Source organism: Nycticebus coucang, chromosome 1, assembly GCF_027406575.1.
Source record: "Nycticebus coucang isolate mNycCou1 chromosome 1, mNycCou1.pri, whole genome shotgun sequence".
NCBI classification, from domain to species: Eukaryota; Metazoa; Chordata; class Mammalia; order Primates; family Lorisidae; genus Nycticebus; species Nycticebus coucang.
The window spans coordinates 152,027,492-152,171,670 of record NC_069780.1 but is presented as its reverse complement, the minus strand read 5'-3'; the positions used below and the strand labels follow the sequence as shown (position 1 = coordinate 152,171,670).

Here is a 144,179-nt window from a genome sequence, read left to right as displayed (position 1 = left end):
TCTGAAATTCTGATATCCAAGGACAGGAGAAGGTGTGCCAGCTCCATAAGAGAGAGAGAAAATTTGCCTTTCGTCTGCCTTCTTTTTTTTCCTATCTGGCCTTTGGCCAATTGCATGGTGCCTACCGGGGTGAAGGCAGATCTTTCTTACTCAGTCTACCCATACAGATGCCAGTCTCTGTCAGAAAGACCCTCATAGACATACGTATAAATAATGCTTTAGCAGCTGTCTGGGAATGTTAGTCCAGTAAATTTGACACTTAAAATTACCCATCATAGCTAGCATCTGAATACTTGGATTTGGGAAGGGTTCCTACTCCCCAATCAAGGTACTCATTGTGCCTAAACCATTTGTACAATGTGGTTCATGCTAAATGCTTGCTTTCCTTCTGGAAGGCTGGAATTTTGGTGTGTGCCAGGAAGAGAGTGAGTACATTATTACCCACTAATAGAAACCTTGAATAATGAGTCTATGATGAGCTTAGTAGTTATCTACCTCTAGTAGATAACATTTCACATGTGTTATCACAACTGAGGGCTGGGAGAATTAAGCATGTCCTGTGTGAAAGACTCATGGAAGCTTGTACCTGGTATTCTGTGGACTTTGCCCATGCAACTTTTCTCTTTGTTGATTTTTCTCTTTTGTTCACTGTAATAAATCATAGGTAGCAATGAATATGAGTATATTATTAGTCCGGTTTGTCTTCCTAGAAAATCACTGAACCTGGGAATGGGTCTTGGGGACCCCTTCTACCCTTCTACAGCCTTTTAGTACCTTCTAGAAAATATATTCCTTCACTGATTAGAAAAGAGATGTAACAGCTTAAATAAAAAGTAATAGTATATAATCTCATCTGCATAAAATCAGCATTTTGAATACTAAGGAAATTTAAAATGTACAAGATTCTATTTATCTTAATTGTCTCATGCATTAATAAGGAGGGATTTTAAAGATGCCTATTTATTTTTAGAACTGTCCTCTTTGAAGACAAGCAATGACTGTAAAGATAGGGACAGCTTTTTATCTTCTGATTGTCACTGTGACTTTCTTTAATAGGCGGTTACAAAGGTTTAAATGAAGAAGTGATAACAGGCTCTGGAAAGAGTAAGTCTTACTTTAGACAAGGTATTTGACTTTTATAGTGAAAGTTCTTTTATCCTTCAATTTAAAAACATTTATCTCTTTTTGGTTTGATCCAATTTAAGATTCTTGGAAGTCAGAAGCAGAAGGAGGAGAAACTGGTGATACTCAAGGTATATAAATTATTTTTTGATCCATGTAAAAGTATATTGCATTTTGGTAAAATGCAGAATGTTTAAAAACAAAGTGAACTTTTAAAAATGTGAGCAGTGGTGGCTCAGCACTGTAGCTTAATGGTTAGGGCGCCGATCACATCCACCGGGGCTGGCAGGTTTGAACCCAGCCCGGGCCTGCTAAACAACAATGACAAATACACAACAGAAATAGCCATGCGTTGTGGCCTGTGCCTTAATTCCAGCTCCTTGGGAGGCTGAGGCAAGAGAATTGCTTAAGCCCAAGAGTTTGAGATTGCTGTGAGCTGTGATGCCATGGCACTCTACCAAGGGCAACATAGTGAGACTCTGTCTCAACAACAACAACAACAACAACAAAAGAGCGTGAGAAGCTCTATAGTATTTAAAATTTGATTTTGTCTGTTTTTATCTATCTTCTCTTATTTTTTTCTTCTACTCTATGTAATATAAACTTTTTTATTTAAAAAAATTTAAGGACCAAAAGTCACCTACATACCCCCGCCTCCACCTGAAGATGAGGATTCCATCTTTGCACATTATCAGACCGGCATAAACTTTGACAAATATGACACTATTCTTGTGGAAGTGTCAGGACATGATGCACCACCAGCAATTCTGGTCAGTGTATTACTTGCTTCTACTATGTAGCACATTTTGGCCAAAATATATGGTATATTTAAGTAGATATCAACACAGAAACTTCACCTTTAGTATCTAATGTCAGGTTGATTATTAGATACTAAATGTATATATCTACCACTATAGTAAAATTAATCGCTGTGTCAGAAGGGAGAGTACTAGCTTTCGTCTTTACTTCCTATACCAGGATGAGAACTTTATTTAAATTTTCTAGAAAAAGGTACTTTTCCTAGATTCAAGTTGTTTGCTTCCTAAGTGTGAGAAGTATGTCTTAAGAGAGTGATCTTTTTCTAAGGAGAGTGGGGAGCCCTCTGTCCTGTGTTAGTAATTATACTTATAATGAGCTATTGCTACTGATCAGAGTTATTCATATCTTGTTGATACACAGATTTTTCTTTCTCAAACTTATCAGTTAGCTGGAAATAGCATCTAAAGGCTATAAGGTTAGGAGGAGTAGCTTTCTGTAGGGATAAAAGTGATGCACTATAAATTTATTTTTAAGTTTTAAGGGGGCAGAAAAAATGTTTTTAGAACCATTGTCTATTGAGAATACTCCCTCATTCTATTGAGTTGTAATATACAGGCTCTGGATGTTTACTTTTGAATGGGAGCATGTTGGTAAAGTAACTATAGAAAGTGGAATTAACTTGAAACTGATTCAGGTGGAATATATTTATAAAATGATCTGCATATGATATATGGAATTTAATTACTGCTGTTTTTTTACTTTTAGACTTTTGAAGAAGCTAATCTCTGTCAGACACTGAATAACAACATTGCTAAAGCTGGTTATACTAAGCTTACTCCTGTGCAAAAATACAGTATTCCTATTATATTAGCAGGACGAGATTTAATGGCCTGTGCTCAAACAGGGTCTGGGAAGACTGTAAGTTATTTTCTCACATGTGTTCTTGCCTGATATCCAAACTGTTAGGTTTTTCAAACTTTGGTTTTTCCTAAGTAGCTTGAATCTCTTTAGTTAGAAAGAAGGTTTATAGAAGATTTCAGTGACCTGTCATAAATATTCATGTTTTTCCATCTGATTTCTAGCATTATTGGGGCTTGTATACTTCTGAGGAAATAACTTTGAACTATTTCTAGGGTAGTGTTGTAGTCCATAGATGTTTCATCTGTTTATGAGTGTGTACAGCTCTTTCTGGAACATGGAAGTGTCTAAAACAAAATACTGCAAGTCAAAATACCAAAGACTATAAAGCATTGAGAAAGGAAGAAAATAATTTCTGTAATATAGCTGATTTAGTCTCAGAGCGAGAAGATAAACAGCAATATGCATTGTACATGGTCCTTAGTATGAAGTGATCTCAGGCTATGCTAATTTTAAAAGAACTGTGATGATGAGACCAGGTTGGTTGTAGGACTAATCTAAGGGATTTGTCTGATAAACAAGTGTTCTATGAGCTGAGAGTATTCTCAGGGTCATAGAGTCCTAGTTCATACAATTTTTGTCTTAATCAGCCTCCATAGTAGAACTGAAGGGAAAATACGTGAGCTGTACATTATAGTAGCTGATGAGAGTTAAACATGGTTTCAGATGTGATTTGAGTCAAATTATATCTACATATCCCTCTGTAAATAAGTTAATTTTGTTGCCTGGATGGAGCGGCTCCTGCCTGTAATCCCAGCACTTTGGGAGGAGAAGGCAGGAGGATCGCTTGAGGCTAGGAGTTTGAGACCAGCCTGTCACTAACAAAATACGAGAAAAGTTAGCTGGATTTGGTGGCACATACCTGTAGTATCAGCTACTTGGGAGCCTGAGGCCGGAGGATCACTCAAACCCAGGAGTTTGAAAGGTATATGAGCTACGATCAGGCCACTATACTCCAGCCTGGGCAACAGAGCAAGACTGTGTCTTTTTTTTTTTTTTAAGGTAATATTGTTGATCTATTTATAACCCATGGGAATAGTTTTTTAGGGTATATTAATTTTATCAAACTTTAGTATTGTATAATTTGGGCATAAAACCTAAATGTTAAGAACTTGTTGCAATAAGAATTTTTGTTTCTTATCTTTAATTTACCAGCATATGGGAACAGAATCTAACGGCTGTAAGGGGAGGAGGAATAGCTTTCTGTAGGAACAAAAGCGATGCCTATAGAAGTAAGATGATAGCATACAAACCTACAAATTAAGCAATTTAACTTCTAGGCAGCTTTTCTCTTGCCAATTTTGGCTCATATGATGCGCGATGGAATAACTGCCAGTCGTTTTAAAGAGCTCCAGGAACCGGAGTGTATTATTGTTGCACCAACTCGGGAATTGATCAACCAGATTTATTTGGAAGCCAGAAAATTTTCTTTTGGGTAAGTATATTTTGAAAGCCACTCATAAAATAGTTTTTCTTTGATCAGATCTCTCCATAAGGAAGCTTGTTATCCTTAGGAAATAGCAACTAGCTTTCCTGAGAATGAGTGATCACTAAGAAAGAGCAAGGAGGAGGCTGCAATAACTTTTATGAAATAGTCTTAGAAGTCACATGTTACCACTCTGTGTCTAAGAAACAAGTCACTAACTCTTGGCCACACTTATCAGAACTGCTGAAATTTATCAGAACTGCTGAAAAAATGAAAGTGCAGGGTCCTTTGTTCTGAAATTATTATAAATTTCCAGATAGCAATAGCAGAGCATTAAACCAAGCCCAGAGTTCTCCTAACTTGAGACCCACACTTAAGGGTAAGGAAGTCACAATCCATATTTGAAGGGAGAAATATTGAAGAATTTGTTTATGTATTTTGAAACCACCACAGATATATTTATTTTTTCTATTCTATTACTATGAAGTTGAATCATTTTTTTGAATGCTTAATATATTTTTCTTTGTGTATTATCCATTTGTCTTCCACCATTTTATCTTTTGGAAACTTAGTTTTTTTTATAATTTTTTAGAGATTTCTATGTAGAAACTGTTAGCTTATTTTGTATAATTTAGTTTATTTTAAATAGGAGAAGAAAAAAGTGAAGTGATGGTGTCGAATTTAATGGATCTTCTGGAAAAGGATGTGAATTGCTTATATCAGTGTTTGCTTTTAGGCTTGTAAATCAAGTAAAAGAAGACCACAAGTTTTTCTTTCTTAAAAACAAAAACATAATGCCTAGCAAATTCAGACAATGTGTGTGTAAAGAGATGGATGTTTGTACATGGATATTTGCTATAACATTGTTAAAAGACTGAGAAATAGCTAAATATCTATCATTAGAGGACTGGTTAAATATGGTACATATAGAAGAATATTAGCATATGCTAAGTTATAAATTTTTATATTTAACTCATTTAGTCTTCACAATAGCAGAAAATAAGCCTTCTAAAATATGAAATCTTCCTATGCTGTAATTGATTATCCTCTTCAGTTACTCACTATTAGCAGTTTCATATGAATCATTGCAGAAATAGTCAGTGCACATGTATGCACTTTAATCTTCCTCTTGACAAACGAGGGCATATGTAGCTGTTAGCACTTGAACTTTTTAAATGGGCAATGTTGGAGAAAATGTTTAATTTAGAACTGGTAGCCTTTTCTTTTTATCAATGCATAGTATTCTTTTGTATAGGTGTGATATAATTTAAGGTTCTACTGATAAGACACTTAAGTGCTTTCTGTCTTTTGATATTAAAAATAATGGTGACAGTGAATATGTATTGTACATTCATCTCTATTATACATTCATCATCTGTGGAAATGCATCTGAACAGTAAATTTCTAGATTTACCATTTCTGAATTTAGAGGGACAAAAGGGTAAGTTTTTAAATTTTAAGAGACTAAAAATCTGAGCGGTTGTGTCAGTTTACTCTACCTTGGCTAATGTGATATTACCACACTTGAGGAAATGTCGTCTTAGTCTTCTTTTCTAAAGTAATGTTGAAGGGGTGAAGGTTTGTTTTTTTTTCCCTTTGGTGTTTTGAAGCTATTTGTGTCTTTGGCTTGTTTTTTGTTTGTGAGGGTGTTTTTGGGGAGGAGGGTAGTGGTGTTCCTCATTGTTTTTTTTAGTCATTTTGTATAATTTTTTTTTAAGCTTTCAGAATGTTAGGGTGTTTAAATGTTAAAATTTGTTTTTGTGCAGATTGAGTCAAAAGTTATACATGAAAGTATACCTTTCCTCCACATAGTGTACCCTGTAACCCATAGGTGTGGATTTACCCACCCACCCTCCGCTTGATTTTCACTGAGATTTATTTCCATTTTTACATGTAATTGTTGATCGATGAGTTTAAATTTGGTATTGAGTACATGTGTTTGTTTCTTTATTCTTGTGATGGTTCACTTAGAAGAATTCTTTCCAGTTCCCTTCAGGTTGTCCAGAAAGATACTCTTCATTAGAATAGATCACAACTATGGCCCAACATGGAGGGAGGAGGGCGGGTATGGGATGGGAGGGAGCAGGTCAGATCGAGGGAGGGTGAATGGTAGGATCACACCTACGATGCATAATGTAAGGGTACATGTCAGATCTGTTGGTATAGCGAATAAATGTCTTAACACCATAATTAAGTAAACGAGATGAGGTATATATTAACCAGTGTGATATAAGTGCTCTTAATTTTATATGAAATCAGCACATTGTACCCCATAAATGCATTAATGTATACATGATCTATGTGTTTATGACTTAATAAAAAAATTAAATAAAAAAAGATATTCTTCATTGTTTTTGAAGAGCCCTTTATCATACAGGTTACAAAATATTTTTTCCCAGTTTGACGTTTTTCAAGATTATCTTTTCAGCTTTTCCCTGGGCAGAATTTATTTTTTTAGGATAATTGAATGTATTTTTTTGTTTATGGATTTCTGCTTTATATGTTGTTAGAAACAGATGTCTAATTTTCAAGTAACTAGAACATGCCATTTATTTTTCTTACTATTAGGACTTGTGTAAGAGCTGTTGTTATATATGGGGGAACCCAGTTGGGGCATTCAGTTCGACAAATAGTACAAGGCTGTAATGTATTATGTGCTACTCCTGGAAGACTGATGGACATCATAGGTAAAGAGAAGGTAGGTGGCATAACGAAGTTGTGAGATTGATAAATTTTTTGTATGGGAAAGGGAAAGAAATGGGGTTAAAGATATATACTAGAGTACTATTCATTTGTTAGGCTTGAGCAGATTCTTTGGATATATTTTGTTATAATTCTTAAGATAATCTTAACAGGAAATAAATAGTATTTTCATTTTATTCTTGAAAATGAACTCAGTGAGATGTATAATTAATTTAAAATCCCTCAGTCAGGCCAGGTGTGATGGTTCACGCCTATGATCCTAGCACTCTGGGTGTCCGAGGAGGGTGGATTGCTTGAGGTCAGGAGTTTGAGACCAACCTGAGCTAGAGTAAGACCCTGTCTCTACTAAAAATAGAAAAACTAGCTGGATATTGTGGCAGGTACCTGTAGTCCCAGCTACTCGGGAGGCTGAGGCAAGAGAATCACTTGAATGCAAGAGTTTGAGGTTGCTGTGAGCTATGACTCCACGGCACTCAATCCCAGGCCAACTGAATGAGGCTGTTTCAATAAATAAATGAATAAATAAAATCCCTCAGTCATGTCTAGTGAGGATTATGTGGGCATTATTTCAGAATCCATATCCTGTACCCTCGTATACTAGGAGAAAAATGCAGTGAATGCTTTTATGTAATTTCATATATAGGGTGGCCATAGAGTTCATGTGTGATTTAAATAGTTGTATGGCCACCCTTTGTATTTTAGTGAAAGTTTTTCTCCTGGAAGAAAACCTTTGTGACATTAATAATTTTTTCTTTTGTTTAAGCATGTGAATATTAACCAATATTGTTTATTTTCTAAGTCTTTAAAAAGATTTTAGAGCTACGTATTAATTTAGGAGTTCACATAGCATGTTTTTATAACCCTAAATCAGTACTTTTAAGTTCACTTTAATGAATCTAATTTGCTTTTTAAGGTTCTTGTCTAAAAGGTTACTCAAAATATGCTTTTTCTGCATAAAGGCATCTTTCTTAGGATACTTATTAAAAGTATCTTTTATTAAAATATTAGAAATCTACCTTACTTCCTTGCTAAACACCTTCATAGTGATATCAGAGTCACTTGTCTTTTTGTAAACATATTTCTCTGTTATAACAATAACTATTGTTTATGCAAAGGTAAGAAAAGCTTTCCAGTTATTCCTGATTGGAGAACAGAGAATTATTACAGATTTAAAAGGGTTAGAAAAAATTTACCAATTATGAGACATCTTACATTAAAGCAGGGGTGTCCAACCCATGGCCTGTGGGCCTTGTGTGGCCCAGTTTGGCTATAAATGCAGCCCAATGCAAAGTCATAAACTTAACTTAAAACATTATGAGATTTTTTTTGATGCTTTTTTCATGGAACTTGATTGAGTGGCTCTCAAACGTGAACTTTGTAGATGATAATATCATGTCACAATGTCATATAAAATAGACGTTTGTTGTCATTACTTTTACACATGTGTGGCTTCAGTTTTATGCGGTGTGTGGCTATCAATGTGTTACCTTCCAAGCACAGACAGTTGAATTGACACCATCAGATGTTACATGACTTGGTGAGGCAGCAATTATTAATAATCTTTCAACCTTCCATTGCAAGATTAGGTGTTTAATTTTATTTAGAAGTCAGGAAAGCATTTTTATTTGATTATTAATGGTACTTCACACCTCAGTGGCACCTCACATCATCTTCTGAGCTTTACAGTTGACATTCTGCCTTGCCCTCCATTGACAGTCAAGATGTGGGAGGGCCCAAACCTTGCTTTCTATTTTCCTGTCAATTAATTTTCATAATAAGAGTAAATATAGTCCCCTCATCTATTATTTTTTAATCCCAACATGGCTTCTACAATGTTTCAAAAGAAAACAGAACCCCCCCAAAAGAAAAATTGTAGATGAAGGAAGAGTGTTCAGTCAAAAGTGGACAGATGACTATTTTTTTGATGAGGCAAATAATAAGGCTCTCTGCTTAATTTGGAGGCAATTGATGCAAGTTTACAAAGACTTTAATTTGAAAACGCATTACATCCTCATTAGTATAGTTGTGAGTAAAAAAAAAAAAGGCGTTCTATGCAAAAACATGATGCCAAATTCAGTGCATATGAAGGATGTGTGAAAAGGACAAAATAACAGAACTGAAAGTCTGTCTTCTCAACAAAATGTTTGTTAAAAAGTTACAACTCAGATGAATTCCATGTAAAAGCTAGTTATGTGGTAGCATATTTAATAGCAAAAAAATCAAGACCATTTACTGATAGGGAGTTTATTAAGCAATGTATAGTAGGCATGGAAGATAGAATTTGCCTTAAGAAATGGAGGGATAGGGCGGCACCTGTGGCTCAGTCGGTAAGGCACCGGCCCCATATACCGAGGGTGGCAGGTTCAAACCCGGCCCTGGCCAAACTGCAACAAAAAAATAGCCGGGCGCTGTGGTGGGCGCCTGTAGTCCCAGCTACTTGGGAGGCTGAGGCAAGACAATTGCTTAAGCCCAGGAGTTGGAGATTGCTGTGAGCTGTGTGATGCCATGGCACTCTACCGAGGGCCATAAAGTGAAACTCTGTCTCTACAAAAAAAAAAGAAATGGAGGGATAGATATTTCTGAAATCAGTTTATCTCACCAGACTGTAGCTAGGCAAATTGAAGAAATTGGAAAATCTATTAAAAGAAGTTTCTGTAATAGGCTAGGCACGGTGGCTCGTGTCTGTAATCCTAGCCCTCTGGGAAGCTGAGGCAGGTTGATTGCCTGAGCTCAGAAGTTCCAGACCAGCCTGAGCAAGAGTGAGACCTTGTTTCTACTAAAAATAGAAAACTAGCTTGGTTTATCGAAGATTAGGTGGTTGTAAGATGTTAGTTTCATTTCTTGGTTTTCAATTCGATTCCAAGTGTCTATGTCTCTGTTTTTGTGCCAGTACCATGCTGTCTTGACCACTATGGCTTTGTAGTACAGACTAAAGTCGGTATGCTGATGTCCCCAGCTTTATTTTTATTACTAAGAACTGCCTTAGCTATACGGGGTTTTTTCCGGTTCCATACAAAACGCAGAATCATTTTTTCCAAATCTTGAAAGTACGATGTTGGTATTTTGATAGGAATGGCATTGAATAGGTAGATTGCTTTGGGAAGTACAGACATTTTAACAATGTTGATTCTTCCCGTCCATGAGCATGGTATGTTCTTCCATTTGTTAATATCCTCTGCTATTTCCTTTCTGAGGATTTCATAGTTTTCTTTATAGAGGTCCTTCACCTCCTTCGTTAGGTATATTCCTAGGTATTTCATTTTCTTTGAGACTATGGTGAAGGGAGTTGTGTCCTTAAATAGCTTCTCATCTTGACTGTTATTGGTGTATACAAAGGCTACTGACTTGTGGACATTGATTTTATATCCTGAAACATTACTGTATTTTTTGATGACTTCTGGGAGTCTTGTGGTTGAGTCTTTGGGGTTCTCTAAGTATAAGATCATGTCGTCAGCAAAGAGAGAGAGTTTGACCTCCTCTGCTCCCATTTGGATTCCCTTTATTTCCTTGTCTTGCCTAATTGTATTGGCTAGAACTTCCAGCACTATGTTGAATAGTAAAGGTGACAGAGGACAACCTTGTCTGGTTCCAGTTCTAACAGGGAAAGTTTCAGTTTTACTCCATTCAGTAAAATATTAGCTGTGGGTTTGTCATACCTTGGGGGAAAGACTCCCTATTCAATAAATGGTGTTGGGAGAACTGGATGTCTACATGTAAAAGACTGAAACTGGACCCACACCTTTCCCCACTCACAAAAATTGATTCAAGATGGATAAAGGACTTAAATTTAAGGCATGAAACAATAAAAATCCTCAAAAAAAGCATAGGAAAAACACTGGAAGATATTGGCCTGGGGAAAGACTTCATGAAGAAGACTGCCATGGCAATTGCAACAACAACAAAAATAAACAAATGGGACTTCATTAAACTGAAGAGCTTCCGTACAGCCAAGGAGACAACAACCAAAGCAAAGAGACAACCTACACAATGGGAAAGGATATTTGCATATTTTCAATCAGACAAAAGCTTGATAACTATGATCTATAGAGAACTCAAATTAATCCACATGAAAAAAGCCAACAATCCCATATATCAATGGGCAAGAGACATGAATAGAACTTTCTCTAAAGATGACAGACGAATGGCTAACAAACACATGAAAAAATGTTCATCATCTCTATATATTAGAGAAATGCAAATCAAAACAACCCTGAGATATCATCTAACCCCAGTGAGAATGGCCCACATCACAAACTCTCAAAACTGCAGATGGCGTGGATGTGGAGAGAAGGGAACACTTTGACACTGCTGGTGGGACTGCAAACTAGTACAACCTTTCTGGAAGGAAGTATGGAGAAACCTCAAAGCACTCAAGCTAGACCTCCCATTTGATCCTGCAATCCCATTACTGGGCATCTACCCAGGGAAAAAAATCCTTTTATCATAAGGACACTTGTACTAGACTGTTTATTGCAGCTCAATTTACAATCGCCAAAATGTGGAAACAGCCTCAATGCCCACCACCCCAGGAATGGATTAACAAGCTGTGGTATATGTATACCATGGAATACCATTCAGCTATTAAAAAAAATGGAGACGTGCGGCGCCTGTGGCTCAGTCGGTAAGGTGCCCGCCCCATATACCGAGGGTGGTGGGTTCAAACCCGGCCCCGGCCAAACTGCAACCAAAAAATAGCTGAGCATTGTGGCAGGCGCCTGTAGTCCCAGCTGCTCGGGAGGCTGAGGCAAGAGAATCGCTTAAGCCCAGGAGTTGGAGGTTGCTGTGAGCTGTGTGAGGCCATGGCACTCTACCGAGGGCCATAAAGTGAGACTGTGTCTCTACAAAAAAAAAAAAAAAAATGGAGACTTTACATCCTTCGTATTAACCTGGATGGAAGTGGAAGACGTTATTCTTAGCAAAGCATCACAAGAATGGAGAAGCATGAATCCTATGTACTCAACTTTAATATGAGGACAATTAATGACAATTAAGGTTATGGGGGGGGAGGAAAAGCAGAAAGAGGGATGGAGGGAGGGGGGGTGGGGCCTTGGTGTGTTTCACACCTTATGGGGGCAAGACATGATTGCAAGAGGGACTTTACCTAACAATTGCAATTAGTGTAACCTGGCTTATTGTACCCTCAATGAATCCCCAACAATAAAAAAAAAAAAAAATAGAAAACTAGCCATGTGTTGTGGTGGGTCCCTGTAGTCCCAGCTACTCGGGAGGTTGAGGCAAGAGAGTCACTTGAGCAGCCAAGAGTTAGAGGTTGCTGTGAGCTGAGGCCATGACACTCTACTGAGGGTGACAAAGAAAATAAAAGTTTGTTGAATAAAGCTGCTAATTTAAAATTTTATGCTTTGGTGATAGATGATAGCACTAATGCTACAAATACAGCTCAGCTTGCATTTTTATTAGAGATATTGATGATGAATATAATGTCACTGAAGAAATGGCTTCTTTAGTGCCATTAAAAGATACAACTAATTGAGATTTATCTGAAGCAGTAAAAAAAATGTGTTAAAGCGATTTTCATTGTCAGTTGTCAATGTACCAGTTAATAAGTTACTGATAATGCCCCAGCAATAGTAGGTAAAAGAGAGGGATGTGTAAAATTAATAGAAGGCAATGCAATTTCCACTCACAACTCACATTTGATGAAGTTATCGTTACATAGTACATCAAGAAAACTTCTCTAAAAAAGCCCTAAAAATGGAAAATGTCATACAAATTGTTATGAAGACTGAATTTCCTAAGGGCCAAGAGATTGAATCATGGCCCGTTCCAGGAATTCCTTAAAAGCACTGATGCTGACTATGGCAACATCATTTACTTTTCAGAAGTAAGATAGCTAAGTTGAGGCCAAGTGCTGAAAAGATTTATGGTTTATGACATTTTATCAAGTTTGTGCCAGAACTTGATGATGAAAACTGGCTTATAGATTAAGCATTTTTAATGGATTTAACCACTTGTTTAAATGAGTTAAACATGGGCTTTCAAGGTGAAAACCAGCTTATTAATACAATATTTCAAACCATAACAGTGTTCTAAATGAAACTGAAATTATAGCAAACTCAAACTGAGGCAAACAATGTAATGTATTTTGACATGTTGGCTAAACACAATCCTAAACATGCAGGCTTGATTTTTGATTTAATACAAGAATTTGGGCCAGGTGTGGTAGCTCACATCTGTAATCCTAACTGAGGCTGAGGCAGGTGGATTGCTTGAGCTGATGAGTCCCTTTCTCTAAAAATACCTGGTCATGGGCGGTGCCTGTGGCTCAAGGAGTAGGGCGTCGGTCCCACATGCCAGAGGTGGCAGGTTCAAACCTAGCCCCGGCCAAAAAAAAAAAAAAAACCTGGTCATTGTGTCAGGCTTCTGTAGTCCTGGGTACTCGGGAAGCTGATGTAAGAGAATGTCTTGAACTCAAGAGTTTGAGGTTGCCGTGAGCTATGACCCCATGCCATGCTATGGAGGGTGACAAAGTGGGACCATACTGAAAAAAGAAAAAAAAAAGAACTTGAAAACATTCCAGGATTGCTGACAAAATAACATTTTGGTGCATTTGTGACTCCATTTTCAGTTGATGTAAATATATTACCTGCATAGAGCTGCAATCTGGCATTCAACTTCAAGAAAAATTTGATCTTATCGCCTTACTGGTCCTTTATCCCCAGAAACAAATATCCTTCACTTCACCATCACACCTTATTCATGTCATTGCTTTTTGGCAGCACCTACATTTGCCAGCAACTATTTTCAAGAATGAAGCACATTAGGAGAAAAATTAGAAACAAAATATCTGAGGAGCACCTTGAGAAGTCACTGAGAACTGCAACTGCTTCCATCGAACCAGATTTTAATGTACTAGTTTCTCAAATACAAATATCTCTCTAGTTTTATGTTGCCTACTTTTTTTCACTTTTATAACAAAAAATATCAAAATAACCCAAAGGTAGATGAGTGATTCTCAACCTTCCTGATGCCATGGCCCTTTAATACAGTTCCTGTGAGTCGAGATCCACAGGTTGAGAACCACTGATTTAGATACATACATTTTCTGTATCAGTAGTTGCAAACTTGGGACCTGCTCATGAAAGTTAAGACTCTTCAAATAGGCTCCTTGCATAATTAGGATTATTATGTGGGGACATTTTTGCTTATCTGTGGGGGTGGATATCATGAAAATTACGCATGGACTTTTTTTTTCTTTTCCTACTTAACAGCTTTTGGTAGTGTTTGTATATTTAATGTGCAGCCCACAACTCCTCCTCTTCTTCCAGTATATCCCAGAGGAGCCAAAGGGTTGGACACCCCTGAATTAAAGAGTCTAACATTATCAGATAGTATACTCTAGACTTATGCTTTCCAATAAAGTCACCAGTAGCCACATTTGGCTGTTTACTCTTTTAGAGACAGGGTCTTACTTTGTCACTCAGGATGCATTGCAGTGGCATAATCATAGCTCACTCAGCCTCCAACTCCGGCTCAAATGATTCTCTTGCCTCAGCCTTCTAAGTAGCTGGTACAACAAACAACACACGTATACCACCATGCCCAGATAATTAAAATTTTTTTTTATTTTTTGTGCTGAGGGGATTTGGCCATGTTGCCAGACTAGTCTCAATCTTCTTGACTTTAAGTGATCCTTAGTTTCCCAACTACTGGGATTACAAGTGTGAACCTGGAATATGTAGCTATTTAAATTTAAAAATGACAAAATCAAAAATTCAATTCCACAGTCATGATAGATAAATTTTCAGTGGTTAATGGCTACATATGGCTAGTGGCTAACATGTTATATGCTATAAGTAATTAAAAAATTAAGTAATTGTAGAAAGTTGTATTACACAACATTGGTCTAAATGGTTTCTTTTAGCCTTAATTTTAAAATGGTTTTTAATACTAGAGAAAATTGAGAATTGAAACAAACAGCAATGGTATTGTCTCAGCATAATTATTCTCATCATTTTATGCATTGATTTCTTACCTTTGTTTTTATAACAGCTAGAATATTTTAGTTTAATATAAATTAGTATGCATTTTCTGTTCTTAAAGATTGGTCTGAAACAAATCAAATATTTAGTTTTGGATGAAGCTGATCGCATGTTGGATATGGGTTTTGGACCAGAAATGAAGAAGTTAATTTCTTGCCCAGGAATGCCATCAAAGGAACAGCGTCAAACCCTTATGTTCAGTGCAACTTTCCCAGAAGAAATTCAAAGGTAAATTGTTTTTCTTTTTAGAAATAAGTTGATTAGGCTCAGTGCCCGTAGCAGAATGGTCATGGTGCCAGCCACATCCACCAAGGCTGGGGGGTTCATTCTTTTTTTATTTTTTGAAATTTTCTTTTTTTTTTATTGTTAAATCATAGCTGTGTACATTAGTGCAATCGCCTGTACCCATTGTAAGATGCACCATAGATGTGGCCCCACCCATTACCCTCCCTCCACCAAAACCTCCCCCCTCCCTTCCCCTTCCTTGGCCCTTTCCCCATAGTCTTGTGCTATAGTTGGGTTATAGTCTTCATGTGAAGGCTATAATTTAGCTTCATAGTAGGGCTGAGTACAATGGATACTTTTTTTCCATTCCTGAGATACTTTGCTAAGAAGAATATGTTCCAGCTCCATCCATGTAAACATGAAAGAGGTAAAGTCTCCATCTTTCTTTAAGGCTGCATAGTATTCCATGGTATACATGTACCACAATTTGCTAGTCCATTCGTGGGTCGATGGGCACTTGGGCTTCTTCCATGACTTAGCAATTATGAATTGGGCTGCAATAAACATTCTGGTACATATGTCTTTGTTATATTGTGACTTTTGGTCTTCTGGGTATAAACCTAGTAAAGGAATTATAGGATCGAATGGCAGGTCTATTTTTAGGTCCCTAAGTATTCTCCAAACATCCTTCCAGAAGGAACGTATTAGTGGGCATTCTCACCAGCAGTGTAGAAGTATGCCCTTTCCTCCACATCCACGCCAACATTTGTGGTTTTGGGATTTTGTTATGTGGGCTACTCTTACTGGGGTTAGGTGATATCTCAAAGTAGTTTTGATTTGCATTTCTCTGATGATTAAGGATGATGAGCTTTTTATCATGTATTTGTAGATCTTGCATGGGTCTTCTTTAGAGAAGTTTCTCTTCAAGTCCCTTGCCCACCCTGAGATGGGGTCACGTGTTCTTTTCTTGTTAATACGTTTGAGTTCTCTGTGGATTCTGGTTATTAGATCTTTATTGGAGGTATAACCTGCAAATATTTTCTCCCATTCTGAGGGCTGTCTGCTTGCTTTACTCACTATGTTCTTGGCTGTGCAGAAGCTTTTTAGTTTGATCAGGTCCCAGTAGTGTATTTTTGATACTGCTTCAATTGCCTGGGGAGTCCTCCTCATAAAATATTCACCCAGGCCGATTCCTTCAAGAGTTTTCCCTGCACTTTCTTCAAGTATTTTATAGTTTCATGTCTTAAGTTTAAATCTTTTATCCAGTGAGAGTCTATCTTAGTTAATGGTGAAAGGTGTGGGTCCAGTTTCAATCTTCTACAGGTTGCCAGCCAGTTTACCCAGCACCATTTGTTAAATAGGGAATCTTTTCCCCACTGAATGTTTTTAATTGGCTTGTCAAAGATCAAATAACGGGGGCGGCGCCTGTGGCTCAGCGGGTAGGGCGCCGGCCCCATATGCCGAGGGTGGCGGGTTCAAACCCAGCACCGGCCAAACTGCAACAAAAAAAATAGCCGGGCGTTGTGGCGGGCGCCTGTAGTCTCAGCTACTGGGGAGGCTGAGTCAAGAGAATCGCCTAAGCCCAAGGATTTAGAGGTTGCTGTGAGCTGTGTGACGCCACGGCACTCTACCGAGGGCGATAAGGTGAGACTCTGTCTCTACAAAAAAAAAAAAAAAAAAAGATCAAATAACGGTAAGTAGCTGGATCCATCTCTTGGTTCTCTATTCTGTACCAGACATCTACTTCTCTGCTTTTGTGCCAGTACCATGCTGTTTTGATCACTATGGGATTTATAGTACAGTCTCAGGTCTGGTAGCGTGATTCCTCCTGCTTTGTTTTTATTGCTCAGTAATGTTTTGGCTATTCGAGGTTTTTTCTGATTCCATATAAAATGAAGTATTATTTTTTCAAGATCTTAAAGTATGACAATGGAGCTTTAATAGGAATTGCATTAAAATTATATATTGCTTTGGGCAGTATGGACATTTTAACAATGTTGATTCTTCCCAGCCATGAGCATGGTATGTTTTTCCATCTGTTAACATCTTTGGCTATTTCTTTTCTTAGAGTTTCATAGTTCTCTTTGTAGAGATCTTTCATGTCCTTCGTTAGGTATACTCCCAAATAGTTCATCTTCTTTGGCACTACTGTGAAAGGAATAGAGTCCTTGACTGTTTGGCTTGCTTATTGTTGGTATATATAAATGCTACAGATTTATGGGTGTTGATTTTGTAGCCTGAGACATTGCTATATTCCTTGATCACTTCTAAAAGTTTTGTAGTAGAATCCCTAGTGTTTTCCAGATATGCGATCATATCATCTGCGAAGAGTGAAAGTTTGATCTCTTCTGACCCCATTTGGATACCCTTGATCGCCTTTTCTTCCCTAATTGCAATGGCTAAAACTTCCATTACAATGTTAAAGAGCAATGGAGACAATGGGCAACCTTGCCTGATTCCTGATCTAAGTGAAAATGATTTCAATTTAACTCCATTCAATACGATATTGGCTGTGGGTTTGCTGTAGATGGCCTCTATTAGTTTAAGAAATGTCCCTTCTATACCAATTTTCTTTTTTTTTTTTCTTTTTTTTTGTAGAGACAGAGTCTCACTTTATGGCCCTCGGTAGAGTGCCGTGGCCTCACACAGCTCACAGCAACCTCCAACTCCTGGGCTTAGGCGATTCTCTTGCCTCAGCCTCCCGAGTAGCTGGGACTACAGGCGCCCGCCACAACGCCCAGCTATTTTTTTGGTTGCAGTTTGGCCGGGGCCGGGCCTGAACCCGCCACCCTCGGTATATGGGGCCGGCGCCTTACCGACTGAGCCACAGGCGCCGCCCTATACCAATTTTCTTAAGTGCTCTGATCATGAAGGGATGCAGGATATTATCAAAAGCTTTTTCTGCATCAATTGAAAGAATCATATGGTCTTTATTTTTAAGTTTGTTTATGTGTTGAATTACATTTATAGTCTTACATATATTGAACCAGCCTTGAGACCCTGGGATAAATCTGACTTGGTCATGGTGTATAATTTTTTTGATGTGTTGCTGGATTCTGTTTGTTAGGATCTTATTGAGTATTTTAGCATCTATATTCATTAGTGATATTGGTCTATAATTTTGTTTTGTTGTTGGGTCTTTCCCTGGTTTGGGGATCAAGGTGATGTTTGCTTCGTAGAATGTGCTGGGTAATATTCCTTCTTTTTCTATATTTTGGAAGAGGTTTAGTAGTATAGGTACTAGTTCTTCTTTAAATATTTTGTAGAATTCTGACGTAAAGCCATCTGGTCCTGGGCTTTTCTTTTTAGGGAGGTTTTGTATAGTTGACACTATTTCAGAACTTGATATAGGCCTGTTCAACATTTCCACTTCGTTCTGGCTAAGTCTTGGTAGGTGGCGTGCTTCCAGGTATTGGTTGATTTCTTTCAGATTTTCCTATTTGTGAGAGTAGAGTTTCTTTTAGTATTCGTTAAGGATTTTTTGAATTTCTGAGGGGTCTGTTGTTATTTCATCATTACCATTTCTGATTGATGAAATTAGAGATTTTACTCTTTTTTTCCTGGTTAGGTTGGCCAAAGGTTTATCTATTTTATTGATCTTTTAAAAAAAACAGCTTTTGGATTTATTGACCTTTTGTGTAATTCTTTTGTTTTCAATTTCATTTAATTCTGCTCTGATTTTGGTTATTTGTTTTCTTTTGCTGCGTTTGGGGTTGAAGTGTTCTTCTTTCTCCAGTTGCTTGAGATGTTCCATTAAGTTATTGACTTCCTCTCTTTCTGTTTTCTTGAGGAAGGCTTGCAGTGCCATAAATTTCCCTCTTAGGACTGCCTTTGCAGTATCCCAGAGGATCTGGTAATTCATGTCTTGATTGTTGTTTTGTGCCAAAAATATGGTGATTTCCTTCTTAATTTCGTTTATAACCCATGTATCCTTCAGCATAAGGTTGTTTAGCTTCCATGTTTTTGTATGGGTATGCAGGTTCCTGTTGTTATTGAGTTCAACTTTTATTCCATGATGGTCTGAGAAGATGCACGGAATAATTTCTATTTTTTTAAATTTGCTGAGGTTAGATTTGTGGCCTAGGATGTGGTCGATTTTGGAGTATGTTCCGTGGGCTGATGAGAAGAATGTGTATTCAGTTTTGTTGGAATGAAATGTTCTGTAGATGTCTGTTAAGTCCAGATGTTGAATGGTTAAGTTTAAATCTAAAATTTCTTTGCTTAGCTTCTTTTTGGAGGATCTATCCAGGACTGCTAAAGGGGTGTTAAAATCTTCAACTGCTATGGAAGTGGAGGAAATCGAGTTGCTCATGCCTGTTAGAGTTTCTCTTATAAATTGAGGTGCATTGTGGTTGGGTGCATAAATATTAATAATTGAGATCTCATCATGTTGAGTATTACCTTTAACAAATATGAAGTGTCCATTCTTATCCTTAATTATTTTGGTTGGTTTAAAGCCTATTGAGTCTGCGAACAGGATTGCAATGCCTGCTTTTTTCTGCTTTCCATTTGCCTGGAATATAGATGACCATCCCTTCACCTTGAGTCTATATCTGTCTTTTAAAGTAAGATGTGATTCTTGGATGCAGCAGATATCTGGCTTGAGTTTTTGTATCCAGTCTGCCAACCTATGCGTCTTTAGAGGACAATTTAAGCCATTCACATTAATTGAGAGTATTGATAAGCCTTTCGAGAGACCGGTGGACATTTCTAATCCTTTTGCGACTGTGGAAGTTGGAATTTGATCAAAAATTTTTTGGATGGGTTTACTTTTGTGGTGGAGAATTACGCTGGTCTTTCTGGAGGATAGGTCTAAGAATGTCCTGGAGAGTTGGTTTAGTTGTGGCAAATTTCTTCAACATGTGAATGTCGTTGAAGTATTTAATTTCTCCGTCATAAATGAAGCTCAGTTTAGCTGGGTACAGGATCCTGGGTTGAAAGTTATTTTGTTTTAGGAGATTAAAAGTCAATGACCATCCTCTTCTAGCTTGAAAGGTTTCAGCAGAGAGATCTGCAGTTATTCTGATATTCTTCCCCTTGTAAGTAATGGTTTTCTTTCGTCTGGCAGCTTTCAGAATTTTCTCCTTCATATTATCTTTAGTGAAATTGATTATGATGTGTCTGGGGGATGTCTTATTCGGGTTGAGTCGTGCTGGAGTTCTGAGACTGTCTGCTATCTGAATTTCGGAATCTCTTGTCATGTCTGGAAAGTTCTCCTTCATATTCTCATGGAGAAGAGATTCAGTGCCTTGTGAAGCCACTTCGTCACTTTCCGGGATCCCTATAAGACGAATATTGGTTTTCTTCAAATTATCCAAGAGCTCTCTGAGAGAGTGGTCTGTTTTTGCTCTCCATTTCTCTTCTTCTTTGAGGGTTTGAGAGCATTTGAAAGCTTTGTCTTCAATATCAGAAATCCTTTCTTCTGCTTGCTCCCTCATTCTGTTACTGAGGGATTCTACTGTGTTTCTCAGATCTTTGAGGGATGCAACTTCTTGTCTCAATGTGTCGAATTCTTTGGTCATTTGGTCTTTGGATCCGTTGAATTCTTGAGATAACTTTTGGAATTCTAATTGGATCTTATTTGCTATCCAGATCCTGAATTCAATTTCTGACATCTCAGCTATTTGTTTGTGCATGGGGTCTTGTGCTGTTTCTACCCCATTGATCCTTGGGGGAGTTGATCTACTCTGATTATTCATATTGCCAGAGTTTTTCTGTTGATTTCGCCTCATGATTGTTTTTCACCGTTGCCTCTGGCTGTCCTCAGAGTTGGTGAGGTGTCTCTCCAAGATTATACTCCAGGGTTGCGTGGCTCCCACAGTTCCTGGTCAGGGAATGTGGAGGCCCTGTGGGTGCGGGTCACCAGTCTGGGGTCGCTGCACAGCTCTTATGGAGGTCTGGGTGGCGCCAAGCCCAGGAGTTGTAGGTTGCTATGAGCTGTGACATAATGGCACTCTACCCAGGGCAGTAGCCCAAGGCTCCAGTGTGCCAAAACCATCTCACTCTGCCCCTAAGGATTAAGGCTGTAAGGCAGCTCAGCCCCCACCTTTAGGCTGCTCAGTCAGTAGGTTACTTTGACCTGCCCAATCCTTGCTCTGAGACACTGAGGGTGGAGCTTGCCGGGGCAGTTCTTTCGCAATGGCTTCCTGCGCCCAGCTCAGTGGCTCAGTCTGGGGCCCCAGACAATGCCCAAAGTTCTCCACACTCCTGCTCAAGCTCTCCCCAAGGCAGTTCAACTGAGTGCCAAGTCCAAGAACACCGAAACAGTTCACAGGTAAGACCTTTCCGGTTTGCAGTCTCACTGCTGCTTGTACTTACGGTTGTTGGTGTGATTAGGTCGATCGAACACACACAACCACTTGCCAGTTTTCCACTGTTTTTGTCCTCTTCTTGGGGTCCAGAAGTCCCTTGCTGGCTCCCTGTATCCTCAAAGGGATGATTATAGGTAGATCCCACTGGCCAGAGATGCCTGGAGTCTTGTCTCCCCAGAGTCACTGTTCCCAGTTGCAGGGAAGCTGTTACTCGGCCACCATCTTTAATCTCTCCAAGGCTGGGGGGTTCAAACCCGGCCTAGGCCAGCTAAACAACAACAACTGCAACAAAAAATGCCAGGTATTGTGGCAGGTTCCTGTAGTCCCAGCTACTTGGGAGGCTGAGGCCAGAGAATCGCTTAAGCCCAGGAATTGGAGGTTGCTGTGAGCTGTGATGTCACAGCACTCTATCCAGGGCAATAGCTTGAGGCTCTGTCTCAAAAAAGGAAAAAAGAAGTTGGCTTTATGGAAGTAGAAGCAATGCGAATATTTTAAGTTAGATATTTATCTTTTTTTGTCTTAAGCTTTCACATAAGTAATTTAAAAAGTAGATTTATTTCTGAAAAGTCTACCACAGTTTTAATTGTTTCTTATCTTTATTCCTCGCTTTGCATTAGCACCATATTTTATTGAAAATTGTTGTGTGTTATAATACAGCACCTAGCTAGGAAATTAATAAATGCTTACTTAATGAAGTATTTTTATTTACCTTCTTTTTAAGCCTAAATGTATAGGATTTAGGAGAACTAAGGCTTTGGTAGAAAATTCATGTGACTTAGCAGAGAAGGAACAAAACAAAAAAGAAAATTCACATACCAATTGTTGACAGATATTTGAAGATCATACTGTATAGTATGTTGTTTGATCAATTCAGAGATTAGGATGATGCATCACTGCAAGAATGGTGACCCTTTTTCCTGCTAGCTGGTTCGTTGGTATAGGGAGCCTAAAGTGCCCCTACAACAGAGATAGCTCACACAGATCATCCTGGCCTTAATAATGGTGGTTTGATTTTTACACTGAATTTATGGGATATAACCCTATTTATAAGTCAAGGAGCATCTGGACTTAAGATGGTTCCATTTAGGATTTTATGATTTTTCAGCTTTATAATGGGGTTTACTCAGGGTATTAAATGCATTTTTGGTTTAAGATATCTTTTTTTTTTTTTTTTTTTGTGGTTTTTTTTGGCCGGGGCTGGGTTTGAACCCACCACCTCCGGCATATGGGACCAGCGCCCTACTCCTTGAGCCACAGGCGCCGCCTTAAGATATCTTTTACTTACAATGAGTTTATCATGATATAGCCTCCATTGTAAGTCAAGGAGCATCTGTAATTTAGGACTCTTATGTTTTCTCTAATGGAACTGTTTTCTTTTTGGAAACCAACACTTCTAAACCTGTAGAACCTGGAGTTGGAGGACAAGGGATGGGAATCACAGATTTCCCATGTGGTTAACAGGGAATGATGATGGTGGGCCACTCTTGCTTGCACCTCTTGGTTCTCAGACTAATGCACCATGTAAAGCTTTGATTCAAAGAGTTACTGCATCCTGTTGGATGATGATCTGTCATCAAGAATTGACTCCAACCTGTCCCTTGAACTGTTCTTTCTGTGAATAGTTCCAATAATCTCTGACATTGGTGCAGTATGTGATACAATCTGTGGATTCTATGGTTATGGGCCTATTCCAATACCACCTTTTCTGCGAAGTTGATCCCTTAGTCTGACAGAATGTTAGGTGGAATCCTGTGCTAATTGTATCAAATATTCCATGGCCCTTGGATAGTAGTGGTGTTGGCTATTTATCTGTTTTACTTACTATATAATAAAAATCTTTGTGTAGAGTTAAAAAAAGTTCTTCATTGGGGGGAAAAATCTAAATCCTAAGGCCTTGGGTCAATTAGCAGGATTTTTTTTTTCCTCCATGTGTAAAATAATCATGTCTTAACAGTTGAATGGTGTCTTAAATTGGAAATGGGATATTTGCATTCCCATGGTCAGGTTTGGTAATATTAAGTAGGTAATTACCTACCTAATTAGTAGGTAATATTTCTGATGCCTCTTTTTGATTTATGCTGGAATAGGAAATTATTTGTATGTTGCCACCCACAATGAATAATGTGTATGTGCTACTGTCATTAATATTTGTCGAGCATCTTTAATGGGCCATATTTGATTATAAGCCCTGGGGATATATGGTAAACAAAATAAAAGTCCCTGGCCTTGAGTTGTTTATATTCTGTGATTTCTGACTGCTTCTCAATTCCTTCATTGTCTGCTCTTTTTATTTTTTTTTTAATTTTTTGCTTCATTGTCTTTCCTTAAATGTTACCAGTTGCCCATTCTGTCTATAATCCTTTTCTCTGAACCATTGCAGTGTCTATTCCTTTGACACGCATGTCTACCTTTAACTCTCCCAAACTTACTCCTTGTATTCCAGATCTCTCTTCTGAGCCCCCCAGAGTTGTAGATTTAATTCTTTGGGAGTGTTTTTCTTCTCAGATGAATGATCATGTTCATGTCCAAAATGGAACCTACTTTTTCTTCAGTTCCTTCTCTCCAGTTTTCTTTATTCTGGTCAGGGCATCATGGTCTTTTAAAGTCAAAATTTGTTGAAGCATTATGGTAATTCCCTCACATTCCTTCAATTCTCTGCCCTTTAAAAATATTCAGCTTGACAGTTAATCTTTAAAATACTGCAAATGTGTTAGTTTCTTCTCTGTTTCCCATTGCAATGTAGGTCCTTTTCAGATTTCCTCTGCTCATTGGCAGTAGCTTCTTAACCTGTCTCTCTGCCTAGTCTCACTTTTGTGTTAGTGATAATTTCAAAATAAGGTCTGACCCTTTTAGATGTTTAAAATCTTCCTATGTCTTCTTGTCTCCGTAGACTAATTTTTAGACCCTTTAACACAAGATACAATCTCTGTTTCATGGACTACTTTGCTACCTGGAATCATGTGTTTCTGGTCACCAAAGCTATTTCCTATTGGTGGAGCAAGCTGAATTCTGTCCCTCATCACTATTAGTTCTTGCTTCTTTTTTCCTTCTGTGTAGAAGGAGTGGCCCATATCACAAAATCTCAAAACTGCAGATGCTGGCATGGATGTGGAGAGAAAGGAACACTTTTATACTGCTGGTGTAACAGTTGTCACTGCTGTTACAGTCTTGCTTGCTGCTTCTTATCAGGCTTCAAACTTCAAATCTTTTCTAAATGGACATCATTTCATTCATTTCCTGTCAGTTAATCTTGTGAAAGAAACTATATAAAAAAAATTTTTACACACTTCTTGGAATACAGTAAGTTATCAGTAAATGGTAACTATTCTAATACTAAATTTTAATTATTTTTTATACAACTGCATCCCACTTGATATGAGGGCCTCAGATACAAAACAACATCATATTCATCTTTATACTCATATGCCTGGTACATGACAAATACATGGTAAATATTGTAGTGAATAAAAAGGGTGATGGACCAGTGGTGAATTTCAGGTGATATAGAAGTCAAGGTGCTTGACTGTAGAAGGAGGTATAAAAGAAGCTTTTCTTTTACAGTAAGAGAGGAAGTAAAGAAAAAGAAGCGGTGGTTTATTAAAATTCTAGATATATGCTGATTTTGAGCTAGAAAATTTGGGACTACTACATAGGAAAGAGGAAGACTGAAGATTTGGGCCTCCACATGTATTCCTAAAACTCAGGTCTCTAATACACAACTTCTGGAATGTCTCTGGGGCGTGTAAAGCAGACCTTCCCATTTGTATGTTGGTAGTGAGTTACTGTGTATCAAAATATTGCTAACTTCAACTTTGGGGCAAGCCTGACTCTGTCAAGCCCCTGGGGTAAGCTCAGACTCTTGCCCAATTATGCCATGCAGATATTGTTTTCTGTGTATGTTGTGACATGAAAAGCTGTTACCTAAGACACGATTTGCTTTAAATCATTTGAAGCAGAGTAATTTAACAAGTAATATTTTCTGAAAATAAGTAATAACATACATTAAAAACAATGATGAACAGAATTTGTGCCTTAGACTTAATTTCAACTGTTAATAAAAAATTCCCATTTCTGACCTGCACCTTTCTCCACTCACAAAAATTGATTCAAGATGGATAAAGGACTTAAATTTAAGGCATGAAACAATAAAAAATCCTCAAAGAAAGAATAGGAAAAACACTGGAAGATATCAGCCTGGGGAGAGACTTTATGAAGTAAAGACTGCCATGGCAATAGCAACAACATCAATAATAAACACATGGGATTTAATTAAACTGAAAAGCTTCTGTACAGATAAGGAGACAACCACCAAAGCAAATAGACAACCTACCCCAATGGGAAAGGACACTTGCATATTTTGAATCAGACAAAAGCTTAATAACTAGGATCTAAGAGAACTTAAATTAATGCACGTGAAAAAAGCCAACAATCCCATACATCAATGGGGAAGAGAGATGAACAGAACCTTCTCTAAAGAAGACAGATGAATGGCTAACAAACATATGAAAAAATGCTCATCATCCCTAATTATTAGAGAAATGCAAATTAAAACCGCCCTGAGATATCATCTAACCCCAGCGAGAATGGCCCATATCACAAAATCTCAAAACTGCAGATGCTGGCACAGATGTGGAGAGAAAGGAACACTTTTACACTGCTGGTGGGACTGCAAACTAATACAACCTTTTTGGAGGAGTGTGGAGAAACCTCAAAGAACTAAACCTAGACTTCCTGTTTGATCCTGCAATCCCATTACTGGGCATCTATCCAGAAGGAATAAAAAACCTTTTATTGGAGGAGGCGGAGCAAGATGGCAGCCGAGTAACAGCTTCCTTGCATCTGGGCACCGTGAGTCTGGGGAGATAGGACTCCAGGCATCTCTGGCTGGTGGGATCTGCCTGTCATCACCCCTGAGAGGATACAGGGAGTCAGCGAGAGACTTCTGGACCCCAAGAGGAGGACTAAAACAGTGGAAAACCGGCAAGTGGTCGCGTGTGTTCAATCCGTCTAAACCCGCCCGCAACTGTAAGTTCAGTAGCAGTGAGACTGCAAACCAGAAAGGCCTTACCTGTGAACTGTTTTGGTGTCTTTGGACTTGGCACTCAGCTGAACTGCCTTGGGGAGAGCCTGAGCGGGAGTGCGGAGAACTTTGGCCTTTGTCTAGGGCCCCAGTCTGAGGCGCTGAGCCAGACGGAGCTAATAGTGTTTGGCTCTGGGTCACAGGCAGACATTGTGAGCGATCTGCCCTGGCAAGCTCCGCCCTCAGGGTCGCAGAGCTGGAATTGGGTGGGAGCTGGTAACCCAGCGACCAAGTAGCCTAAGGGCGGGGTCTGAGCCGCCTTGCAGCCCTAACCCTCGGGGGCAGAAGGAGACCAGTTTTGACACACAGGGTAAGTGGATAGCCACTTCAGCAGTGATTCCAGCGACAAGCACTTCCCTGAGAAAGCTTCTGCTCAGTAAGTGAACAAGTTCAAAGTGCCTTTTAAGTGGGCTGAAGAGAGATTTAGGGTGTCTACCTGCTGGGGTTTGAGAAACTAGCAGCCTCCAGTCGTATCAGAACTGTGATTAACATCTCATACCCCAGAAGACCACGTGTTGCCCAGACAATATTCAATAACATATACATACTGCTTTGTTTTTGGTTGTGTTTTTTTTTCGGTATGGTTTTTTTTTTATTTATTTTGATGTTGTGGATTGTTGTTTTGTTTTTTAAGTTCAACCTTTTCCATACAGATCCTTTTTCTTTCTCAATTTTTCTAGTTTAATTATAATTTCCCATTGCTGCCTATTTCAATAATTAGAACTTCATTTTTGTTAGTGTTTCTACCGCTATTATTTGGTTTTTCCAGCCAATTTTATCCCGTAAAGTTTTCTGTTTGCTTGTTTTGGTTTGATTTATAGCATTTTTGTCTTTCCTCTCTACTTGGTGGAGGTGGGGTACTGTGTCTGATCAGGTTAGCAAAGAGCTGCTGACCTCAAGGGAACCACCCCACTGGGCACCCCCAGAAGGTGTTTTTTTTTTTTTAAGGTTGTATCAAAGTACCCTACTGTACACCTATATTGCTCTGTCTCCCTCTTTCTGTGCCTCTCTTCTTTTTGTCAATATTCCTTTTACCCACCCCCTCTCCTTTCTCTATTTTTCTTTTTTTTCCTTATCACTTGGTCCTCCTTTCTTTCATCCCTTTTTTGCTCTTCAACCTTCTCACCCTTCTGGTCCTGTAACCTTAGTCCACAGGCACGAGAACTTAAAGAGCAAGAGGAAGTGAAAGGAAAATTAGGGCAAGGAAACAGATAAAAGAAATCACCCATGAGGAAGAATCAGCAGAAAACTCCAGGCAACATGAAGAACCAGTCCAGAACAACCCCGCCAAGGGACCATGAGGTAGCTACTGGAGAGGATTCCACCTATACAGAAATGTTAGAAATGACAGAAAGGGAATTTAGAATACACATGTTGAAAACAATGAAAGAAATGATGGAAACAATGAAGGAAACTGCTAATAAAGTGGAAAATAACCAAAAGGAAATCCAAAAACAGAATCAAATGAGAGATGAACGATATGAAGAATATAAAAAGGATATAGCAGAGCTGAAGGAAATGAAACAGTCAATCAGGGAACTTAAAGATGCAATGGAAAGTATCAGCAACAGGTTAGACCATGCAGAAGAAAGAATTTCAGAGGTAGAAGACAAAGTTTTTGAGATAACTCAGATAGTAAAAGAGGCTGAAAAGAAGAGAGAGAAAGCAGAACATTCACTGTCAGAATTATGGGACTTTATGAAGCGTTCCAACATACGAGTTATAGGAATTCCAGAAGGGGAAGAAGAATGCCCCAGAGGAATGGAAGCCATACTAGAGAATATTATAAAAGAAAATTTTCCAAATATCACCAAAGATTCTGACACACTGCTTTCAGAGGGCTATCGGACCCCAGGTCGCCTCAACTCTAACCGAGCTTCTCCAAGACACATTGTGATGAACCTGTCCAAAGTCAAGACAAAAGAAAAGATTCTGCAAGCTGCCAGGAGTAAGCGCCAGTTGACCAACACGGGCAAATCCATCAGAGTGACCGCAGACTTCTCTAATGAAACTTTCCAAGCAAGAAGACAATGGTCATCTACCTTTAATCAACTTAAACAGAACAATTTCCAGCCCAGAATTCTGTACCTTGCTAAGCTAAGCTTCAAAATTGATGGAGAAATCAAATCATTTACGAATATACAAATATTGAGGAAATTTGCCACAATAAGACCAGCTCTACAGGAAATACTTCAACCTGTTCTGCACACTGACCACCACAATGGATCAGCAGCAAAGTAAGAACTCAGAAATTAAAGGACAGAACCAAACCTCCATACTGATGCAAAAGATAAAACTAAGCAATGGACTCTCACCAAATAAGACGAATAGAATACTACCACGCTTATCAATTATCTCAATAAATGTTAATGGCTTGAATTCCCCACTGAAGTGACATAGATTGGTTGACTAGATTAAAAAACACAAGCCATCCATTTGCTGTCTGCAAGAAACACAGCTGGCTTCAAAAGACAAATTCAAGCTCCGAGTCAAGGGTTGGAAGACAATTTTTCAGGCAAATGGAATTCAGAAGAAAAGAGGAGTTGCAATCTTATTTTCAGATACATGTGGATTTAAAGCAACTAAAGTCAAAAAAGACAAAGATGGTCACTTTATATTGGTCAAGGGAAAAATACAACAAGAAGACATTTCAATCCTAAATATCTATGCACCCAATTTAAGTGCTCCCAGATTCTTGAAACAGACCTTACTCAGTCTGAGCAATATGATATCTGATAATACCATAATAACAGGGGACCTTAACACTCCTCTTACAGAGCTGGACAGATCCTCTAAACAGAAATTAAACAAGGATATAAGAGACTTAAATGAGACCCTAGAACAACTGTGCTTGATAGACGCATATAGAACACTCCATCCCAAAGATAAAGAATATACATTCTTCTCATCACCCCATGGAACATTCTCCAAAATTGATCATATCCTGGGACACAAAACAATTAACAACAGAATCAAAAGAATTGAAATTTTACCTTGTATCTTCTCAGACCATAAGGCACTAAAGGTGGAACTCAACTCTAACAAAAATGCTCGACCCCACCCAAAGGCATGGAAACTAAACAATCTTCTGTTAAATAATAGATGGGTGAAGGAAGAAATAAAACAGGAAATCATTAACTTCCTTGAGCATAACAACGATGAAGACACAAGCTACCAAAACCTGTGGGATACTGCAAAAGCAGTTTTGAGAGGAAAATTCATCGCTTTAAATGCCTACATTCGAAAAACAGAAAGAGAGCACATCAACAATCTCACAAGAGATCTTATGGAATTGGAAAAAGAAGAACAATCTAAGCCTAAACTCAGTAGAAGAAAAGAAATATCCAAAATCAAATCAGAGATCAATGAAATTGAAAACAAAAGAATCATTCAGAAAATTAATGAAACAAGGAGTTGGTTTTTTGAAAAAATAAATAAAATAGATAAACCATTGGCCAGACTAACGAGGAATAGAAAAGTAAAATCTCTAGTAACCTCAATCAGAAATGATAAAGGGGAAATAACAACTGATCCCACAGAGATACAAGAGATCATCTCTGAATACTACCAGAAACTCTATGCCCAGAAATTTGACAATGTGAAAGAAATGGATCAATATTTGGAATCACACCCTCTCCCTAGACTCAGCCAGGAAGAAATAGAGCTCCTGAACAGACCAATTTCAAGCACTGAGATCAAAGAAACAATAAAAAAGCTTCCAACCAAAAAATGCCCTGGTCCAGATGGCTTCACTCCAGAATTCTATCAAACCTTCAAGGAAGAGCTTATTCCTGTACTGCAGAAATTATTTCAAAAAATTGAGGAAGAAGGAATCTTCCCCAACACATTCTATGAAGCAAACATCACCCTGATACCAAAACCAGGAAAAGACCCAAACAAAAAGGAGAATTTCAGACCAATCTCACTCATGAACATAGACACAAAAATTCTCAACAAAATCCTAGCCAATAGATTACAGCTTATCATCAAAAAAGTCATTCATCATGATCAGGTAGGCTTCATCCTAGGGATGCAAGGCTGGTTTAACGTACGCAAGTCTATAAACGTTATCCACCATATTAACAGAGGCAAAAATAAAGATCACATGATCCTCTCAATAGATGCAGAAAAAGCATTTGATAAAATCCAGCATCCTTTTCTAATTAGAACACTGAAGAGTATAGGCATAGGTGGCACATTTCTAAAACTGATTGAAGCTATCTATGACAAACCCACAGCCAATATTTTACTGAATGGAGTAGAACTGAAAGCTTTTCCTCTTAGAACTGGAACCAGACAAGGTTGTCCTCTGTCGCCTTTACTATTCAACGTAGTGCTGGAAGTTCTAGCCAATACAATTAGGCAAGACAAGGAAATAAAGGGAATCCAAATGGGAGCAGAGGAGGTCAAACTCTCCCTCTTTGCTGACGACATGATCTTATACTTAGAGAACCCCAAAGACTCAACCACAAGACTCCTACAAGTCATCAAAAAATACAGTAATGTTTCAGGATATAAAATCAATGTCCACAAGTCAGTAGCCTTTGTGTACACCAATAACAGTCAAGATGAGAAGCTAATGAAGGACACAACTCCCTTCACCATAGTCTCAAAGAAAATGAAATACCTAGGAATATACCTAACGAAGGAGGTGAAGGACCTCTATAAAGAAAACTATGAACTCCTCAGAAAGGAAATAGCAGAGGATTTTAACAAATGGAAGAAAATACCACGATCATGGATGGGAAGAATCAACATTGTTAAAATGTCTATACTTCCCAAAGCAATCTACCTATTCAATGCCATTCCTATCAAAATACCAACATCGTACTTTCAAGATTTGGAAAAAATGATTCTGCGTTTTGTATGGAACCGGAAAAAACCCCGTATAGCTAAGGCAGTTCTCTGTAACAAAAATAAAGCTGGGGGCATCAGCATACCAGATTTTAGTCTGTACTACAAAGCCATAGTGCTCAAGACAGCATGGTACTGGCACAAAAACAGAGACATAGACACTTGGAATCGAATTGAAAACCAAGAAATGAAACTAACATTTTACAACCACCTAATCTTTGATAAACCAAACAAGAACATACCTTGGGGGAAAGACTCCCTATTCAATAAATGGTGTTGGGAGAACCGGATGTCTACATGTAAAAGACTGAAACTGGACCCACACCTTTCCCCACTCACAAAAATTGATTCGAGATGGATAAAGGACTTAAACTTAAGGCATGAAACAATAAAAATCCTCCAAGAAAGCATAGGAAAAACACTGGAAGATATTGGCCTGGGGAAAGACCTCATGAAGAAGACTGCCATGGCAATTGCAACAATAACAAAAATAAACAAATGGGACTTCATTAAACTGAAAAGCTTCTGTACAGCTAAGGAGACAATAACCAAAGCAAAGAGACAACCTATACAATGGGAAAGGATATTTGCATATTTTTAATCAGACAAAAGCTTGATAACTAGGATCTATAGAGAACTCAAATTAATCCACATGAAAAAAGCCAACAATCCCTTATATCAATGGGCAAGAGATATGAATAGAACTTTCTCTAAAGATGACAGATGAATGGCTAACAAACACATGAAAAAATGTTCATCATCTCTATATATTAGAGAAATGCAAATCAAAACAACCCTGAGATATCATCTAACCCCAGTGAGAATGGCCCACATCACAAAATCTCAAAACTGCAGATGCTGGCGTGGATGTGGAGAGAAAGGAACACTTTTACACTGCTGGTGGGACTGCAAACTAGTACAACCTTTCTGGAAGAAAGTATGGAGAAACCTCAAAGCACTCAAGCTAGACCTCCCATTTGATCCTGCAATCCCATTACTGGGCATCTACCCAGAAGAAAAGAAATCCTTTTATCATAAGGACACTTGTACTAGACTGTTTATTGCAGTTCAATTTACAATCGCAAAATGTGGAAACAGCCTAAATGCCCACCAACCCAGGAATGGATTAACAAGCTGTGGTATATGTATACCATGGAATACTATTCAGCCATTAAAAAAAATGGAGACTTTACATCCTTTGTATTAACCTGAATGGACGTGGAAGACATTATTCTTAGTAAAGCATCACAAGAATGGAGAAGCATGAATCCTACGTACTCAATTTTGATATGAGGACAATTAATGACAATTATGGTTATGGGGGGGGAAACAGAAAGAGGGAAGGAGGGAGATGGTTGGGGCCTTAGTGTGTGTCACACTTTATGGGGGCAAGACATGATTGTAAGAGGGACTTTATCTAACAATTGCAATCAGTGTAACCTGGCTTATTGTACCCTCAATGAATCCCCAACAATAAAAAAAATAGAATTAAATAAAATTAAAAAAAATAACAAAAAAACCTTTTATTATTAAGACTCTTGTACTAGACTATTTATCGCAGCTCAATTTACAAGTGCCAAAATGTGGAAATAGCCTAAATGCTCCTCAAACCAGTAATGGATCAGCAAGCTGTGGTATATGTATAGTATGGAATACTATTCAGCCATTTAAAGAAATGGAGATTTTGCAGCATTCACATTAACCTGGATGGAGGTAGAACACATTATTTTTAGTGAAGCGTCACAGGAATGGAGAAGCATGAATTCTATGTATTCACCTTCGATTGAGGTCAATTAATGACACTGTAGGGCATGGGGGAAGGGGAGAACAGACAGACGGAGGGAGGGGGTGAGGGAAAGGAATAGAAAAAAAAAAAGAAAGGAAAAAACAGTGACTAATTCACACATAAGTTGGATTTAATTTTGACCAAAGTACATTACATGAACAATAATTTTTAATTCAACTTGTTAATATGTTGTTTAGGATATTGCATCCTCATTTATAAGTGAAATAATGCTTGTAATTTCCCTTTATAATAATATATTTTTTCCAATTTTAGTATCAGGTGTATCCCGATGAAGTAGAATGATTTTGAAGTATTTCTTCTTTTTCTATTGTCTATAAGATTTGGCATGATCTGTTTTTTTAAATTAGCTTTTATTTTTATTTATAAATATTAGTTGTCTATTTTTTGGGACTTTGGGGAAAAAAATAATAAGTTAACTGATGACTCCAAACTGAACCTCCGAGTCAAAGCATTCTATGATAGACATACTCTTATTTGACAATGTGAATGTTACTTTTTTTGCTTTATTATTATTATTGCTCAATATTTTGTTGCAGCAATTGTCTGATTTCTTTTCTGAATGTTTTTATCTTCGTTTGTTCTTTACAAGGTTTTGTTTCTAGTTCTCATCTTAAACATTGTTATTATTAATTTTTAAGCTTTTTTAATTTTGTGAAGGCAAAAAGTGGAAACCAAATATGTATAGAGAAAATTAAAAAGAAAAATTCCCACTTCTTGCTATTGATAGTTATTTAGTTCATACTTTTAATTTTTGTTTCATAAACAGTTTTTTTATTTTAGTTTCATAAACAGTTTTAACATGCGTAGTAATTTGACACAAACTTTTCACTAATAGTTATGTGTTTTGCAAAATCTTAACATTTTGTACTGATAATATAAGTACGCTCCTCATTATAACTGTTATCGTCTACTTTCTAATTAATATAGATGTTATCCTTGCAGGAATTCTGTGAACATTATGATGAGTCTTAATGGAGGAGGATAAATCAAGGAATAATTTTTTGTCTTTGAAGGTTGGCTGGGGAATTTTTAAAGACGAATTATTTGTTCGTTGCTGTTGGACAAGTGGGTGGAGCATGTAGAGATGTTCAGCAGAGCATTCTCCAAGTTGGCCAGTACTCTAAAAGAGAAAAACTTGTTGAAATTCTACGAAACATAGGTATTTTACATTGCTATAATTTGTGACATGATATGGATTTTTTTAAATGACATTTAAAAAATTACTACAGTTGTTTGTCATGACTTTTAATGTTTGTCTTAATTGTTTTCTCTTCCTCTAAATCTCTTTTATGAAAGATTTTCTGAGTAAATTATATAAAAACGTAGTCCTTTTTCTTCCATAAAGGTTGAAAATAGAATTTGAGACATAGCTTAACTATTCCAGCACAAGAATATATGGTTTTTGTTTTAGATAACTAGAAAGGCAGTGACATATCTTTGTATCAGGCTATTACTTTATCAAAAGCAGATTCTTGTTTTTGTGTTTCTGGTTCCTAAGTCTTGCTTCTTAAAGTTTCCCTGATTCATAGATTCAAAGAATTTTAGTGTTGGAAGAGACTAAAGGTCTAGTTCTGTTCCTTCGTATTATCTATGAGAAGAAGTTGTTTTCTTTTCCCTCAGAAAAACAATTTTCATTTTTAAAGTCATTTTTTGTATTGGCATGGCCTCATTTTGAGACTATAAATAAAATTATTGAATATAGTCATTTTAATACCTTCCTTTTGCTTCACAGGCTAGGTGTTTTTACTTTCCCCCATCCATAGCCATCCCCAATTGAGTAATTCTGTTCCAGCTGAATGTAATGTTGAGATAGAGGAATGAGAAAGCAGCAAATCAGCTCATTTCCAATAAGGAGCAAAAGGAAAAAAATGAAAGATAGTGATTTAGAAAGCATTTAAAGGCTTCTAATCTTCAGTTTTTCTGAATTTTATTTTTGAAAACCTTTTAAAAACCAAATAATTGAGTTTAACAAATGTTATTGTTTAGCTTCATCAAATGTTTCATAATGTATACTAAAATAACATATATAAATAACATAATATCTGTGAACCACGTATTGTTATACTCATTTTATGTAGGTTAACTTATTTAATTCTCAAAATAACCTTATGAGGTAGGTTTCAGTGTTTTCCCCGTTTTAGGAATGAGAAAACTGAAACACAGGTCAGCAATTTGCCCAGTATGAAGTGAAGCTCCAAATGCAGAAGAGGTTAACACCATGTGGTTTTGCTAAAGTTAGAACATTGTTCTAGTATAGTCAGCTTAAGTTTTATTTTTTTTTTTAATATTTGAACCTGTGGAATAAAGTTTGGAGAATAAGCCAAAAGAAGAGTGTTTTTTAGAAGTTTTGGTTTGCTCTTGAGAAAAAATCAAGGTATATGAGCACAATTAATATACTTCTATATTATTTAAACAGTTCAACTTTTTGTAGTTTAGAATTCATTCTTGTGTGTGGTTTTAACTTTGCATGGAATATTCACCCAGAATATCCTCAAATTTTACATACTTTTTCTTTATATAATTTATCTCCTTTTCTACTTTCACTTAATTATGCTGTTTTTCCCTTTTGCCTTTAAATGCATAGGTTTCTTTATTTTAGATTAGTATAACTAGCTACCTTTTTCATAATTTTAAATCAACAGAGTTCAACAATTTTATTGAGCTCTTTAATAACCAAAGGAACCAGTAAGATGTTACAGCTAGTTCAAAGGAGAATTAAAAGAACACATGTATATGTAGTAGGTTATTGAGAATACTAAAATTAATTTACAAATAGATGTAAGACTGGTCAGTATTCATAAGGCAATAATCGACTATATTTGAGGGGAAAATTTCATTTACATTTTTACTGAGAATAATTTGCTTTGCTATCAGTTGCACTATAGCTATGAAATTTTTAAAAGACTATAGAAGGCACAGATAACCCCAAGGGTGTGCTAGACACTTATGTTTTATCCATTTCAGAGTCTTCATGATTTTTCCTAATACCTATATCCATCTCATGATCATCATAATCTCAGATTAGTCTTCATCACAAAATGTTATCTTACTTGGCTTATTTATATCTGTGCAGCAAGGCTGTTCATTAACAGTATAGGCCTCCTTCAGTTTGTTCTGTAAATCTAAAGCCATACAGTATTGAAGTTACTAAAGTCACAAAATTAACTTTTGTCTGGAGTTTTCTTAAGGAATTTTAGATTGAACTTTTAAAGCCTCTATTATTTGATATCTGAAGGATAGGAAACTAAGTATTAGAAACTACTAGGTTTCACCTGCAGTACTAGAAATTTAAGTGAATTTTACTGAAAAGTGTTTCAAATTACCTATGGTTCCAGACCTATCAGGAAATGTGTGGCCTTCCTTACAAGCTGGGCCAGCTTATCCGGGAGGGCTTTGTAAGCATTGGTTCCATAAGGAAAACCAACCTTTGTTCTATCTACCATGCTATTCTGAAATACGAAGTCCATGTAAGACCTTAGTTGCATTATTAACTTGTCCAATTATATCCTGATAAAAGAGAGAGAACAGATTCTTATTGAAAAGATGCTGATAACTGCCAGAAAAGTAAGAAGTAAGAACTAAAAGTAAGAACTCTTAGTATAGAGTTTCTGAATTTGGGTTGATTGGAGTGTCAGCAGAAAGCGGGAGCAGATAGTATTTTAAAGTGTTTCATTTTAGTTTACAAAAGCAGAGTCCACTAAATTGCTGGGTCACAACTAGCTTAAGAAAAAGGCTTGCTGATATAACCAGTAAATAGAACATTAAAATGATATTAACAGTATTTCAAACGAATGACCACAATTAAATTTTTGCATTAGCTCCTTCAATACTTAGCTAATTCTTGTTTATTGGCTCGGTTAGGAATCTACTTTGGTAATTCTGCCTACTTCTACAAGGACTAGTCCAAGAAATCTCACTTAGTCAAACAATGTTTGTCAAAGCAACATTAATTTAGAACTTTCTGCCCAAGACTCTATTCTTGAAGTATTAGTTGTTTGAAGTGCCTGAGGCAGTCTTTTTTCACAAGGCTGAGAGTCTGTCCTCCTGTAAGGTACACGTTCTGATCTGTAGATGATAGCACTTTGGGCAAGCATGAAAAGAACACAAAAACTTTAGATATCTGACAGACTTCATCTCTGTGGTTAGTTTATGACTGATAATTGTTAAATGTAAGGGCTGAGGGAGGATTCATAATAATATTAGGGATAAAGAAAACTTTTATGACATGAAAAATAAAGCTAATAAAGCCATTTATTTTTCCCCCCAGAGGCAGGGTCTCACTCTGTCACCCAGAGTGACACCATGCCTGGGTAATTAAAAAAAAAAAAAAAAATTAGAGATGGAGTCTTGCTGTGGCGCCCAGACTGATCTTGAACTCCTGGTCTCGAGCAATCCTCCTGCCTTAGCCTCTTGAGTCACTGGGATTATAGGTGTGAGGCACCATGCTTGGCCTTTCCCCCCCAAAATACCTTTTTAAACAAAATATCTCAGATGATTGAATATTTTCAAAGAAGTAATCTGATTTCTGCAAATAGGTAGACATACATTTTTAATACCATAAAGTAATACTTTTATTCCAAAGTAAGTAGAGCCAGTAAGTGTAGAATAGGGTCCAGAGATCTATATTTTTATGAAATGCCACATAGAAGTGTGATGCATGTTGAAAACCATTGGAAGAAGATGCTAGGTTCAGTGAAGGAGAAAAATAAAGTTATAGACATAGAAACATTTTAAATAATAAGTGAAATTATGGCTGACAACGCTATACTGTTGTATCAATCAACATACCTTCAGGAAGGTATAGGAAGATGCTAGAAATAATTCATGAGTGGTTTTTTGCTTGTTTATTTTTTTGAGACAGAGTCTCACTCTGTTGCCCTAAGTGCCATGGCACCATAGCTCACAGCAACCTCAGAAACTCTTAGACTTGAGCAGTCCTCTTGCCTTAGCTTCCCAAGTAGCTGGAACTATAGGTGTATACCTCTACACCCAGCTATTTTTTCTATTTTTAGTAGAGACAGGGTCTCCTTCTTACTCAGGCCAGTCTTGAACTTCTGAGCTCAAGCAGTCCACCTGCATCAGCTTGGTTCAAATTCACATTTCAGATTGGGGTGCTCAATGAGTAAACATACTGCAAATATTCCAAAATCTGAAAAAATCTAAAACCAAAACACTTCTGATCCTAAGCATTTTGGAAAAGGATACCCAAACTGTATATTTCAAAAACATAGACTTTATGTGAGTTCCTGATGATCTGTAAATTCTCTTCCCTGGCCTTAGAATGTTTTTTTTTTTTTTTTTTTTTTTTGAGATAGAGTCTTACTACATTGCCGTCAGTAGAGTGCTTTGGCGTCACAGCTCACAGCAACCTCCAACTCTTGGGCTTAAGCGATTCTCTTGTCTCAGCCTCCCAAGTAGCTGGGACTAGAGGTGCCCGCCACAATGCTTGGCTGTTTTTTTGTTGCAGTTATCATTGTTGTTTAGCAGGCCTGGACTGGGTTCAAACCCGCCAACCTCTGTGTATGTAGCTGGCACCCTATTGACTGAGCTACAGGTGCCATCCCTTAGAATGTTTTTTACCTTCAAGAAAAATACTGTTCAAAATATCGTGAATGACTGGGCATGGTGACTCACACCTGTGAATCCTACCACTCTGGGAGACCAAGGCAGGTGGATTGCCTGAGCGCAGGGGTTTGAGGCCAGTGTGAGCAAGAGCAAGACCCTGTCTCTACTAAAAATAGAAAGACTAGCCAGGTGTTGTGGTAGGCTCCTGTAGTTGGCAAAAGGATCCCTTGAACCCAGGAATTTGAGGTTGCTGTGAGCTATGATGATGCCACAGTACTCTACCCAGGGTCACAAGTGAGACTTGGTCTCAAAAAAAAAAAAACAAAAAACTTACAATCAAGCTAGAATTGTTTTTAGATTCTTAACTGAGTTTAGCTCACAATGGAAAAATAAACTAATAACAACTAACAAAATTGATTTTCTGTCATTTGTTACCTAACAGAGAATAACTATAATTAATCCATTTACAGAGATCAACAAATAGTCTGATAAGAAAACTAAATTTATAGCTATTGCTGCCACCAATGGAAAATAGCATATTATTTTAACTAGAGAAGAAAGAAAGTAGAGAATTTCAGTCAGCAGAAATAAATTTTTATTGCTACTTGAGATTCACACTGGGAACCAAGAAAAGATGAACCAGGGCTTAAGCACTTGGTAGTGTTTGTTTGGTACCTGGTTCTGTCAGATAAGTCAGTTTTGATTGGGCATTTCGTCAGATGATCTCAAACTGTTGAAAATAATTGAAAACACAAGATCATCACTTTTAAATAAATACAAAATGACCATGACTCAGAGATTTAACTCAATAAATACTGAGAACCAGTTGCCTTTTTGATTTTGCTATTTGGTTATCTAATAGATATCTGAGGCTTAAATACCACCTCTAAACCAATATTTCTTGTGGTCTTCCCATATCAGTTAATGTTAATTCCATTCTTCCAGGTGCTCAGGCACAAAATATTAGCACCTTTGATCTCTTTCTTTAACTACACATATGATCTTTTAGCAAAATCCATTTGGTTCTGCTGTCAGAATATATCTAGAATCCATTAACTGCTCAGTGAAAACAAAGATAAGATCATGACCTTTCTCAAAACCCAATGGCTTCCCTTCTCAGAGTAAAACAGTTCTTTAATGGCTTTCAAATCCTCTGACTTCATCTCCTAATGCTCCCCCCACTCCAGCCACACTTTGCTCACATCTATTCCTTACATATACCACTCCTTTGTACTTGCTCTTCCCTGTGCCCAGAATGTAGAAGCCACATGAGGGCCTCTTTTCTGTTTTTTTATGAACACAAGGACACCATGTTTCAGCCTTATACTTTATTCTTCTCTTTGCCTTGGAATGCCCTTTCCCCAGATACCTTCACAGTTTACTGTTTGTATTTCTACTCGAATACCATTTGATTACCCTATCTACAGTACCTTCTCTGGACCCTTTATCCTGCTGATTGTTTGCTTTTTAGGTCTTAATGCATAACGTTTATTATTTACCTCCTGTCAGAGCAGGTGCTTCATTTCTGTATTTCCAAAACATAGACTAGTGTATTTAGTAGGCACTAAGTATTTGTTGAATAAATGAATGAAGTAAGCTGATGGGGAGAGAGGAGAGAGTGCCTATGAACAGTAGTATGTTTTTACTGTTATTAAGGCTATATATTATCTTAGCTAACATTTCATAGGGAAATTCTCTGTGTGGAAAAATCTTTGGCTCATGCTCAGATTTTTACTAATACTTAAATACTTTAAGCTAAGAAGTAAATACTCCTAAATGAGTTAAGACCCTAAATGAGATAAAGTTATCATTTAATTCTTTTCATATGTATATTTGGGGAATGAAGGAATTTGAATTAAGAGATAATGTTTGGAATGTGAACGTATAGAGTTTAGCAGCTCCAGGTGAGATGCCATTATTATGAACATCTCGAGCAGTCAAGACAGAATGAAAGACTGGCTTATCGTGGGAGGTATAGAGCTAGGACGTTTTTGGAGAGGCAGACGAGCAGACAAAGGGACTGAGACAAATTTGAAACTACTAAGTAGTTGGCAGGTAGATAACATTTACCTACCTAAATCTCTACGCCCTGGTGTTGGCCTGAGAGGAGAAAGGAAAAGGTAATTTTTAAAAAAATCACTTCACTGGAAATGTCTTTTTCTCTATCTTTGACATGCATTCAGGAAACATTTGAATTCCCCTCATGTACCAGGCCCCAGGCCTACCTTCCAGTGCTAGTAATACAAGTATAGCAGTGGATGAGGCAAAGTTTCCTATTCAAATACTCTCTCCCCTTCCCCTCCCCACTTTCCTTATTCTCTACTTTAAATGTTAATAATTTCATTGTTTTGTAGGTGAGGAAAGAACTATGGTCTTTGTTGAAACTAAGAAAAAAGCAGATTTTATTGCAACTTTTCTTTGTCAGGAAAAAATATCAACTACAAGTATTCATGGGTGAGTAGATTAATATGATTTCATAGTAGAATGACTTTTATTTGGCATTTTAAGACACATCAGTTTATAAGCATCAGCTGTGGCTCAAGGAGTAGGGCACTAGCCCCATATACCGGAGGTGGCAGGTTCAAACCTGGCCCCAGCCAAAAACTGCAAAAAAAAAAAAAAGACAAATCAGTTTATATAACTAATATGATACAGTCCTAGGATTAGGGTTCAGAATTCTCCCAAGATCTAAACTATTACTTTCCCCTCCCCCAAGAAAGAGGCAATACCTGAGAGGATCAAATGGCTGTTCTCCATCTTTAGTCTTAGTCTTTAGAAGAACAAAGTGGTGGGCAGTGGGCAAGATAAATGTTTGCCTTATCACAAGTAAGAACTTCTCAAGAGATCTCACTTAAAGAGCATCTGATTCTTATGTCTTAAGTTTTTCCTTTGTTAAATCTTATCTTTCTGATGCTGGACTTTTATTATTGGAGTGTTTAAGAACGTCATATTAACACAACTCTTTTTGCACATTAATGGATCTAAAAATTCTAATCATTTAGAGTGCTTGCTCAATACTATTTTTTGAGCAAGCATTCTAATCATGTGGTTGTATATATTTTTTTATCATGACTAGAAAGTGTAGTGATTAAGATCTGACATTTGTCATCTTTGAGTTTGTATTCTGGCTGTATGCATTGGCTGTTACCACATCTGTAAAAGGGGGTAATTGTTACAACTCAGTGTTACTGTGAGAATAAAATAAAATGGGGGTTTGGAGGAATTGTATAGTAAGTACCTGTTATGTGAGAAGTGGACATATTTAATATAATATTAATACTTAATATTAAATGCTGTTTCTACTATTATTAAAAAGAAATTTATATGTTAACTTCGCTGATTTTTCTTTAATGATTTTCTTAAGAGCGGTCCTAATACATGCTTGCTTTTCTTTCAAGTGATCGGGAACAGAGAGAGAGAGAGCAGGCTCTTGGAGATTTTCGCTGTGGAAAGTGCCCAGTTCTTGTTGCTACTTCAGTAGCTGCCAGAGGGCTGGATATTGAAAATGTTCAACATGTTATCAATTTTGATCTTCCTTCTACCATTGATGAATATGTTCATCGAATTGGGCGTACTGGTCGTTGTGGGAATACTGGCAGAGCTATTTCCTTTTTTGATCCTGAATCAGATAATCATTTAGCACAGCCTCTAGTGAAAGTACTGTCAGATGTAAGTTTTATAATTTTAAAACTGAATGGATGGTGTTCTTACTTCATCACTGAATGTAGATGTTTTATGCATATGTATATAAAAAGCAAAGTTTCTAATGTTTGAGATTTTACGCTGCATATGAAGGTTTTTTTTTTGTTTGTTTTTTTGTTTTTAGGCTCAGCAGGATGTTCCTGCATGGTTGGAAGAAATTGCCTTCAGTACTTACGTCCCTGGCTTCAGTGGTAGTACAAGAGGAAATGTGTTTGCATCAGTTGACACTAGGAAGGTTAGTTGAGGGGGAAAGTTCAGAACTTGGCTTCCACTTAACTTTTTGTAAATGTTATGCTTAATATTATGAAGTAACTGTACTACTTAATGATTTAAACCATTGTCTTCATGCCTAGAAGTTAGGTAATTTATTATATCTTTAAATTTTATCTACTTATGATTTTGGTGGTTTTTTTTTTTTTTTTGAGACAAAAGTCTCATTCTGTTTTCTGAGCTAGAGTACAGTGATGTCTTTGAGCTCACTGTAACCTCACACTCTTGGAGGAGGCTTTAGTCTCCTGAGCAGCTGGACCCTGCACCACCACACCCAGATAATTTTTTTTTATTTTTAATAGAGACAGGGTCTAGCACCACCTTTATACAGAAGCAATGAACATACTGGTTAAATATTTATGGTTCTTCATTGAAGTGTTTTTTCCTGGTTGCCTAACTAATGGCTTAAATCTTTTTCTGGAAATATTTTGTACATTTTAGACTTTTGCTTTGATAAGGGTCTTTTTTCAAATGAATCAAATTTAATGAAAATAAAGTTCTTTCTTTCTTTTTTTTTTTTTTGTAGCGACAGAGTCTCGCTGTACCACCCTCGGGTAGAGTGCTGTGGCGTCACACAGCTCACAGCAACCTCTAACTCTTGGGCTTACGTGATTCTCTTGCCTCAGCCTCCAGAGTAGCTGGGACTACAGGCGCCCGCCACAACGCCCGGCTATTTTTTTTTTTGTTGCAGTTTGGCCGGGGCTGGGTTTGAACCCGCCACCCTCTGCATATGGGGCTGGCGCCCTACTCACTGAGCCACAGGCGCCGCCCGAAAATAAAGTTCTTTATATAATCTGGGGAAAACATGGTGGAAAGCTTGAGTCCCTTCTTTCAATATGGGCAATATAACTTTAAAGCTATCATAAAATTAAATATTTCCTTTTTTCTTTTTTTTTTAAAGAATTTCCAGGGGAAGAGTACTTTGAACACAGCAGGGTTTTCTTCTTCACAAGCTCCGAATCCAGTAGATGATGAGTCATGGGATTAAAGCTAGAACATCCGTCAAGTCTGTGGTATAGTTTCGATGCACAGAAGAAAATAGTTTTGATTTTTGAATTTTTAACAGAAGTATGAAACCTGACATTCTCATAGCTCCGAATGTCCTTCTGTTTACACTCCCACCCTTAAAAAGAAATTCTTACTGACTAGTTATGTGAGATGCTAAAAGTTACAGCATTGCAGTTACTGAACTTTAACTGGTGTTAACTTGAAACATTAAAGCATTCTAAATGTCTTATTTCTAGTGTATTCTTCAGGGGTTTAGACATGTTTCATGTCTAAATACTAAGTCTTAGTATAGTGCTTAAAACAAGCAATAAGATATGATACACTTTTGGTTAAAAATTGTGTCTCATTTTTAGTTGAGCCTTGAAAACAGTAGTGAAGTATATCACTATAATGTGATAACATGATTTTCATGAAACAGAAGACTTACGCCTTTAAAAGTGATTTTGATTTTAGATCATCAGATGGGTGATGAAAATGGTTAAATGTTTGCAACGTGAGCTCTGTACTCAATGGCATAACAAATGTTTGTTTTTATAATATATAGACTTGCCTTGAAAATAAAGGATGAAACATGTTTCCCCTAAGTTTTCTAATAGCACTTTAATTTTTCTTTGTTGCATATCATAGTTCTCAACCCTTACACTTTGAAACTTTTTGTTGTCTTATGAAACCAATGCAGTGAACAAAATGTCTTACATAAATATTAATATAATATTAATACACAGATGTAATGAAAATCAATCTTAGAATCAAATTCATTTATCAGCAAAAATTGCTGTTTAGGGCAGTGCCTGTGGCTCAAAGGAGTAGGGCACTGGCCCCATATATCGGAGGTTGCGGGTTCAAACCCGGCCCCAGCCAAAAACTGCAAAAAAAAAATTGCTGTTCACTCTTGGCATATGTTTTGCTTCATGTTTTAAGAATAAGGAAAAGAACGCTTTCTTCATTCACCATTATATATCTTGAACTTACTATACTGGGAATTTAAGAAGTTCTTAATAAACCTTTAAGTGAATGAACCCAAACATAAAGACACAAGTAAAGTGTAAATATTGAAGACAAAAATGATCAGGGAATTTTTTTTTTTTTTTTTTGAGACAGAATCTCCCTCTGTCTCCCAGGCTAGCATGCAGTGGCGTCATCACAGCTCATGGCAACCTCTAACTCCTGGGCGTGTGATTCTCCTACCTCACACTCCCAAAATGTTAGAATTACAGATGTGAGCCACCACACCTGGCCAAAAACGATCAATTTTGGATGTTATTCACCTAAATGATAACGACACATTTCCAATGTATGGCTTATAGGAATTTAGTTAATAAATGAGTCATCACATATGAAAATAGAAGGCATATTTAACAGATAGTGTGAGGATAACTGGTTAGATGCCTATCCCATGCCATATTCAAAATTAATTCCATGTGAATTATAAAAATTAAAAGTATGAATATTAAACTTTTGAATTGGGAATAAGGGATGACCTTAAGCTCTAAGGGTAGAAATCACAAAGAGGGGGAAACAATGAACAAATTTGATCACTAAAGGATTAGTTGCCTCTATAAGGAGTGAAAGGTAGACAAGGAAAAGTATTACTGTGACCACAGTGGTTTATCAGTGGATGTGGATATGTATAGGAATACCAATGAAAGATACAATAGACACAAAGAATACATAAACACAACTCAAAAAAGAAAGTTCAACAAACAAAAATATGGGAAATATTTCACTTCTGAGAAGGGCTAAATGAATGAAGGTGTTTGCACTGTTATTTGTAATATTGTGTGTCTTTTAGTTTGTTTATGAATAGCACTTATAGGTAATTCTTATCTCCTGTTTCTCACTTCCTCAAAGAGCCTCTTGGTCATAACTGTCCCTGATTGGTTTTTTCCTTTTTTTCTTGTTTTCATTGTTCCTCTGTCACCAGGGGCAGGAGTGTAGGGATGTCATCATAGCTCACTGCAACCCTCCTTAGTAGCTGGGACTACAGGTGTGGGCCACCATTGCTGGCTAGTTTTTTCTATTTGTGGTAGAGACAGATTTGGCTCTTTCTCAGGCTGGTCTCAAACTTCTGAATTCAAGTGATCCTCCCACATTGGCCTCCCAGAGTCCTAGGATTATAGGTGTGAGCCACTGTGCCCAGCCCCTGATTGCTTGATTTGTCAAATTACCATGAGGACATATTGAATCAAACACAACAAAAAAGAAATCACGCATAATACTACGACCATTACAGACCAAGTGTAAATGTCCCTATGTTCAATGACTTTGCTCGTCTTTAGGTATAGGTTTGGATAATTTCTTTAAGATTATAAAGCATAAGAACAGTGACATAGACTATAGACTAATGGGTAATAACAGAAAAGCCAGATATAAAACCGTCCTTATATTCCATCTGATCTGAGACAAAGCGGACAATAATATACACAGGTTAAAAAAAATCCCTGCTCAATTGATTATCACTGGATAAAAATTTAAGATTTAAACTTAAGACCAGAAACTATAAAAATACTAGAGAGGGCATTGCCTGTAGCTCAAGGACTAGGGCGCTGGCCCCATATACTGGGCATGATGGGTTCAAGCCTGACCCCAGCCAAAACTGAAAAAAAATAAATAAATAAAATAAAAATACTAGAAGAGAGTGCAGGGAAAATGCTTGAAGAAATTGGCCTGGAAAAATATTTTAAGAGGATTCCTCTGGCAATTGAAGCAACACCAAAAATATATTACTCGGTTTCGATCAAACTAAAAAGCTACACAGCCAAGAGCACCATAAGTAAAGCAAACAGCCTTCGGAATGGGAAAGATTTTTGCAGGATATGTTTCTGACAAGGGTTAGATAACTAGAATACACAGAGAACTCAAACTAAATAAGAACAACAACAACAACAAAAAACCCATTTCTTTGTGGACAAGTGGCTTGAACAGAAACTTCTCTGAAGATGACAGGCGAATGACCAACAAACACATGAAAAAATGCTCAACATCTTTAATCATCAGAGAAATGCAAATCTAAACCACTTTGAGATACCATCTAACTCCAGTAAGATCAGCCCACATCACAAAATCACAAAACTACAGATGGCTGGTGTGGATGTGGAGAGAAGGGAACACTTCTACACTGATGACTGCAAATTAATATGGCCTTTTTGGAAAGAAGTTTGGAGAATTTTCAAGGAACTAAAAGTAGCCCTAACGTTCGATCCTGCAATTCCTCTACTAGGTATCTACCCAGATGATCAAAAATCATTTTACAACAAAGACATTTGCATCAGAATGTTTATTGCAGCCCAATTCATAATTGCCAAGTCATGAAAGCAGCCCAAATGCCCATCAACCCATAAATGGATTAACAAATTGTGATATATATATATACTGGAATACTATGCAGCCATAAAAAGGATGGAGACTTTATTACATCTTTTACGTTTAACTGGATGGAACTGAAACGTATTATTTTTAATAAAGTATCTCAAGAATGGGGAAAAAAGTATCCAATGTACTCAGTACTTTTATGAAACCAATATATAATCACCTATACATATGAATGATAAAATTATAGTCCAGAAAGATAAAGGGAAGAGAAGGGAGGGTACTTGGTGGGACCTTACCTATTGTGCACAATGCAATGGTACATTTCAAATCTATTAAGAGTATAAATGATCACAGCGCAGCTCAGCGCCCCTAGCATAGTGGTCACAGTGCCAGCCACCTACACTGAGGCTGCCGGGTTCGAATCTAGCCCGGGCCAGCTAAACAGCAATGGCAACAATAACAAAAAATAGCTGGGGGTTGTGGCAGGCACCTGTAGTTCCAGCTACTTGGAAGGCTGAGGCAAGAGAATTGCTTGGGACCAGGAGTCTGAGGTTGCTGTGAGCATTGATGCTACAGCACTCTACAGAGGGTGACATAGTGGACTCTGTCTCAAAAAAAAGTATAAATGACCACAACAAATAAGTAAGTGAAGTGATGGTTATGTTAATCAGTTTGATGTAACCATTCCACATTGTATATCAAATTAGCACACTGTACCCTGTAAATTTGCACAGTTACGATAAAAAAAATCCTTACCCAGTAAATGGTGCTAGGAAAAGTGGATAGCCACATATAGAAAATTGAAACAGGATCTGCATCTTTGACCACTCACAAAAATTAATTCATGTTGGATAACAGATTTAAACCTAAGGCATGAAACTGTAAGAATTCTAGAAGAAAATGTTAGAAAAACTCTTACAGATATCAGCCTAGGCAAAGAATTTATGGAGAACACCCTAAAGGCAATCACAGATATGATAAAAATTAACAAATGGGACCTGATTAAATTAAAAAGCTTCTTTTCAGCTAAGGAAACAAAAGAGTGAATAGACAACCTACAGAATGAGAGAAAATATTTGTGTGCTATGTATCTAATAAGGGGCTAATAATAAGAATCTATAAAGAACTCAAGCAAATCAGCAAGAAAAAAAAATCCACCCCATAAAAATGCAGACAAAAGACATAACAGAAGCTTTTCAAAAGAAGATAGACTAATGGCCACTAAACATGAAAAAATGCTCAATTCTCTAATCATCAGGGAAGTGTAAAACCAAACCACAGTGAGGTATTACCTAACTCCAATGAGAATGTCTTTTCATCAAAAAGTCTCAAAACAACAGATACTGGTGTGGATCGAAGAGAAAGGAACACTTTTACATACACTGTTGGTGGGACTGCAAACTAGTATAACCTCCATGGAAAATCATATGGAAATAATGAACTAAAAGTAGACCTGCTATTTGATCCAGCAATCCCACTGCTAAATATTTATCCAAAGGAAAACTCATTTTGTCAAAAATATGTCTACTTGATTATTTATTGTAGCACAATTCACAATCGCAAAGATGGGGAATAAACTCCTGTGCCCATCAATACATGAGTGGATTAATAAAACGTGATACATGTATACCATGGAGTACTATTCAGCCATAAACAAATGATTACTAGTACCTTTTGTAACAACTTGGATGGAACTGAAGACCATTCTTCTCTAAGTGTCACCAGGAATGGAAAAACAAACACCATGTGTATTTACTCTTAAATTGGAACTAATTGAACAACACCCATGTGCACATTTGGTAGTAAAATTCAAAGGCAAGCAAACAGAAGGGGCAGGAGGGAAGGAGTAAATTCATAACATCGTGAACCATACACACTATTCAGGTGAGGGGCATACTTATAACTTGACTCAAATTATGCAAAAGAATTCATGTAACCAAAACATTTGTACCACCGTAATATTCTGAAATTAAAAAACTTAAAAAAATTATCAAAGTAGCAATTTGAAAATGCTATAAGAAGCCTTTATAATTGGAAGCAATATTCACTGCCCCTCTCTTTCCAAATTGTCATCCCATATCCAACAAGCAACCACCTTGAACCATTTCTTCTTGTTGCCATTATATACAGTTCCACTATCCCTTATCCAAAATTCCCAGGACCTGAAATATTTCAGGTGTCTAGTTTTTTTGGATTTTAGAATATTTGTATAGTATATAATTAGATATCTTGGGGATGGGACCCAAGTCTATAAATAAAATTCATTCATGCTTCACATATACCTCATATCCTGAAAGTAACTTTATACAATATAATTTTGTCCTTGAAAGTTTGTGTACATGGAACCATCAGAAAGCAAAAGTGTCCCCATCTCAGCCACTCATGTGGACAAACTGTGGTATCATGTTGGTGTTCAAAAAGTTTTGGGATTTGGAGCATTTAGGATTTCAGGTTTGGGTATTAGGGATGCTCGATCTATATTTCTCACTAAGTTTAGACATCTATATTGAAATCTTCATCATTTTATGGGTTGTATGTACAGATGTTCCTTGACTTACATCCTGATGAACCCATTGTGAATTGAAAATATATTTGTGCCTTTCCCTTGGACCTTAAGAGTCTAGTGCAGTGGTTCTCAACCTTCCTAATGCCGTGGCCCTTTAATACAGTTCCTGACCCACAGGTTGAGAACTGCTTGTCTAGTGGCCTTTCCTCTAATTTTGTTCAAGGTCTGCTCCCTAGAGAAGGCATAGGTTGAGATGTGACTGATAAGGCTTAACTTTTCTTCCTTGAATCCTTTGCATTTTAGTAGGAGCGAAAGATTGTGACTTAAGCTATAGTGGGAAGCTCAAAATGTGGAATAGTAATCATCAACTATAAGTGATGGTGTTGTAGTAGGGAAGGAAGGTTAGGGGTGTATATGGTTTCACAAAGGGTGGATAATCTACCCTTACTCTACCCTTCTCTGGGGTTTTGGGGTGGAGTGGATACAGTTTTTCTGAATTCATTGTTCAGTATTCATTACATTTCTGTATAAGTCAGTAGCCTTGGTCAGAAGTTTACCTCTCCTCTGTTTCCTGTAGCATAATTATCTCTCTGCTGGCCCCCTAATTTGGGAGAAGGCAGCTTTTCATTTTGTTTGGTGTGGACTTGATAGAAATTTAAATATTTTGAAAATGAGATACACATTTAGTCTTCTAAAGCATCTATCTTCCAAAGGCCCTATTAAAACTTCAGTGGCTTGCTAGTGTCAATGGAAAAGAAGCCACACTCTGTAAAATAATTTAAAGAGGTTTATGCTAAGCCAAATTTGAAGACCATGACAGGGAACCATGCTCAAGAAACCTTGAACAAGTGGACTCCTGGTGGTGAAGTTAGTTTGGTTTTATGCATTTTAGGGAGACAGGAATTACAGGTAAAGTCATAAATCAATATGTAGAAGGCATACATTGGTTTGGCCTGAAAAGGTGGGACATCTTATAGCAGAGACTTACAGGCTATAGGTGGGTTTAAAGATTGTTTAGCTGACCATTTAGCTGAAAGAGTTAGGCTTAGTCTATTAGACCAGGAGTCAGCAAAAACGAATGATTGAATTAAGAGTCTGTTAACCAGACACAAACTACAAGACATATGCCCAGATCCAGTAGTTTGTTGTGTATCCTGAGGACCTGCAGGTACATCTCGGATGGCCTTAGGCCTGGTAATGAGTCACAAAGAGCATCTCTGAGGAAAGAGGGGGACATGATAAGGCCTGTCTGATTTCCTTTCCCATGGCTAGCAACTCAGTTTTAGGGGATCCCCTTGGCCAAGAGGGGGTCCAGCGAATCAGCCGTGGGGGATGGGGGCGCTTACGTTTTTTTTTTAGTTCCCACCAGTATCTGCTTTAAGTTTATGGTGAGATTTAGGTTACCCCACCCCATCGGGTAACTGTGAACCTAGTACATTGTAAAAATTAGTGCAGGAAGGACTCACAGGACCTGAGCCTGGGCGCCTGGGGGTTGTGAGCGGCGGGAGCCACGATGAAGCTGCTTCCGCCCGCCTCCCGAGCTCGGAGCCGGGTTCCCAGCGGCAGCCCTGACCCAGAGGTCCTTCCCCTCTCCCCGCCTAGCCTCGAGAACCTTCCCGGGCGGCGCGCCAGGTAAGACAGGCGACCCGGGTTGGGCTGAGCAGCAACGAGGGTGGTTCCGGCCCCCGGGTCTGCATCTGGCTGCGCTCAGGTGAGTGGCGCTGCGGGGCGGGACTCGGGGGGGGGCTTTCCTTGCGCCCTCTCTTTAGAAGAGTAGTAGTTCCTGTTCTTTTCGGATCACATAAGCTACAGATCCAAGTTTTACTATAACTTTTGGGGGGCTTTATTAACCTTTCTGAAATCTATTAACAGATCTACCCAAAGTTTCCAGGAACCAGATTAAGACCCCCTGATCTAGGGCCTGAGGAATCCCATGCCAAGAGAGGATGGGGGACAAGAGGGTCAGCATGTAGGGACACTAACACAGGACACCGAACGTTGATGTGAGCAAATGACATTAGTCCCCGAGTTTGAGGGCTGACAATTCAGGTAAATTCCTTAGATGTTCACCTAATGATTCTATTAATTGTTTTGCTGTAATTTAGGGGGTGATTATCAAATCATTAAAGTGGAGTATCTGGGATTTAGTTTTTTGTGGGGAATTCCTTGAAGGAACTTTCTGCCTCCGTCAGTTTAGTGTCTTCGGATTTGGAAGTCTTGTGCTTTTCTGGTTCTTTTTTAACCACTCAGAAACATTTTTTTCTCTTTCTGAAACATTTTTTCTCTTTATTATCCCACAGTCTTGGGTATATCCATTTTAACGTGAGTTTTGTTTTAGTTTTGGGATGGGATATTGTCAACATTTTGATGGGACAGTTTTGGGATGGGATATTGCCAACAATTTTTATCACCATTAAGCACTTTCACATAATTAAAAAAATTTTTTTGACAGGAAAAATTAACTTTAATAATGCAAACTATTTTACTAAATATATTCAAAAGTATCATTTCATATGTAATCAACAAAAATTATTAATAAGGTATTTCACAGGCTTCTTTTCATTAAGTCTTAACAATCTGGTGTACATTTTATTCTTACAGCACATCTCATAGTTTAAAAATTTGTATGTAGTATTTTAGCAGGAGGAGTTTTTTTTTTTTTTTTAATTGTTGGGGATTCATTGAGGGTACAATAAGCCAGGTTACACTGATTGCATTTGTTAGGTAAAGGCCCTCTTGCAATCATGTCTTGCCCCCAGAAGGTGTGGCACGCACCAAGGCCCCGCCCCCCTCCCTCCTTCCCTCTCTCTGCTTTTCCTCCCCCCCATACCCTTAATTGTCATTAATTGTCCTCATATCAAAATTGAGGACATAGGATTCATGCTTCTCCATTCTTGTGATGCTTTACTAAGAATAATGTCTTCCACTTCCATCCAGGTTAATAGGAAGGACGTAAAGTCTCCATTTTTTTTAATAGCTGAATAGTATGCAGGAGGAGTTCTTGTAGAACAAAGTAAGCATGATACTATTTATAATAAATACTGGTTGGAGTAACCTTGACACTGGCTTTTTTTCTTCTACTTGTGTAGTGTCTAGTATAGCAATGATCTGCTTTAGGTCTTGGGTTGCTTCTGTGGAAGGAAGATAATAACTTAAGCTGTTTTGGGGGTTCTTTTTTTTTGCAGGGGATGGGGAGTGCACATCTCCATTGGTAAAATTATACAGTCCATGCAGTTACATAAAATATTCTCGAGAGCCAACCCTGTGTAAGAATGCAGGGCATCAGAGCTGAATGCTGGTGCTCAGGTCTTATTCTGGTATTGCATTAGCTGTTTTATCAATGTCAAATAGTTGATTCTTGAGAAGTCACCAACAACATTTCCATCTGTAGTGGCTGCATTCTCCCATAAATACAATTTTCCCTTGGGATATCACAGAGTATGAGTGAGTAATGCTTATTAACTCACCATTTTGGCATCTTATTATATATCTCATCTGTCAATTGTTTCCTCAGTCTTAGACTGTTCCACCACTGGAGATTTATTCATGATAATCCATGGATGCTAATGAGCTAAGGATATTCTGTTGCCAGTCAAATGTTACAATGCAAGGCCTGGGAATTTCATCCTAACATGCTTCTTCTTCAGCTGAAGTATTTTATTGGGGTAGTAGTCATTTGAGAAGGTGAAAAGTTTGGTGCCAATAATTTATTTCAGTTCTATAAATTCTAAAACAAAATGTTGTTGCTATGGTGCCACAAAGAAAATATTATCATTTGGAGTAGAATTTAGAAAGGATCAATGCCAAATAAATATGGTTTATCATAGTGTGAATACTATGTACAAACAGTTGCTAATCACTTACTTAAACTAAGTTGTAACAGACTTGTCATTTTCTCTTCTGCGTAGATAGTTCATTAGGAAAATGAACCTTAATCTAGTGAAATGACTCAGATTGACCAATGTTTGAATCCCATTACTAATTATGTAATCTTTGGCAGGTTAACATTTTTAATTTGAAGTAAAGTTTACATATAATAAAATGTGCAAGTCTTTAGGTATACAACTTAAGTTTTTACCTATGTGTACTCCTTACAACCATCACCCAAACCAAGATATGGAACATTTTTATCAGTTCCCTCCTGCTCTTTTCTAGTCTACTCCCTTGCCTGCAAGTAACCATTATTCTGATTTTTATCACCATAAATTAGATTTGCCTGTTCTTGAACTTCATATAAATGGAATCATAGAGTACACCCTTTTTTGTTTCTGGCTGCTATTATTCAACATATTTTTTTCTTCTACTTGTGTGGTACCTAGCATAGCAATGATCTACTTTAGGTCTTGATTTGCTTATGTGAAAAGGAAGACAAAGACTAATTTTTTTTTTTTTTGCAGAGGGTGGGGAGTGCACAGCTCCATTAGTAAAATTACGCAGTCCATGTAGTTATATAAAATATTCTTTTTTTTTTTTTTTTGGTAGAGACAGAGTCTCACTTTATGGCTCTCCGTAGAGTGCCATGGCGTCACACAGCTCAAAGCAACCTCCAACTCCTGGGCTTAGGCGATTCTCTTGCCTCAGCCTCCTGAGTAGCTAGGACTACAGGCGCCCGCCACAACGCCCGGCTATGTTTTTTTGTTGCAGTTTGGCCGGGGCCGGGTTTGAACCCGCCACCTTCGGTATATGGGGCTGGCGCCCTGCTCACTGAGCCACAGGCGCTGCCCCATATAAAATATTCTTGAGAGGCAACAGTGTTTAACAATGCAGGGTATCATAGCTGAATGCTGGTGTACTTGTATTTTAATGTTGAGGTCTTATTCATATTTTGTGTATCAGTAGCTCATTTTTCTTGTGTGGTATTCTGGTTTTGGAATATACTGCAAATTGTTTTGCAGTCTTGTGTTAATGGGAATTTGGATTATTTTCAGTTTTTGACTATTATGACTAAAACTGTGGATATTCTTCTATGAGTCTTTTGGTCAACATAAACACTGAGTTTTCTTGGGCATATACCTAGGAGTGGAATTGCTGGATAACAGGGTTTAACTTTCTTAAGTTAAAGAAAAGAATTTTCTTTAACGGCCAAAGAATTTTCCAGAATGGTTGTACCATTCAATATTATAAAAGTGTTCCATTTATTCTATATTCTCACTATTACTTGGTATTGCTGGTATTTTTAATTCTAGCCATTTACTGTGGTTTCAGTTTATGTCTTCCTGATAATATACTGATGTTGGACACCTTTTCATATGCTTATTGGCCCTTTCTTTCTTCACCTGTTTACATGGCTGCCCAGTCACAGTCTTGCAAACACTATAGCTGAGAGTAGTAAAAAAGGGGTGGAAAAAAGATGGACTTAAAGAATGGGGTGCTAACTTACTACTCAGTGGTGATCCCAAGAATTTTGAAAATAGTGTATCTTTAGGCTAAGTTGCAGTCTTTTGGGTCACTGATTATATCTTTAGGGTGACACTTGCTGCTCTTACAAACCCTAAAGCTTCAGTGGCTCAATACAATAAAGGTATGTTTTTTGCTAACCTGACTATCCTAGGGGTAGTGTTCTTGGTAGATAAATGGCCTCCTTGGCAGTTATGTAAGAATCCAGACTTCTTCCACCCTGTGACTCTGCAGTCTTTGGCTTCCAAGATCTTTTATGCTTCTCTTCAAGCCAGAGAAAGGGAAACAGGAGTAGGAGAGAGAAGAGGAATCTGTGGAAAATTTTTATGGGGCAGAGAAGGAAATAGCATATATATCTTTTCTCACACTCCGTTGTTGAGAACTTGGTCACATCTAATTGTAAGGAAGACTGAGATGTAGACTTCTCTGTGTGCTCATAAAGCCGTCTCTGCCAATACTGATTGAAGGGCACGTTCTCCAGAATGGTCAATGGATTTCTATACTAAACTGAGTCAGGACAAAAACCTGCTTCAAATAACAAAGAATCTATGTAAATTGTAAGAGTTCTTACATATGATATCTTTCCATTCTCTGTTTCTTGCTGCATTTTAAATATGCTGCAGGAACTGGAGAATGACCATAGCAGTATAGATAATGATAACCTAATAAATCCATTCTATGCTGGCTTAAAATGGTTGGGAGAAAATGCTTCTCCATTCATCACTATTTTCAAATCTAATATCTGATATTTTTAAAATAAATGCAATTTAGAATAAAGTAATAAAATTACTTTGTCTTTCATTAATATTTCAGGACTAAGGACTTTAAAATTTTTAAGAAGTTTTTAAGTAGCTTTTAGTGTCTTTTTAGAAAACTTCCACAAAAACTGCTCATGGGGCAAAACAAAGCAGTTTCTTTATATGTTCCCTTTGAGCTACTAAGATACTCCCAGTGTACTGGGGTTGCCAAGTCATAATACTGTTCTCTTGTAATTAAAATCTCTGTTAATAAGAGAGAGACTTCCTTGAATCATTTAAACCCTGGGTCAGCAGTCTTTCTAGCTCTTAAGTGTCCAGTGTGCATCATTGTTGAAGGAGGAGAAGAAGAAGAAAAGGAAGAGAAAGAAAGTGATCATGAGCTGAGAGGTACAATTTTTATGTCTTGTAATTACGTGTCCCTGTGTTGTCTGGGCTTTCTTTTGGTAAATCATTGCTCTAGAGCAGTTCAGTAAAAATTTATATAAGGTAATGTGAGCCATATATTAAATCAATATATCTCAAATACTATAATTAAACATGTAATTGACATAAGAATTATTGAGGTATTCTAAATTTTGTACTAAGTCTTTGAAATGCAGTGCATATTTTATACTTAAATCTCAATTTGGGTGCTGTTATTAGAAATACTTCGTCTGTATTTAAATCTTATATAGTGTATAGTTATAAAGTAGAATCACATACCTAAATTGTCTAAACATACTTGAAAGTTTTCCAATAGCTCAGTAAAGTATTTTTTAATTTATATTAAGTATATAAAATTAAAACTCAGCACTAGCCTCATTTTGAGTGCTTAATAGCCACATATGACTAGTGACTACCATATTGATAGTACAACTCAGGAATCTAGACTGAATTTGGACTATGAGCTCTAGAAAGCCAGGGACTTCTGACTGACATTGAGAAAGTGCTCAAAAAATATTTGCAGGTTGAAAATATTATGAAACACAATTTAAAAATGTCTACAATAGGCAGAGTTGAAAGTGAGTCTGTCTTCTCTTTTTCATTATCCCTCTTTTCTTTTTTCACATATTCCTCCTTTCTAACACTCCCCTTAGCCTTGTGTTATTCTAATGTGTATCCCAGCTCAAGAACCAGTAAGTAGTCTTACTTCAGATAAAGATAGTGTGTATATGTATATTAACACATCTTTGTTTTCTATTTTCTTGCAATCTGTTTAGTTATTATCTGTTGTTTTAGTTATTATCTATTTTCATTATGAAAATGAATTCAGAAAACAACATTTTCATTATCTGACCTTTTCTGTGAGTTAGAAATCTGGGCCTAGTTGGGCGGTGCCTGTGGCTCAGTGAGTAGGGTGCCGGCCCCATATACCAAGGGTGGCAGGTTCAAAACCAGCCCCGGCCAAACTGCAACAAAAAAATAGCCGGGCGTTGTGGCAGGCACCTGTAGTCCCAGCTGCTCGGGAGGCTGAGGCAAGAGAATCACGTAAGCCCAAGAGCTGGAGGTTGCTGTGAGCCGTATGATGCCACGGCACTCTACCAAGGGCAGTAAAGTGAGACTCTGTCTCTACAAAAAAAAAAAAAAAAGAAATCTGGGCCTGGCTTAGCTGGGTCTTCTGATTCTGGAGCTCTCACAGAGGCTATAATCAAAATGTTGGCTAGAATGCAGTGATCTCAGGGCTTGACTGGGAGAGGCTCTGCTTTCTAAGCTCACTCAGGTTGTTGTTGGCAGGGTTAAGTTCCTCGTGGGTTACTGGTCTTAGTTTCTCGTGAGCTATTGACCAAAGACTGCCCTGAGTTCCTTGCCATATGTGCCCCTCCATAGTGCAGTTTATAATGTGGCAGCTGCTTCATCAAAGGGGACAAGTAAGAGGGCTAGAGAGTGTGAGAAAGACCAATCACAGTTTCATAACCTGATCTCAGAAGTAATATCCCATTACTTTTGCTGTTTGTTAGAAGTGAGTCACTCATTTGAAACCACACTCAAGAAAGAACATTATGTAAGAGTATGAATTGGGAGATTTTTTTTTATATTTAGTTTTTTGAAGAGAAGCAAAGAGAGAGAGGTTTATTTTTTTTGAGGTTTATTAATTTATCAGAAAAGGAGAATGTCAGACTCCCACCTTAAAGTACCATTGTCTTCCCCATAGGCAGAAATACAGAGCTTTTAAAGGGGAGATTTTCAGCTTTACACTACTGCTATTTAACTATAGTTGATGGTTCTAATCCAGCCCGTCTCTAGCCAAGGCAGCCTTGTGACCTTTGCCAGACAATTCCATTGAGCCATCTCCTGTGGCACAAAGAACACAAGACACTTCCCTGCCCCTCTGATTTCTGGCCTCAGGCAGGGATACAGTTTTAGTTCTTGAAAAGGATGAGGGGATTTTAAAGAGACAGAAAACATTTTTACCCTTTCCAGAACATTCCCTGTGTTACATATTCCCCACTGTCAATTTTACCCTTCCATAGTTATGGGAGGAGGGGTGATGTGATATTCAGCTACTTGCTGCTGAACTGGGGCAGTGTTTTAGATGGAAGGTTTGTGCTTATTCATGTCATTGTATAGCTTTACAAAAACAAGAAAGCAGTGGATTACTGAGTGAAAATAGGGCATACTCTCCAAATACAACTGTGAGGATTGAAAAGTTGAAGTGGAGGAGGATACCTGATAAGAGAGATTCTACCAACTTGTTATTTAAGACACCAGTAGGACTGTGGGTCCTTCCTGTCGCCTTGCACACAATGTCTGATACAGGTCTGGGTTAGAAAGAAACACAGTACTTATGAGTACAGTTGCATTCTGTAGATGATCCAGCTTCTGTAAATTCAGAAATCATATACAAGAATACTTGTACCAAACAAGATTTAGGATAGCAAACCCAGCAGCAAGACAAATCAGCAGAAGTGGTGATAGCCCAGGAAATCCTTACTAAGGAGTTGTCTTTTCATCCTATAGACAAAAATAAATAAATAACCAATGAAAGGTTAGCGAAAATATCAACATTTTCATTTTTCCTTCTTAAATAAATACTTTAGATCATCTAAAGCCTGGCCCATCCACTGGGGGCATGGGTCCTCTTCTTCATGGGACACTTCTTTTCTCTGGTATGATGGACCCAAGGTTTTTATTCCTGATAGTTTCAATGAGGTGTGGCAACTGCTTCATCAAAGAGGCACTTCAAAAGGTACCTTCCACTTCTCTGCTTCCAGCAGGAGTGGGGACCTAAAAGAGGCAAACTCATGCATAGTGCTTAGTATCCGATCCCCTCATTCAACATACTTATTTACTCCATTTTCTTCACTTTTGGTTATATTACCATACTTAACTCAGGGTGCTACGAAGGGTCTCCCATAAACTACTGCTTAGGAACTTAACTTAAACCTGCTTCTACCCTTATCCAGAAGATAGCAGGCAGCAACACCTTATCCCACTTTAGATGGGTTTCCTGCATCAAATCCAGGATGCATGTAAATTCCATTCTAGATGTAGGGCTTTGCTTACTTGCTGTGTTACCTCTGATACAAAAGGGGGTCCTTATCACTCTGTATGGAGGAAAGGAGCCTACAAACATCTTGATGAATTGTGAGATCATTGAATCCACCTTGTCCATCACCTTGGAGAAGAAGTTCACTGGGGGTCCACTCCCAAGAAGCTCATGGGTGACCGCAGGACATTGTGCAGCAGATCCAGATACAGCCAGTGCTGCAATGATGTGCAGGACTGCTGGGGCCTGAATTTCAAAGTGAACTGCTGCAAGGTCAGTCTCCTGTATGCTACACCAGGCCCTGGTATTCATTCAGCAGAGATTGGTGGTGCCCCAGAGGTGAGCTTCTACCCACTGGGTCTTGCTGTTACCTTGCCCTTCCCTTGCTCCCTGCATAGCTCATGGAGCACCATGTATAGCTGATGCCAGGGGGCTGGGCAGTAGCTAAGGGCCCTTGAACTGCTTGTGCCCGTGTGGCTCAGCACCAATTGCGTTTCCACTGTCAGTTTCATCCAGAGGTCCTATAGGAATATTTGGATTGGAGCTACTAGTGACGCAAGGTGCCCTGGGAGCTGTCTTTCATTGTCTGAGTCCTGGACTTTGGGGAAAAAAAAAAAGCATTTGCTCTCCTAGGAGTTTCTTGTTAACTGGAACCCTGTTTTAAGAAGTGCTCTTTCCAATGTCCTTCCTTTTTATAGAAAGCACACTGATTGAACATAAATTGCCCTGTCCTGGCTTTGGGGGCCCTCTGGCCAAATTGAGTTCCCTGCCAGGTCTTAGAAGGAGAGACTGTTCTATTCCTGAGTCATAACCCAGTTGGAGTGGGACTGAAAAATTAGTTTCCGTTACCTTCCCTGACCCCTCTCATAGTGCCAGGATGGTGGTGGTGGCAATTGCCCTGGGCCAGGGTGTATGTAGCAGGAAGGCACTGCTTCCTGGGCTGAATGTGGGCCTCTAGTAGGGGTCCCGTCCGTGGGAGTTCAAACATGACTGAGTCCGTGGCACCTTCCCTCAGTTGCAGCAGACATTGAGACTGCTCTCCTGGAGAGCCTGGTGGCTGCCTGTGCCTCCCCCACCACATCATGAGCACACCAGGGTGGTCAGGTGGCATATGTTCTTTCCCTGCTCTCCTCCATTCCCCCTCACCTTGTGCCATTCAGCAGTGAGCTCTGTGTGCTGATCTCCCCTTCCACCTGGTTCACTCTTGGGGCCTGGCCTCGGCAGGCTGTGTAGTTCCAGTAGGGAGGGAAGGAAAGGAAAACTCTTCCATTAGTGTGCTCAGTGACTGCCACATTGGGGTTCCCAACAGTGTGAGCTCCAGAGCAGCGGAGCCTACTGTTGCTTCCCCGGCTGGTGGGGAGATGGTAAAGGGCTCTTGCAATCTAACTTGGTTAATTCCTCCTAATTTTATCACATAGCCTTTTGGCCTCTTTATTAATGCATTGCATGAAAGATTGTACATATAGGATCTTGTCCCATTTACCTGACTTTTGACAAAATAATTACTCTTGTAAGATAGTGTAATAATTTAATCTTCCATTCTATAATCACTTTGCTTCACACTCCAGCATATACATTGTACCATATAGCACCATTCTCCTTTAGACAGAGACTTATAGCTATAAGTTGTCCATTCAGCCAAGATTCCCCCCAAAGGGCTTTCAGATGGAACAGAAATGGACTCCCATGTTGAAACAAAGCCCATGAATAATAAATACAGACACTACAGGGAATTCCCAGCACAAATGATCTCAAGTGGCAAGGCCTACCAGATGGGAAACACAAAACAAGAACCAAATTCTCTCAAGTGAGAACCAACATATCCTAATCTAAAGGGGAACGAATTCCCCAGGTCCCCTGGAAACTGCACAAATGAACTCCAAGTCCAACTAGTTCCACTCATTGTCCTGACTTCCACTCCAAATAGTGTCTCCAAACGAATCCAAAGAGAAGGTCTGAAAACCTCCCTCAAATGAGTGGAATCAAGGGTCTCATTGTGCACACTGAAGAACTTACTAAAACAAATAGCCAAAGATGTCCAGACACTTCTCAGATTCATTTCCTTTTCCTCAACAAGTTTCAGGTTGGTCAGAGCTGCCTCCAATTCAGAGAAGAGAGAGATGGGCATTCCTCAAGCTAATCAGGCTCTGTCAGCTGCTGCGGGTGGTCCCTCATTCTCTTATCCAAAAAGACAACATTGCTACCCATAGGTTGACCTGGACTGCTTCCCACCTCTTCCAGCAATTGCTGGGTTCTATTCCATTAATGGCAAATTCTGTTACTGAAAGTTCAGCACTTGTCCCCGAGGCTGCATCAGATCGAGGACAAGTGATTTGAGAAGGAAGAGCAGGTTTATTAATTTGCTGGCAAATGAAGAGAATGGCAGACTCCCATCTTGAAGTACCACTGTTTTCAGAGACATTTTAGAAGCTATCTACCACACAATGTAAATCATTACATGAATTATATACAATTTAGAATAAGAGAATGGGTGTGATCAGCCTAGGCAAGAGCTGGGCTGGAGCTGTGGTATGAGCAGGAGGACCACATGAGTCTAGGAGTCCAAGTGGTCCTCCATGTGCGGGGCACCTGTCAGAGGCTCACAACCAGCCCAGGAAGCAGCGTCTTCCTGCTACATGGATCCTAGCCCAATTGCCACCACCACCATCCTGGCACCATGAGAGGGGTCAGGAAAGGTGATTGGAACTAATTTTTCAGTCTCACTCCAACTGGGTTATGACTTAAGAATGGGAATAGTCTCTCCTAAGATACAGAGGGAACTCAATTTGGCCAACGGGCACCCATGGTCTGGATAAGGCAATTTATGTTTAATCAGTGTGCTTTCTATAAAAAGGAAGGACATTGGAAAGAGCACTGTTTAAAACTGCAAAGGGTTACCAAAGGGTAACAAGAAACCTCCATGAGAGCAAATTTTTTTTCAAACTCCAGGACTCAGACAGGGCCCTGGGTACCCGGCCTCACTAATAGCTCCAGCTTTTTTAGAGATGGGGTCTTGATATGTTGCCCAGGCTGGTCTTGAACTCCTGGATTCAAGTGTTCCTCCTGCCATGACCTTCCAAAGTTCTGGGATTCCAGGCAGTAGCCACAATGACTAGCTCTATTTCACATCTTTTGAATGTAATAATATGGCAGCTTTAAAAATTCATCTTGAATTTGATAGTCCTCATCTTATTGGAGTAGCTGGAAGTTTCATCTCAGTCATTACTGGGGATCAGCTTTATCCTGACACATACACTCATGGCTGTGCTGAGGTTTGGGGGACACAAGCACCACCAAAGCTCTGGGAAACCCTTTAGTTAGTGGTTACCTGTCCACATTGCTTAGGGCTGAGATAGATGTGATGCATTCAGCCTCCATGGGCAATGCCTTCAGGGCTGGTAGCCTTGCTGCTACTGTGCCATACTGGGGAAGGGAGTCTTTGCCAAGGCTGAGAGTTCTTATTCTCAAGGCCTGGTCACCCTATGTGTACCCTATAACCATCCTCTTTGGGGCAGAAGGCTGAGAAGGGCACAGCCACCAGATTACTGGAACCTACAAATCCTTGACCTATCCCCAGTCTGGGGTTATATAGAGTTTTTTCCTTCTTACTCTCTGCTGCCCTTTTTTTCCATTTCCTGAGGTACCTCTTTTAGCCTAGGCTATCTCCAAAGACAGAAAGAATCATTGACTTTCCAGTCTGTGTGCATGTCTGAGTCAAAGAAATAAGCTTCTTGCTTATAATAGAGAAGATTGGAAAAATAAGAGAGTGGAAGGTTAATTAATATCTCAAAAGTATCCTGTTGGGCAAGGTATAAAGGAGAAAATCTCTTTGACATCATTAAATATTGTTATTGCTCTAAGATATTAATAAACTCTTCCTCTGAAATTTTTCTTTCCTTGGTTATAAGATTTCTGAAGGATGATTTACATTCACACCCTCCCATTTCTGCCCAACTTAAAACTTGTCAGTGAAAGTTCTAATTGTTTTTGCAAACACCCCTTTTCTATTTACTCTCAGCTTGTGTTGCTTTAATTACCACTCCCCATAACTGAGATGATGTTTCTTCAAGCAAAGACCATAGGACCTATAGAATTTAGAATCCTTACCCTAACTCTTCACTTCCAGTTACTGACAGATTTCTTTATTTTTTAATTTTTATTTTTTGAGACAGAGTCTCACTATGTCGCCCTCGGTAGAGTGCCGTGGCATCACAGCTCACAGAAATCTCCAATTCTTGGGCTTAAGCGATTCTCTTGCCTCAGCCTCCCAAGTGGCTGGGACCACAGGTGCCTGCCACAATGCCCGGCTATTTTTTGGTTGTTGTTGTCATTGTTGTCTAGCTGTCCTGGGCCGGGTTCGAACCCGCCACCCTTGGTATATATGGCTAGAACTGTAACCACTGTGCCATGGCACCAAGCCTGACAGATTCTTTTTAAAAAAGGGAAAGACTTCATCTTCCTCAAGAACTACCCATCCTCCTTTTAGCTGCCCCTACCCCTGGTACCCTGTGATTTTATTTTTGTTTTAGAAATCCAAATCTTATTGAGTGAGGACTGCAAAGGATATTTTTTTAAAAAACAGGTAAATACAAACCTACTAAATGCAGAATACAAATGTCTACATATAATAACTAAGAAAATGCCATGAAGGCTACGTTGAACAGTTTGATGAGAGTATTTCAGATTGTATATGAAACCAGCACATTGTACCCCTTGATTGCACTAATGTACACAGCTATGATCTAGCAATAAATAATAAAATAAAATAAAATAAAAAGAATTTCAATCAAAATAATTGTAAATTTAAAAAAGATAATTTACAGAATGAAACATTCATTTTCTAAATGGATGCAACCTTTTGTAATCAGTCAAGTGAAATAGATTTTCTTTTTTTTAACCATTGAAACATCCAAACCCTGTACTTTTGTAATACTTCTATTACTTTATATGCTGGAAAGATTTTTTTCCATAAATGTTAACTAGTAAGAAATTTCTTCTCCAAATTTTTTTTTTTTTTTGCATTTTTTGGCTGGGGCTGGGCCTGAACCCACCACCTCCAGCATATGGGGCTGGCACCCTACTCCTTTGAGCCACAGGTGCTGCCCTCCAAAAATATTTTTTGTATTTAAAAATTGTGCACCAAGTGTTTAATAGAGCAACCCATTTAACTAAATGGTCCTAGAACCATTTGGAGGGGGTCATGGGTTCTCTAAATCCCCCAATTCGATTAAGTTCCCAGTACTTTCCAAGGGGCATGCAAGGTCCACTATCAATGTGTCCATTTCTAGGCGGAAATAACTATTTCTGACAAAATGATGTGAGAGTGTAGGGGATTCCATCTGTGAGTATGGAAAAAAATGTGTTTGCATCCTTGTGTGCAGTGACTTTGAAATATTCCCTAATTGAGCACGGGACAAAAAAACACAGGGGGGCCTACCTTGCAAGAGGTGCATACCTAACGGGAGAGGAGGAATAGAGGGAGGGGTCTGATGTGACTAGAGGGGGAAGTCCAGGAATCATGGAAACTATTTGACAGTAGAGCCAAAGGAATACCAATTTCAAGTGTGAATTTCAGGTGTGGGTCACCAGCAGTTTAGTTGTCTTATTTATTTTTATCTTAGGATTTAAAAAATGAACTAAAATATATACAAGCATTAGTTTAGAAAATAGAAAGTTCTATTAGACTTGTTAACCAAAAAAAGCTTTATCCAAGTACTTAGCTCCGTGCCCACCTGCACCACTTCAAGCATGACTCACTTCATAGTTACTGAGACAGGGAATGTCACAAGAAGATGGATTTTTTTTTTTTCTCTCTCTCTCTTTTTTTTTTTATTGTTGGGGATTCATTGAGGGTACAATAAGCCAGGTTACACTGATTGCAATTTTTAGGTAAAGTCCCTCTTGCAATCATGTCTTGCCCCCATAAAGTGTGACACACAGAATAGTGAGTTCCCCTGTTTCTAGAGTACCATTTAGAAAGTTGTTCTTTCCAGTGAATTATCCTTCCAGAGTGGCTTGTGGATGCTTCTGTTTCTTTCTTTGAGACCGGCAGTTGTTCTTAATTTTCATCTGATTTATGAGGTTCAGTCATCCAGCATGTGAGCCTCTTGAATAGCTCATGATGTGTTCACTCCTACGGCTTGGCAGAAGCGTCTTATACACTTGTTAAACTGTCCTCCACTTTTACCCAGACTGTTCTCATTCTATGGAGCCACGTGTTCCTCTTCTTCTGAAAGTGTGTTTAGGAACCATGACTCTATGAAGGCTTGTACTAGCTCACTTAAATTTGTTAGTAAGTTCATATCACAGTCTGTCGAGACTGTGAGCCTTCCCCGAGGACTGTGTGGTACCAGCACAGGAACTTAATCCTGGGTGCTAGTTGATTGTGCCGGGATTCCCTTGGTGATTATGTTCATGCTACGTTTTGCTCACTGCCATGGGCTTACCTCTTATCCTTTGTGTCAGGAGAGAACATGGAGGGAGAGGTCTGATGTGACTAGAGGGGGAGGTCCAGGAATCACAGAAACTATTTGACAGTAGAGACAAAAAAATACAAACCGCAATCGTGAATTTCAGGTATGATTGGCATGTGTATTTGGGAAAGAACTTCTTGGATGATGATTGCTGTTATTACCCTTGTTATAAACCAGACCTGTAGACAGGCCTGGCTATATAATTTGTGAAGCTTATTGCAAAATGTGTGGCCTTTTATTCAAAAACTATTAAGACTTTAAAGACAGAAATAATAAGGCATTAGACCAAATGCAGAGACCTTCTCAGTGTAAGGCCCGGGTGGTACAATTGCACAGGTTGCAAACCCTGTCTGTAGAAGATTAATAAATAAGACATAGATGATTGCAAGTGACCAAAATAAAAGATTTGTTTATTTAAAATCAAAAACTCCAAATCCCAGTGCATTCCCATTATAAATTACAGATTGTAATGTTAGGCCAAATCTTCTTGGGCTCATGGGTTGGATATGCAGAGAACTGACCCTATTTTCAGTATTTCAGAAATTTTCAACTGGAGTGTGTGCTATCTCTGAGAGTGGGAGGGAGTTGGATTTTTATGTTGATAAAAAGTGAGAGTGTATTTTTAAAAGTTGAGAAATACGGTGCAGGTGATATACAAATTTGAATATGAGAGATTGCCATAAGATGTGCAAGACACAGAGAATGGTCTATTTATTTATTCAACAAATATTTATGGAATGCCTAATATAGTCCCAAAGGCCAGGCTGCGCAGAAACATGGCAGACTTTCTCTTGTATCATGAGAATTTCCTGCAGTTTCTTTGCTTTTTTTTTTTTTTGGCATGGCATGTTTATCAATGCTTGTGAAGGGAAGGAGGAGGAAACAGGATTGGGCAGAGGGAGAGCTCTGAATTGAGATTCAGGTCTAATAAAGCCTGCATCTAAGCAAGTTTCCAGCTTAGATGTGACTGACCATGGCCTATACTTTGAATTGCAAAGTTCTGGAGCAAATTGATTTTTGGCTGATAATCAAACATTAAAAGAAGAAATAGCAACTACTGTCTGTGTCCATGAGTTCTCCCTGGTTTCTTTTTACTTGTGTTGATGTGGAAAAACCATTTGGTATTTGCAAGCTACACTTAATCATGTATAGCTTGATCTTGTAAACATGCGAAAATGTTTCTTTAAGTCCATTCACTGTCTTGAAGATTTTTGAAGATTAATTAATGAGGCAGATGCTTGGAAGGCTTGTAGAGTTTCCAGAAAGTATAACACCACATTAATGCATGTTAAGATAATGTAATGGAATTCACTTGTGAGTATTTCCTTGGAAAGTTGTTACGTGAGTCTATTATATTCCAGGAAAGGAAATTTCAGAAACCACATTTTAAAGTGCCTTATTTGTATCATTGTTCTTGCCAAAGTAGAGTTTCTTGCCAAAGTAGAGTTGTGTGCACAGAGATTAGAGCATTTTACTGCAGTTTTTCTTTGTGGAGTTGGACGAACTATAAACACATTCTGTGATTAACTGACTAAGCTCCTAAGCTCTGCAAAAGGAATTATTACTTCTTGAAGGTAAGGGGTTGGAGATGAGAACTCTAAAAGGCATAACTATACAGTTTAGATATGTATTTTTTTTAATAAATCAGAATTTATTAATCTAAAGGAGTATTATCCATCAGGGTCTCAGTTTATAAGATCACAAATGTATTTCAAAGGTATTATAATACTCAATATTCATTAATTCCAGCTACCTTTTTGGAAATCCACCCCAACTGGCCTTTCTCATTTGGAGTTCTGTGCAAGAATACAGCCTAATGCCCTACAAGTATCCATTGTATATGACATTATATTGTATATGGTATGAATGAGCTTCTCTCCTAAGCGTGTAGATTGGTACTAATTATGTTCCATTCTTGGTAAAATAGGAAAGTCACTTTTTTTCTGTGTTTTGTGGTCAGATGCAGAACCTGAATGAGAAAGGCCATCAGTGATTCTCACAGTCTTTTTTTTTTTTTTTTTGAGACAGAGTCTCACTATGTTGCCCTCGGTAGAGTGCTGTGGCATCACAACTCCTCAAACTCTTGGGGTTAAGCGATTCTCTTGCTTCATCCTCCCAAGTGGCTGGGACCACAGGTGCCCACCACAATGCCCAGCTATTTTTTGTTGTAGTTGTCATTGTTGTTTGGCAGGCCAGAGGTGGATTCAAACCCCCTAGCTCCAGTGCATGTGGCTGGCACACTAGCCACTGAGCAGAGGCGCCGAGCAGATTCTCACAGTATTTTTTTTTTTTTTTTTAGAGACAGAGTCTTACTTTGTCGCCTTCAGTAGAGTGCTGTGGTGTCACAGCTCACAGCAACCTCCAGCTCTTGGGCTTAGGTGATTCTCTTGCCTCAGCCTCCCAAGTAGCTGGGACCACAGGCAACCGCAACAACACCCGGCTATTTTTTGTTGCAGTTTGGCTGGGGCCAGGTTTGAACCCTCCACCGTCAGTATATGGGGCCAACGCCCTACTCACTGAGCCACAGGTGCCACCCAATTCTCACCGTCGTAATAGAGCTATAGTTAATAATTAGCAGATCACTATATAATTAGTCCCAGCCATAATTAATAAATTATAACAATCTAAAATAATTATTAAGTAGAAGGAAGAGGGAAGGCATTAGGAGTTTAAAGAAACAGCAGCATCTATGCAACCTCAGTTTAAGCAGTGCCAGGAAAATCATCTTTGATTTAACACAAGAGTTTCTATTCTCATGAAATAGCACCAGAGAGCTGAGGTTTTCAGGTGAATGCTGCAGAAATATGAGCTTTTATTTTTCAGCGGTGAGCCTCTGAAAGTAATAATGTTTCCCTTCACAGCTATGTAGGACCCTAAATGCCACTCAGCCATCCTTGTCCTTGCCAGGGTTGCTAGTACATTCCACTCATTAGCTATTCCAAAACATTTCCACTGTCCTTAGATGTCTTCTCTTAGCAGATAGACATTTTTCCTATGTAGCGGGGGAGATGGAGGCTATCGGGTGAAAAGGGCTCCCATCAGGACACAATTATAAGAGGAAATTTACCTAACAAATGCAATCAATGTAACCTGGTTCTTTGTACCCTCAATGAATCACCAACAATAAAAAAAAAGGGCTCCCATTTACACACATCTCTACATTCAAGCCCATTCTTAATTCTGAGAGGATAAATGAGCAAATACACTCTCTTTCCCATGCACCCTACCAAAGCTGCCTTTCTTCATAGCCTCCACTGCAGAGTTCAGCTGCCCTGTCCTGGCTTCCCATGTATTCCTCCTGCTGTATCCACCTTCCTGCTGCCACAACCTCACTGCAGCTGGCTTGGAGAACAGACTCTTCAAGTAGAAAATGGATTCGCATTAACAAGATTTATGATGAAGAATTTGGAAGAGTTTAGTATTAGACAAAGGTATAGGTTCGCCAAGTCAACAAGAAAACAAAAACTTCAGGGAAAAGAAAAAGCTCCACTGGAAAGTCATTGTCCAAATGGGAAGACTAAAATGTGGCATAATGTTGAGGAATCACTGGAGTTTAGGAAAAGATAATCCGATTGACTTTGATTTTTGGAACACATCTGGTCTAGTATTGTAGTTTGAGAAATATGGTATTACATTTTTTTTCCATAGGTGCAAAACACTACCTGATTCTGCTGTGATTACTGATCATATGGGCATAATGTTATAGATGCTGTTGATTGCTGTTTAAATTTTAGAATCAAGGTATAGATGAAGAATGGAAACAATTAAATAATGTAAAACTTACAAACCTCAGGAGTATAAATGTAGTGGTATAGCTGAAGATTTTCAGAGACAGAATAGGGGAGAAGAAAAGGTGGAGGCAAGGCTGGATTAAAACTCCAGCACAAGGGCCAGGCACGGTGACTCACACCTGTAATCCTAGCACTCTGGGAGGCTGAGGTGGGTGGATTGCCTGAGCTCACAGGTTCGAGACCAGCTTGAACCGGAGTGAGACCCCCATCTCTAAAAATAGCCAGGCATTGTGGTGGGCGCCTGTAGTTCCAGTTACTTGGGAGGCTGAGGCAAGATAAATTGTTTGAGCCCAGGAATGTGAGGTTGCTGTGAGCTATGATCGCAAGCACTCTACCCAGGGCAACAAAGTGAGACTCTGTCTCAAAAAAGCAACAATAACAAACAAACAAAAAAAATCAAGCATAGCACCATCCAATAGAAATGCCATGCAAGCCTCATTTTGGCTCAAAGGATTAGGTCGCCAGCCATCTCTACTGGAGGTGGCAGGTTCAAACCCGGCCCCAGCCATAAACTGCAAAAAAAAAAAGTAGCAAAAGTCAAATTATAATACTATATTTTATTTAACCCAGAATGTTATAATTTCATTATTGAAATCAATAGAATAATATTAATGAGAATTTTATAGTGTTTTGCAAGTAAGTGTTCAAAATATGGTAAGTATGGGATTTCTAGCATCTCAGTTTCAAATTGCCACACTTCAATTGCTCAGTAGGCACCTGCAACTAGTGGCTACTGTCTTGAACAGCATTCTAGATGCCCTAGCGTGAAAAAGGTTATATAATTCATAGTTAAATTAATTCATAATTAAATAGTAAAGTAAAATTATATTTTTCAAAATGTTATAAAATATACAAATATGTTAAAATTAAAAGTAAGTCATGTGTAGATTTTCTCATTTTTTTCTCTTCTTCTCCCTTCCTTTTCACTTTATTCCTTCTAGCTAAGCCATGGTACACTCTAACATGTAGAGGTCATGGAGAAGAGGAGTCCTAAGTAAAGGTGACTAAGAAAACCACAGTAAAACAGGAGGAAAACTAGGAGAGTGTGATGCTCTGGAAGTAGGGGTATCTTGGAGTCAGTGTGTATTAGCTCACGAGAGCTGATTGTTAAATTTTCAGGAATTTAATGAATTGGTTGCCAAGCATGGTCACTATTAAAACTGTATAAATTTGATTAAATAAATTGTATTAAAACAGAAGTAATGAACAGTCAAAGCTCATCACTCCTTAAGTAGTTTACTAATATCTATGCTCTTTTTTTTTATTCTTAAGTTATGGTTTATTTTTCCTAATTATATCCCTCTTTCTTTTTTTTTTTTATTGTTGGGGATTCATTGAAGGTACAATAAGCCAGGTTACACTGATTGCATTTGTTAGGTATAGTCCCTCTTGCAATCATGTCTTGCCCTCAGATGGTGTGGCACACACCGAGGCCCCGAATATCTATGCTCTTAAAGTTGTGTCCATTGCATCTGTATGCTGGAAATACTAAAGGTGTGTGCCATTGTACCGTTCTTTCCAACTCGTCAATGTCACATTGGTAGCTTGAAATTGGCCATGATGGGAGTGTCTATACCATGAAAATCAGCAAATGCAACATGTCACAGCTTCTGAAACCATTATTGGAGAACCTGTTGTTAAATTTTATATTTGCCAGCACACTACTGCCAGGAAGCCAAAAGAAAAGAGTAACAAGAAGAGAGTAATCCATTTTGTTAAGTGCTGCTAAGATGAGGTCAGGAACAAGGGGACTGAGAATTGACCATTGATTAAGCTGCATGGATTTTATAGTACCAAAAAGACAAAATCCCTCGTATAACCTTGGCTTCTTCTTAATCTCAGGATTCCTCTCTACAGTGCATTCCTACTGCTTGTGCAGGCAATACTGGCCCTCACAGCATCCTGTGAGATTCGGGGCTATGATGTTGCTCTAACTGTTGGCTTTTGCTGTGAATAATAAACCATATTTCTTTTCTAACCCTGAAAAAAACAAAAAAAGACAATATCACTGTATATTTGTGGACCTTGCTGATAATTGGCTGTTGAATTTAACAATGGAGATTTGGCAGAAATTAAAATAGAAAAAAATCTTTGTCTGGTCTCTGCCTAACTCAGTGAGTATTTTGAAGAACCTGCTACCCTGGAGTAAGCTTCATTCCCTCCACCTTCCAGACTTGACATTCTCTGTATTTAGACTGCCCTTTGCTGCCTTATTGTGTCCACTCATTCTTTAGGATTCAGCTCAAATGTGTACTCCTTTGGGCAGCACTCTCCAAACTTCACAGGCAAAGGTAAATGTTTGCCCTGAACATTCTTTTATTTGTTAACTCCTGTAATTTTTCTCACTGCTATAATGATGGCCCTTTTCTTTATCTTCGGATGAACCCACTGTTAATAACCAAGATCTTCATCTTTCTATCACAGGGCATACCACTAGCCTTGGCACATAGTAGACGCTAACGCATGTTCAGACTGAAGGAATCAAGTGATTAATCTAGTATATAAAGTTTTGAGACCTGGCCAGGTGTGATGGTTTACGCCTGTAATCCTAGCACTCTTGGAGGTCAAGGTGGGAAGATCGCTTGAGGTCAGGAGTTTGAGAACAGCCAGAGCAACAGCGAGATCCTTGTCTCTAGATAAAAATAGAAAAAATTATCCAGGCATGGTGACACAGGCCTGTAGTCCCAGCTACTTAGGAGGCTTGAGCCCAGGAGTTTGAGGTTCCAGTGAGCTAGGATGATGCCACTGCCCTCTAGCTGGGGTGACAACAAAGGGAGATTATATAAAAAAAAAAATTTTTTTTTTTAAAGAAAGGAAAAGAAAACATACTGAGACCTGATTCAAGGCAGAGGGACCACAAGACCTACTCCATGGAGGGAGTAAATGCTTTTCAGAGCTATGCTTGTTTCAGTCTCTGTACATTTGGTATTCTCTCCGCTTGTCATCTTCTCTCCTGATTTGAATATCTAATCTGGGGCCTGAAATAATCAACCGACTGTATTTTTTTTGAGACAGAGCCTCAAGCTGTTGCCCTGGGTAGAGAGCTATGGCATCACAGCTCACAGGAACTTCCAACTCCTGGGCTTACGCGATTCTCTTGCCTCTGCCTCCCAAGTAGCTGAGACTACAGGTACCCACCACAACACCCGGCTATTTTTTGTTTGTAATTGTCATGTTGTTTGGTAGGCCCAGGCTGGATTCGAACCCACCAGCTCTGGTGTATGTGGCTGGCACCTTAGCCACTTGAGCTACAGGCGCCGAGCCAGCCTACTGTATTGTAAAAGAAAACTTGCTTCCCCTCATTCAGAGAGTTCTTTAATTGCCAGAGTTTCCCACCTGTTACCTTTCTTTCTAGAGAGGTACAATTTGCACTTTGAATTTATTCATATGTTTAGTAATTTTCATTTTGTTACTACCTCCTCATGTTTTCTTAAAACCAACTTACTTCTAAGCATCACTGTTAAACCAGGGACCTTTCATTTACAAGAAACAAAAACTTGTTCAATTTAACTGTCGTAAGCAGCAGTTATTGCAGTGATGTAAGTGAAATGTCATGGACATCCACAGGCCGGGAATAAATATGACAGGGTCTCATGTGTTCCTCATGATCAGCTGGGAAGTCGCGTGTCATGTAGAGTCATGGGTAGACTCTTACCTCTGCTTCTCTTTGCTCCCCTTCACTCTCCTCTTCACTTTCTTTCTTTTCTTGCATGTCTCAACATGGGTGCCAGCCCCCATGCCCTGCTCGCCTCATTGTCCACCACCACTCAGCTGACTGCGCTCCACATTCCCAGGCGAGAGAATCCGATGGGTCAGCCTGGTCTATGACTCACAAGTAATCTGGGATCCAATCTGGAAGGGGGCACGTATTAGTTTCCTAAGACTGTGGTAACAAATCACCACAGACCTCATAGCTAAAAACAATAGAAATCTTTCTCTCACAGTTCTGGAGGCCAAAAATCAAAGTGTTGGTACGGATCCTTCTGGAGGCCCTTGCCTTTCTTTCAGCTTCTGGTGGCTCCGACAGTCCTTGTTCCTCCTTGTGACTTAGACACATCGTGCCAATTTCTGCTTTCACAGTCACATTGTGGCTTTCCTCTTCTGTCCCTCTGTCTCTTCTTTTCTGCCTCTTATAAGGACACTGGTTAAGGATGAGACCCTTACCTAAATTACATCTGCAAATGCTCTTATTCCAAATAAGGTCATATTTGGGGGTACCAGGTGGACATATCTGCTGGGGCTACTATGGAACCCACTGTGGGAGACATAGTCAAGGGCTGCCAGCATGGCTCTGAGGCCCCATTCCAAACATAGGTAAATGTGATATTCCATACCTTAGGAATATTTGTTATTTTATCATTTTGTATATTTACTTTCAAATAACATGTTCTGCTAAAATGTCCCTTTCTCTAAGTAACTTTCTGGGATCTAGTTCCCTCAGGGCAGAACTAATGGTTCCCATTTCCTGTAGCACTTTACATATACCTCTTTGACAGCGTTTGCCATTTTCATTTATAGCATTTTATTTTCAAGTCTGTTTTCCCACCTGAATTGTGGACTTTGGGTGGGGCCTCCTCTTTATTCAATCAATGTCAAGCACAGAACCTGATGCCTGGCTAATTTTTCTATTTTCAGTAGAGAAGGGGCTCGCTCTTGCTCAGGCTGGTCTCAAACTCCTGACCCCAGGCAATTGTGTACTGTGCCTCCCTGAGTGCTAGGATTAGAGGCATGAGCCACCATGCCCAACCAATTTTTCAACTGTTATATTTTGATTCCTGTTGTTTTGTTCTCTGCTTCTCCAAAGTAGGAGTTGACCCCATTGTATTTCTGTACATTTTAACTGGGAATCATGAGACCTGCACAGTTTCTAATCTTGGCTCTGTTAACTAGTGTTGTTACCTTGAGCAAACCAGAGATCAAGTTTTCTCATTTCTAAAAGTGAAGGCCTTGGCCTCTACCCAGGGCAACAAAAGTGAGACTCTGTCTCAAAAAAAAAAAAAAAAGAGCTTTAACTAGGTTTTCCACTACCTAAGTCTGAGATGCCCATTGCCCTGTTCACAGGAGGAGAGGCCTCAGGCTGCAACTCAAAGACCATTTCAGGGAAACCTTATCCACCATTCAATCAATCAATGAATCGATCTTATTATTGCCTATGACTTCCTTACCTTTAAAACAAACAAGGAGTAAAAGAGAAAAGCATTGAAACAAGGAAACAAAGACCTTATCTAAATCTCTAATCACCCAAGGAACCACAACATCCTTCCTCAAGTGAGAAAATGATTGAGGTGCCAGATTAAGAATGACATTTCCTGTTTCCTTTAATGGGAAGAGCACTTGTTAATTCACCTATTAATTTACTTTTTTTTTTAATGTTTGTTATTTTTCTTTTTTTGCCGGGGCTGGGTTTGAACCCACCACCTCTGGTATATGGGGCCAGCGCCCTACTTCTTTGAGCCACAGGTGCCACCCTTTTTTAATGTTTTTTTTTTTTTTTTTTTTGTAGAGACAGGGTCTCACTTTATGGCCCTCAGTAGAGTGCCGTGGCATCACACAGCTCACAGCAACCTCCAACTCCTGGGCTTAAGCGATTCCGTTGCCTCAGCCTCCCGAGCAGCTGGGACTACAGGCGCGTGCCACAACGCCCGGCTATTTTTTCGTTGCAATTTGGCCGGGGCCGGGTTTGAACCCGTCACCCTCGGTATATGGGGCCGGCGCCTTACCGACAGAGCCACAGGCGCCTCCCTTTAATGTTTTTTTTATTGTTGGGGATTCATTGAGGGTACGAGAAACCAGGTTAGTAATTTACTTTTAAAATGTAATTTTTATCAAAGCAATATATGCACATAGTTTAAAAATGCAAACAGCACTCCCAAGCTTATAATAAATAACAGCAACCCAGCCCTGCATCCCTTCCCATCACTAGACTCCTCCCAGAAGCCATCACTTTCAATTCTTTTAGCAATTTGGGGGGGGGATTTATTTCTATATCCATAAAAGGCATGTTTATACAGCAATTTCTTGATTTTTCAATTTTACACATTGATGGCTTCTTACTGTAGAGGATAAGGACTTTAACTCTCTTCTTAGCAATCCTCCTCTCCTCTGTATCTCCCCCGCGCCCAAGGCATTTTCCTACTCTATCCTCCTAATATATTTATGTCACAACTCTGGTTAAATCCATTAATGTTTACCTTGTGACTGTGTAGTTATCCATAGCTGAGCCACATATTGAACTATATGAACTGTATTTTCATTTTCATACAACTTTTCTTTTCCCTGGAATTAATAATTGTGCCTGTTTTTGTTCCCCTAATTTACCATGTGTCTGTCACTAATCCTTCTCCAAACTTTCCAGGACAGCTGCACATTTTTCAGGTTTCAACACCTGTAATCCATTAGGTTCTTTCCATTTTTTCCCCCCATTTGAGACATCCCACCTTAAGCCCTGTGTCTGCCACTCAGCCTGGGCTAGTTGCTCTCTAAGCCTACTGCACTGTTGTCATTTTGGGTATCATTCTTGCAATTCTTTCTCTCTCCTATTTGAAATCCCCTATTTTCAGGAACTGATTTTCACCTTTTTGTTTTGGTTTGTCCTCTCATTTTGGTAGTACACTTTTTTCAGTAACATCTTAAAAGAAAGTTGCGTGGGGTATAAAGTTTTTAAAACTTTGCATGTTTGAAAATGCCTTTATTGCACCCTCCATTCTTGATTGATTATCTGGTGGGTACAGAATCCTAGGTTAGAAATAATTTTCCATTGAGTTATATAGGCACTGATCCATTGCTTTGTGGCTTTTAGTTTTGCTGTTAAGAAGTCTGAAACTATTCTCATTCTTGATCCTTTGTGTGTGACTTGTTTTTTCCTATCTGGAAACTTTTTTCCTCTTTATTCTTTTTTTTTTTTTTTTTGTTCTGTTTTAGCCAGGGCTGGGCTTGAACCCACCACCCCCAGTATAAGGGGCTGGTGCCCTACTCCTTGAGCCATAGGCGCCGCCCTCTTTATTCTTATTTTATTTTATTTTTTTGTAGAGACAGCGTCTCACTTTACCACCCTTGGTAGAATTCCATGATGTCACAGGACTCACAGCAACCTCCAGCTCTTGGGCTTACGCCATTCTCCTGCCTCGGCCTCCCGAGCAGCTGGGACTACAGGCGCCCACCACAACGCCCGCAGCTATTTTTTTTTTTTTTTTTTTGGTTGTTGTTGCAGTTTGGCTGGGGCTGGGTTTGAACCCGCCACCCTCAATATATGAGGCTGGAGCCCTACTCACTGAGCCACAGGCGCCGCCCCTCTTTATTCTTGATATTCTGAAACTTCATTGTTTTTCACTTTAGTGTACATTCATTGTAATTTATTATGCTGGTTGTAGCAGGCCCTTTCAATCTAGAAACAAATGTTCTTCAACTCTGGGGAGTTGATTGTATTACTTCTCTAGTGATTTCTTCCCCTCTATTTCTTTGTTTCTGGAACTGCTATTGGCTGTTCTTCATCCTCTTTGTCTTTTTTCAATCTTCTGGGGATTGCCTCAATTTATTTTATTACCTTTAGATTTCAGCTCTCATATTTTTACTTTCCAAGAATTCTTGTTCTTTGATTATGCTTTTATCATGATATCTTATTCATATTTTATGGGTACAATGTTTTCCTTATTTTCTATGAAGGTTTAAATAATAGTATTTTTTTTTTTTTAAGTCTGTTCCTCTGTCATTCAGGCTAGAGCACAGTGGCCTCATCATAACTCACTGCAACCTCAAACTAGCTGGGACTATAGGCAGATGTCACCATGCCCAGCTAATTTTTTATTTCTGTGTAGAGATCGGATCTCTCTGTTGCACAGACTGGTCTAGAACTCCTGGCCTCAAGCAACTTCCTGTCTTGGCTTCCCAAAGTGCTAGGATTACAGGCATGAGTCATCACACCTGGCCAGTATCTTCATTTTTTACTTTTAATTCTGCTTTCTTCCAATTGTTTTCCCCAAATGCTGTTGAGGTGGGAGAAATTTAATCTGGTTTTGTGGGGTTAGGGATTGGGTGGTCTATTATTTTTTCAGATTTTCAACTGATCTTATTTTCATTTTTCAGAGGCACAGTTCTTGTTATTTCTGGCAATTATGTTCTATAAAGTTTGTAAAGATGCTGAATTAGCAAATAATGAGCTATTCTCTCTGGAGGAAATACAGGGTTGGATTCCTGTGAGCCTCTAGTCACAACATTTCTGTTAATTGAGCAATACATAACCTTGTTTTATGTGTGCTTCTATTTAAAGATACCTTATTTAATATATGTTGTTGAACTCATGGCCAGCAGTTCTGTAACTCATGCCTGAATGTGGCTTATCTAACACACGTCTTTTCTCCCTGTGGCTCATCATAGTCTTCTCGTGCATGTGAACACTTCAGCGCTATGTGAGGGGGCCTTTTGAAACAGTGAAATCACTAATAAAAGGCACGAAAATGCAAACAAACGGGGCACTAAATAGATTACAAAAAGGATCTATGACACACTTGTTCATACTCGTGGTTTTCACCACTGCACGAGTCTGTGAATGGCCACAGAAGTGCCCTGAGTATTGATTTGGGGGTTACAAACAAATTTCAGCAAGTAGGCAAACTCGCACATAAGGAATAAGGGTCGATTGTACCTACCTGGTTTCTAAAATTCCTGAGCTATATGAGATTACATGGCATAATCACCCTTGTTTCCTGGGTGATTATGCCATGATGCCACCCTGTTGGCACTCCTTTTAGGTAGCTTTCTCATCTTTAGCAATTCATTTTCCAAAAATTTGTCTATATGCCTTGTGTGCTGTTGTCTCTTACCATTTGTTTTGTTTTGTGGTTCACCTTTACTATAATTTTTATGGTGTTTCCTAAGAGTGTGGGGATAAATGCATATCCTTGATAGGACATGTCTTAACCAGAATTCTGTTTAATATACAGACTTTTAGTCATGTATTTTTTATATAGTAGGTGTTTATTAAGTATTGGTTGAATAAATTAAGGAAATGCTTGCTATTTCTAGGCTATTGTTTAGCCTTCTTGTATAGTACATTATAATGGAATTTTAAATATCTCATATTCTACTAGGTGAAAGACTACCTCTCTTTCTCCCCCTACTTCTCTTACTTAGTGGAACATAACCTAAGGAAAGTAGGGAATGGGTTTAAAATAAAAAACATGAGGCTGGAAAGCGTATATGATTTTAAAGCTTAGGTAGGATGTCTTTCCTTCTGCCTCATAATCTCTTACCTAGTCTATTTATTTCTTTATGATTTTGTCAGTCAGTGACAAAAGGCTGCAACATTGTACTGCTGAATCCACAAAGAATCTAATTTAACCCTTCGATTGATAGGAAACTAAGAGTCAGGCTGCCTTGGTTCAACTCCTGGCTCCACCATTTACTTTGGGTAAGTTTCATGTTGTTTTGGCCTCAGTTTCCTTGCCTGTAAAATAAGAATAAAAATACTACCAATGTTATATTGGTAACATTAGAAGATTAGAAGATTAACATCTTCTTAATTGTGAAGATTAAATGAGATCATTAATTTAAAGTTCTTAATACTGTACCTGACATAATATGAAGCATTCTTCGTATTTATTATTATTATTATTGTTATTATTAGTGGATGAGCTAGAGTTCCTGCTTTTTTATTCAGTGTGTTCTCCTATACACATAAATTAGAATTATAAGTCTCTTTTCAGAGTTAGCTAACCTTATTTTCTTTCCTTTTTCTCTTTTCTTTATGTAAAGATAATTACATGATTATGTATTTTTCATTTCAAGCTAAACATAACTCATGTTTCATCACATTTGTAAGAACTTCCTGAATAGAAAAATTAAAATTTAGTAAGTTCTTTTTGTTTTTTTTATGGCCTCTTTAGATGATACTTTTCCTGTAAAATTGAGTGGTCTAGCAGAAGTACATGATTTTTAAAAAATTTTAGTTACAATAATGCAATCCATTTCCCAGCATAAGTGGTCATAAGTGCAATTCTGACTTTGGCTGGGCTTAGAAGCAAAGGAAAAGCCCCCAGACAACCAAAATGGAAATACTCACACATCTTTGTGTGGATAAATTAAATCCAGATTGTCCTTCTGGTCTTGACTTGTGCTGTAGTGGATGGACTTGCCCTTGATGCAAACCCTCTGAACCAGCAGGACATCTGTGGGACACCTCCTGATACATCAGGGTGAGTGCCAACTGATTAAAAGAGTCTATTAGCTTAAATTATCTTTTCCGACTATGCAAGGATGTTTTTCTGTTTTCTTCAGTGAAATTATGGGTCAGGTCCCATCACATGAATTTCTTCTTAGTTAAACTTGTTGTCAACAGTAAGGAGAATTTAATCTTTTGGCAGGCAATATTTTAAGATGCTGGGTGAGAAGGAGAATCACAGCAACCAGGGAAAATATCTGAACAGAATGGGTCTGTCAGAAAGCACTACTAGAAAAACAGTAAGGGGAATTTAATCTTTTGGCAGGCAATATTTTAAGATGCTGGGTGAGAAGGGGAATCACAGCAACCAGGGAAAATATCTTAACAGAATGGGTCTGTCAGAAAGCACTAGGAGATACAGAGGAAAATCCTTGTACATCGGCATTTCATGGTGGGAGAGATGAGGAAGGGTAAATCACTCTCAGCTAGCACAGAATTTTAGTGGAAGGAGTCTGGGCTTTGGAATAAGACAGTCAAGGTTTGAATCCCAGTTATGCTACTTACAAACAATTGATTTGGACTGTTTACATGATATCTCTAAGCCTTGATTTCCAAATCTGTAAAGTAGAAATAGAAATATCAATTCTACAGGGATTTTTAGAAGTGTAGGATACAATTCGTGTAGTGTAATCAGTACTTTGTGGGCCCTCACGGTTCTATCATGATTATTTTTTGCCAATCTTGCTGCTGATTGTCTCAGAATGTTCTTTGTATGAAGGCAAACCACATCCCAAATAAATTTATAGAGTTTGAAATTGAAGGTCCAAAGCTGATAGCTCTTAATCTCATCCTAGGCAAGGTGTGTGTAATCAATATCCTCATCCAAAAAATAGGGATACTATTTGTTTATTAGGCTGAAATTGCCAGTATTTTGGCTGTTTGTATGCTTCAACCTAAAATATATAGAAAAATACACAAATATAAAATATATAAACAAATATAAAATATAAAAGTGTCTCATTTACTTCAATGGTAACAAGCATCTAAGGAAATAATAAATACAAAAGTTCTTATAAATCTAAGGCTATTATTATTACTGCAACTAAAATGAACATTTAAAAGAAAATGGGAACAAAAGACTCTGCTACTTGATCAGCGAACACGTAAAAGGATAAACCAGATCCTACTCATCGGGGAGGAATTCTGAGGGACTGAGTGAGGCGGGCCAGTTTCTACTTGCTTCTTCCCTCTCAGGGCTGAGTGTACAGGTACTTGAATTTGTGTCCAGAGTGCTGTCTGGAGAATTTCCTCCCTCTTCTTTGCATTCTTTATTTTGTTTGTTTGTTTGTTTGTTTTTCATGGATTGGAAGATTTAATATTGTCAAGATGGGTTGTTTAATTTTAGATTAATATGAGGATATAAACAATTAGGTTACAATGTTTGCATTTGTTAGGTAAGGTCCCTGTTGTAGTTGTGTCTCCCACCCAGGAGATGTGCCATATACCCACATGTTGTGCCCATTAGGCAGAAACACACTGATCTGTCCCTCCAACTTGAATTGGGTTTTTCTCTTGCGTGGGTGTGTATTAGTTCATTTACTGGCTTTGTTAGTATTGCAGGCATTGGATACTTTTCCATTCTTGTGATACTTTACTAAGAAGAATGTGTTTCAACTCCATCCAGGTTAATAGAAAAGATGTAAACTCTCCATCTTTTTATGGATACATAGTATTCCATGGTATACATATAGCACAGTTTATTAATCCATTCCTGGGTTGATGGCCACTTGAGTTGTTTCCACATCTTGGCGATTATAAACTGATCTGCGATAAACAGTCTAGTGCAGATGTTCTTATGATAAAATGATTTTTTTTATTCTGAGTAGATGCCCAGTAATGGGATTGCAGGATCAAATGGAAGGTATATTTCGAGTTCTTTGAAGACTCTCCTTACTTCTTTCTAAAGAGGCTGTATTAATTTGCAATCCCACCAACAGTGTAAAAATGTTCCCTTCTCGCCACATCTGCACGAGCATCAGCAGCTTTGGGACTAAATGATGACTATTCTCATCTGGATGATATCTCGGTGTGGTTTTGGTTTGCAGTTCTCTGACGATTAGGGATGTGAGCATTTTTTCATGTGTTTTTTGGCCATTCATCTGTCTTCTTCAGAGAAGGTTCTGTTCATTTCTCTTGGCCAGTGACAGATGGTCTTTAAAATCCCAACTCCATACTATGTGAGATAGTGTCTGGCAATGGAAATCAACATGAATTAAAGTAGAAAAATCTTGGGAAAATTATGTGGTGGTACATTTTTGTACAAGAGAAATGAGATAAAGCTTAGCATCCAGGGCACAACCTAGAGTGAGAACTGAATTGCCAAAGGGCAGCCTGTGGGGTATGTATGTAATGGAGAATTGCTAGGGAATAGAACAGCCACACTCTACGTCCTTTGCTGTAGTCCTATTGGTAGACAGCAATAACTGCCTGGATTGGTTTCTAGCCACTCTACTCCAAACAATAGCTACGCCTAGGTTTACATCTTTAAAGATAGAACCCATTGGTTACCTAAGAGGCGTCACTGTGTCTGCCCAGAGTCCAGCACGGCATGCTCAGAGTGTTGTTTGAGGATTCTAGGGCTCCACTAAGTGCTGTATTTGGATGAGGTCTCAGCAGTGTGACCTCAGTGTGACCTTCTAGGAAGTGACCTCTCTTTGGAGAACAAGTATTCAAAGCTGCTGCACAGAAGTTAAGGCTGGTGACCCAAGGATGCGGAAAGGTTGATGGTTCTCCTTGAGAGCACAGCAGAATCTTTGGGAATTTCCTATTGCCCAGATTTGGGAAGGCAGATTTGCCTAATTTAAACCTTCAAGAGACAGATACATTGTAACAAATCAGAGAGAATCTTTCTAATGACTAGAACATTCACCTACCTTGTTCAGGGCCCCCTTCTGCTAATTGAAATTGTCAGAGAAGGCATTATAGAATCAGAATAATTAGAAATAGATTTTTGGTTTTGAGGTCTTTCCTCAAGGTGGTGGTGAGGTCTTGTGGCTGCCCTGTTAGAGTCTATTGCTCCAGTGACAGGAAATTCATAATTTCCTCTCACAGAGAGTACTGGATGCAAGCTGCCAGCTTCTGTCTTTTTCAGCCATCAATTTTGCATTCTAAGCTGGCCCCTCCTTTCTGTCCTCAAAGTCTTCTTCCATTTAGGATACAATTAGCTGAGTAAGTCCTGCAACTAAATGACAATGACCATTTTATAGACTCCACTCTCTGAGATCACTCACAGGTTTCCTTGGCTGGAGTTCCAAGTGGACTTAGATCTGCAATTATACATTTACCCACCTTTGCACAGATTTTACTAGTTGAAGTCTCAGTTGGACTTATTTCTAAGCTCCTGGAGGTACCTTCACATTTGTTCATATTTACTACCAACAAGTGGTCCTTTTGGTGGTGGTTCTCTAGAGAGGGGAAAGTGGAAAAGGCTCTGGAGGACAAACAAGGATTAGAAGGAGGGGTTTCATCCCCACGACAGGGCTTGTTGACTTTCCACAGTCAGTAGCTCATTTCTCTCCTTGGATGCTCTGTGTGCTCATTCATTGCACTGTTGTGATTATAGCACTTATCATGTGATATTTGAAATTACTGCTATGCTTCTGTCTCTGCGAGTAGACCAATGGTTCTTAAGCCATTTCTGTTCAAACCCTCTGGAGGAAAATGACATGAGAGTTATGTGTAACAGTAGCTCACTCTGAAATTTGTAGTTGGAAGAAGGACTCCTGACAACTTCTTCATCCTCTGCCTCCTTCCCCTTGTTAACAATCACTGAACAAGAATATGAGATCTTTGGAGTCAGGGATGGGCTCTCCCTTTATTCCCAGCACCCATGTGGCTAGGACACTAGGATAGTGCTCAATGAATAAAGAATGCCTAAGGTCACTACCTAATTTGTAAGAATGTCAGAACTAGAATTCAAGAAGCCTTGATTTCTAGAATGTGACACTCTTCAACTATTGTAGTGTTTCCAGCTTTGTTTCTGGGTATGATTTAGTGCTGTTGACTTTTTTAAGTTTCTTTTCAAAATTTCATAAATAATAGGTGTGTATTCTCATTGTAAAGGACTCAAGCAACAATTACCATCAACTTAAAAATATTTTTATACAGGGTGTCCATAAAGTTCGCATGCAATTTAGACACATGAACTTATGGACACCCTGTATGTAAATATTTTATTCAACGTTTAATATTAATAAGATTTAAAATGCTAGATGACTTATGATAATAACAATATTAAATGAATAAATATTATTCAATTATTAGGACTGCCTAATAATTAATAAAAGCATCTTGGCTTTTATAGAATTTTGGCCCTTATTCCTTTCCAAAATCCCTTTAGGGCACATAAATAATGTGAACTAGGAGCAAAGGCCTAAAGGATGGAGAAAATTAAGACAACTTTCTGAATAATTAGGCACAAAAATTGCTATTAGTGTCACAATTAATTTTTAAAGACACTTATTTTTTATTGAAAAATTCAAAATTTAAAAATATAAAAATTCCCCTTCAAATTTTGTACCTCATTTAAATCAAGGCAACTATTTCTTGAGAGAAAAACTACTGGAATTCCCTAGTATCAGGCATGAACACTTGCTGTTATGTAGCCAGTCTTTTATTGTTTCATGATGATATTTTTATTATCATAGATCCAAGTTCTCATTTTGCTTTATTAGCTTAGACATTTTCAATTAGTTAAAGATTTCAATTGCTTTGTATATGAGAAAATTTCAGGGATGATTTCAGCAGAAATGCTGCATGTGAATTTTTCTAAAATGATTTATTTTGTTTTCTCTTTTTTTTTTTTTCTGTAATGATCTGGCAGACAAAAATGTACTATCATTTATTTCTTCATGGAACAAGTTATTGCTTTTATCCTTCGACTACTCCCACTGTCATCACTGTCATATCTGGGATGAGATCAGAGCCAGCAGTCCTCTGCTTCTAATTAACAATTAAATTCTACAAATAGTATTGCATGTCTACCAGGTACTGGTTACAGTCTTAAAGATGAGGGCTTCAGGGCGGCGCCTGTGGCTCAGTCGGTAAGGCACCGGCCCCATATACCTAGGGTGGCGGGTTCAAACCCGGCCCCAGCTGAACTGCAACCAAAAAATAGCCGGGCATTGTTGCGGGCGCCTGTAGTCCCAGCTACTCGGGAGGCTGAGGCAAGAGAATTGCTTAAGCCCAGGAGTTGGAGGTTGCTGTGAGCTGTGTGATGCCATGGCACTCTACCGAGGGCCATAAAGTGAGACTCTGTCTCTACAAAAAAAAAAAAAAAAAAAAAAGATGAGAGCTTCAAAGAGGACTAAGAGAAGCCCCGCTCTTAAGTAGCTCCTGGTGGGTAGGGGCACCAGCAGGTAAACTGCTCAACACCATTCTGTGTGACAGATGCTGTGGTAGGGATGCCGTCCAGGGCGGGTGGGGGCACAAAGGAGGGACTGACCTGTCAGCTCCCTGTGGGAATTCAGGGAGCATGTCTTAGAGAAGGTTAGCCTTGAGATGAGTCTGGAGAGATGATTAGTTTGTCAGGAATGAGGGAAAGGAGTGTGGCAGGCATGCGTGTATAAGGCGTGGAGACAGGAGATAGCACGGCTTGGGGAAACTGTGAGTTGTTCACTTGGCTGGCGTGCTGGGGAGGCCTCAGAGCTGTGCAGGCTCTGCACAAAAAGCCGTGCTTTTTGTTCTGAAGCATATTCTCTGTGGTCAGTGTACTTTTCATTTACATAGTGGGTGGATTATGGACAGAAGAAAAACGTTATTGCCCATCTTTAAAATGTTGAGTGGCACTGGAGCAATTAGGAAGAGATCTAGGTGATAATGGTCCATTTAAAATAAATCCTTCCTTCCTCTAAAATCCCCAGAATTTGTTTGCCACTGGAAATACAGTTTTTGAAAAGAGGCAGGAAGCAAACTGACTCCTGACAAGTGGTATTTTCAGCTTTCTCCTCAGCCTTCGTGTGTGAACTCGGGGACGATGTGGACCTGGGCACTGTGGATGTTGCCTTTACTCTGTCAATTCAGCCTGGCAGGTAGGTCAGCCCGGCAGCTTTATGGGTCATGGGATTGTTATTACCTTCTTTGGACAAGAATTGTTATCTTCATAGCAAAGGGACCCCTGGACCACAAGCATCCATGGATGGACACCAGGGGATTTGTGAGCATCTGAGTTTGTGCGTGTGTGTGTGTGTGCGCGCGTGTGTGTGTGTGTGCATGCAGGTTCCTATCCACTCATGCATGTGCCAAGCTCATGTATATTCGTGTATGTGCAAATTTGGCAAGATGGCCTATCATGTTTTCAAAGGGACATGTGATCCCGCAAATAGTAAAATTCACTAATTTAGGGTACAGTAGTCCCCCTTTATTTTCAGGGGTTATAGTCTAAGACCCCCACCTGATGCTTAAAACTGGAGTGGTACTGAACCTATGCATACTATGTTTTTCCTACACACACATGTCTATCATAAGGTTTAATTTGTAAAACTCAACAAAGAAGTTAATTTATTTATTAATTTATAAAGTTTAATTCACAAATTAGGCAAGGAGATTAACAATAACTCATAATAAATAGAATAATTATAACGATATACTGTAATAAAAGTTATGTGAATGTGAACTCTCTGTCTCTCTCTCAAAATATCTTATTTCATTGCACTCACCTGTTTTCAGACCCTGTTGATGGCAAGTAACTGACACTGCCAACAGTCAAACTGCAGATAAGGGGGACTGCGGTGATGGTGAATGCTTGTCTCCATTGTTTTTGTGTTAGTGTGGCTTCATCTGACACACACATCACATAAAAAATAAACAGTTTTCACGCTGTTTGCCATATATTGCGAGGATGTAAGGGGAAGTGATGAGACAACTTATTTCTACAGTGTTCTAACTCAAGACTATGGGTCTGATATTCAAACAATATCGTGCAGATCTAAGATCCGTTAGTTTGATCACAACTTATGTTAAAAATAATTAAGACTGGAGGAAAAGAGGTTGGGGCTGGGCTCTGGAAACGTAGAGAGGCATTCATGTATTAGTAGCTTGGGCTACCATAACAAAATACCATCATCAGCTGGGTGGCTTAAGCAGCAGAAATTTCTTTTCTCATAGTTCTGGAGGCTGCAAGTCTAGCAGGAAGGTGCTGGCAGTGTGTGGTCTCCTCTGAGGCTTCTTCTCCAGGCCCTGCAATTGGCCACCCTCTTGCTGCCTCTTCACATGGTCACCCCTCTGTGCCCGCACACTCTGATGTCTCTCCCTGTAAGGACACCGGTCAAATTGAATGAGGGCCCACCATACTGGCCTCATTTTAACTCGGTTACCTCTTTAAAGGTCCTATCTCTGAATATAGTTACCTTCTGAGGTACTAGGGGCTTGGGCTTCAATTTATGAAGTTTGGGGAGATGCAATTCAGCTCCTAACATGTAGTAATTGATGGTCACCAAGAGGGACTAGTTACCTGCCTTGCAGCCCCCTGTGGTTACGCCTGTGGCACTCAGAAGCTTGGTAGATTCAGACAGGAGGCCTCTTACTCTCCCACTCATCTAGTCTCAACTAGTGCTCCCAATTATCCAATTGAAAGTGCTAACTACATGCATCATGGCTCCTGTCAAGTCATCCTTTCCCTCAACACGTCTCTTTCTATTTTCTGTCTGTCTTCTCATATACACCGTCTCTTATAAACTGACTCCAGTTCCCACCACTCTTCCTATCTAGAATATCTTTCCCTTGGTCCTGCTCAGACTTGCCTTTCTTTTATGTTAAGATGTTTTTTAAAACAGTAAATTTGAAATAGCACCACAGTGATACATCATAGAGGGGAAGAAGGAAGGTTGAGAACATCTTTTTAATTTAATTTTATTTTTTTCTCTCTCTTTTTTTACTAAATCATAGCTGTGTACATTAATGCAATCATGGGGTACAATGTGCTGGTTTTATATACAATTTGAAATATTTTCATCAAACAGGTTAACTTAGCCTTCAGGGCATTTTCTTAGTTATTGTGTTAAGACATTTGTATTCTACATTTAGTAAATTTCACACGTACCCTTGTAAGATGCACCATAGGTGTAGTCCCACCAATCACCCTCCCTCCACCTATCCTCCCCCCTCCCCTCCCCTCCCTTTCTCCTTTCCCCCTATTCTTAGGTTATAACTGGGTTATACCTTTCATATGAAAGCTATAAATTAGTTTCATAGTAGAGCTGAGTACATTGGATACTTTGTCTTCCATTCTTGAGATACTTTGCTAAGAAGAATATGTTCCAGCTCCATCCATGTAAACATGGAAGAGGTAAAGTCTCCATCTTTCTTTAAGGCTGCATAATATTCCATGGTGTACATATACCACAATTTATTAATCCATTTGTGGGTCGATGGGCACTTGGGATTCTTCCATGACTTACCAATTACAATTTGGGCTGCAATAAACATTCTGGTACAAATATCTTTGTTATAATGTGATTTTTGGTTTTCTGGATATATACCTAGTAGAGGTATTGTAGGATTGAATGGCAGGTCTATTTTTAGATCCCTAAGTGTTCTCCAAACATCTTTCCAAAAGGAACATATTAACTTGCAGTGTAGAAGTGTTCCCTTTTCTCCACATCCACACCAACATCTCTGGTCTTGGGATTTTGTGATATGGGCTAATCTTACTGGAGTTAGATGGTATCTCAAGATAGTTTTGATTTGCATTTCTCTGATGATTAAAGATGATGGGCATTTTTTCATATGTCTGTAGGCCGTGTGCCTGTCTTCTTCAGAGAAGTTTCTCTTCAAGTTCCTTGCCCAGCCTGCAATGAGATCACTTGTTCTTTTCTTGCTTATACGTTTGAGTTCTCTGTGGATTCTGGTTATTAAACCTTTGTCAGAGACATAACCTGCAAATATCTTCTCCCATTCTGAGAGCTGTCATCTTTTTAATTTTAAAAATGCTCCTCTTGCCTGTGGGAAATTCTCTGATAAGCAAGAACATTCTACCAATATTTCTTAGAAGAAAGTTAATGGAATCCCAGCAGCTGACGGAGGCTGTGTCAACAGAATGCCGACAGCACGAGTCTGAGGTCTGAGCTATGACTCCACTGCACTCTGCTCAGGGCATAGGGTGGGACTCTGTATCAACAACAACAAAATAGAGAGATGCTTCTAGTCTAACTGAGGACATAAAAAGAAGATACTTTTGCACAGTCATCTAATGTGTTTGCATTTCTAGCCGTGCTGTTACAAAAGAGTCCAAATAAAGTTAAAAACATGGCAGCGTTGGCAAAGTTAAAAAAAAAAAAAAGATAAAAAAAAAAGAAGAAAGTTAATGAATATTTCCCCTTATTTCTAGAACCAGAGAATATCAGGTTTTGTTTGTTTTTGTTTGTTTGTTTGTTGAGGGTATGGGAAAGATAGATGCAGTAATGCCAGACCTAGCCTTCAGTTGTCTGTTTTTTAAAAATAAAATTCTAGGGCAGCACCTGTGGCTCAGTGAGTAGGGCGCCGGCCCCATATACCAAGGGTGGCGGGTTCAAACCCAGCCCCGGCCAAACTGCAACCAAAAAATAGCCGGGCGTTGTGGCGGGCACCTGTAGTCCCAGCTGCTCGGGAGGCTGAGGCAAGAGAATCATGTAAGCCCAAGAGCTGGAGGTTGCTGTGAGCCATGTGATGCCACGGCACTCTATCGAGGGCAGTAAAGTGAGACTTTGTCTCTACAAAAAAAAAAAAAAAAAATTCTATATCTGAATAATTTTACAGAAAAATTGTGAAAATAGTATAGAGAATTCTTCTTTGGCCTCCATCCAGTTTCCTCATTGTTAATATCTCAGAATACTACAGTACAGTTGCCAATACTAAGAAGCTAATATTAGCACATTGCTTTTGATTAAATTTCAAATTTTATTTGTACTTCACTAGTGTTTTCCATTAAATGACCTCCTTCTGTTCCAGGAACTGATGCAGATATGGTAATATCGAATTAAATTGTCATAATTTAATTTCTGCTGGTCTGTGACAGTTTCTTGGTCTTTCCTTATTTTCCATGACCTTGACAGTTTTGAGGAGTACTGGCCAGTACTCATGGGGTTTTGGGGGACAAAAAATGCAACAAAAGCAAAGTGTCCATTTCTCTATCCCAACTTTCTTCACGTTTGTGACTGTCTTCTACTGGAAAATTCAATAAGACTTAAAATAGGCACATACTGGTTGCCAACAAGGAGAAAGGGTGGCAGTTGTGTGGCTCTGCTGATCACAGTAGTTCTGTTAGGTGAGATTAAGGTGATTGTGATGTGTGGCATCCCTTCAGGTAAGTGAGGCTACTGGTGGGGAAGTGAAGCAAGAAAGCCTTTTCCAGTTCCCCTACCACCTCCTAATTTATGGTAGAATGAATCTAAAATAACCAGATGCAGAATTAGAATACCATGGGGACATAGGAGAAGACTAGAGAAAACTACGTTAAATTCCTTCCCTGAGTCTTGGAGTTCTGGATTGTTGAGCAGGGAATCTGTTTTTATATTAGTCAGGGAAAGGTGTTTAGTTATAGCAATAAACAAGCCCCAAATCTTAGTGTTCAACACAGCTACCTAATTTCGGTCACAAATAACAAAGGGACCCAGACTGGTGGGGGCTCCGCCATCCTCAAACGCACCCATCGTAGCATGTGTCTCCAGGGTGTGCAGTGGCAGAGGAGGAGAGAAAGGAGGGTCACACACCAGCACTTAGATGTTGCCTGTCATATGTCCAAAGCCAAGGTGAGTCACATGGCTGTGCTATTGATGAGCACTGGAAATATTGATGAGCATTCATTTTATCTACCACAAATATCTTCTGTAATACCAGTATCAGGAGGCCTCTGTAAACCCATATGCTGAGGAATAAGAGCAAAACAAAAACATCCAGGTTGAAAGGAAAATTGTTTTTGAACCACTTTCTGGAAATCAGATATTTGATTCCCTTTCTAGCTATGGCTTCTAATGTGTGTTATCTAGAGCTTCTGAAGAAGTGAGGGAGAAGCACTAAAGGAAGAAAAGGCGGGCTCAGTGTTCGCCGAGGTTTGGTAAGGGTATATTCGGCTCCATGAAGATCTATCCTACACTGATATTTCAGTGGCTGGCTTTGGATTCAGCCAGTATAAGGAAGAAAGAGAATGAAGATGGAGATAAAATAAAATATGATAGTAGGAGGCCATAATGATAATAAAGTAAGACCAGGAATATTCTAGGGAGAGGGGAAAAGGCTTCTGTTTCCTTGTTCAACTTTGAAATCAGTGTGATGAGTATGGTAAAATGGAGGTTGGTGGAGGGCTGGCTGGCTGGATAGTTGTAAGAAATTTGGCTAAAGTTAAAGATAGAGCCACATGTATACCTGCCCACAAACATCACACATACACCACACTACACACTCATGTATCACCCATATCACATGCTACACACAAGCACACCTCCCCACTGCACACATACACCCGTCACACACCCATCCCATACACACCACACAGTAAATACACCACACACCCCCGTATATACCACCCATTACACCATACACACACATCATACACACAGACACACACCTGTTATTATCTCTGAGCCCTGGAGACAGGGCATGAGTTGGTCAGTGTGCAAGTCATTCTTCCTAGGAAAGTGTTGGCTGACCCTTGCTTCACCCCTTGTGGGATTTTGCACATTCCTCTTGGTAGTTGTGAAGTGTGGAATCTGTTAATATTTTGCTTGCTGAGCCGAAGAATCCCCTGGGAAGGTTTCAAGCTCTGTGGGCTCTTTGAAGAATGTGTTAGTGGCACAGCTGCTGATCTCCATGTGATATCTGGTATTATTTGGTTGGGGTCCAGTTAACTTTGGTCTTTTTAAGCATTTGGACTCAGAGATCACTAGCTTTGTCATGGTTTTCAGCATGCAAGTAGTAAAGATTGAAAGTCCTTGAACTGCTGACCAATGGGTGCTGCAGGTGTGAGGCTTGTGTGCAGCCCCCGGAGAAAGGCATTCTCTGGAAAGAGCTAGAACTGTTGTACAACATGAAGGCTTCTAGCTGTCCTGCCCCCTCGTTTGTCATCATCAGTGGCTCCTCATTTCACAGACCAAATATATGAATGTACTCTACATACAACACATACACAATTTTAGAGAACTTTTAAAAATTAGAAAAACCTAAAGCCAAACAAAATAGGAATGCCACCCTTTACTCCTGCCTTCCTGTTACAAGGCCACTCTCTGACAGAGCTGACATGTATACGGTAGTATTCAGGTGTGTAGAGGAAAGGGAAGGTGTGGGGAGCAAGACAATGTGTTGACATTGTTTCACTTTCTTCTGCTTTATGGTACCTTTTGGCTAATTAGGGGTGAAGACTCACTGCTCCAGAGTTCCTGCCTTCCCCTCTGCGCCTCCTTAATGTGGTGTCTGTATAGATGAGCAGGATTAGGTGATTTCCAAGTCTTGGAAAGGGCTCTTGGATCCCTGGGAACAAGCCCTCGTGCTCCCCTCTGGCTTCCCTTGGACTATCTGCTGTGGTCTGCTGCAGGTCAGGGGGCTTTGCTGGGCTTTGGGTCATCATACGGGCACCTCCTCCTGAAGTTCCTGCCCCAGTTGTTTGCCTGTGGTCTGAAGAAGCTCTGTGCACAGAAGACTCTTCTTCCTAATGTTAGGCCTGATTCCTTCTCATAGAACTATCCCTAGCCCCTACACGGAAACACAGGAATTTCTGGAACCCTGCATGTTACACTAACCTGTTTGGAGCTCACCTAAAGAGCTGCACCAGGCCCACCCTCTGCCAGTGTGTTGTTAGGATGCCACACCATGATGAATGTAGAGCTTAGTGGAACATGAGGCTTCTTCTAGACTATAGGCTTGCAGCCTCCGACAGGCTGGCTGTGCCTAATGAAATAGACTCCAGGCCCGGTGACCTTGGCTCATCAGACCCATCTGCATGTTTGTACTGCACTATCCAGAGCACTGACATCTGAGCTCATGCTCCTTTCATTCCCTCCCCTCTGTCCACCCCTAATATTTCCCTTATTAGAAGTGGTGGGTGTTTCCCTTCTCCCTGGCTTCTTTCCTAGGGGACTCTAGAGCTTTCTTTGGGATGTAAAGGTAACTTCAGGAGTTGCCTTCCTCTTTCAAGTCTGTCTCTTGAGACTGTGGTCTTGCCAAAGGCTCAAAAAAGAGGTTAGTTTGTGAAACTAAATTTACCCTCACTTCTTCATTTCTCTATTGGGTGTGTGTGTGTGTGTGTATGTGTATGATGAGTCCCTTGGTAATTCAATGAAACCTATGAACTGATTCTCAAAACAATGTTTGTAAATGCATTTAAATAGAATCAATAAGATGACACAGAAAACCAAATAATGAAGTTATCAAAATATTAAAGAAATAAATTAGTGATGTGGTATACATGTTCTTCTTTATTACCACATTAAATAATTACCTAATAATTACCATAATTTTGGTCTACTCATCAGATCTCCTAATTATGTTAAGTCAGAAATAGTGATAATTGCATTTGATAATTCAAGGTATCCGCAAAAGATGAAATACAATCTTACAATAACTGTGATTTTTAGTGGGATTTCAGTCCAAGTCTAGCCCATTGCAGTGCAAAGATCCAATTATCGAGATAATGAGGACAGTCTAGGAAGAAAGGACTTTTTTCTAATGTGAAAGACATCTGGGGGGCACCTGTGCTCAGTGGGTAGGGAGCCAGCCACATGCTCCAGGGCCGGTGGTTTGAACCCAGCCCTGGCCTGCTAAATAAAAAACAAAAAAACTGGGTGTTGTGGTGGGCACCTGTAGCCCCAGCTACTAGGGAGGCAGAGGTAAGAGAATCACTTGAGTCCAAGAGTTTGAGGTCTCTGTGAACTGTGGCACCACGGTACTCTACCAAGGGTGACAAAGTGAGATTGTCTCAATAAAAGAAAAAAGAAAGAAAGACATCTTTTCAAGAGAAAGAAGAAGCTGCTTCAAATCTGTTTCTCTAACTAACAGAAATCACAGGTTTTTTAAGGAGGAGCCACATGCCTGGGGGAAGATAATGGTGTAACTAACAAGGGACCACGAAGTATTGGGGGCAGGTTATGGGGGAAGGTAAGTCTTGGCATCAGGAGGTCTGCCTAGTAGGCTTCATAATCTCTTCTGTCTCATAGAAAATCCATAATTTCTGAGAAACAACTCAAAAGATCAAGTAGTTAAGGGAGAGGATTATATAAAGATATAGAGGTCATTGAAATTTGTGCATGCAGCCACCTACAACAAAGTCACAGGTAAGGAAGCCAGTACAAGTAGTTTGTTGACTACATTCATGAAGGAAGGAAATTCTTAATTTTGGCAATAGGATACTAAAAGTTATACAAAATTTTCTCCATTTAAGTTTATTGACCCCTGAATTTTACCTCTGGACCTCTGAGGGGTCTAGATCCCTGTTGTAGATGGTAGTATCATCTTTTCCTATGAAGGGATGGATGCTATTGGGTAGGATATACAAGGAGCAAGATTTATGAATTATGAAAATACAGCTGAAGATATTTCATAATAAAATGTGGAAATACAGGTGAAGATATTTCAAAAATTTCCATTTTCTTATGGGAAAAGAAAATTGTTGATAAGGTTGAAGTGTAGCATTCTGTATTTTTCACTTATGTGCACATCATCTACTACCCAGTTTTCAAGACAGGTTCTATTCTTTGATGCTTTACTGAGTGTTTCATGAATACTTTATATATGCCTGGTATTTAAATAATTTTTGCTTCTCAAGTTTGGCTTTTGAGTAAGAATGTAAAAAGTATTTCTTAAGAAGTATGTTAATGGAAAAAAACCCAAACTATGAAAAGTAATTTAAAGAGGTTTATTCTGATCTGAATGTGTGTGTCTGGCCCAGAGCACATGGCCTCAAGAATTCCTGCGAAAATATTAAAGGAGGCAAGAATTTCACATAAGACACTACGGGTGTACATTGGTTTCACCCCAAAAGATGGGATATCTCAAAGCAGCGGTGTGGGGAATAGAGTGGTGGGGTGGGGGTGGGCTTAAGATTATAGGTGCGTTTAAAGATTCTTTGTTGTTAATTGGTTAAAGAAATGAAGCTTTATCTAAAGCCATGGAGTATTTTCACTTACGGATGTCAATCAGAGACAAGCTACCCCAATGCTTACTAAAATTCTAGTTGCCTATCTGTTAAGTAAATTGATGGCCTACAGGTATGGTTTAAGTTTTGTCTTGTATAGCTTTAGACCTTTAGATTATTTGGTATCTTATTGTTACAAAGAGTATCTCCAAAAAGGGACAGGGAACACAAGACAGGTCTGACCTCCTTTCTTAACTCAGCTTTAAGGTTTTTCTGGGGTCCCCTTGGACAAGAGGGGGTCCATTCAGTTGGCTGGGGGACTTAAGATTTTATTTTAGCTCACAAGTAGGAATTTAGCTCTTCTAAGGGAATAACTGGAAAAATAGAGTTAGATTCTCACCATGAATCTGATTAGGAGAACTTAATGTACCTGGCAATTAACCAACAAATTCTGCTTTTGATCAGCCTGTTTTCATTAAAATGTTCAATGCTGGCAATATTTATTGTGTACTGAAATTGTTGTGTTTGTATTTTGTTTGTTTTATTTAGCTCTGCCAGCTAAGCCTGAGAACATTTCTTGCATCTACTACTATAGGAAAAATTTAACTTGCACTTGGAATCCAGGGAAGGAAACCAGTTATACCCAGTACAGAGTTAAGAGAACTTAGTAAGTACAAGAGCTTGGGTTTTATCAGTGGGGATAAGGAGTGGGAGAGATAGAAGCTCCTGATTCATTTGTGATTCATGTCATTTAGAAGGTAAAACTTTTCTCAGTTATAGTTCCTGGGTGACTACTATATACAACCAGTGGCTGGGGCTCCATCTTGGCTACTTGCAGCCATGAAGACAGGTTCTGTACCCGCAGGGGTGGGGGGTATAGAGCTACCTGTTAACCTCCTCTTAGAGTTCCTGGCTGGCATTAGTGACCAGTTATAAGCACAGTGGAAAAGTCCATTCAACGATACCCCTTTTCTTTCCAGAATGTGTTATAAAACTTCATTCTTCCTGGATCTGGATATAAGTAGGATTATACACTTAGAACTAAGAGGTGATTTACCTCAGTCCACCACTAATTTGCCATATGACCCTGCCAAACAGTATTACACAGGACACTGATTCCCCAATTTTTCTTCACAACCTCAAGCACCCCCTTTTTATTCTATTAGAATAAACAGTTTAATTAAGAAGTTAGAATAAAACATTTAACAATTTTTTCTTATAATTATAGTCAGAATCTAGTTGTTTTAGTGAGTATGTGGAGAATTTTTTTTGCTTTAATTTGGAATGTAGCTCATGAAATCCATTAGTTCCTTCATGTTTCTCTAGGAATAAGGGGACCCATGTTGGGAACCATTGTAAGATGATCTTTTCCTTTCTTTTTTTTTTTTTTTCTTTTGAAACATGGTCTCACTTTGTCACCCTGGGGAGAGTGCTGTGGCCTCATGGCTCACAGCAACCTCAAACTCTTGGGTTTGAGTTATCCTCTTTCCTCAGCCTTCCAAGTAGCTGGGACTACAGGTGTGTGCCACCACATGTGCTTAGTTTTTCTATTTTTTGTAGAGACAGGGTCTCACTCTTGCTCAGGCTGGTCTCAAACTCCTGAGCTGAAACAATCCACCTGCCTCAGCCTCCCAGAGTGCTAGGATCACAGGCATGAGCCATCACACCCAGCCTGTCTTCCATTTCAAAAAGAAAGCCCATGGTTCCAAGATTTTTGCTTTGTTTTTTTAACCACAATATCGTATGTTGTAATGGAAACCCACCTAATACTGTACAGTGGAAAAAAGGGAAAAAGCAAAAGCAAAGAATATTCTTTGCATCACTGAGATAGAAACAAAGACCTATGTCAAAGAGATGCTTCCAAGTAGAAGCCAGCAAACTTCCATAAAGAACCAGATAGTAAATACTACATATATTAATATTTAGAAGGAGATTAGTCTCTGTCAAAACTATTGAGTGTTACTGTTATAGTGTGAAAGCTGCTGTAACAATCTGTCAGCCAATGGGTGTGACTTTTCCAATAAAACTTTATTTATGAACACTGAAATTAGAATTTCATGTAATTTTCACATGCCCCAAAGTGTTGCTCTTTGTTTTATTTTTTTTCTACCATTTAACAACAACAAAAAAAATGGTTTTTAACCTGTGGGCCATAAAAGAACAAGAACTGGACTATATTTGACCTGCAGGATATAGCTTGCCCACCTCTACTTTTAAAAGTAAGAATGATAAAGGCCCAATAATCCATAGTCCAAATGACTTATTTGTTTCCCCAGACTTATTGGTTCTATGCCCAATGTTGAACAGAAATTGCTAGTAGAAGGAAAATCTGGAAGGCTTAATAGGTTTATCCCTATTTTTTTAGTTTATAGAGACATTCCCCCTTCTACTTCCATCTTTCCCTGTGAGTTGTCATTATTACCAACAGTTGGATATATAGAAAGAGGAAACCCCTGGTGTTTCCAGGCTTACCCCCAGCCCTGTTTAAGGGCCCCAAGCTGCTGGGCTCTCAAGGACTCCTACACTGCTTGCATTTTGGTGAATTTATTACCAAGAATATCTCTTCCAGGAAAAACTGGAAGGATTTCCTTGTTGATAGTCAACCTGAGAGCTTATCACAGTGTGTTAATGATAAAGCAGAAATCCTAGTGATACCCAGAAACAATAGGAATGTGAAGTTTTGAATGAACGAATGAATGAAAATGGATGAATTTTTCCTTGGAAAAGAAAAGGACTTGGCGATGCTTTCACTGAAGTGATAGTTTTAAACTGAGATGTGAAGGATGTCTAGAGATATGGAAAGGCCAGAAAGGGCATTTCTCAAAGGACTTGCACCCATCACACAATGAATAGGAACAAGGCCAGGATTCAAAGCTGGTCTGTTTCTAGAACCCATGCTAGTAACCACAACAAAACACTACCAAGGGGCCATCTTTGTACTGTATAATAACCAGCAAAAACCTTAAGATCTTTGCTAGTTTCAAGATTCCATGACTCCATGTATATAAGCTCTGTTCCCTTCCCATATCCCAGCAAGCCCTGGGACCTTGCAAAGTGGGCCTCCTTCAGCCAGTTTCACCTCCTCGTAATTCCCAGAACCATGTGGACTGTGGTTATACCCACCCATTTGATTCCCACTAATATGTGCACTTGTTTTATTAAGTTGCAACTTTATAGTATATGTCATCTATCTATCTATCTATCTATCTATCTATCTATCTATCTATCTATCTATCTATCTATCTATCTAGTTTAATGAGTTTTCTGAAAACAATATATACCACCATCCAAAAATTTAACCTGAAAAATGTTGAAAATTTCTAAGTAACAACTTTAATATTTTAATGATCTTTCCAGACACTATGAATAGTTATATATGTTTATATAACTGTGATCATTTTATACATGATATACACCTGTTTTTTATACAAACAATAGAATAGAAGTGTCTTTCTACAGCAATAAATACAGTGTTTAAAAAACCATCACTTTAAATTATATTTGTGTATTTACCATAACTTATTTAATATATCCTCTTTGACATATGTTTTATAAATAGTGTAATACACATTTTTTGTTGTTGTTTGTTTTTTAAGAATAAATTTTTAAGGCTGGAATCTGAGATTTTCAGCTGTTCATTATTTCTTGCCAAAAGTACATGCATTGCAAATGTAGCTTTTGGTGGGCTTACAGATTTCCAGGGATGGAGGCTCCTGAAGCATCTTAAGCAGGCAGAAAGGATATGTTTACCTTTCCTTAGAGGTGAGGAAAGAATTTGGAGAGAGGGTAACTAAATCCTAGACTATACACTTCTCAAGAGAGACCCAGAGTAAAACTAACAAATAATGCTCAAAACATTAAGTGTGGCTATGTTTCAAAACTATTGTACTAATCTCATGTTAAATTGCTTTTTCCTTCAAAGCTCTTTTGGAAATAGAATTGAGAGTTGTACAATTAATAGTTCTACAAGTGAAAATCGTGCTTCGTGCTCTTTTTTTCCTCCAAGAGTAACAAACAGAGACAATTGCACCATTCAAGTGGAAGCTCAAAATGCAGATGGTATAATTAAATCTGACGTAACATCTTGGAACATAGATGCCATAGGTAAGTGTTACTTGATATTCTTATATACTTTTTTTTTTTTTAATTTTGAGACAGGATCTCACTTTGTCAGCCTCAGTAGAGTGCTGTGATGTCATAGTTCACAGCAACCTCAAACTCTTGGGCTCAAGTGATTCTCTTGCCTCAGCCTCCCAAGTAGCTGGGACTACAGGTGAATGCCACAATGCCTGGCTATTTTTAGAGATGAGGTCTCTCTCTGGTTCAGGCTGGTCTCAAACCTGTGGGCTCAGGTGATCCACCCTCCTTGGCCTCCCAGATTGCTAGGATTTCAGGCATGAGCCACCATGCCCAGCCTTCTTATATACTCTTTATTGAATGATTCCCTTTTTTAAAAAATAAAGAAGTATCTGGACCCAAAAGGGTATACAAAGCTGAAGGGTATAATAGGTATGTGTTATTGATTCGTCATCAGAGAAAATTCATCATCTTATTAAAGAAGAAAGGAAAGGAGGGAGGGAAGAAGGAAAGGAGGGAAGGAGGAAGGAGGGGGGAAGGAAGGAAGAGGATTAACTAAATAAGAAAAAAGAATGAGAGAGATCTTGCTGGTCATTGATTTCCTCTAGTCGTTTGTGCCATAAATTGTACTCAGAGAAACAAAAAGTTCTCCTCTGCCTCCTTATTATCACTGCTCATAAAGGAAAAGGGTAAAATTCTTATTTTTAAAAATGTCTCACTACTGGCTCCGTGCCTGTAGCTCAGCAGGTATGGCACCAGCCACATACACTGGAGCTGGCGGGTTTGAATCCAGACTGGGCCTACCAAACAACAATGAAAACTACAGCCAGAAAATAGCTGGGTGTTGTGGTAGGTGCCTGTAGTCCCAGCTACTTGGGAGGTTGAGACAAGAGAATTGCTTAAGCCCAAGAATCTGAGGTTGCTGTGAGCTATGACACCACAGCACTCTATCCAGGGCAACAGCTTAAGACTCTGTCTCAAAAAAAAAAATAATAATAATAAATAAATAAATAAATAAAGCCTCACTACTCTTTCAGACTCATTTTTTAACCATTTACTTTTAAAATTATAGCTTTATTGTAATATCCTTTGTGAATCAGTTAACTATAAATGTAAGGTATTTTTCTGGGCTCTCAATTCTAATCCATTGATCTGTATTTTCGTCTTTAGGCCAATAGTATGCTGTCTTTTTTTTTTTTTTTTTTTTTTTGTGGTTTTTTTTTTTTTGGCCTGGGCTGGGTTTGAACCTGCCACCTCTGGCATATGGGACCGGCGCCCTACTCCTTGAGCCACAGGCGCCACCCATGCTGTCTTGATTATTATAGCTTTATAACAAGTTTTGAAAGTGAGAAAATGAACCCTACATTCTTTTTCAAGATTGTTTTGGTTGTTGGGTCCCTCGCGTTTTTGTATGAATTTTAGGATTAGCTTGTCAATTTCTGCAGAGAAGTCAGTTGTTACTTTGATAGGGACATTGTTATCTTCATAATATAAAATCTTCCAATCCATGAACATGGGATATCTTCACATTTATCTAGGCCTTCATTAATGTTTTTCATTCATTATATTTTTTAGTGTACAAGTTTTACGTTTTTTTGGTTAAATTTATTCCTAAATATTTTATTCTTTTTGATGCTATTATGAATGGAATTACTTTCTTAATTTCATTTTAAGATTGTTCATTATTAGTGTATACAAATACAATTAATTTTTGTATGTTAATCTAGTAATTGGCCACCTTGCTGAACTTGTTTATTGGTTCTACTATATTTTTTGGTTTATTCCTTAGGATTTTCTGTATATAAGATCATGTCATCTGCAAATATAATTTTATTTCTTTCTTTCCAGTTTGGATGCTTTTTATTTTTCTTTCTTGCATCTGTCTAGAACTTTCAGTACAATGTTGAATAGACATGGTAAGAGCAGACATCCTTTTCTTGTTCCTGATCTTAAGGGAAAACATCTGGTCTATCACCATTAAATATGATGTTAGCTGTGGGTTTTTATAGATGTTCTTTGTAAGTTGGGAAAGTTTCCTTCTATTTATAGTTTGTTGAGTGTTTTCTTATCATGAGGAGGTGTTGGATTTTACCAAATGCCTTTTTCTGTATCCATTGGATGAGCATGTGGTTTTCCTTCATTAAAATGGTATAGTACTTTGACTGGTTTTCATAAGTTAAACAAACCTTGTATTTCTGTGAGAAATCCCACTTGGTCTTTTTGCTGATGAATTTGGATCCCTAGTTTTCTACTAAGGACTTTTGCTTTTATATTCAAAATGGATATTGGTCTGATATTTTCTTTTCATATGATGTCTTTGTTTTGTTTTGTTTTTGTATCAGTGTAGAATGAGTTAGAAAGTGTTTCCTCATCTTCTATTTTTTGGGAGAGTTTGTGAAGGGTTAGTGTTAATTCTTCTCATGGTACCGCCCTCGGGTAGAGTGCTCTGGCGTCACACGGCTCACAGCAACCTCTAACTCTTGGGCTTACGCGATTCTCTTGCCTCAGCTTCCCGAGCAGCTGGGACTACAGGTGCCCACCACAACACCCAGCTATTTTTCTGTTGCAGTTTGGTGGGGGCTGGGTCCGAACCCACCACCCTCGGCATATGGGGCCGGCGCCCTACTCACTGAGCCACAGGCGCCGCACTTCATCAGTAAAGCCATCTGGGCCTTGGCTTTTTTTTTGTGTGTGTGGGAAGTTTTTTGTTTTGGTTTCCTTTTAAAATTATTTTTAAGAACTCCCTTTTGAAGGCTTAGCCTATATTGTCAACATTGATGTTACCTCATGGTAACAGACATTGATAAGTAGGGACTTACATTTGCCATTTTATTATTTATTTTCTGTATATTTTATAGCTTTTTAATCTATAGTTTCTTCCATTACTACCTTATTTTATGTTTAGCTGATTTTTTGTGGTGACATGTTTTGATTTTATTCTCATTTCCTTTCCTTTTTTTGTATATTTTCTACAGATGTTTTCTTTGTGGTTACCATGGGGATTACAAACAGCATCTAAAGTTATAACAACCAAATTTGAATGGATACCAACTTAATTTCAATTACATACAAAACTCTAGTTCCTCCACAGTTCCATTACCCCCCTCACTTTATGTTATTGATGCCACAAATTATATCTTTACCCATTGTATATCCATTAATATAGAGTTAGAATTATTTTTTATGCATTAATCTTTTAAATTCTTAGGAAAATAAAAAGAGGAGTATTAAACCAAAATTATAATAACTCTATCTTTTATATTTGCTCATGTATTTAAATATACCAGAGATTTGTATATCTTCATCTGGCTTTAAGTTACTATCTAGTGTTATTTCATTTGGACCAGAAGGACTCCCTTTAGAATTTTTTGTAGGGCAGGCCTACTGGTAATGAACTTCCTTAGCTTTTATTTATCTTGGAATGCCTTAATTTCCTCTCACTTTTGAAGAACAGTTTTGGCAAATACAGAATTCTAGTAAACATTTTTTTTTTCTTTCAGCACTTTAAATATACATGGGTCACTAGAATAGTTTTGAGAAAGACTAAATTATGGTCCATTATTTCACTTCCATGAAACACAGTCCACAGGCATCCTTTCTGATTCACCTGTGCAAGTTTTACTTGCTGGGCTTATAGATGTTGCTGGGAGGGTTTCATTTGTTTTTGTCCAGGTGGACTTTACATTTATTAATTTTTGTGTATCTCAAAAATATCATAATGACCCATGTATCATCCCATCGCCTTCTGGCTTCTAAGGTTTTTACTGAGAAATTATCTGATAATATTATTGAAAAACTCATGTACATGATGAATTACATCCCTCTTGCTCCTTTCAAGGTACTATCTAAGTCTTTCTACAGTTTGGTTGTAATGTATCCTAATGTGGCTCTCTTTGGGTTTAGCTTGAGATTCATTAGGATTCTTGGATTTTTGGATTCATGTGTTTCATCAAATTTGGAAAAATTTTGGCCATTATTCAAATAATCTCTCTGCCCTTTCCTCTCTCGTCTTTCAAAGACTTTCAGAATGTGTGTGTTGGTCTGGTTGATACTGTCCCACAAGTCCCTCAGGATCCGCTCACTTTTCTTTGTTCTTTTTTCTCTTTATCCTCCTCAGACTCAATATTTTCATTTGTCTAAGTTTACTAATTGTTTCTTCTGTCTGCTCAAATTTACTGTTGAACACCTTTAGTGATTTTTTTTTTTTTAATTTTGGGTTTTGTAGTTTTTAGCCTCAGAATTTCTGTTTGGTTCCTTTTATAACTACTGTCTTTTTGTTGATAGTCCCATTTTCTTCATATATTGTTTTCCTAATTTCCTTTAGTTTTTTGCTGATGTTTCCTATTAGCTCTTTAAGCATATTTCAGACAATTGTTTTAAAGTCTTTGTCTGCACAGCTATTATTTAATAATAAATAAATAAATAAATAAATAAATAAATAAATAAAGTCTTTGTCTGGAATGTCTAATGTCTTGGCTTCCTCAAAAACAGTTTCTGTTGATTTATTTTGTTTATTTAAATTGGGCCATGTAAGAGGGACTTTAGCTAACAACTGCAATCAGTGTAACCTAATTCTGTGTACCCTCAATGAATCCCAAACAATTAAAAAAAAAAAGTCATAGACACCCCATTCCAAAATAAATAAATAAATAAATAAATAAGGCCACGTTTTCTTATTTCTTTATATGCCTTATAATTTTTGTTACTGTTGGAAATTGAGTATTTGAAAAAATATTCACCTCTCCTATTCTTTTTAGAATGGCTCTGTGCTGGGGCAGTCCTTCACAGATTAGCTGGGTTTATTCTGAACCTAGGAAGCAGCTAAAGTGGAAGCTTAAAATCAGTTCAGGTCTTTTCTGAGCATGCATCTTGTCTGGGCCTGTATGGTGCTTTCTCAATTGTCCTGAATACATAGCTGCTTTTGAATGTCTTAATTTTTCAAAGAGTCTCATGGAGTTTTTCCTCAGGACTTTATTAATTTCTTGTATGTCTCCAGCTATAATTCCTCTATCCAGGTTTCTGCAGGTCTATAATCTCCCTGCAGCGTTTATGGGCAGTGCCTGTCTCTTTTCCTGCCTGAAATTCAAGTTAGGTGAAACAGAGAACAGTCCTTTAGTTTGCCTTTAGACAGGTTAGAATGTTGTAAATAAGTTGTTCTGTGCTCCCTCCAGTTGGAAGAAGGGAACTAGGTAAGAACTGGGCTACCATCTTCTCCATGATGTGCATAGGTGGAGGTGGGAGCAAGGGCAAAACTTTTTCCTACCACTTTGAAGGTGACTTTTTCTTAATCGAGTGTTTATAGTTTCTGAAAGCCTTGGACTGGTTTCCAGAGCTTCTACAAAGTTAATTCAGCCCGCTTCTTTCTTTTTAAAAAAGGTTTCCTTAGGGGTACAAGAACTTACCTGATGTTACTCAATACATGTCAGTTCTTAATTAGCTATTCTGAGAGCCATTTTTAAGCAGAGGAAACATTAATAGTTTATATCTCCTTGTTGATAGAATTATAGACTTAAATGGAGCTATAATGAGAATTTGTGTTTACTCTGACTGGCTGACTGGAGGCAGTCTAGTGTAATGGTAAGAGCAGGAACTTTGGTGTGGATGCAAATGAATCATAGGCTGGCTTCTTATTGAAAGTAATTTTATTGTTTTACATCTCCGTTTTGGCCAGGCGTGGAAGGCTGAGAATGGAAGATCACTTGAGCCCAAGTTATTTAAGAGCAGCTTGAGCCACATAGTGAGACCCTATATCTATAAAGAAAATTTTGTTTTTAAAACTCAGTTTATCTTCTATAATGAATATTAGGTGGTTGAGAGGAGTCAACAAAATGAGTTACCTAAAAAAACACTTATCAATTGCTCTATCAGTATCATTAATCTTATGGAAGTCCCTAATGTCTGTTGTTGACAGTTCTACCCACTGAATAGCCACATAGATTGATGAACACCCTTTAGTTCCGGCATAAGTACACATTATGTTTTGAGTAGCCATCAAAGGCTATCCAAATATTTCTACTTAGTTAATGTTTTTAAGTCCATGACTCTTAGGAGGGATTTTTCTCTTCAAAATCCTTCAAGAATTGCAAAGATTAAAAAGATAATTCTATTCAATTTTAGTTAAGCAAGGGTATAGTGAAATGTGTAGTCACGCTGTTAATGGAAACTGAAATTGGTGTAGCCTTTCTGGAAAGCAAAATGGTGCTATGTGGCAGCAGCCCTGAAAACATTCATGCCCTTTTACCCAGTCAGCCTATCCCAAGGGGTTCTAATGAAACCATCCCATCAAAGACACAGAGAAAGATGCAACTATCACCCATTTATTCATCCACTTAAAAAATACTTGATACTTGCTAAGAGTCAAACATTTATTAATTCTGGAGTGTAATCAAAACCAGCTTCTGTCCTCAAGGAGCTTTAAATTAAAAATTGAAAAAGTATGAATGTGTAATAATAAAGCAATGATCAAAAAAAGTTATTCATCTTAAGTGGAATATTATGAAGATTTAAAAATTAATGCTTTGAAGAATTTTTAATGACAGTGGATATATGCTGAGTTTTACATAATATTACTTAAAAAACACGAAAGCTTTATTTAGCATAATATCAATTCTGTTTCAAAGATATGCAAATAAATATGCCAAAATGTTAATGAGGGTTATCTCTGGTTGATAGTATTATGGATGATTTTAAGTTTTTCTTTCTATTTTTCCATATTTAAAAATTTTTCTGTAGTGAGCATACAAGCATGCTACTTTTATAACCAGAAAATTACATATTTTCAAAGAGAGAAATGTGGGGCTAGAATGTTTGCAGTGTGCAAGGAAAATGAAAAGTGCTTTCTAGTAGATATTCCTTCAACCCAGGAGTGAAAGAAAGAGACCTTGGGAGAGGGGAGGGGAAATAAGGGAAGCAACCTATTTTTGGGTTGTGTGGTCTCTTTTTACTTCCCTTCTGTTGGGCATAGGATATGACCCAATAGGATGATTTGCAGAAAAATCACAGGTATGTATTTTTCTTTTCTTTTTCTGGAGACTAGGGTAAACGGTGGCATTCTTTTTATATGGCCTTGCAAATGCCATCTGCATATAGCAGACCACAAAGTATGCACTGTCATTTCCTTTCTAGGCTTACCTTTTTCCTCAAGTTTGGGTGGATGCTACTAATATGGTCTCATCATTCTGCAAATATGGGAACTATATGATTTTTTATTTTCAGCAAAAACTGAACCACCTGGGATTCTCAGCGTGAAACCAGTTTTGGGCATCAAACGAATGGTTCAAATAAAATGGAAAAGGCCTGAGCTGGCACCTTTTTCATCTAATTTAAAATACACACTTCGATTCAGGACAGTCAATAGTACCACCTGGGTAAGTTGTGTCTTTGTAATGTTCCATTAGAGGACCTGAGGAAGAGAATCCTTGAGGACTTCTGTTGGGCTGGAATTGTTGTTTTCATTTTCTACATTGAAAGTAGAAGAGAGACAATACAGAGTGCTTTCCTTCCCAATTTTCCATTTGGACCTTTTAGACTGGAAAAGTGTTGTACCACAGGCATTTTGCCTTCTGAGCACAGGACTTAGTAAAGAGTGAGAAATTGTCTTTTATATTCCATTCAGGTTTGTCTCTGGATATGTTGGCTGCCAGAGATTTTATGGTTTGGCCATTTTATTTTTAATTTTTCCAAACTTTCATAAAATTGTGAAGTATAACACAAATTTAAAAAAGTAAGCAAAACATAAATATTGCATTTAGCAAATTATTAAGTCAGTGCTCATGTAAAAATTACTGAAGTCAAAAATAGAACCAGTGGGGTGGTGCCCGTAGCTCAGTGGATAGGGCGCCGGCCACATAAACTGAGGCTGGAGGGTTCAAACCCGGCCCAGGTCAGCTAAACAACAATGACAACTGCAATAACACCAACAAAAAATAATAGCTGGGAGTTGTGGTGGGCACCTGAAGTCCCAGCTACTTGGGAGGCTGAGGCAAGAGAATCGCTTAAGCCCAAGAGTTGGAGGTTGCTGTGAACTGTGACATTACAGCACTCTATGGAGGGCAGAGGGCACACAGTGAGACTCTGTCTCAAAAAAAATAAAAGGGGGTGGCGCCTGTGGCTCAAGAAGTAGGGTCTCAGCCCCATATACTAGGGGTGGTGGGTTCAAGCCCGGCCCAGCCAAAAACTGTAAAAAAAAAAAAAGGACCATTGCAGTATGCTCCTTCTCCTTTTAGAGCTATTCTGATTTGCATGGTAATCACTCCTTGCTTTTATTATGGGTTTCACCATTTAAGTCTGCACACTCTTTTTTTAAATTGTTGGGGATTCATGGAGGGTAGAGAACAAGTTTATGTTGATTACATTTGTTAGATAAAGACCCTCTTATACTTGTGTCCCGCCCTCAAAAGGTGTACCACACCCTGTGACCCTCCCACCCCCTCCCTCCTGCCCTTTCTCTGCTCTCCCCATCCCCCACCCCCACTGTGTATTAGGTCATTAATTGTCCTCACATCAGAATTGAGTTAAGTCTGTACACTTGAAAAACAGAGGGTCTAGGCGCTCTTTTCTGGATGCCCAGGATGAAGGAGTGCCCAGTAGAAATATATGAGGAACTATAAATGAAATCCATACATTTTGTATTATTTTATGTTATGTTTATGTCTGTCTCTCAATATTGTGCTTTTAGGGCTAAGTGCAGTGATGCACATTAGTAATCCCAGCACTGTGGGAGGCCAAGGTAGGAGGATCACTTGAGGCCAGGAGTTTGAGACCAGCCTAAGCAACACAGTGAGACCTTGTCTCTACAAAACAATTTTTAAAATTTAGCCAACTGCGGTAGCATACACATGTAGTGGTACATACCACTGTACTCTGGCTACTCAGAAGGCAGGAGGATCATTTGAGCCTGGGAATTCTAGGCTTTGATTGCACCACTATATTCCAGCCTGGGTGACAGAGTGAAACCTTGTTTTGTTTTGTTTTTTTTTAATGCTTTTAAGATTTATTCATGTTATATGACACTGAATTTTATACACTTTCACTGCTATGTGGTATTCCATTGTATGAACACAGTGGGATTGTGGCTTTAATTTGCATTTGTCTGACTTTTAATGAGGTTGTACACCTTCTTCATATGTTTATTGGCCATTTGGATTCCTTCTTTGTGAAGTACTGACATTTTTTTCTATTGGATGGTCTGCTTTATTTTTTATTTTTTTTTGGATCAAAGATTTATTTTTTATTTATTTTTTTTTTTACTGTTGGGGATTCATTGAGGGTACAATAAGCCAGGTTATACTGAGGTCTGCTTTATTTTTTAATTGACTTGTTGGCCTTCCTTGTATATTCTAATTGTGAGTCATTTATTTTTCATGTATGTTGCAAACATCTCTTACTCTGTGGTGTGTCTTTTCTCTCTCTTAATCATGACTTCTGAGGAGAACTTCTTTTTTTATACTGTCAAATTTTATCAGTCTTTTCCTTTATTCTTAATACCTTTTGTGTCTTAAGAAGTCTTACCTCAAAGTCCAGAAGATATTTGAAAATATTTTCCATCTCCATCAGTGCAGCCTGAAATTATATCATCTTTTTATTACATCATTTTTTTTTTTTTTTTTTGAGACAGAGTCTCAAGCTGTCACCCTGGGTAGAGTGCCATAGTGTTATAGCTCACAGCAACCTCCAACTCTTGGGCTCAAGCAATCCTCTTGCCTCAGTTTTTCTAATTTTAGTAGAGATGGGGGGGTCTCACTTTTGCTCAGCTTGGTCTTGAATTGTGAGCTCAAGCAATCCACCCCTCTTGGCCTCCAGAGTGCTAAGTTTACAGGTGTGAGCCACTGCACCGGGCCTTTCTCACATTATTGATTCTTAATCAATTACTAGCCAATTAAATTGTTAAGAGTCCCCAACACCAAGACTTGCTAGTAAAACACATCTCTACTAGCCTGTAATATGTTGGTCTTTAACCCAAGTTCAGGTGTTTTATTTATTCCTATTGAATTTCTTAATATTGGTCTTTTCCATCATTTTAGTCTATTCAGAATCTTTATTTGATTGCCCAAACTTTTTACTTCTTAACTTTTCAGTATCTTCAAATTTGATACTTCTACATCTTTATCTAATTATTAATGAAAATAGTGATTACATCAGAGCCCTATGTAAGGCCAGTAGAGACCATTCAGAGAATCAACTCCTCCTTTTTTGAGGGGTGATCAATTATTCAGGTATTTATGAATATACCTAATTGCAGTCATTCAGCCTACTTTTTTCATCTTGTCCAGAAGGCTATCATGGGACTCTTACCTTTGTGGAAACCCATAGATGCCACGTCTATTACTGTTTTAGTCTAGAACTTCTTCAGGAAAGAAAATTGGTTAAGCTTTACTTGTCCTATGTTTAGAGAAATCATGTTGGCCAGTCCTCCTCCCAACTTCCTTCTAAGCCAGCTCTGGAAGCATTCCCCTCGAACCTGACTACTGGTAACATTAGACTTCTTGATTTGTAGTTTGGGGAACCGCTAAGCAGGGAGGTCCCCAGCATAGCACAAGCTTATCTTCCTTCATCCCACATATCATGGTCTCAGTGAAGCACACGAACTTCTGCAGTGATCTGCTGGCTGGGAATCCTTGATTCCTTCTGTTTGAGCTCAGAGTCACTATAGCTGCTCACGTAGGATTCAACAAGAAAAACAAACCAGGTCCTTTGTCCTCCTGGAATATCACTCAACCATGTACAACACTGAGAACAATAAGCATAAACTATTTCAGCTGTAGGCATTCTGTGTCTTCGCTGCCTTCTTTCCAGTCCCCAAGGTAAGATGTCCTTTCTCCTGTTCTCCTGGAGGACATGAGAAGGAAGATGGGATGTGCAGCTAGTACCCTCTCTGTCCTTTCAGCTTTCAAAGGTAAACAAGTCTCCTTGGTTCTAAACCAATCTAGCTCTTCCCAACTTTCCATCAGTGGTTCCCTCTGTTGATGGAGGAAGATCTGAATCCTTAACTCTCTGAGACCTGGCCTGCAGCCACCCCTTCAAGCTCATCTTCCACCTTGCTCTTGCCTCTCTAGTAATTCCAGATTGCTTGTTTCCTCTGCATCATGTCTCCATATTCTGTGCTTCTCCCTAGACAGTGGTTCTCAACCTGTGGGTTGTGACCCCTTTGGGGATAAAACGACCCTTTCACAGGGGTTGCTTAAATACATCCTGCATATCAGATATTTATAGTACAATTCATAACAGGAGCAAAATTACAGTTACAAAGTAGCAACAAAAATAATTTTATGGTTAGGGGTCACCACAACATGAGGAACTGTATTAAAGGGTCGTGGCATTAGGAGGGTTGAGAACCACTGCCCTAGAACATCCTCTGCTTTTGCACCTCTACTCTCACCCCCATCTAGTGATCTTTCAGAACTCAGATGTGGCATATTTCGCCTGAGAGGCAGAGCCTGGTGCCCCTTCTCTGCCTGCCTCACCTCTCATGGTACTTAATAATTAAATGTTTAAACTTGTCTCTCTCCCAATTAGACTGCAAGTTCTTCAAATGCAGGGACCTTGATTTTCATCTTTGTTTTCCCTTTGCTTGGCACATGCCTGTGCTCAATAAAGGTTTGTTTAAACTAACCCTAAAATCCCCAAATGTCCATATAAGAAGATCCATATTTGTATGATATTATACAAGTTTCAAAGTACTTTCTTACTCTCCAAATTATTTAAAGCCTAGCGAGTATTCAATGAGGCCTTGCTATCTTCGTTTTGACAGATTAGAAAATTGAGATGTAGAGAGGTTAAATGATCTGTCCAAGGTCATAAGATTTGTAAGTTGCAAACCTAAGCCCGAGTTTTCTGACTCCAGGTTTGTCATTCATGTGACCATACTTCAGCACCCTCCAGATCTTCCTGGGGTCCTAGTCTAGAAGGCTTGCACCTTTACACAGTGAAACCACGTCCACATCCTAGAAAGGGATCTCAAGACTGTTTTAAGAGTTTGATGTAGGTAGGCCTTTTCTGACTCATCTCTTAAGACAAACACTTTAGGACTTGGCATGAAGCATAGATTATTAGAAACAAACCTGGTGAAGCTAATTAGTGTTTCAGTATGGCTCCCTTGCCTATGTTGAGTTGTGGAATATTTAGTTCTGAGCCTGTAAATAAAGGATCATTTGATCTGGACCCTGTGAGGGCCAAAGACTCCTCAACTAGATAAAAGCCAACATAAAAAGGAGCCATAAATATATTATTTGGAAGATATTATTGAGCAGCTTTTGTAATTTCCTCTGAGGCTGGGACTGGGAAGCCTGGCAGAGTTAGAATTGTGCCTTATGCATTAGGCAGAGTTCTCTGAGCACCAACATGGTGACAACTACCCACCAAACAGGCCAACCATGTGCTAAGGGTAAGAGCAAAGCAGAAGGAAAACTTAGAAAGGTTTTTAAAGAAAGAATATCATATATATTTTTAAAGCATAAAAAGTAAAATAGAGTATTATTAGATCTCCTCGACCCACTGTATGGGTTAGTATTATTTTTATATTGCATTACATATGGAGGGCACCATGTGATTGGGCCTCTCTTAATGGTTTTAATTCTGTGCCAACTAGACCCCATAACTAATGACAGATTGTCCCAGGTGATGCTCCCCACACCCCCAGTCTGCTGCCACAGCATCCCCAGGGTGGTTTGGAGAGGACACTCAGGGAACCCAAGATTCAGCAGCAAAACTGTCATCACCCCTCCCTGCTCCACACCCATCTCACCAGTGTCCATCTGCAGTGAGATGTGACTTCCTGCCACAGACACATGTCCTCCTTTTGACTAGTTTTCTTCAGGCTCAGGAGCTGTAACTTAGTACTAATTTTCACAGCTTTCTCACAGATGTAAGAAATATCAGGATTTCCTTCTGTAGGGCTCCATGGTCTGAGCTGTGCGCACGCGAGCAAAGTGGGCATGCATCTTAGTGCAGCTTGTTTTTATCAGCTCAATATGAGTTTTATAAGCCAACAGTTAATTTTTTTTTATATTGTAGCAACATTAACTGTGCTGAAAAAGGAATAGCTCAATTTTTAGTTTCCCTTACAGGGCTGGGTCCAGGAGGGACTTTGGAAATTATATAAAGTAACACCTTCATTTTCCTAATGAGAAATTATCATCAAGAGAAGAGAACTGATTTATTTACCTCTCCCCTCTGTAAGAGAGTGTCAGAATGAATTTATACATTCAGGCTGTTGAGACTTTCAGCAGCTTGACTGACTTGTCACTCAAAGAGCAATAGTTTGAAAAAAGAGATTTTGGTAAAGGGAAAGAGAGCCAAGGAGTGAAGAAATTAGTGTTCTGGTACTAGTTCTGCTAATTATTTAACTTTCATTGAAATGGTCCTTTAATTTTCCTGGATCTTGGTCATGACATGGGGATTGAATTTGATGCAGGTATGGTCTGTGTCCTCTGCTGTTCCATGAAGCTGTATCTCTAGGTGTTTAAGTCACCTCCTAGGCCTAGGTTGCCTGGGTCACTGGGCTCTGTCTTGAGTCTTCCAGGATAGCAAGCAGTAGGGCTGTGTTCACTTAGACCAGTCCAGAGGCAGGAGTCTCTACCCTACAAACTTAGAGACAGGAAATGGGGAAGGAGGTGATTTGTAGGGGGGATTCATATCTATGTAGGTGCCAATTATTCCCAGATACATGTGGTAGTTTATTGATGAAAATTATGTATGTTAAAATTTGAGATAGAGAGTTTCTAGTTCTGAAAAGGTAAGAAAGCACTGGGTTGTGAAGAGGAAAAATGGACCAATGACATGTGCTGTCTCCATGTCAGCTCACGGTTGTCTTTGTCTTGTAGATGGAAGTCAACTTCACTAAGTATCATTACAGTACCATTGAAATCTACAACCTCACAGGGCTACAGGCTTTCACGGAGTATGTAGTAGCTCTGCGATGTGTGGCCAAGGAATCAAGCCTCTGGAGCGCCTGGAGCCAAGAAGAAATGGGAATAACTGAGGAAGAAGGCAAGCTGCCCCTGTGATTTCTCTTCTGCCTGCTCTGGTGTAGGGCTGCCACAGCTAGACTTGGAATCACAGGGTGCCATGATCTTGGGGCCTGGGGAATTACCCCAAAGCAAAGGATTACATCTTTAATTCTCTTCTAAGGTTCTTATACATGAAGTAGTATCAGACCACATAAATGTATCCTTTGATAAATTAAAGATATATATTGCTAACCTTAGAACTACTACTGAAAAAATAAGTAAAGGTGTAACTAATGAAAGAAAAAAGTCACATCTTTAACAACAGTAAGAAAGACAAGGGACCGCACATTGGTTGAGCACTTGCCACATGTCACATGTGGCCATTAAGAGCAGTGCTCCTGGTGGTGGGCTTGGCTTAAATTGTAACCCGGCCCTGCAGTGACTTGGGCAAGATAACTATTCTCTAAGTCTACTCTGAGCTGTTACTTCACTATTTATTCCTTTTTTCATATTGAAATATAATTTGTAAATTGAATTTATAGTAGTACATAATTTTTAGTGTGATTTTTATTTTTATTTTTTAAACATAGGCCAACTTCTTTATTCTGATTTTCAATAAAACCCTAGCCAGTAGAGGAATAATGAACATTAATACTCTGGCAGCCTCTCTCCACCATGATCTCATGTGCAAATTCTTTCTGTGCCAGATAATGGCTCTGCTCCTAACCCAGCAGGCAATGTTTTAATAAATTGCCTAAAAATGTTCCTCCAAGTTAAAAAAAAAAAAAAAAGGACAGCAATAAAAACCAAGACAACAGATGATTAAGTAAAATCTCCTTCTCCATTTCCTACTGTCAGCAAATACTCGAATCCCACTAATAGAAAGCTGTCCCTGGGATTTTGATGAAAAATTGGTGGGGGAAAATGGCTTCTAGAAATGGGGTCTCTCCTCCCTAGGAATGTGGCACCAGGAAGAAGAGAGTGATGAGATGATGTCATCAGCAAAAAGCTTAGGAGGAAAGATAGGGCCCTGATTTTAAATAAAGATATTAGCAATGAGGCAGCCAGAGAATGTGGAGTTTCTCAGTTAGCCTCCAGGATTTTGTGTGTGTTCACTGGCCTCCGAGACAACTTTTGGCACCTATAGCCTGGCGAGGTGCTTGCTGAGTTCTTGGGGTACAAAGATGAAGTCGACAGTATCCGTGCCACAAGAAGCTTATGAGTCAACCGAAGATGAAGCAGGTAGCTCGCTGATGCTGACTCTGTGTGATGGTGCTAGAATGGAGGAGCCTGCAGGAGGTGCAGGAACCTCTGTAGGAGGAAGGAAGGGTCTTGTGGGAGTGCAGGTGAGATTGCATAGGCCAGGAGCTCTGTGAGTTGGGGGCTGAAGGAAAAACTGGAGAGATAGCCCCATGGTGCAGGCAGGGAAATGAATGATTCATTAGATGAATATTTGGTGATATCTACAAGTCATCTTCTGAATTATGGAAAAGAAATACAGTAATGTCCACTCTTCTAACCTTCCTTTGAGGCTTTCACCTTATTATTTATGAGGTATGGGTTACAGCATGAATCCCCCCATGGCCAGGATTTCAGGCTATTGTGGGGACCCATGTTGTGATAGAAAATGAGATTTCAGTCTCATACCAAGCCCACATTGGTCTCAGGTAACATCTGGGGACAACCTCTGTGCTCCCTCATCCAGTGTAATCTCTTATACTTTTCTTTACCTTACATTAAGTCCTGAAACCCAAGAACAGTGGATTCTAGTCCTCCAACCACAAAATAAAGATGTCACTGGTCATTGCAAAGCTGTCAGCCCTCCATTCTCCACCTTGCTTCTGCTGGCTCTCTCAAGCACATCTTCCCAACTGCGCAGCTCACCTTCCCCATCTCCTATTGCAACTCCATCTGTAGTGAGTACCTCACCCTTATTTACAGCTCCATATGGCCTGGATCTGTGGAGAATCTTGAGACCAGCTGAGACAGATGAAAGAAGACTGGTGGTGTTGCTATGGAAGGTGACCTCCCTCTGGCTATTTTTTTTTTTTATTGAAACCCTTGTTCTCTTACATCCTCCCAAAATGATTCTTGAAATTTTACCTCCTGCATTTCCTGCCTTAGAGAGATTTATGATGCCACAAATGTCATGGTGTTTGCCCAGCTTAGAAAAGTCCTATTGTTCCTCTTGCAGTTGGACCAAATGTGCCTCACAGACTCTTCCCCCTGTCTTCTTTGGTTAGAAACATTAACATCTGGGGCAGGTACAGAGAGCAGATGTAGGAGGCACAAAGAGCTTCTGGAGGAAGCTGTCACTGGCTGGCCTCCGCTGGAAGGCAGCGGGAGTCTCCATAGTCCCAGGACCAAAAGTGTCAGCTTGCCAGTGTGTCCTCAGGTCATTGTCAACATATATGTTGCACGTATGCTGCAATGGTGAGGTGCAATAACAAAAGAGGGCCCAAATAGTCCTTTCTGGGTGAAGGGCTGGGAGTGAGGAACAAGGAGAAGGCAGGTGGGTAATGCAGAGAAGAGGAGGAAGGAAAAGGAGATCAGAAAAGAAGGTCGGGGAAGGAACAGAAAAGGAGGGGGGAAAGGAATAAACAGGAAAGGAAAATAGAGAGAAAACCCACAAGAAATGGGAGAGACAAGATGGGGAAGAAGAGCAAGAGGCGAAGCGAGGATTCCAGACCTCTTGAGCAGGTCTCCAGAGTTCTCAGGAAATGCTCATCACGTTGTCTCATACTGCAGAAGTCTAGGCAAATTCAGAATTCCTTTGAAAGCGGAGAAATCGCCTGCGTTGCCAGATGACATTCCAATCCCCATTACTCTCAGTTTGCTCCAACATTTGCCCCTCTCCCTCCAAACCCCCAGGGTGGTGGGATAGCCTCAGGTGGCCTGAAGCAGCAGGCTGGGAAAGCACTGACAGTGGTGTTGGGAAATCTTTGAGGATCAATTCCAAGTTTTGTGTTTCTTTGTAACTTATCAAGTGTGAAAAAAGATGCCTGTGTCAACACATTCTGGGAAAGGAAAGCGAACGGACACATACTCACATGTGGTCCTAGCTGCCGAGACCTGGGTGGGCCTGGGTGAAGGAGGCCAACCTGTGAGTGGAAGATGACTTCACTGGCTTCCTCCTCACACACTCCTCCTCCCCCTCACACCTTGGGACTGGTCTCTTTTCTTTTATTTTCGCCTCAAGTGGAGAGAGTTTTCTAAGAATTTGATTTGGTTAAAAAGCAATATACTAAAATGTTCCAAAATTTAGATTGTGGTGATGGTTGTTGCACCACTCTGTGAATATTCTTTAAATTCACAATGCATTGAATTTGCTTTATTCAGCGATTTTTTTTTGAGACAGGGTCTCACCCTGTTGCCCAGACTGGAATGTAGTGGCATGATGATTCTAGCTGACTGCAGCCTCAGACTCCTGGGCATAAGTGATCCTCTTACTTTAGCCTCCTGAGTAGCTGGGACTATATGCCACCACACCCAGCTAATTTTTATTTTTTGTAGTAATGGGGTCTTGCTATGTTGCTGCGGCTGGTCTCAAACTCCTAGCCTCAAGTAATCCTCTGTCTCTCAGAATGCTGGGAGTACAAGCATGAGCCACCTGAACTAAGATGATGAATTTTCTGGAATGTGAATTACATCTCAATAAAGCTGTTATTTAAAAAAATAGAATGCGTTGTCTTGAGAGATAAAAGGCTCCCAGTCATTAGGAAGATTCTAGCTGATCTTTTGTGCCATGGTCAGCAATAGAAGAAATTCTTGAACTAGGAAGGCATTTGGAAAACAGGACTTCTAAGGTCCTGCCTGAGTTGGTTGTTCTTCTCCAGCTGTGTGTATAATCAATAACAAAGTAAACAACTAAGAAACCCTATAATCTCTGGGAAATACTCAGCTTGCTGACTCCTAAGTAAAACATCTGGTTAGTGGGGCCAACTTCAAGGCTGAAAGTAAAAGTTTGGCTTAAAGTTCCAGCGGTTCCATCTTAGGCTTCTCACCAACAGTTTGGGACTGGTAAGGCATCCCTGAATGTTTTAATTCTCTTAGGTAGGATGCCTGACCAGGGATCCCAGTCCAGCGAAGCTGGTTCTCTCCTCGGAGGGAAGGTGTGGTGATAAAAGACAAGGGCATGTGAACTTTCTAATCCTTGGATGATAGGGCAAGAGATGACCTGGGCCGGAATAGACTTGGGATGTTCTCAGAGGCTTGGCTTTTTAATTTTTACCTCTCCACACATGTGGGATGGAGTGAAAGATACAGTCAGAAGAACACAAAGGTGGTTTGCTTTCATGGGCTTGGGCAGCATCCCAGTTTAGCCTCATGGAATTAAACTTATGTTAAGGATTGATACCACTAGGTTACCATTTAGTAAATCTCTTCTGGCACTTGAGGAATTAATATCCCAGCCTAGGGTGTGTTATTCATCCCTGAAGGGTAATTACCTAATTGCACGTTAGCATCTATTAGTTAACATTATCTCTAACCCACCACCCCCACCACTTATACTCTCTCTGGGTCTTTCTTTTTTTTGCTGTTTCCTTGGGTTCAGAATACAAGAGGAGCCCCAGTCCTGGAGAAAACACTTGGCTACAACATATGGTACTTTCCAGAAAATAAAACTAACCTCACAGAGATCAGGAACACCACTAACCAGCAGTTTGAACTGGATCTGGGAGGCGAGGCATATTGGGTGTCTGTGATTTCTTACAATTCTCTTGGAGAATCTCCAGTAGCCACCCTGAGGATTCCAGCCATTCACGAAAAACGTAAGTAGAGCATCAGCTTCTCACTTAGGTGCCTGCTTTCATCCCTGGGCCAAGGAGCAGTCACTATCCTCTCAAGGGTAGTTGTTTTTCTTCAGTCAAAATGAAAATGGAATGGGGACTTTTTGTTTGTGGTGAGGAAAGCAGAACCTACTGATAAGTAATGAGCCACTTGTTTTACTCAGACATAAATCACGTAATCCGAAGTCACAAACCTAGAAGTTCTACGTGCAGCTTTTATTTTTCTAGTCTGACTGAAGGTAAGCTGGCCGTGCAAACCTGTCCCACATGTCCCATTTGTCCTCAGTGACTGAGCCTTTTTGAACTATTCCCCCCACAGATGGGTATTGAACACAACCCCAGCCTTGGTTTAATGCTCACTTTCCTGTTTTCCTCCTTTTTCTTGTTCCATTTGACTAAATTAGGGGAAAAAGCTAATGTTTATATTTGCCAATAAAGTGCTCATTATACTTCTGGTTAAATAATTTTTAACCTATTACTGCTCCCAGACAAACTTGTATTTTGTATCCTGTTTTGGAATAAAATACTTTCTTTGATTCTCATTCAAAAGAATTGTAGGCAATAGATTTGCTCTTCTCTGCTTTATTTTTATCTGTGGAATTTAGTACCGTCTCTTTTTCTATATATTTTCTCATTTGTTTTGTTGCCTTTTCACACAATACGATGTAAGTTCCATGAGGGAAGGGATGTTTGTCTATTTTTCTTTTCTTTTTTAACTTAATTTCCAACACCTAAAATAGCATGGAGCAGTTGGCATAGAGCAGGTCCTCAGTAACTAGTTATCAAAACAGGTTCTTTCCAGTTTTCCACGTCTGGTCTATTTGCTTGGACCTAGACTGGTTCAAGCATTTACACAACCACTCTAGACTTCTCTGCCTGTGCCTCCTTCTTCTCTTCCACCTAAACTTAGCCCACTGCACTAGGATACACATTCTTTGTTAATAGTGGTGCTGTTGGCTAGCGATTGAGGGTGGCCCCAGCATGGGAGGCACTGAGGGTAGGGGATAGAAGCATGGGCTTTGGGGTCCAACAGCTCTGGGTTGACTCTTGACTCTTCCAAAGGATACCATTAATCTTGGGCAAATTACCTAACATTAGCTACTTACAAAACAGAGTTCTTGTATAATAATACCTACCTCATAGAGCTGTTGTGAAGATTAAATGAGATTGTGTATGTAAAATGCTTTGTCTAGTGCTGGTTTTTCCTATGATTTGTTTCTTTATTTTTGAGGTATTATCTCACTCTTTCACCCCGGCTAGAGTGCAGTGGCATCATCATCATAGCTCACTGCAACCTCAAACTCCTGGGCTCAAGAAATCCTCCTGCTTCAACCTCTCAAGTAGCTAGGACTACAGGTGGCCACCACAATGCCCAGCTAGTTTTATCTAATGTTAGTAGCGTCAGGGTCTCATTCTTGCTCAAGCTGGTCTCAAACTCCTGAGCTCCAGTGATCCTCATGCCTCGGGCTCCCAGTGTGGTAGGATTACAGGTGTGAGCCACCACACCTGGTCTGTTTCTGTCATTCTTAATAAAATTTCTGATTAATTAAATTTCCATTGGACATGAATTATCAACTTTAAAAATACTACAAAATATACCTTAACTAAAATTTTGCTGAATTCACTTACGTTTTTTTCTGACTTTGTGTCAGAATCATCAGTGTGATCATTAATTATAATGGTCCTAGACTGGATGGTGGCAGTCTTACAGCTTGTGGGACAAATCTAATCCGACACCTGTGTTTGTAAATGAAGCTTTATTGGCATGTAACCACTCCTATTTATTTACACATTGTCTATGATTTCTTTTGGGCCACAGTGGCAGAGTTGAGTAGTTGGGACAGAGAGCATGTAGTTCATAAAACCTAAAATATTGACTGTCTTGCTCTTCACAGAGAAAATTTTATAGGCCTCTGTCCTAGCCATATAAAAAAAGCCATGTTCTAAAAATATAAAAACAATAAAAATAAAGAAATGTTCTACGGAATTGTGTTTAATAAAGTGGAGGCAATTATAGTTAATAATAATTTTTGTAAGTATAACTAACATTAAGTATAATTATCAAATTGTTTTCTTTAGTAAGTGACAACCATTGTGCTAAGGCAACATAGGTCATCTCATTTTACCCTTGAAATGACCCATAAAGTAGATACTGTCAGCAAAGCTTAGCAATTTGTCCAAGGTCTCCCAGGTGGGATTCCAGCTCAAGTCTGCACAATTTCAAACTTATACAATATACTTTCTCCAGCATCTTGGACTTGGTATTAATAAAATGACTTGTAATTCTGGTCACAGATGTGTGATGCTGAGCTGGTTTGACCTCTGTGGGCTTCCTCATTCACCTCTTTAGCATAAGGGATAGGAAAAGATGAACCTTCAGCTTCCTTCTGCCTGAACATCCTCTCTGTTCTGTGACCACTTAGCCCAGTAGTTCTCAACCTGTGTGTCGTGACCCCTTGGGGGTTCAAATGACCCTTTTGCAAGGGTCGCCTAATATCAGATATTTACATTACAATTCATAACAGTAGCAAAATTACAGTTATGAAGTAGCAACAAAAATAATTTTATGGCTGGGGTCACCACATGAGGAACTGTATTAAAGGGTCACAGCATTAGGAAGGTTGAGAACCACTGCCTTAGCCCATAGGCAGCTGGGGAAAGCACAGCCACTGTGTGGTCCGAGGGCCCAAGGAGGATGTCAGGACTGACGCCAGTGAATGGACAGCTGGCAAAGGCAAGGCACCACCAGCACTTGAGCAGGGATTGATAGCCTCAGAGTGACTCTTTTTTGCACATACCAAGATTTTAATGGTCTTCATAGCCAAAGCCTCTTCTCCTTTTTCCGAGGAAATGTCTGTATTTCCTGCCACACCTGGAGATGTGTTGTATTTGGAGAAATTGCTCAAAAATTTCTTGTTGAATGACAGGAGGACCCAGCAATTAGTTTAGTAGAGTGATGATTTGGAAACTTCTCTTCTAAAACTCTGTCACATTGCCAGGCCTTTTCCCCTTTGGGGTTGACTCACGGCTTCCTGGGGCCTTTGCCATGTCCCTGTGGCTTCCTCAGTCTCTGCAACCCATTTGGCACTTGAGATCTGGCTCCTCCTGCTCCTCAGAGCTCCAGTACTGGTATGAAGAAAGAGTGTGAGGTTAGTAACCAGCACTCACTCATCTTCAGCTCAGGGGTTGTGGGCAAGTCATTTATTGAAAAAGTGCTTCCAGGGGACCAGAAAAGGAAGCAGAGGAAGCAGGCCAAGAAAAGAGAGGCTGAACCAGAGGGACTACCTGATTTTCCTCGGGCTGTTGAAACGAAGTACCACAGGGCCAGTGTGGCTTGAAATGACCAAAATTTGTTATCTCATGGTTCTGAAGCCTAGAAGGTCAAGGTCAAGGTGTTGGCTGGGCCATGCTCCCACTAAAGTCTCCTGGAGGGGCATCCTTCCTTACCTCTTCCAGCTTCTTGTGGCAGCTCCAATAATGTCTGTAACTCTAATCTCTGCCTTGGTCCTCACAGGGCCAGCTTCCTGTGTGTCTCTATTTCTGTATTTAAAGTCCCTATTTCTTTTTTTTTTTTTTGACATGGGGTCTCATTCTGTTACCCAGGCTAGAGTGCAGTAGTACAATTATAGTTTTCAGACTCCTGGGCTCAAGCCGTCCTCCAACCTCAGCCTCCCAAATAGCTAGGACTACAGAGAGGTATGTGCCACCATGCCTGGATAATTCTTTTTGAAAAGTTTTTGTAGAGATGGGGCCTTGCTATGTTGCCCAGGCTGCTCTCAAACTCCGGCCCTCAAGCGATTCTCCTCCCTTGGCCTCCCAACGCTGGGATTACAGGCATGAGCCACCATGCCCAGTCAAATTCCTCTTTTCTTATAACAAAACCAGTCATATGGTAGGGTTAAGGGCCTACCATCCTAACTGACTGAATCTGCAATGGTTCTATAGCCAAATAAGTCCCATTCTGTGGAAAGGGGATGTCTTCTTGGGGGGGACACAGTTCAACTCATAACAGGTACAGTCTAAGATAAAAGTCCCAGATAGGGTGGTTCCTGCCAGATCCTATAAGGGGACTCTAGAGTGTAAGTGTCATCTGAAAGTAATCCCAACCAAGGAACACACATAAACAGTAAGAAGGAATCTGAGAGGGTGTGGGCAGAGCACCAACATGGCCTGCTGGAAGAGTCTGGGTAAGGTTGCAAATGCTCCACCAATGACTTTCAGCCTGGACAGGTTGAGATACTTGGAGGCTGTGAGCAGGGGAGGCAGGGAGGAGAAAGCCCTAAGGAATAGGTGGGCTGGATAACTTGGATGACACTGCCCCTTTTCTGGCTTCACATTTCCTTCATGCCTCAGCTGCCCTTTCTCAGATCTACTTTTTCAGGTTAACTAATTACCTGGCCTTACTTCTAGGACTAGCAGCTGGAGTGTTCCCTAAAGGCCCAGTTTGGGAAAAGGATCCATAAACTGTGACTTGTAAGAACAAGACTCCTAAGTATGCACTCAGCCTGCTGGGGCTTGTTGCCTGGGAGCAGCAAGATGCAAGACCTCCAGTTCCCACCCTGACTTCCTGCATTTGGCCCAGGCTTCCAGCTTCAAAGGCCCCTAGGGTTTTTGTTGTTGTAGTTTGCAGGACACTCTTCTGCCCTCATCCAGGACTATTTTGATGCTCGTTTATTGTTTGTTTGTTTTTTTATTAAATCATAGCTGTGTACATTAATGCGATCGTGGGGTACCATACACTGGTTTTATATACCATTTGACATATTTTCATCACAATGGTTAACATAGCCTTCCTGGCATTTTCTTAGTTATTGTGTTAAGACATTTATATTCTACATTTACTAAGTTTCAGGGATTCTACTAAAAAACTCATAGAAGTGATCAAGGAATACAGCAGTGTCTCAGATTACAAAATCAACATCATAAATCAGTGGCCTTTATATATATCAACAATAGTCAAGCTGAAAAAACAGTTAAGGACTCTATTCCATTCACAGTAGTGCCAAAGAAGATGAAATATATGGGAGTTTATCTAACAAAGGACGTGAAAGATCTCTATAAAGAGAACTATGAAACTCTAAGAAAAGAAATAGCTGAAAATGTTAACAAATGGAAAAACATACCATGCTCATGGCTGGGAAGAATCAACATTGTTAAAATGTCCATACTACCCAAAGCAATATACATTTTTAATGCAATCCCTATTAAAGCTCCACTGTCATACTTTAAAGATCTTGAATTAATAATACTTCATTTTATATGGAATCAGAAAAAACCTTGAATAGCCAAGACATTAATCAGAAATAAAAACGAAACAGGAGGAATCACGCTACTGGACCTCCGACTATACTATAAATCGATAGTGATCAAAACAGCATGGTACTGGCACAAAAACAGCGAGGTAGATATATGGAACAGAATAGAGAACCAAGAGATGAACCCAACTACTTACTGTTATTTGATCTTTGACAAGCCAATTAAAAACATTCAGTGGGGGGGGCGGTGCCTGTGGCTCAAGGAGTAGGGTGCCGGTCCCATATGCTGGAAGTGGCAGGTTCAAACCTAGCCCCGGCCAAAAACAAACAAAAAAAAACAAAAAACAAACAAACAAAAAAAAAACATTCAGTGGGAAAATGATTCCCTATTTAACAAATGGTGCTGGGTGAACTGGCTGGCAACCTGTAGAAGACTGAAACTGGACCCACACCTTTTACCATTAACTAAAATAGACTCTCACTGGATTAAAGATTTAAACTTAAGACATGATGCTCGTTTTAACACACAAAGCCAGTGGGGCTCCACTTGTGAAGGCTGAGGTGTGCTGGGAATGAGTGGGGGGAGAGCCACACCCCCACCCACTGCCAGCACCTCAGCCTTACAAGGGGAGCCCCACTGGCTTTGTGCTTCACTGAACCTCCAAATAGTTCTCTCTTCTGTGTGTTCAGAACATTTTCAAGAATATCTCTCTCTGATTTTGATTAAATCCCAGATATTGGATTTGAAACCACATTGTTAAAGGAATTTTGTGATCGTTTAACAGAGATGTGTTTTGGGCCACAGAAAATATTGCCAGTTACAACAGTAAAGCATTTGTAAATTGACTACCCAAGGGACTGTAAAGAATTGGTCAATGTATAGAGGTGGTCAACATAAGGAATGAGGCCTACTGTACTGATTTGTGCATATGGTGCATGTCTGGTCTATGAAAATTAGGTCAACTTAAGAAGGTGGTCAATGCAAGATCAACTATGGAGGTTTTGCTGTATTTACTGCTGTATATTGGTCCACACTTAGGCACTTTGAATGAATGTGCCTTTATCTTTCTGGTATAGACACAATTCTTGCTGCCTTAAGGATAGGAATCCATGTTCACTTTGCATAGGACTTGCATATGAAGTTAAAGTGTGAAGTCATCTCCCTACTATGATGCTAGGATCACCATCTCCCACCTTCCCAGCAACACAGTTACTGGTGCCTAAAACTCCACCTTGGGAGATTTCTTCTTTGTCTCAGGTTTGCTTTCCTTTTGATTTGCAGAAAACACCTCTGGAAGGTAAGTCTTTGTAGTCATCAACTCTCTAGTGACATCCTTTGCTGGAAATAGGTCAATTTGAGGAGGTGAAGGAAGATTGAGAAAGCAGTTAATCATCAAAGATGTTGCATAAGGAAAAGGGATACAGTAAAAAGGATGAAAGTAGGGCGGCACCTGTGGCTCAGTGGGTAGGGCGCCACTCCCATATACTGGCGGGTTTGAACCTGGCCCCAGCCAGCTAAAAAACAGCAATGAGAATTGCAACAAAAAATAGCTGGGCATTGTGGCAGGTGCCTGTAGTCCCAGCTACTCAGGAGGCTGAGGCAAGAGAATTGCTTAAGCCCAAGAGCAACAAAGTGAGACTCTGTCTCAAATAAATAAATAAATAAGTAAATGGATGAAAGTAGCAACATGGAGGGGCTGCTGTGGAGATCCTGAACTTTGACCTTGCTTTATAGCCTGGGCAGTGAGCAGATGCCAATGTGGTTGATGCATGTGGGATTGAGCTGGGTATCTGTGAAGTAGTCCTTCCTCTCTTTTCAGCACTGTGGCATGTTGAGGCCCTGCAGGCCTGCCTTGCTCAGGACCAGCTGGTGGTGGAGTGGCAAAGCTCTAATCTAGAGGTGGACACATGGATGGTAGAGTGGTTCCCAGATTTGGACTCAGAGCTCCCTGCTCTTTCCTGGGAACTTGTGTCTCAGGCCAGGAATTGGACAATCCAGCAAGGTATCCAATGCAGAACCCACAGATTCCTTCTGTGCAGGATTTAGTTTCATCTTCATCAGTTTTTAAATCTTTAACTTTGGCTTCAAAACTATAAATGTGGTTAATAGCATCGGACAAGTTCATGCAAGCCTAGGGAAGTGATGCACTTTTTGGCATTTCCCAAGAAAGGTTGGCACAGAAAGCTGTGGATATTGGACCTTGTGTCTGACCTGTCTCCAAGTGGAAAACACCACTTTAATGTGCACTGAAGGAGAGTCCTTCCCAGATGTTATCATCATCTTGTGGCTTTCACGAGCGTTTGGATCCAATCTGTCCTGTCTCAGACACTCCCTTCAGTTCTGGTTGCCTATTTGCCAATCAATCCCCTTCCCTAGGGGATTGATAAAAGAACAGTCCTTGCCCCGATAAGATGCATGAGTGAGGCTTTATTCTGTTCAATTCTATCCCTCCAGCCATTTCTTAATGCTTAATAGCACCTATATGAAGAATAATTGGCATGCAGGGATGCATGCAGGTAGAGAGGCTGGATTTATGGTACCTGAGTTCTCCAGGGTGTTATGCTGTTGACTAAAGGATTCAGTTTTATTCTGCAGTAGCCCCAAATCATATGATGGTGACAAATATGCCATATGATAAAATCAGTGATGGGGCACTGGATGGCTCTATAATTTTGTCAGAATGGAACAGGGTTCAATTCTAGGAATTAATTAGAAATTTTAGAGCAGCAATAGGCATTACAGACTATCCAATCTAACCTTATTTTTCAGATGTGGAAACTATATAGATATGGAATATCTTCCATAAGTCAGAAGCCATAGCTCTTAGTCTAGCATTTCTTCTACTCTGCCACATTCTGTACTTATGCTTATTTCTTTCCGTGTTTTTTTTTTTTTTCCAGATAAACTGAAGCCTTTCTTGTGCTATAACATCTCTGTGTATCCAATGTTGCAAGACCAAGTGGGCGAGCCATATTCCATTCAGGCTTATGCCAAAGAAGGCAGTATGTATGAGAAAGGCCCCGTGGAGGAGGAAACACGGGGTCTGCCCATCACTCACATCCTGTAGGGAACTATGAATTTTTGATACCACTGGATTTGCTGGATTTCAAAGCTTAGGTAGACATTAAAGATCAAGTGCAATGCCTTCATTTCATAATTGGAAGACTAAGGTCAGAGAGGTGAAATAACTTACCCAAAGTCACAAAGAAAGCTAGTGCAAATACAGCTGCAACCAGAAATAACGTTTAGTTAAGACCAACTCAGGGAGCCTACAGAGTTTATCATACATTAGGGATTATAAAAACTTATTTTTTAAATTATGTGGCAATAAGCAAGGGCTCTACTGGTGAATTGCTTAGACTTTATTCTTATATTTTTGCAAGTTCTTGTCTTCCAGGTTCAACACTGGAAAATATCTGCCACTCAAATGTAGCCCTTGGAGGCATGGATTCAACTATTTGATGATAGCTGTACTTCACAGACTAGAATGGAAAAGCTGGGTACCAGATTAGAGAAAGTCATCTATAAGAAAATACTTTTTCTTTGGTCTTTGATGTCACTTTTCTTCTTGTTTAAGATGGGTGACTCCAGAACACAATTTTCCCAAGAAGTTGATCCATTAATTCCCTATCAACACTTACCTTCCACATTCAGCACTGTGGTTTTGGTCTGAGTACTGGCCAGAGCCTTGGTGAGGAAAGGAGCTGCTGGGGTGCAATTCAGTGTTCATGATTTATCTCTCCGTCCATTCCAGTTCCATCAAGAGGTCCCAGGACCAAGGTGGAGAATATTGGTGTGAAGACAGTCATGATTGTATGGGAAGAGATTCCTAAGAGTGAGAGAAATGGTATAATCAGAAACTATACCATATTTTGCCAAGCTGAAGACGGAAAAGAATTCTGTAAGTCTACACATAGCCAAGATTAAAAACCCCCATACAGATCCTAGGGATAGACCTATCTTAGCATGACTCCCATTGTTGTGACCTGAAACTAAGTCACTGAGCTTATTTAAGCCTCTCTGAAAATGAGGCCAGAGCACCCACCTTTTGAGGCTTAGGGGATTAAATGACAGTGAAGTGACAGTACCTGAGAGTCCTGTATGAATGCTGAGATGGTTTATCCTGGTCAGGCCCTAAACGAGCTGACGACCTAGGAGCTCTACTATTATTGGGAAGGGTATGCCTGGCTTACAGAGTAGAGGGGCCAGGCCCTGTACCATGACTTTTGCTATCCATTGCTAAGTCATACTTTTATTCTTGAGTCCATAATATCTCCTGATAGTCTAAATTCTGGCCAAGGCTTAGATTTCTATTTAGGCTGAAATTTTTGTATTATGTAAAATATGTGTAACATAACATTTGAAAGTATATAAAATGGGGCATTAAGAATGTTCACAGTGTGGTGCAACCATCACCAGAACCTTTTTACTAGCTGTACCCATTAATTGTTCATTCCCCATTCTGTTCTTCCCACAGCCCCTGGAAACCCCAAACTACTTTGTGCCTCTATGGGCATGGCCTATTCCAGATGTTTTGTATAAGTAGAATCATGCTGTATGTGGCCTTGTTTCTGGCTTCTTTTACTTCACATGATGTTGTCAAAGTTCATCCATGTTATAACATAAATTAGTACTTCATTCCTTCTTGTGACTGAATAATAATAATCCATTGAATGGATAGTCCATATTTTGTTATGGACATTTGGGTTGTTCCAACCTTTTGGCTACGGTGAACAGTGACGCTATGAAAAGTGATGTACAGATATCTGTTTGAGTCCATGCTTCCGGTTCTTTTGCATATGTACCTATAGTTGCAATTCCTAAATTATATGGTAATTCCAGTTTAGCTTACTAGGAACCACCAAACTTTCTTTCATAATGACTACACCATTTTACATTCTCACCACCAATGTATGAGGGTTTCAATTTCTCTGCCTCCTTGTCAATACTTGTTATTTTTTATTTAAAAAATTATTATGGCTGTCCTAGTAGACATGAAGTGGTAGCTCATTGATTTGCCTAATGATTAATGGAGTTGAGTGTCTTTTCACATAATTGTGGGCATATGTATATGCTTTTTGGAGAAAAGCAACTCTAGCGTGCTACAGAGTGTCTTTTCACATAATTGTGGGCATATGTATATTCTTTTTGGAGAAATAGCTTTTAAATCTCTTTGCCTATTTTTAAGTCTGGCTATTTGTCTTTCGTTGTTGAGTTATGGGAGTTCCATATAAAGAGGGTGCTAACAAAATGGATACACATTTTAAGAAAAGAAAAACGTGTATTATATTTGTAATAGTCATGTTTGACTTCTGTAATTACAACAGGTGCTCAACTTGACTTATGCATCTTTTTGTTATTGCTACATATTGAGTATTACTTAATACAGTTTTTTCCTTTCTTAAAATGTGTATATATATTTTTTGCACACTCTGTATATTCTGGATATAAAGATTCCTTATCACATGTATGATTTGCAAATATTTTCTCCTATTCTATGGATTGTCTTCATTTTCTTAAGTTCTTTTGATGCACAAAAGCTTTTAATTTTAGTGAAATACTATTTAATCTATTTTTCTTTTGGTGCTTGTACCTTTGGTATCACATGTAAGAAACCATTGTGAAATTCAAAGTCATGAAGATTTTACCCTGTGTCTTCTAGGAGTTTTTTTTAGTTTTAATGCTTACATTTAGGTCTTTTTATCCATCTTGCTAGGCTAATTTTAAGTAGAACATGAAAAAAACTAGGAATATAAGATGGCCAACCTTGGAGTTACAGGTTCCAATGTTCTTATTTTGGAGCTACTAAAGCACAAACTTTAGGCTGGTCTGCCTGTGGTGTTTGACTTGTGCGTTTTTCCTTTAGCCAAGACAGTCAACTCTAGCGTGCTGCAGTATGGCCTGGAATCCCTGACACGGCAGACCTCTTACACTGTTAAGGTCATGGCCAACACCAGTGCTGGGGGAAAAACTGGGATGCAGATAAAGTTCAGGACGTTATCGCTCAGTGAGTATTTCCTTCAAGCTCTGAGTACCTCTCCTTGTATTTACCTTAGGTCAGTGAGAAGTGGTGTTTGCTAAACTCAGGTGGAAACCCAGTGAATGGCAGTACCAAGGTGAGAGGAGCCGTCCTGCTCCCTGGTTCACTGACCTTTCTGGAAGGCACATGGGTGAGGAGGGTGAGCAGGCAGACCCAGAACTGAATTTGGAAAGACTGGCCATTTTGCTGCTTTCTCACAGGCAGCCACAAGCCATCGCCAGGTGGAGGTGTCCAGTTAATGCTATAGCTTTGGCCTCAGCACCTTACCAACTCCTGCCCATGGCTGTCCCCAAATTTATAGTCACCAGTTTCTGAGGATACTACACTACAGGGCCTTGGAGGGAAAACCTTGGTTGACCAAGGACCATTCACCCACAGGAAGAGGTTTAACCTCATCTCATTTGTGAAGTTTTTTGGGGCAAAGAGATCTGTTGTATGTTTAACTTACAGTTTTTACATCAAAAATATAGGGAGCAAGAAAAATTTAATAAACACAATAAGTAATATAAAATAGAATGTAGCTTCATATGATGGCTAAGGGAGAGGTTCAAGAGGGAGAGAAGATGGAATGAGGAGGGAGATGAAGCTGAAAGAAGGGAGGAGAAAGAAAAACAGAGAAATGCATTAATTTTGCCACGTCTTTGAGTGGTAGAGATTTGATTTTTAAGTACATACTAAAATTGTTTTAAGGAATAAACCTACTTTTAGATTAAAAATAAAAGGACATTGCCAAATTTTGCAATAACTGGGCTCCATGAACACAGTATCTGGTACAAGGAGAAGACATCTAGATGGGGAGATATAGATCCCAGGTTCTTTTAATAGAAAGAAATTAAATTTAATTGAAAGAAAACTAATAAGAAATTGTGTTGCCAAAGCTACTAGAAGAAAAAGCTAATCTTTGATTTTTGTTGAGAAAATAAGGAACTGAATTTACTGCTGATTTTTGTTCTTCTTTCCCTCAAGGTGTCTTTGAGATTTTTCTTATATCTTCTCTGACTGGAGGAGGGCTTCTTACTCTCATCGTCCTGACGGTGGCATATGGTCTCAAAAAACCCAAGTGAGTTTACAGGCCATGGTGGGGGCCTAGAAAACCAGGGACAAAAAGAGATGGGGGTGGAAAGCATCATGGATGGATGCCTCCTACATTAAGGGGGTGTTCATTCATTTATTCACTTGGTACATGCTTATTGAGAGTAAGCATGGAGGCTTACGGAGGCTGCATTCTGTGGCACATCAGAATTCTGACTAAGCAGGAGGACATTCCCCTTCCATGCACCAGGTCTAGGTCTAGGCTTTTCTGAGGCCAGAAGAGTGCCAGCTGCCCCACAGGCTTCCTCTGCTGCGTTTGCCATCTGAGACTGAGGCCCTTTGTTTTATTGTTTAGACCAGGGGTCATCAAACTTTTTAAACAGGAGGCCAGTTCACTGACCCTCAGACCGTTGGAGGGCCAGACTATAGTTTAAAAAAAAAAAACTATGAACAAATTCCTATGCACACTGCACATATCTTATTTTGAAATAAAAAAACAAAACAGGAACAAATACAATATTTAACTCAGCCTTGCCAGTCCACATCATTTCAGCCTCACCAGTGCCCATATTGGTGGAACTCCGCTTTACCTCAGGCTCACACTGGTGCAGTGCAGTAACCGGCACCATTCCAGAGCTGGTTCCTCCACCACCTTTCCAGTACAGACTACCCTGTGCGAACTGCACTGCCATTTGTGAACTTGCACAGGAATCTGATCGCATGGGTGAGAAGACCCATGCGATCAGATTCCACTGCAGGAAAAAAGAAGGCACGTATGCCTTTTTTCTTCCAAATCTAATGTGAGTTCAGCCGTACAAACATATGGCTAAACTCGCACTGCTCAGAGATGGCAACAGTGTGAACCGGGGCTCACACAGCACACAACATACAACATCATACAGAACTGAATAGCAATCAGAATATAAATGCACTTACTGTCAATTAAATTGGGTTTCCTACTCCTTGGCTGTCTGTAGAGCCGGATTAAGTTCCCATGGGGCCCTAGGCAGATTACCAGTGTGGGGCCCCCATGCGATAACACTGAGCACTGACCATTTGCATTAGCACTGAGCACTTACAATTATTACCACCAAGCACTGACTATTTGCATTACCTCTGAGCACTGACAATTTGCATTAGCACTGAGTGCTATTTGCGTCATCACTGTGATGCAACACCCCCCTAGAAACCACCCCCAACCAACTAACTAACTTTTTAAAAAAAGGCTCTCTGGGAGGCACCTATGGCTTAGTTGATAGGGTGCTGGCCCCATATACTGAGGGTGGCAGGTTTGAACCCAGCCCCGGCCAAACTGCAACAAAAAAATTGCCGTGTGTTGCAGCAGGCGTCTATAGTCCCAGCTTCTTGGGAGGCTGAGGCAAGAGAATTGCCTAAGCTCAGGAGTTGGAGGTTGCTGTGAGCTGTGACCCCACAGCACTCTACCGAGGGCAATGAAGTGAGACTCTGTCTCTACAAAAAAAAAAAATAGGTTCTCCTAACTTCAAAAAATAGGTGCCTCCTATCTGCAAAAAAAAGACCTCCTAACTTAAAAAAAAAATGGCCCCCTTTAACCACAAAAAAGGCCCTACTAACTGCAAAATAATAAAAAAAGAAAAACCTCTTAACTTAAAAAAAAAATCCTAACTTGTTCTTACCGCGGTCCTCAGGCAGCAGCAGGCTCTGCACAGGCAAACTGGTGACTAGTTCGATCACACTGGAGACTGAGAGGAAACAGAGAGAAGGAGGGGAGTTGGAGAGTGTGGCGCACATTCCACACATGCTGCATTTTGGCCCGGGATGAGTCGGCTGCTGAGCAGGACAGGCAGCTGCAGCAAAAACACCCGCAGGCCAGATAAATGTCCTTGGTGGGCTGCATGTGGCCCGTGGGCCGTAGTTTGAGGACCCCTGGTCTAGACAGAGGCCTTCTTGCTATCTCATGGCTAGAGTACAGAACAGCATCCCCATGGAGTCAGAGTGCTGGCCAGTTGTATGCTGGCACAGACTTGTTTCTTGCTTGTGGTGTGGTGTTGTAGGGCTGGCTGCAGGGACCCTTGTCTTGCCTTCCCTGGTCACAGGGGAAGGATGCTTGGCTCCAGGGTCTTGTGCTTTGTTTCTGCAGGGAGCCTCATGCTACCCCGATGGTCCCTCCCTGGTGGAGCTCTCTTTCAATAGAACAGCTGTGGGCTTTCTCTGCCAAGCAGCTACCTTGGTTAGTGGTCAAGCTAATGCAACCTCCATTACCAATGTATGTTGTAGCCAAGCCACTGGCACAAATTCATGTACATTATGAACCTAGAAATCCTTTTAATCTTTACCATGCATCAGAATCAGGTCCCACCCCAAGGGTTTCTGATTCCATGGCCCTGGGGTGAAGCCCAAGAGTTTGCATTTCTAACGAGTTCCCAGGTGTTGCTGGTGCTGCTGGTTAGGACCACACTTTGAGAACCAATACACTGAAGTGTGGGTAGCTTATAAGACTTAGAGTGTTACCATTTCCAGGGAATAAATCTCAAAGCAATGTCCGTGATGCTGCAGTTTCCTGCAACAGGACGAGGTATGGAGATGCAGGAGCAAGAGAAGGGAGGGGAAGTTAATAGCTGGGCTCCCACCACATCCTGTAAATAACCTGCAATTTCACACACCCCCCCAACTTACTTCATTTTCCTGGCTTCTGTCAGGAGCCATACGGTTCCTCTTAGCAAAGCCTCACTCTTGTGGCTCAGCTATATGCTATGTGTAAAATGCTTCTGGACTCACTTCCTGTTTTAAAATTGTATCTCTTACTAGCAGATTGACTCGCCTATGTTGGCCCAAGGTCCCCAATCCTGCAGAAAGTAGTATAGCCACGTGGCATGGAGGTGATTTCAAGGTAAGCACTCCTGTTCTTATTAAGGATATCACTGGACAGGCTGCTCGAGGGAGGTGGACAGGGTGATGGAGATGGGGAGGAATCCTGGGCTGAGTTTAGTTTGCGGTTCACCTAAAGAGAATTTAAGGTTGAAAAGTCCTAGGGAGTGTATGGGTGCAGGGCAGATGGAATCAGCCTCACTGGAATAACTTTGACCTCATGTTTTAGACAAGAGAAAAGGGTTTCACTAGGCTCAGGAAGAACCAACGTGTTTCCAGAATGGAACTGGTCCCACGAAGGATGCCACAGAAGGCAGACACCAGCCTTACCCTTCCTGATCTGTCTAATTGGAGAGAGAAAGGGCCTGACTGTAAGAGCTGAGGCCATTTAAAAAGCAGCCCAGTGCAAATTAATCTGGAGACCACCTAGAGATCTGACACTGATGAACCTAGCTGGCCAGAGGCTGTCTCGAGTTGTTTTTCTCAGATTGGGGAAGTTAGAATCACACTTTATTTAACTGGAATGGAGTTTCAAGTGAATATTCCTTAAGTAGAAACCCTCCTTTTTTAAAAAATTCAGATAGCATCTCACTCTGTTGCCCAGGCTAGAGTGCCACGGGGTCAGGCTTAGGGGTCAGGCTTACAGCAGCCTCAAAACCTCCTGGGCTCAGGTGATCCTCCTGCCTCAGTTTCCCGAATAGCTGAGACTACAGGCACGGGCCACAGCACCTGGCTCATTTCTCTACTTTTAGTAGAGATGGGGTCTTGCTCTTGCTCAGGCTGGTCTTGAACTCCTGAGCTCAAGTAATCCAGCTGCCTCAGCCTCTCAGAGTGCTGGGATTACAGGTGTGAGCCACCGTCCTGGCTTAATACTTCATTCTTAACTGGGCTTTTGTGAATGTATGATTGTGTGGAAAATAGCCTTCAGCAGTCTAGAGGAAACTCTTCGAATCCAGGGTACCATTTCTCAGGAAATGGGCCACCCTTTCCCAACCCCCTTGGAAGGGCATGTGGAGATGATAGGCCTTGGGGGAGTGTGGGGTGCTGTTCAAGAGTGGGGCATTTAGGGTCCCAAGCCTAGGGAGCTTTTGGCTACATCAAGTGTAGCCCCTAAATGATTATGTTGGGATGCCCCTTTTTCTTGTCCAGGATAAGCTAAACCTGAAGGAATTCGATGACTCTGCCAACCCAGAAGAAGACAGGATCCTAAAACCATGTTCTGCCTCCAGTGACCTTATTGACAAGTTGGTGGTGAACTTTGAGAATTTCCTGCAAGACATTTCTATAGAAGCTGGAAAGTTTCAGGAAAACATTTTGGGAGGGGAAGATAATGAGTACATGAGCTCCCCACACAAGCCTGACTATTCTCCAGGGAAGACTTCTGAGGAGTCTCCAGTTTCAACTGAGATTGCGCCCAGAAAATCCCAATACCTGTGTTTGGGAATGACAGAAGAGGCCTGCTCAGAAGCCAGTGAGCAGGGTCTCTTTTCTGGTCAGAGTTTAGGGCCAGACCACCCCTGTGAGGAAAGAGCACCAAATCCATATTTGAAAAATTCAGTGACAACCAGAGAATTTCTCCTGTCTGAAAAACTTCCAGAACACAGCAAGAGAGAAGTTTAAATGTCACCATGACATGAGCCCCCTGGGAGCTTCAGTGTAGACGACCCTTGCTGAGAGAGAATGCCAAGACTTAGCGCAAAGTGCTTCTAGCCCCTCCCCTCTGTCCCCTGCCCCTGAACTGCTGGCTGAGCTTCACTGACACAGACGTGAATTGGTGCTGGGAGGAAGAAGGCAAGGTGAGAAGCTCCCTGGGCTTGTAGAGGAAAAGCAATTTCTTTTTCTTTTGTTCAGTTAACAGGCTCTCACTGAGCCTCCTGACACATTGACTTCGGAGGACAAAAGAGCCCTGAGGTGGACATAGCTTGCCTCCCAGAACTTGGGTTGTGGTCACAGCCTTTCCAGGAGGCCTTTCCCTGTTGCCAGAGGACAGTTGTTTAGTTGGTGGTTGGATAGTCTGGTCGGAGCCTGGGCTTCAGCCTTCTTCTCAGAGGCAGCCCTGAAATCGTACACTGTCCCCACACAGGGCGGGAAATGGAGTGGACATTCCTAGACTGTGTCTGAGGCTTTCCTAATCCTTACTGCATCTCAAGCGTCTGCAGCAGCACTGCACCCTGGGTTCCTGACCCCAGGTCATGGCACAGTGACTGACACTAAATCAAGGAAGGAGGGAGGGTCCCAGAGGGGTGCTGAGAAGTGGACTCTGCTGGGCTCAGGTCTCCCCAGTCTCCAGGCCACTTCCCTGGCCCTTGAGCTGGGAAGTAGGAAGCACCAGGCATTGCAGTGGTCATTGTACAGGGAGGGACACTGTCGCAGAGCCCAGGAATGCTTACTGACCATACCCGTATGAGGCCTCTTTCCAGAAGTAGCTGAGCAGGGCCTGGGCATGTGCCAGGTTTAGCAACTTTGCTGCTCCGACACAAGGATGTCTTCATCGTTTGCTCCAGCTAAGCACCGAACTCCTGACTGTCAGTGGAACCTTTGTGCTGATTGCAGGCGTCAGCTGGTGAGACCTAGGGAATGGCGTGGCTGGCACCAGGCTTCTACTGTGACCGATGGAGTCAGCACTAGGGGAGTTCACTGGGAGCCTGGGGAGATCAGGAGCAGGTAAGATGCTAAGTGAATGGCCCAAGGTCCAGACACCCAGCATTTGCCAGCCAGGAAGACTGACGCTATATTTTCTAGGAGAGTTGAAGAAGTAAGTATTTATGTCCCAGGCATGAACTTCACAAGCCAACTCACCTGTGCAAAATGCCGCTTTACTTTCCTATAAATAAAATTAATTATTAGCCCAAGACCCTGACACTTGTAAGTTACCTCAGCCCAGTTTGGTGATTTTGGAGTTGCTTTGGGTTTGTAACTCAGTACCATTTGGGATTTTGAGCTCTTCTGTCCTTCCTGGGACTGGTTCTGAGCATCAGGGGACATTTGATGGGGCAGGCTTTGTGGGGCAGAGTCAGCCACCCAGTGGGTCCTCTGGGCTCCTGTGTCACTGATCTTTTGTGTATGTGCTTTGGCCCTACCTATCCCGCTGGGGTCACCTGCCACTCCCTCAGCCACTCTGCCCACCTCCAGCTGGGGGGAAACTTCTCAAATCCTGTGGGAGGAGAGAGGAGAGCCCAGAATGAGTCCTCCCCAAATTTACCTGTCTACACATGGATGAGCCTTTTGAACCTAAAATCCAAGAATGATGGCCGGAGATGGAGAAGGGGTCCTGAGTGGCTCCTGTGGTTGCGTTCGGAGATGGAGATACTGCCCCCACCTCCACCCTCCTCAGCCATTGGAGCAGGAATGTCTTCTGGGGACAGCAGCAAAGCCCCTTTGACCCTTTCCATTCCATTTCCCCTTCTCTCCCTTTCCCCTTGCTCTGTCTTCTGCAGCTTCTCCCACCACTGCCAGAGCCACTCTTCTTTTAACTGTTCCTTGTGTTTCTTTTCATTGCTTTCTCCTCTTGCCATCAGCTTCCTTTGGTCATTTCTATATTCACTTTCCCACCTTTGAGGGGTGGGAAGACAGCAGCTCTCTGTTCTGTTCTAAGTGGCCCCGGGGTGGTTCTGCGGGAGTCAGTCTTCCTGCCAGTGACAAGGAGCCCCTGAAACATATCACCTGGCCCTCCCAGGAAGCCCCACAGGACAATGGCCCCAGTGTTCAGAGCGCTGGTGACTGTCCCCATTCCTGGTGTCCTGGGCTGCCTCTGTGTGTTTTCTGTTTACTGTCAGGAAGTCTTGTTGTGTTGAGCAAAATGAGTAAAATACCCATTAAAGAGTTTTCTGGGGTTCTGACACCTAATAGTGACCTTTCTTTTACGATAATAGCAGAAAACTTTAAAAGAATGCCAGAGAAGCCAATCTGTGGGGTTTTTTTTTGTTTTTTTTTTTTTTGAGACAGAGTCTCACTCTGTCACCCTAGTTAGCTCTGGTGTCATAGCTCACAGCAACCTCAAACTCTTGGGTTCAGGCAATCCCCTTGTCTCAGCCTCCCAAGTAATGGGACCAGCCACAATGCCTGGCTAGTTTTTCTTTTTTTCATTATTATTATTATTTGTGTGTGTGTGTGTGTGGTTGTGATTTTAGACATTAGGAATTTTATTTTATTTTATTTTTATTTTTATTTTTATTTTATTAAATCATAGCTGTGTACATTAATGCGATCATGGGGCACCATATTTTTTTTTCATTATTTAGAGAATACGTTATTAGTTTCTGTAAACACACCCATGTAGATAAGATCTTACATATTTAATACAGTGCATTACCCCTGTACAAATGGAAAAAAATTAACATTTCTAGACCAATATGGCTTTAGTTTATGTATAATGCCACCTCAACACAGTAAACTGGGATACTTTTTCCAAAGTTGACAGCACAACTAAAGTTTCTGAAAATTCAAATTTATTTTTATAAAAAGACCAATAATAGCAGTATATTCATCAATAGGAGCAAAAGCTTCTTCAGGTTCTGCAGTCATCTGAACAAAATTATAGAGATATCAGCACACTCCATTAAAAAAGGGGGGAGGGGAGATAAAAAACAAAACCTCAGAAAACAGCAAAGTTCTGTTACTGTTGTGGTACCTGGCACCATTTTTTTTTTTTTTATAATTAGCTTCTGAATCATCATCTGGAAAGAAAACATTCTAGAATAACATCATTAAAAACAGTTCTGATAAAGGATGGTCACTACTACGTATCATAGAGCAGGTACAAGATATTTTACATTCACAAGGTATGATACAGTGCTGTCCTACATCTGTGATACTAAGGATACAGTTAAAAAGGCATTATTTGAGACTTGATTCTAATTTTCCAGCAGAAGGCCCAAAAGATGGTATGACACAACTCTGTAAAGAAATGCACCTTTTAAGATAGGATTTCCTTTCATTTGCGGCACGGTCTAGGTATTCACTGCTGTTCATAAACAGCTAAAAACCATTAAAAAAAAAGAACAAAAACAAATGGGAAGGGGAAGGAGGGAAGGAACCACTGGATTCATACAAAGATGACAGAGCGGAGGCAAGCTGGACTCAACCTTACTAGTATTTTACCAGACCTGACATGTTCAAATGGTGAGAGCTAAATGTTCTTTTTTTTTTTTTAAGTAGAGATATGGTCTTGCTTTTTTCCTCAGGCTGGTCTTGAACTCCTGAGCTAAAGCAGTCCACCTGTCTTAGCCTCCCAGAGTGCTAGGATTATAGGCAGGAGCCACCACACCCAATCTGTGTTTTTTCTTAAAAAAGGTGATCCCTTCCTTTGGTGTCTTAGGAGGAAGCAGTGTGAAAACACGAGGGGTAGGGGTTGGATGGGGCTTGGAAGAGGCAAAGGCCTCCAGCAGGCATCCTCCAGCTGCAGGCATCCTCCCCTGTATGAGGCAAGCCTGTGCTCCCTGCCCAGACCCCTCCAGGCTGATTCTCACCCCTTTCCACACCTCCTAGCTTCTGCTGTTGCCTGTAAGCCAAATCTGAGCTATGAGCTGAGAGTGATTTTGTCATTTTTAGACAACTGAAAACAAAATCAATCCTCTTGCCTCAGCCTCCCAAGTAGCTGGTACTATAGTTGTGCACCACTAAGCTAGGCTAGTTTTTCTGTTTTTAGTAGAGACAGGATCTGGCTCTTGCTCAGGCTTGCCTTCAACTCCTGAGCTCAGGCAATGCACCCACCTCTGCCTCCCAGAGTGCAAGGATAGCAGGCACGAGCCACCGCTCCTGGCTAATAGGATTGTTTTAAACGTCCTCCTGTGCACAAAACATCTTCATACAAAATTTTCTTTTCTCATCTTTGTCCTCGCTCCTTCGGGCCGTTTCCAAAAGTGGAACTGCTGGGTCCAAGTTTTATGATTGTCGTCACATATTTGCATGACTGCATGCCAAAAAGGCTGACTGAACGACATCGTCAGAGATGTCTGAGGGATCCTTTGTCTTTTGCCACTGGTAACCCACTAATTACTACTGTAAACTTTTCATTTTGTAAATTTATTGGGAATAGTAAAGAAAAACTTACAGTTATCTGTGGCTCTTCAATCTTTGTGAAGCTAAACTCTTGCCCTGTGTACTTTACTGTCCTCATGTCACTGTGTGTGTGTTAGAGTCTTATGCCCCAGGCTCCTGAGTATTAGAGATCAGCTAAGCTGCTAGAAATTGGAGGCTTGTTGCAGGCCTTTAGCACAATGAGAAGACTTTGTCTTTTGGTTGACTGTTTAAAACACCTGATTTTTTAGGGCATTTTTAAGAAAGAGAAATACTTAGGTATTCTGTTGTTGTATGTAAATATTAATAATCATAATATTAATAATCATAACAAGCCCTATTTGTAATCAAAGTGGTATGGTCAGTGTCTTGCATTCTTATTATGGGGGGGGGGTCCAGAAGAGTGGAGGGTGATATTAGCAATCCTCATGCCCTCTGCAGCTTTCACTGGACACTGGGGTCAGTGGGGAGTTTGCTGAAGCTCAAACAGCCCCAGTCCATGTTGGAAGAGCCCTGAGACCACGTTAGCCATCTGCACTGAACTCGGTGTAGGGCTATCTTGTCCAAGGTGGCTGCCCTGTGTTGGTGAGAAGGGCTAGGGAGAAAGAGGCAAGGGGCAGAACTGTAGGGGTGGGGAGGGGGCAGGAACTGCAGAAGGAGGGGGGCAGAACTGCAGGGGGAGGGGGGCTGAACTGCAGGGGGAGGGGGGCAGAATTGTAGGGGGAGGGGGGCAGAATTGTAGGGGGAAGGGGCAAAAATGCAGGAAGTGGGGCAGGACTGCAGGTAGGGGCAGAACTGTGGGGAGGCAGGACTGTATGGGGGAAGGACTGTGGGGGGACTCAGGGGGCACAGGACTGTGGGGAGATAGGACTGCAGGAAGGGGCCAGGACTGTGGGGTGGGGGCAGGACTGCAGGAAGGGGCCAGGACTGTGGGGGGGGGCAGGACTGCAGGAAGGGGCCAGGACTGTGGGGGGGCAGGACTGCAGGAAGGGGCCAGGACTGTGGGGGGGCAGGACTGCAGGAAGGGGCCAGGACTGTGGGGGGGGGGACAGGACTGCAGGAAGGGGCCAGGACTGTGGGGGGGGACAGGACTGCAGGAAGGGGCCAGGACTGTGGGGGGGGCAGGACTCCAGGAAGGGGCCAGGACTGTGGGGTGGGGGCAGGACTCCAGGAAGGGGCCAGGACTGTGGGGGGGGGGCAGGACTCCAGGAAGGGGCCAGGACTGTGGGGGGGGGCAGGACTCCAGGAAGGGGCCAGGACTGTGGGGGGGGGCAGGACTCCAGGAAGGGGCCAGGACTGTGGGGGGGGGGGGCAGGACTCCAGGAAGGGGCCAGGACTGTGGGGGGGGGGCAGGACTCCAGGAAGGGGCCAGGACTGTGGGGGGGGGCAGGACTCCAGGAAGGGGCCAGGACTGTGGGGGGGGGGCAGGACTCCAGGAAGGGGCCAGGACTGTGGGGGGGGGCAGAACCTGCTGTCAGCAATGCTCAAGGGAAGCTAGATGTGTGTGCGGCCAATTTCATTTTTAGGACTGGAATTCTCTTGTCTAGTCCACTTTCAATGTATGTGTGAGGTAAAACACCAGAAGGATGTCCTGAGGTCTGAACTCTGCAATAGGAATCAAATTGTGCAGGACAGAAAGGATTTGCAGAGTATTCTGAAGGATTATAGCAACAAAGAAGACCCCAATGTGAGCAGCAGGAGAACCATCTCCTCGCAGACTGGCCGGTTGTCTGTTCCACATCCTGACTGTGCATGCAGCTTATGCCATATGAGCATAGAAGTCTGCAGTGTGAAGGAGAACATGGACACCTGGTTACTGTAAGGGGGGTACCCTTTAAGATGCTTTAGTATAGGGCTGGTGCGGTGGTTCATGCCTGTAATCCTAGCACTCTGAGAGGTGGAGTTGGAGACTAGCCTGAGCAAGAGTGAGACTCCATCTCTACTAAAAAAAAAAAAATGAAAAACTGAGGTAAGGGGATCACTTGAGCCCAAGAGTTTGAGGTTGCTGTGAGCTATGAGGCCACAGCGCTCTACTAAGGGCGACAAAGTGAGATTCACTTTGTGAGAAATGAGTCTCAAAAAAATAAAAGAGGCTCGACACCTGTGGCTCAAGCGGCTAGGGCACCAGCCACATACACCTGAGCTAGCAGTGTCGGTGTCGCAGGGCCGCTGACCAGCAGGGACGAGGACACCAACGGAAGGATCAAGGGCACTTTATTGTAAAAATGATACAGCTTGGAAAAAAGCAAGCTCTCCTCTTCCTTCCTCTTCTTTCTCCTGAAATGGAATCTGTACTGCCAGGGTTTGAGGCAGGAAGGTTCACACGGGATTCGGACAGACCCGTGGGGCGCCCTGCAGGCAGCTTGCGGAGGACAGGTGAGCAAGCGCCGAAGCGTCCCCCCGGGTGGAAAGCCTTAAGTAGTGGCTCTGAATCACGCTTAATGACCATTACTTAAGAAAGCACAGACACCTGCCTGACTAATCATCCTTACTCAAAATAATCTGGCTCCTCGTGGCCCTCAGGCGAGAAAGCCTAATTGTCTCATCTTCCCTACAGAGTCTAAAACCCTCCTGGAGGGACGCCTCTGTACTGAGTCTCACCGGCTGAGGAGGGGGCCCCCGGGCTTAGGGAAGGGGCTCCGTTATAGGTTGCCTAATGTAGTACAAGCAGTTAGCGCGTCATCTGTTTCTGGGGAGCAGCTATCTCTACAGGTTAGGTTTTTCCCATCCCTCCGCCATTTTAGGCCAGCGGCCGTCGTCGTCTTACAGGTCTCTCCACAAGCAGGTTCAAATCCAGCCCAGACCCGCCAAACAATGATGGCTACAACCAAAAAATAGCCGGGCATTGTGGTGGGCACCTGTAGTCCCAGCTACTTGGGAGGTGGAGGCAGAAGGATCACTTGAGTCCAGGAGTTGGAGGTTGCTGTGAGCTGTGATGCTACAGCTCTCTACCCTGCTTGAGGTTCTGTCTCAAAAAAAGAAAGAAAAGAAAAAGAAAAGATGGTTTAGTATCATGCATTTGCATTTTTTGCTTTTTGAGGTAGGGCCTTCCTCTGTCACCAGGCTAGAATGCAATGGCATCATCACAGCTAATTGCAACCTCAAAGTCTTGGACTCAAATGATCCTCCTGCTTTGGCCTCCTGATTAGCTCGGACTATAGGTGTGCACTGCCACACTCGGCTGTTTTTTTTTTTTTTTTTGAGAAGCCTCAAGCTGTCACCCTGGGTAGAGTGCTATGCCATCACAGCTCACAGCAACCTCCAACTCTTGGGCTCAAGCGATTCTCCTGCCTCTACCTCCCAAGTAGCTGGGACCACAGGCGCCTGCCACAACGCCCGGCTATTTTTTTTTTTTTTCAGCCGTCATTGTTGTTTGGTGGGCCTAGGCTGGATTTGAACCTGCCAACTCAGGTTTATGTGGCTGGTGCCTTAGCTGCTTGAGCCACAGGTGCTGAGCCACACTCGGCTGTTTTGTATTTTTTTTTTAGACAGAGTTTCACTATTGTCGCCCTTGACAGAGTGCTGTGCCATCACAGCTCACAGCAACCTCAAACTCTTGGGCTTAAGTGATTCTCTTGCCTCAGCCTGCTAAGTGGCTGGAACTACAGGTACCCGCCACAATGCCCGGCTATTTTTTCTTGCAGTTGTCATAGTTGTTTTAGCTGGCCTGGGCCAGCCTGGGCCGGTTCAAACCCGCCAGCCTCAGTGTATATGGCTGGCGCCGTAATTACTGTGCTACGAGCACCAAGCCAAGTTTTGTATTTTTTTGTAGAGACAGTCTTTCTCTTGCTCAGGCTGGATTCAAATGGTGGCCTCAAGTGATCCTCCGGCCTCAGCTTCCCAGAGTCCTGGGATTACAGGTGTGAGCCACTGTGCTGGGCTGCATTTATATACTGACTTTTCAAAGAAAAAGCTGTAATACCCTTTTTATGTAATGCTATACTTCTGTTTTAAGTTTTACTGACTCAGATGTTTAGAATGAGATTTCAGAAGGTAAATATGTTTGAGATCAGGGGAGTCTGGTGGCCGTGGGAAAAAGCTCCAGGTGACTAGGAATCTACAGGTCAAAACTACTCCTGCCCACACCTCCTGCTGAGGAGTCAGTAAAGCCTCACGCTGAGCTGTCACTGTCCTATTCCCCATGCAGGATCTTCACACTCCTTCCAGTTCCCTCGAGGTCTTAGCTGCTCCACCACCTGCCCTTCTCTCTCCACCTGTTCAGGCCAGACTCCGGGCACTCTTGGAGCAGCAGGCACCTGCCCACTCTTTGGAGCCCTGCTCCCAGCCGTCCCTGGGTCTTATACTTTCAACTTCTCCCTCTATATGGATTCCTCCCCCTCAGCAGGTCACTTCCAGGTTAAAGAAAAGAAAGATCCTTGTGTCTTCATCCCTGGCTGGCTGCCTGTTGACTGCACACCCTGAGCTGTGATGTGAAGATCAAGATGTCCACATCCTATGTGGCAGCTTCTCCAGGAAGCTGAGCTTTTTTCTCCTTTTTGGTAGTGAAAGAATTATACAGCTAGAACATTCTATAGGTACAGAAAGCAAGCACTTGAGAGCAGATAATGTTGGGATGGGATAAGTATAACAGAATAGCACCCAAATATAAGACAAAACATTCACCATTGTTGTAGGAGAAGCCTTGAACAGGGAGATGTTCCACACAAAGCCTATATTCTGTTCATTACTAGGGGTATAAGACATACCATTTACTGGCGCTTTGCACCAGGTACCATGTTTAGGGTTTTACAATCATTATCTGGCAATGCTCACTCAATGCTGCATCCAATCACAGGTGAGCAGACTGGGCTCAGAGGGGCTGAATGACTTGGCCAAGGGTCTGTAGCAGGAAATGGTGGGTTGTTGGGTTGGGACCCAGGCCTTTGACTCCCCAAGGGCACTGCTCTGTCTCTGATGATTGATAAGGGGGCTTCTGGGAGCAGAGGGAAATAAAGAGGGGTGGAGACCCCCCAGGTGTGGACAGCCTGGAGGACCTGTTCCTGGACCTGTTCTAAACCATCCCCTCTGCCCTGCATTCCTGCCAGGACCCCTGAGATTGCTTTTACAGCCAGTGTTCTCCAAGAGAAGTGCTGCTGGCAGGAGTGGGGTGGAGTGGGCCCTATGTCCATGTCACAGTGCAAGTGACAAGAAGACAGAAGATCAGAGAGACCCTAAACTTTGGATGGGTTTAGGATGGCTGCAGAAGCAAAAGTGGTCCCATGACAGCAAGCAGAATGTGTGAGCAGCCGGAGGGCCTGGCGGGGCAGAGGAGGTCTGGTGGGAGAAAGACGCCCAGGGTGGTTGGGATGGGGAAGCACGCATGGGTTTCCCCTCTCCTTCCTCCTCTCCCCGGCACGCCTCCTCCATCCCTCCTCCTGCTCCTCCCTAACACCTCTTCTGCGGTGTGTTCCTGGTCTCCTGTTGGCTGGTCTGCTTTGAGCCTAGGCGTTCCCTGGGGGGTCAGTGT

At 40.0% G+C, this 144,179-nt stretch overlaps 2 protein-coding genes across 4 annotated transcripts in view; both read left to right on the top strand.

The window, feature by feature from the left end:
- DDX4 (DEAD-box helicase 4) overlaps positions 1-43,976 on the top strand; it is an 89,913-nt gene extending 45,937 nt beyond the window's left edge. The window contains exons 10-21 of the mRNA XM_053596281.1: positions 1,057-1,104; positions 1,206-1,253; positions 1,750-1,892; positions 2,647-2,799; positions 4,080-4,234; positions 6,794-6,923; positions 14,990-15,156; positions 34,219-34,364; positions 41,125-41,224; positions 42,169-42,439; positions 42,597-42,707; positions 43,653-43,976. Coding sequence (XP_053452256.1) covers positions 1,057-1,104; positions 1,206-1,253; positions 1,750-1,892; positions 2,647-2,799; positions 4,080-4,234; positions 6,794-6,923; positions 14,990-15,156; positions 34,219-34,364; positions 41,125-41,224; positions 42,169-42,439; positions 42,597-42,707; positions 43,653-43,730 — 1,550 coding nt within the window. The 3' untranslated portion in view covers positions 43,731-43,976. The remainder of the gene's footprint in view (positions 1-1,056; positions 1,105-1,205; positions 1,254-1,749; positions 1,893-2,646; positions 2,800-4,079; positions 4,235-6,793; positions 6,924-14,989; positions 15,157-34,218; positions 34,365-41,124; positions 41,225-42,168; positions 42,440-42,596; positions 42,708-43,652) is intronic.
- Positions 43,977-51,237: 7,261 nt separating this feature from the next.
- On the top strand, positions 51,238-135,768 carry IL31RA (interleukin 31 receptor A). Of its 3 annotated transcripts, XM_053590420.1 has the most exons (16): positions 51,238-51,279; positions 85,608-85,698; positions 95,256-95,373; positions 98,629-98,810; positions 105,999-106,150; positions 112,604-112,769; positions 114,671-114,750; positions 117,285-117,501; positions 124,595-124,777; positions 125,676-125,777; positions 126,530-126,676; positions 128,642-128,782; positions 129,782-129,875; positions 131,967-132,056; positions 132,635-132,716; positions 133,844-135,768. In XM_053590420.1, exons 2-16 carry the CDS (start codon positions 85,644-85,646, stop codon positions 134,312-134,314), a joined length of 2,280 nt encoding a protein of 759 aa, XP_053446395.1. In that variant the 5' UTR covers positions 51,238-51,279; positions 85,608-85,643; the 3' UTR covers positions 134,315-135,768. The 3 variants fall into 3 exon arrangements, with proteins under 3 accessions (XP_053446395.1, XP_053446410.1, XP_053446403.1); XM_053590435.1 differs by lacking the exons at positions 51,238-51,279; positions 131,967-132,056 and having other exon boundaries at positions 85,432-85,698; positions 132,638-132,716; XM_053590428.1 differs by lacking the exons at positions 51,238-51,279; positions 131,967-132,056 and having other exon boundaries at positions 85,432-85,698.
- The last annotated feature ends 8,411 nt before the right edge of the window (positions 135,769-144,179 follow it).

Excerpts from the sequence above, each read along its gene's own strand:
- IL31RA (XM_053590420.1), top strand. The coding sequence starts at position 85,644 with ATGTGGACCTGGGCACTGTGGATGTTGCCTTTACTCTGTCAATTCAGC. Across the intron at positions 125,778-126,529 it reads GGCTTATGCCAAAGAAGGCA|TTCCATCAAGAGGTCCCAGG; the intron begins GTATGTATGAGA and ends CGTCCATTCCAG. Across the intron at positions 129,876-131,966 it reads TATGGTCTCAAAAAACCCAA|GGAGCCTCATGCTACCCCGA; the intron begins GTGAGTTTACAG and ends TTGTTTCTGCAG.